The 107,680-nt window shown below is 38.8% G+C and overlaps 2 protein-coding genes across 29 annotated transcripts; one reads left to right on the top strand and one right to left on the bottom strand.

The window, feature by feature from the left end:
- Positions 1–27,416: 27,416 nt before the first annotated feature.
- LOC132631666 (WPP domain-associated protein-like) lies at positions 27,417–67,729 on the top strand. Of its 27 annotated transcripts, XR_009578962.1 has the most exons (8): positions 27,417–27,582; positions 28,605–31,505; positions 32,558–32,684; positions 33,216–33,317; positions 33,897–33,975; positions 36,806–36,905; positions 54,803–54,889; positions 55,612–56,129. XR_009578962.1 is itself a non-coding variant. In XM_060347334.1 (6 exons), exons 2-5 carry the CDS (start codon positions 28,618–28,620, stop codon positions 33,960–33,962), a joined length of 3,183 nt encoding a protein of 1,060 aa, XP_060203317.1. In that variant the 5' UTR covers positions 27,417–27,582; positions 28,605–28,617; the 3' UTR covers positions 33,963–33,975; positions 67,446–67,729. The 27 variants fall into 27 exon arrangements, 7 of the variants coding, with proteins under 7 accessions (XP_060203317.1, XP_060203312.1, XP_060203316.1 ...); XR_009578967.1 differs by lacking the exon at positions 36,806–36,905 and having other exon boundaries at positions 55,612–56,131; XR_009578965.1 differs by lacking the exon at positions 54,803–54,889 and having other exon boundaries at positions 36,803–36,905; positions 55,612–56,130.
- A 6,283-nt stretch (positions 67,730–74,012) lies between these two features.
- Positions 74,013–84,424, bottom strand: LOC132631665 (uncharacterized). Of its 2 annotated transcripts, none has more exons than XM_060347324.1 (7): positions 84,213–84,424; positions 79,902–80,054; positions 79,635–79,728; positions 79,391–79,473; positions 77,500–77,653; positions 75,096–75,362; positions 74,013–74,289 (listed from the first exon to the last, which is right to left on the bottom strand). In XM_060347324.1, the coding sequence occupies exons 1-6, from the start codon at positions 84,351–84,353 to the stop codon at positions 75,127–75,129; spliced, it is 861 nt and encodes a 286-aa protein (XP_060203307.1). In that variant the 5' UTR covers positions 84,354–84,424; the 3' UTR covers positions 74,013–74,289; positions 75,096–75,126. The 2 variants fall into 2 exon arrangements, with proteins under 2 accessions (XP_060203307.1, XP_060203309.1); XM_060347326.1 differs by having other exon boundaries at positions 74,013–74,271.
- Positions 84,425–107,680: the final 23,256 nt, after the last annotated feature.

Below are 107,680 nucleotides of genomic sequence, written 5' to 3'. Positions count from 1 at the left end.
TACTCCGTAGGGAGAAGTTCTACCATACTCCTTTACTTTGGCACAACGTTGCTCCAACAATGTCGCTGAATATCAAGCACTAATACTTGGTCTTGAAATGGCTGTTGACATGAAGCAGTTACAGTTACAAGTCTTTTGTGACTCTCAGTTGGTGATAAATCAACTCTTAGGAAGCTATGAAGTCAAGAAGCTCGAATTGCTCCCCTATCATGGTTATGCTCAGAAGTTAATAGGATAGCTTGGTGATGTGACTCTTCAGCATGTTCCTAGGAGGGAAAATAAGAAAGCCGATGCTTTAGCTGCACTAGCTTCAGCGCTTACTCTGCCAGATCAAACACAAGTGACTATCTGTAAAAAATGGGTAGTACCTCCGTCAAGTAAGGATGAAGGCGCAGAAAATGGGATTGAGGATCTCGTAGCTGTTTCTGAGGTTGCGAAGGAAGACTGGCGACAACCCATCATTGACTACTTGAGTTATGGGATACTACCAGAAGACACAAGAAGAAGAACCGAAATCCGTCGTCATGCACCTCGATTCCTTTACTACAGGGATACTTTATATAGAAGATCTTTTAAGGGAGTACTCTTGTGATGTTTGGGGGAGAATGAGGCAGTCCAAGCTTTGCAAGAAGCACATTCAGGAGTATGTGGATCACATCAATCTAGACCAAAGCTCCACTTTCACATAAAAAGGATGGGATAGTATTGACCAACGATGGTGAAAGATTGCTTGGACTACGCTCGAAGATGCAAAGCTTGTCCGTTTCATGCGAAGTTTATACATCTGCCGCCCGAAGCATTACACCCGACCGTCGCATCTTGGCCATTTAACGCTTGGGGTTTGGACGTCGTTGGTCCGTTGCCGAAATCTTCTGGTGGACACTTGTACATCTTGGCTGCAACCGACTACTTCTCAAAATGGGCTGACGTTGTTGCTCTTAAAGAAGTGAAGAAGGAGAATGTTGCGAACTTCATCCGAGTAAATATCATCTACCGCTTCGGCATTCCTCGTTACATAATAATGGACAATGGCAAGCCATTTGATAACAAATTAATGCACAAAATTTGTGATCTCTTTGGGTTCAAGCAGCGTAAATCTTCTATGTATCATGCTGCCGCTAATGGTCTTAGCTGAAGCGTTCAATAAGACTCTATGTAACTTATTGAAGAAGGTTGTCTCCAAGTCCAAACGAGATTGGCATGAACGAATAGAAGAAGCTTTGTGGACATATAGGATGACTTACCGCACACCAACGCAAGCAACCCCATACTCGCTTGCTTATGGAGTTGAAGCAATCCTACCACTCAAGCGCCAAATACCTTATTTACGACTTGCTATTCAAGAAGGGCTCATGAGGAAAATGCTCGATTGCGTCTTGTAAAGTTAGAAGCACTTGATGAGAAAAGGCTGGAGGCTCAACAAAATCTTGAATGTTATTAAGCCCGTCTATCTCGTGCCTTCAAGAAAAAGGTTCTCTTGAGGTCCTTCCAAGTGGGAGATCAAGTCCTTGCTGTAAGGCGACCCATCATCGTTTCCCGTAAGTCTGGGGGAAAATTCACCCCAAAATGGGATGGACCAAATGTCATACAAGAAGCATATTCAAGTGGCGCCTACAAGCTTGTTGATGCGGATGGCCTGAGGATCAGGCCTATCAACCCAAAGTTCTTGAAGAAGTACTATCCTTAAAGTAAGATGACGCTCCTTAAGGCACGAGCATAAACTGCATGTAACTCCTGGCCCGCAAGAGTATAAACTGTGCACGGCCCCAAAAAAAATGTCCACTAGGTTGAAAATCTCGCAAGAGGCAGCCTAGGCAAAAGTTAGGACACAAAAAAAAACTCATTTTTCTGAACTATGGAATGACTTGATCCTCTTCACCGAGGTACATAGGCCGCTTAGAGTTTTATTCTAGGCTCAGTCTCATGAGTTAAAAAAAATACATCATTCTATGTGTTGTTCAAGTGAAGTGTGATGAAGTGAACTCTGCCTGACCATGCACATGCAGATCATATATACAAGCATCCTTTCACCAAATTATGATGGTTCAATGGGGGAAAATCTCCATTTCCATAGGTTTCTCCAACAGGATGACTGTCTCTTAGCAAGTTGAAGTCTAGAAATACAGCAAGCCTTCAAGTTGAAGTTTCAAATCCACCATGTCTGCAAGTTGAAATCTTAAAATTTAGCAAGTCTGCGGGCTAAAAGTCTCAAATATACCAAGTCTGCAATTTGAAGTCTTCAATTACTCTGAATCTTCAAGTTGATGTTTCAAATCTACCACATTTGCAAGTCAAAGTCTTTAAATATGCCAAGTCTGCAAGTTGAAGTCTCGGATCTACAAAGTCAGCAGGTTGAAGCCTCAGATCTACCATGTTTTCAAGTTGAAGTCTTTAAATCGTCCAAGTCCGCAAGATGAAGTCTCAAATCATCAATAACTGCAAGTTGAAGTCTAAATGATCTTCGTTACGGCTAAAATAATAAGTAAAATAATTGCGGAATTAAAGAGAAAATACTTACAAAAGCTTGAAGACTTTTATTCAAACATTGAAAGAGTACATGGAAATTTTACAGAGATGGAAGGGAAAAGGCTATTTCGAAGTTGGTTGAATTTCGAATGCCTTCACATTTACAACTTGAGAGTCTTATATAGACCTCAGAAATAATTAACATCTCTTGGATGATTACAAGTGGACGGCTATCTTTAGAGATGCCTTCTTTTAAAAATTTGGGCGGCTACTTTTGTAAAGTTGTCGGCCATCTGCTTTTTCCTCCTGCTTTTCCGAAGGGGTAAATACCTTTTAAAAAGTTGGGCGGCTGATTTTGTAAAGCTGTCGGCCATCTGTCTTTTACCTCCTACTTTTCTGAAGGGGTAAATTCCTATATTCTTGAAAATGAAGATATGCTTGGGCCATTCCCTGTGGGTCCATCATGTCTCCATTATCTTCTGCTGATGATAAAGTTGTATCCAGTAGTTCTTGAACTTCTGCTGGGTCAATATCATCAATATTTCTGAGAGCTTTGAGGAGCTTCTTTTTTAATTCTGCTTTGGACTCGGTTGATCCTGTCCTGCTGCTGGATGGTTTTGGACTCTTGATTTTTAAATTCTTAGATTCCGGTGTCCATCCTTTCGTTTTAATGGTTTTGACTAAGTACTTAATCCTTGATATTTCAGCTTTGTCAAATGACCAACTGATGATGTAAGAAATTCTTTTTCTTATGTAGTATTGACATAATTTGATATGTTCCGGCAGGGTGGAAATTTCCTGTTCCTTCTGGAATTTTTCATAATGAATTTTAAAACTGTGAGGCATTGTCACCTCATTTCCTCCAAATCTTTCCCACCAAGTGTAAAACCATCTAGGAATTATGGATTTAGACATCTGTTCGCTGTATTTTACGAACCACGTGTGAGTAATGGGTCGCACATACCGAAAGTTATACCATGCGCATTCATAGTCATAGTAATTATAGGTTTGAGGCCTATGTTGTTTTGACAATACGATTGGAGTATGTAGATGATCAACTTTCCAATCGAAGGGGCTGATAATTTTATTTATGGTGAACTTTGAATACGCAATACCTTCTTGGCCATGCTTAGTACCCAAAGTATGTTCAAATGTTACTGATCCTGTGTCAGTTAAGATGAATTCACAATATCTCCTAGTCTTGATAGGATCATTGGTCTCAATATAATCAAAATTAGTAAAGCAAGGTGGGAGTAAATCCTCAACCTTCCAACTTTCATAATTTTTGTCCAAATGTCAGTATAGGAAGCATTGCTTTGTTAACGATCTTGAACTCTTCTGGAGTTACCTGTTTTTCTTCCTTCTTTGAGGGAGTTTTGGGATCAACTGCCTGGGCGAAAGACTCTGGGTCTTCATTTCATAACAATCGGTGGTTTGGACTTTTCCTTTACCTGTTGAGGAACTGGTACAGGCTTGTGTCCTTTGAAATGGGGATGATGGTTCTATTTGAGGAATAGAACCAAGGATAGTCAATTTTTTATTTTGAATTGGAAATGTGGGCCTCATGGGCCTGGGTAGGTTTGGGTATTCAGCTAAGGCGGAATACCTGTTTTCATTTGTTTTTTTATCTGGTTTTTTCTGGAAAGGGGAGTTTGGGGCTCCTGGCCTCATGGTGTCCCTGTAAAAGTTCCCTTGTAAGAAAATCTGGTAAAGCTATTTTATTAAGGGTTATGTTTCCTACTTTTAAAGTAATAGGAACATGCCAGCTTTGTGATTTGACTATTGCCACAGTTTTTCCTGTGTTATTATTAACAGTTGCTTCTATGACTTCATCATTTTCTTACAAGGGAACTTTTACAGGGACACCATGAGGCCAGGAGCCCCAAACTCCCCTTTCCAGAAAAAACCAGATAAAAAACCAAATGAAAACAGGTATTCCGCCTTAGCTGAATACCCAAACCTACCCAGGACCATGAGGCCCACATTTCCAATTCAAAATAAAAAATTGACTATCCTTGGTTCTATTCCTCAAATAGAACCATCATCCCCATTTCAAAGGACACAAGCCTCTACCAGTTCCTCAACAGGTAAAGGAAAAGTCCAAACCACCGATTGTTATGAAATGAAGACCAGAGTCTTTCGCCCAGGTAGTTGATCCCAAAACTCCCTCAAAGAAGAAAGAAAAACAGGTAACTCCAGAAGAGTTCAAGATCGTTAACAAAGCAATGCTTCCTATACTGGCATTTGGACAAAAATTATGAAAGTTGAAAGGTTGAGGATTTACTCCCACCTTGCTTTACTAATTTTGATTATATTGAGACCAATGATCCTATCAAGACTAGGAGATATTGTGAATTCATCTTAACTGACACAGGATCAGTAACATTTGAACATACTTTGGGTACTAAGCATGGCCAAGAAGGTATTGCGTATTCAAAGTTCACCATAAATAAAATTATCAGCCCCTTCAATTGGAAAGTTGATCATCTACATACTCCAATCGTATTATCAAAACAACATAGGCCTCAGACCTATAATTACTATGACTATGAATGGGCATGGTATAACTTTCTGTATGTGCGACCCATTACTCACACGTGGTTCGTAAAATACAGCGAACAGATGTCTAAATCCATAATTCCTAGATGGTTTTACACTTGGTGGGAAAGATTTGGAGGAAATGAGGCGACAATGCCACACAGTTTTAAAATTCATTATGAAAAATTCCAGAAGGAACAGGAAATTTCCACCCTGCCGGAACATATCAAATTATGTCAATACTACATAAGAAAAAGAATTTCTTACATCATCAGTTGGTCATTTGACAAAGCTGAAATATCAAGGATTAAGTACTTAGTCAAAACCATTAAAACGAAAGGATGGACACCGGAATCTAAGAATTTAAAAATCAAGAGTCCAAAACCATCCAGCAGCAGGACAGGATCAACCGAGTCCAAAGCAGAATTAAAAAAGAAGCTCCTCAAAGCTCTCAGAAATATTGATGATACTGACCCAGCAGAAGTTCAAGAACTACTGGATACAACTCCATCATCAGCAGAAGATAATGGAGACATGATGGACCCACAGGGAATGGCCCAAGCATATCTTCATTTTCAAGAATATAGGAATTTACCCCTTCAGAAAAGTAGGAGGTAAAAGACAGATGGCCGACAGCTTTACAAAAGCAGCCGCCCAACTTTTTAAAAGGTATTTACCCCTTCGGAAAAGCAGGAGGAAAAAGCAGATGGCCGACAACTTTACAAAAGTAGCCGCCCAAATTTTTAAAAGAAGGCATCTTTAAAGATAGCCGTCCACTTGTAATCATCCAAGAGATGTTAATTATTTCTGTGGTCTATATAAGACTCTCAAGTTGTAAATGTGAAGGCATTCGAAATTCAACCAACTTCGAAATAGCCTTTTCCCTTCCCTCTCTGTAAAATTTCCATGTACTCTTTCAATGTTTGAATAAAAGTCTTCAAGCTTTTGTAAGTATTTTCTCTTTAATTCCGCACCGTAGTTAAGGGCCGTGAGACTACTTCTGATTTGTTGGAAATAGGAATAGTGAACTTTGAAGTGATTGTGGGGATAGACTGGCTTTCTAAGTGTTATGCAATACTAGGTTGCCGATTAAAAATAGTTAGGCTTATATTTCTAGATGAACCCGTAATGATTCGAAGAGTAATATCATTAAATCTCGAGGTAGACTACATGTGTAAATCCCTTATTCCATGCTTAGGCTTGTCTGGTGTAGTTCTGGGAGTCTCTGTGAGGACCATATGTTTATTGTTAGAGTATTATATGAGTTTTTTTTTAGATAGCTTGCAATACAAAGGAACACTAGCGAGAATTTTGAAGAATTGAGGTTTAGTGAAAATCTTAGGCCATAACTTTCATTCGAGGACGAGTGATCCTTAGGGGGAGATAATGTAACATCTCGTAAACCCGAGTTAGGTGTGTATGTGTAAAAACTAGTATTAAGATGATACTATGGATATATTAATCCATTCGGGATGAATTTGAGTGATGAGCAGTCGTTTTAAAGTCAAACCAAATAGTGAAGTTCGTAAGAGTTCTCAAACTCGTCTAAATTGCGGTAGGTCTGACTTCTAAGAAAGGTTTCGTCAAAATACGTTGTGAATTTGGGAAAACTTCTTCATAAAAGTTGTAGGTATTTGAAATGCCTTTCTAACGGTAGGTCGCTCAGCTCCAACGGAGCTCTGTGCTAGGAGTTATGCCTATTTTACTGAACATCATTAGTACAGTGTAAAAATTAGGTGTGCGCAGCGCCCTGGGCGTTTCCTTGGGCAACGCCCCAGGCCAAATTTTTAGGAAATTCAAAATTTTGACACCGCCAAAATAGATACACTGTGAGCATCGCCCTGGGCGACGCCCCAGGAGACGCACCAGGCCATTTTATGCCTGAAGCGATTTTTCTCGAATTTTATTAAAGCCTAACTTCGTTATATTCATTCCCACTTCATTTTGGCCGACGTTTTGAGAGGAAACAACCTTAGGTTTCCCCAAAATATATAAGGTAAGTTCTTGATCAATTCCCATCATTACTTCATCAATCTAATATCAAATTAACCTTAGTTCATCTCTCCAAATACTAGATTCTTGAAAACTCTAGAGAGGAGAAGAATGGGCATGTTGAACTTGGTCTAAAAGGTATGAACTTTGGTTTCCCTGATTTGATTAATAACTTTTAGTCTAGTATGGATTATACTACTCGATTGGAATCCACTAATGATTCACATGAGGTTCAAGAACATGTTTGTAGGCTTAGAAAGCCCTAGTTTTCAAAACATAAAGAAAGTTCGTAGAAACGAATAAAGCTTTAAGCTTTCTCATCTAAATCCATTGTAGATTGATTGTTGAACCTTGGGAATTCCGTTTTGCTAGCTTTTAGCGGGATTTGAGGTATGTCTCTTTTTGAACATACTCTTTTGAAACGATTTGTGTGATTTGGTTATGGTTTGTGTGCGTGATGGACAAGCCCATATTAAACCTTGTTTGTACTATATTATATATATGTATTCATGATTTCTTTCCTCGATAAGTGATGATTAAATATTGAGATATAAAGCTTTGGTATTTGAATTTGAATTACCCTTTAGGGATGTTTAAACTTGATATTTGGAAAGCTTGATTATCTCATGTAAATGCTCTATAAATGGATTGTGTTGAATGTGAAACTTGTTTAAAGAAGTGAGTCTGTTTTCTAAAACTGAAATGAATTGATGTACCCTTATAATGGGAAGATGAACATAATCCATGAGGAATAATTTGGCTATCATGATATGACTTGGGATTCGACTTCTATGCCATGATTGATGATTCCGCTAATATGCTATGAATTGTATCTTGTTTATGTTTGGCCTAGCTACTCGGGAGGAAGGGTAGTCACTATGGATCCTAGTGGGGTTTGCCTAGCCATTCGAGAGGAAGAGTGGCCATCGAGGGTCGATAGCCCCGATGTGGTTCATGCCTAGGCATTCAGGAGGAAGAGTGGTCATCGAGGGTTCATAACCCTGATGTGGTTTTGCCTAGCTATAGAGGAAGGATATCCTTCGAGGGAGACAACCCTGATGTGGTGCTGCTAAGTTAGTTTAGGGAACTTTAAATGGTCATCCCTTCGTTATATTGATTTGGGCCTGTATTGACATGTGTTTCTTTGATTTGTTGTGAGTGGCTTGATGATAATTAACTTGTTCGCTTGTGAGGGGCTTGTTGATGATATTGATCTCGAATTGAAAAGGCTCAAATGGTAATAAATGAGTATACTGAATCGGAAAAGATATATACTTGTCTTGATGGTGTTCTATTGATGATTTTTAGTTGTACGATTAATCTTGTCTTTGATTTCAGATTATTCTATTGGAACAGTTTTCACTAATCATTATTGTATTATTTTGTTATATTACTTATTGTCCCCGACACACTCACTGAGTACTCAGTACTCAGGCATACCATTGTTGTTTTTTATGGTATGTTAGGTAACGAAAAAGAGCAGGTACAGACAGATCTCGCGGATTAGGAGTACTTGCTACTTTCTAGACTTTTGGTGAGCCCACATCTTCATTCGTGGGACACCCTCTATTTTACTTATTGCTTTTAGTTTTCGGGCTGCGTCCTGAAGTTAGAATATTATTTATGTCTCGTACAAGCTCCATAGATAGTTGTCCAAATTGTGGGTAGATTGTCGAAGTCTCGTATGAGTTGTTGGGTGTTTTTCCACGTTTATGACTATTTATTTATATTAGACTTCCGCTGGTTTTATTTCATGATTGTGATCACGATTTATTTAGTAATTTATAACTTATTTAATTAAATAATAAAATATTACTAAAAAGGGACTTGTTGTTATTAATGCATAAGGTGCTTCCGGCATTGTTCATAGCACCGGATGCCTGTTATGTCCTGAGTGGGTTTCGGGGCGTGACAGTTATTCTCTGTTTACTATCAGCTCACTTTTCCTTAACTTGGATAAAATCTGTGTTAAGTATTTTCAAAACAATTGGTATTCTCTGGTTTTTATTTAGATCAAGATTAATTTACTAAATTGATAAGGGTTAGGGAGTGTTTAAACACAACAACAATTGTGATATTTAGCTACGAAGTTATTCTGACTGTACACGTCTGTCTACGAGCCTCTAGATAAGATACATGTCTTCATAAGGAGGGTCCGGTTCTACCGTGCCCAAATATGTACACAAAAGTAGTACCGATAAACTGAAGCTCCGGAACAACTGGAGCGCTCTCAATGTGCCGCTGGTGGAGCTCCTAGGGATCAGACGCGTTTACCTGTTTACCTGCGGGCATGAACGCAGCGTCCACGAGAAGGGACGTTAGTACGAGCAATGTACTGAGTATGTAACGCATGGGTAATAACATATTAATGGATACAAAGCATGAATAGTACATGACGGAAATATGGAGCATATCATGAGATAAAAGAGTAACCTGTACATTTGAGTGCCTTTTAGGCGGGTACCATGCATGCTTAGTGCTGCGGAACGTGCAGCCCGATCCACATATATACATATATCCATAGTAATGCTTTCTTTGAAAAACATTTCTTGTTCATGTATACAGAAAATAGAACATATCATATTGCCGAGGAACGTCGGCTCCGATCCATTTAGCCACATATATCCCGCGTCCGGGCATCCCGCGTCCTGGATGGTATCATGTCATATAATATCAACTGATCAGGTGGATACGCGTCTATAGCGCTCTGGCTCTCTTTCCCATATACATATACATGTATCATGTTCATGTATCATGTACATATATCATGTTCATGTATCATCTACACATATCATATAAGCAGCATGCAGGAGAGCCCAAGAAAAGTTATATCTCTATCGAAGTGACGTAAGGTCGGTAACCTCCGATTACGTTATGAAACAATCATGATCGTCATGTCTCACCTTGAAGGAAAAATTATTATAAGGTGAGACTATCAATGAAAAATAACCTCAAGAGGAAAACATAGAATAAGGTCATAAATCTCATAAGATGTCCATTCATATACTTTGGAATCTTTAAAAAAAAAAAATAGCCATCATCCATGAATAAATTGAGAAATCAAGAAATAGCTCAACATTCTTATATCGTCATTAAAATCGTAACCTTGGAACCTTTAAACACAGAATCATCATCATCATAATCATCATAGGCAAATTTTCTCGTCTTTGACATCATCGTTGTCATTGTAAAACATGTCCACCATTGTTGTCATAAAGGCTTACGGAGTCATAAACGGAAAGGGAAGTCTAAAGAGGGATTGTTAGTGATATTGCTGTTCAGCCTTCCAGGTAGGTTTCGATTTACCCTATGGTGAGACTTTGTTTAGTGAAGCATATGTTTAGACAATATTGTTAGAGAAAGCATGTAAGCCTTCGAGTATGAAGTTGGGTTGGATGTTGTCCTAGGTTGGGCCCTGTTGTGTGATTGGGGCTAGCCACTCTGTTATGTTGTCACTTATCCTGTTCTATTGTTGTTGGCTTGATGCCACATGGAGATAGTAGATATTGGAGACTATTGATATATCTTGACCATGATATTGTAGTATCTCACTTGTTGTCGTTTGATATGAAGATAGTGTTCTATTATAGCTTATTGTGTAGCCTTTTCATGATATTGATGGTGTGCGTGTCACGACCCGACTAGGGACCATGACGGGTACCTGGAGCTGACTACCGAGCATCATTAGACTATTCATCATACTCAGTCTGAACATATATAAACCCCAAAACCATACATAGATATACATAAGCCCGTACGGCCACAAAAATGATATACAAAAATGTACACTTACATTATCATGGGACACAATTTACCCACACGTACATATCTACGAGCCGCTACTAGATTAATAGACATAAGGACGGGACAGGACCCCGTCGTGCCCAAATATGTACACAAAACAATAAATCAAATAGCATATCCTGAATAATGGAGTGCTCCTATCAATCTGTTGATCCGCTCCTATGAATCTGGGTCACCTCCCTGCCTACCTGTGAGCATGAACACAGCATCCAAAAATAAAGGACGTCAATACGAATATTGTACTGAGTATGTAAGACATAAACAACAATAATACATCGGTGAAATAAGGAGACATCAAGTATGGAGCAACCTGTAACTGACTGCCATTTAAGATTGGATAATGCATGCTAACTTACTTCATAAACATCATCATATCATGTATGTATATATATATATATATATATGTATAAGCTACCCGACCATATAGGTACGGTGTAATCATCATGAGTCCGCGTCCAGGCCTCCCGCGTCCGGAGTAAACATCCCATGCCGCCCACTAGATGAATGGTGTTTTCAGACCATATTTAGACTCCTTTGTGATCATCTTTATTGATGATATTCTGATTTACTCTCGGAGTAGAGAGAAGCATGAGAAGTATTTGAGGATTGCACTTGAGTTTTTGAAGGAAAAGCAACTCTATGCTAGGTTTTTCAAGAGTGAGTTCTGGCATAGTTCTGTGGTGTTTTTGGGACTTGTGGTGTCCAAGGATGGTATTATGGTGGTGTCACGACCCAACCGGAGGGCCATGACGTGCACCCGGTGCTAACCCACCCGGGTACCTCTTATCGTACTCTTATATTCACATCTAGGTGAGCCACATGGCTTACTCATAATTTATATGCATCAATAGTGCTAATCTCGTTGGGAAACAACACATTCATAACATCATTAACAACTATGTTCATATCAATGTACATGAGTCGACGAGGCTATCAAAATGATATACAAAGTATAAGCCAACAAGGCTAAGGACATCTAATCATACACAACTGTCCACGAGCCTCTAAGACAGGACCCCGCCATGCCCATAGGTATGTACACAAAAGAATAATACCAAAACTTATAGCTCTGGATGAAATGAAGCTCCTCTATGTAGTCCCTGAATAAGAAATCTACAGATCAAGCCTGTCTCCCTGTCTGCCTGCGGGCATGACGCAGCGTCCACAAATAAAAGGACGTCAGTATGAATAATGTACTGAGTATGTAAACCAGAATCAACATCATAATAGGAGCATAAGTGTTACACCTCGAAAAATTTTCCGTTGGTACGCAAGTAAATGAACTAATGATGTGTGCGAGGAGTGCGAGTGTATAATGTTTCATGGGAAATGTAAGTGAAGGGATGTGGATGATTAGAATGAAAAGTCGAGAAATGAGAAAAATTGAAAGTTGGCAAAACTGCCCAGTGGTCGTATATTGCAAAATACGGACCGTAAAGTGCAACACGGTCCGTAAACTGGCAGTCGTAAACTGCCATGCAAAAGCATCAGCCTTCTGCCAGTGGTCGTATAGTGCAAAATACGGACCGTAAAGTGCATTACGGTCCGTAAACTTGAAGTCGTAAACAGGCATGTCCAACTTCAACTTTCTGCCAGTTGAGGAAGAGGTATAATACGACCTGGTGGACGGACCGTAAAGTGATTTACGGCCCGTAAACCATGGTCGTAAATCACCATGCATGCAGGCCAAAGTCTCTGGTCCTGCTTAAGCTTAAAGATGACCACGAGGGACGGTCCGTAAAGTGGAATACGGACCGTAAACCTCAATGGATGACCACTGTTCACCCAGCACAGATTTTCCAATTCATTAAATATGAGGATCAAGACTTATTTTATTTCATTACTACATTGCACCACTTCTCTCTAAAACTTCTCTCTACATTTATTATATGAGTTTTCAAGGATTATAAGCCATCAATAACATTAAGACAAGTGAATCAAGGATAAGGGAATCATCAAGGATCATCCAAGTCAAGAAATTCAAATGGAGAAAAACTAGGGTTTTGCTCAAAGAGGAGTATTATCAACCAAAGCTTGTTCCTACAACTTCTAAGGTAAGATTCATGATTTTTACAAGATGTTTAAGGTATTGGAGAATTAAAATACATGGATTGTAGAAAATGTGGTCAACTAGGTCATGAATGATGAATAGTGACATTTTGAGAAATAGTTTGAATTGAGTTATGAATGTTGTTGTGTTGTGATATGAATGTGTTATAAATGGTATTAAGATCATGAACTAAACACTTTAGACGAATGGACGAAGTTGGCTGTTATGACCATGAATGTGGGTGAATTAGAGGCAAATTGAGGAATCTAAATAATGTGGATAGTGTGAATGACTAATGGTCATTGTTATGATATTAATGAAGGTATAAACGCTAGCATTGGAAGGGAACGTGCAAGTGTAGAATAGTTCGACGGAAAGGTATGTAAGGCTAACCCTTCTTTCATAAGGCATGGTTCTTGGCCAAATTCCTAAATTCCTCTATATGAGTATGTTGTCTTCACATGGTTGACATTCCGAGCTCATAAGCTCACGACCCTTGACATGTACTATGATTATACTACGTTCCTCGTATGACGAGTAAGTCTATAATGTAAATGTAGCGATAATGATGAGGATAGTAATGATGATGAGAGTAAAACGAGACTAGAGATGCTTACGAGCTACGATATATGTATATGTATGCCTATGAAGGGCTATGATAAGACCCCGAGCTTATGATGCCGGGTAAGAATATATGTATATGACTATGTATAGTGTATGTATACGATTACGAAACGCGCGCACACCTCTGCAGATGGTACAGATAACCCTGATGCCTTGGTAGGGCCAGGTATGTATGACCTTGAGCCCTGGTTGGCCAAGCATGTATAAGACACCGATCCTATGAGGTCGGGTATGCTATGTAAATGCTATGTATATGAAATGACTATGTATATAATATGAATATGAATATGAATGTGATAAGACTATGTATAAGAATACGAATAAGGACATGTATACGAATATGAGCACAAGTATGGTACGAGTATTATTATGGGATACGAACGACGATGTATGTAAGTAAGCGACATGATGATGATGATATTACTGTCTCCCCTCCTATGCTATTTTCATATGATATCTATTATGCTTCTATATTGATGTTGATCATGCTTTACACTCAGTACATTCTTCGTACTGACGTCCTTTTGTTTGTGGACGCTGCATCATGCCCGCAGGTGCACAGGGAGACAGACTTGATCCATAGCTGCTTATTCAGAGATTGCATAGCAGAGCTCCATTTCTTTTGGAGCCGTAGCTTTTGGGTACTTATTCTTTTGTGTATATAATTATGGGCATAGCGGGGTCCTGTCCCGCTCATACGATATGTCATACTCTTAGAGGCTCGTAGTCATGTGTATGTGGGTAGAGATGTTCGGCCATGTCGGACCATGTTTTGTATATCTTTTGTTAGCCACGTCGGCCTTGTGCTTATGATGTGGCATAGATGCCTACGATATGTTAAATGATGATGGTCGTTTAATGGGATCAATATGATTAGCGATAAGAAAAGCACGAATGGACTTATGGTTTACCTAGATGTTATGTTATGTACGATAAGGGGGTGCTCGGGTGGGGTAGCACCGGGTGCTCGTCGCGGCCTCCTATGCGGGTCGTGACAATAAGAGACAGTATAAGAAATAGCATAAGATGGGAAAATCAGGAGATAGTAGCCATCATCGTAATTACTTACTTGTGTTTCATAGGGACCTTCCATTTCTAATGCGTGCTCGTGTACATACATATATACATATACCTATGTCCATATCTGTATTCATATACATGTCTGTATCCATATTCGTATCCATATTCATATACATATTCATAACCATATCATACCCGACCATAAAGGTTCGGTGGTTTCACATACCCGGCCATGACAAGGCTCGGTGTCATACATACCTGGCCCTACCAAGGCTCAGTGTTATCCGTACCCAACTGCAGTGGTGTGCGCGCAATAGATATCATACCCGACCATATAAGCTCGGTGTTACATTATAGTAATATATACTTAGAAACGTATACATAAAAGTTCATAAGTATCATCAACTTCATGGCTATCATCGCTTTCGTTACATCTATCCTTATAAGATCAACTATCATATAAAGGAAGTACTAGTATCGTGAAAGTATCGAGAATCATGAGCTTTAGAACTCTTAGAGGTAGAGTCATTTAAAATCATTATGGAACTCATGAAAGGATATATATACATATATAGCAAGGGAACCGTGCCTTAATGAAAGAAGGGTTAGCCTTACATATCTCTTCGATGTCACGACCCGACTTGGGGCCATGACGGGTACCCGGGGCTAACCACCGAGCACCGCTCATATCATTACCCATCGTACTAATCAAGCGTTCATTTATTAATCTTATACTCAAATCATAGGAAAAAAACCATTTTTTCACTTCGAAACATAATAACCTTTACATACATAAGCCCTTCGGCTATCAAAATAATGTACATACAATGAGGAAATCGTGAAACCATACTACCCACTATGCAATAGAGATGTGTATCCAAGGAATGCATTGGGGGCTTCACTACATCTTGCATTAAGTCAAGGTCTTTTGAAGAACTAGCTACTCGTGCTCATGACATGGAATTGAGCATGTCTTCTACTGGGAATGAAGTAATGCCTGTCTACGACCCTCGCAAAGGAAAGGACAAGCAGGAACCCAAGAAATAGAGCAGGTTCGTTCCTAAGAGTGACAACAAAGAATCTATGAATGTCAATGTCTCACCTGTAAAGTTTACTACGAAGGTGAGCAAGAAGCAGAGTATGAAAGCAACTTCCTTCCAAGATAACAAAAGTCGAAAGTCGACCTTGAAGGACATGCAAGAAAGAGAATACCCCTTCCTGGATTTTGATGTCCCTGAAATTTTTGATGAATTACTTGAGCTGAAACTCATTGAGTTACCAGAGATGAAGCGGTCCAACGAAGCTGGAAGAACAAACGACCCGAACTATTGCAAATATCATTGACTTGTGGGTCACCCTCTTGAGAAGTGCTTTGTCTTCAAGGACAAAGTTATGCAGTTGGCTAATGAAAACAAGATTCTGCTTGATGATGAGAAGGCAAGTTCGAATCAAATCTCTATCACCTTTGGCTCTTTCGATCCGGTCCAGATATGTAGCTTTAAAGAACATGAGGGATGACCATTGGAGGAAGATAGAACCCAAGTTGATGAATTCAATGATGAAGGTTGGATTCTGGTGACTAGGCAGAAAAACTGTAAAACAAGTCCACGAAAAGAATCATCTAAACAACCAACAAGGAAAAGGATGGTTAGAAGACCAAGGAAGCAGAAATCAGTTGAGCGTCCGAAGAAAGCAAAAGTGGAGGAAAACTACCACCAAGAACCATGATGTCCTGTGACTTTGGGGGAATTCCTACCAAGTTGGTTCCGCAATAAGACTGCTCGAAATAACATTGAGGCATCATGCTTCAATACTGATAAAGAGGAAGAAAATGATGAAAGCCTATCAACATTGTCTCTGTCATCATCTGAAAAGCCTGTTGAATCTTCTTCGAAAGAGGTACACACATGTGATACAAGAATCACATTCATATATGACGATCTTCTAATTGGTGAAACACTACATAATCGTCTATTGTACATGGTGGGTTATGCACTCGAGAAGAGGATAAACAGAATATTGATAGATGATGGATCTGGAGTTAACATTCTTCCTATTCGTACAATGAAGGAACTTGGCATTACAACTGAAGAACTTTCTGAAAGCCGCTTGATGATACAAGGATTCAATCAAGGGGGCAATGAGCCATAGGTGCTTTCAAAGTAGATATCACCATCGAAGATTTGCGATCAAGTGCATGGATGCATGTCATCAACGCAAAGACTTCGTATAATATATTGCTTGGCAGGCCATGGATACACGAGAACAAAGTTGTCCCATCCTCCTACTATCAGTGTTTGAAGTATCTCGAAGGCAGTGTCGAAAAGAAGATAGTTGCTGATGATACTAAAGCAGAGTCACACTTCGTCGATGCGAAGTTCTACTTGAAGAACTACATTGTGAGAGAAGTAAAATTCCACGATATCACAACGACCAACAGTGAGAAGGTCGCAACTAAAAGAGCTGATGAGACCATTGGAAAAGTTGGAGTCGATGCTGAGGTGCCACACCCCAGTACAATAAACGAAACATTGTGTCTTTGAAAAAGAAGAAGAAGACAACTCCCATGCTCTGCTATGTTCCAAAGTTGAAGAAAGAGGAAGGGCAACCATCTGAACCTCAAGGAAATGTGCTAGGGGGACTAACCCTCCCTATCAGACGAATTGACATAATAAATTTGTCCTTAAAGCTACTTGGAGACTTTGTGGCTCAGAATCCGCTGCAAAATATAGCACTCCCTACAAAACGTACAAATGAAGGCTTTGCTTACAAGTTATTTCTCAAGGCTGGGTACAACCCCAACGAGCCTTCAAAGTTAGGGAAACTTCCATCAGGAGCTACCATGATGCAATCACATGAAGGTTTGGGATACCAACAACCTTCGCCAGTTCGCATCTCCATAAGAAGGGCAAGTACCAACTACATCACTGTGGAAGATGAGTCTGTTTCTTCCAACAAAAAGGCCTTCAGTGTTTGATCGTCTTGGAAAGTCGGCCGCAAAAGCTTCTGTGTTTGAGAGATTGGGGTCATTGAAGCTGAAGAAGAAGAGGAAGAACAAGTTCCACAGAGATTATCAAAGCGTTAAAACGTTCGCTTCACCTAGAACCCAGAAGGATATATAAAGTTTGATTCCTTCTAGAATGAGGCGACAAACAAACCTTGTGGTTTCATATGGAAAGGTGCTAAAAGAAAAGTCTCACACTGTGGTGCATACCAAAGAGCGTGACGAAGATGAGGAAAGTGTAGGTTCTTCATATCATATTACTAAACCAAGTGATCAATATACTTCATTTCAGATGGAGGTTGCTGAGAAGTTGGAGGACATCTCCGCATATTACCACATATCTTTCAATGAGGGTGATCCTCAAGAGAATGAAGATGCTAGAGATGCTTCTCCAGAACTTGAAGAAGGGGTGAAGACCACAGTAGACTCCTTGAAAGAAGTTAATCTTGGTACTGATGAAGAGCCAAGGCCCACCTACCTAAGTGTTTTTCTAACAGCTGATGAAGAAGACACTTACATTGAAATACTAAAAAAATATAGTAATGTTTTTGCTTGGAGTTATAAAGAGATGCCTGGATTAGATCCCAAAGTAGCAGTCTATCATCTGGCGGTCAAGAATGGTGCCCGTCCTGTTAAGCAGGCCCAAAGGCATTTCAGAATAGATTTGGTTCCTTCAATCGAAAATGAAGTCAACAAACTCATTGAAGCTGGCTTTATTCGTGAAGTTAAATATCCTACATGGATTTCGAGTATCGTTCCCGTGAAAAAGAAGACTGGCCAAATTCGAGTTTGTGTTGACTTTAGGGATATTAACAACGCATGCCCTAAAGATGATTTCCCACTTCCCATCCCAGAATTGATGATTGATGCTACCACTGGTTACGAGGCGATGTCTTTCATGGACGGTTCATCCGGCTATAACCAAATTCGCATGGCACCAAAAGATGAAGAGTTTACTGCATTTCGTACACCCAAAGGTATTTATTGTTACAAAGTGATGCCTTTCGGTTTGAAAAATGCTGGTGCCACATATCAAAGGGCTATGCAGAATTTCTTTGATGATTTTCTCCACAATAATGTTGAATGTTATGTGGATGACTTGGTGGTAAAATCAAGAAAGAGGAGCGACCACTTGCAAGACCTGAGAATGGTGTTCGAGCGATTTCGGAGATATCAACTTCGAATGAATCCATTGAAATGTGCCTTTGGAGTTACTTCTGGAAAATTCCTTGGTTTCATTGTTCGACATCGAGAAATCGAAATTGATCAAGCCAAAGTTGATGCAATTTTAAAAATGCCCGAGCCTCGAAAATTCATGAGTTAAAAAGTCTGCAAGGGAAGCTAGTTTATATTAGGAGATTCATTTCGAATTTAGCTAGAAGGTGCCAACCATTCAGTCGTCTCATGAAGAAGGGCGCCCCTTTCAACTAAGACGAAACATGTACTAATGCCTTCGAGAATATTAAGTCATATTTAATGAAGCCTCCAGTTCTAGTAGCCCATGTACCTGAAAAACCATTAATACTATATATTTCAGCACAAGAAAGGTCATTTGGAGCATTTTTGGCCCAAGAGAATAGCGAAGGGAACGAAAATTCTCTTTACTACTTAAGAAGAATGATTACACCTAATGAGTTGAATTACACGCCAATTGAAAAGTTGTGTTTGGCGCTAGTCTTCTCGATTCAAAAGCTGAAGCACTACTTTCAAGCTCATAGTGTTAACCTCATTTCCAGAGCAAATCCCATCAAGTTTGTAATGTCAAAACCGGTCCTCAGTGATCGACTAGCAAGGTGGTACCTCCAGTTTCAATAATTTAAGATTACATACATCCCTCAAAAGGCTGTAAAAGGACAGGAATTGGCAGACTTCTTAGCAGATCACCCGATACCTGATGACTGGGAGCTAACTGATGAACTTCCCGACGAAGATGCAATGTTCGTTAAAATTCAACCTCCGTGGAAAATGTACTTTGATGGTGCTGCACAACGTGATGGAGCTGGTGCTGGTGTGGTGTTTGTCACTCCGCAGGGAGAAGTTCTACCATACTCCTTTACTTTGACACAACGTTGCTCCAACAATGTCGTTGAATATCAAGCACTAATACTTGGGCTTGAAATGGCTGTTGACATGAAGCAGTTACAGTTGCAAGTCTTTGGTGACTCTCAGTTGGTGATCAATCAACTCTTAGGAAGCTATAAAGTCAAGAAGCTCAAATTACTCCCCTATCATGGTTATGCTCAGAAGTTAATAGGATAGCTTGGTGATGTGACTCTTCAGCATGTTCCTAGGAGGGAAAATAAGAAAGCCGATGCTTTAGCTGCCCTAGCTTCAGCGCTTACTCTTCCAGATCAAACACAAGTGACTATCTGTCAAAAATGGGTAGTACCTCCGTCAAGTGAGGATGAAGGCGCAAAAAATGGGATTGAGCATCTCGTAACTGTTTCTGAGGTTGCGAAGGAAGACTGGCGACAACCCATCATTGACTACTTGAGTTATGGGATACTACCAGAAGACACAAGAAGAAGAACCAAAATCCGTCGTCATGCACCTCGATTCCTTTACTACAGGGATACTTTATATAGAAGATCTTTTGAGGGAGTACTCTTGCGATGTTTGGGGGAGGATGAGGCAGTCCAAGCTTTGCAAGAAGCACATTCAGGAGTATGTGGATCACATCAATCTAGACCCAAGCTCCACTTTCACATAAAAAGGATGGGATACTATTGGCCAACGATGGTGAAAGATTGCTTGGACTACGCTTGAAGATGCAAGGCTTGTCAGTTTCATGCGAATTTTATACATCAGCCGCCCGAAGCATTACACCCGACCGTCGCATCTTGGCCATTTGACGCTTGGGGTTTGGACGTCGTTGGTCCGTTGCCGAAATCTTCTGGTGGACACTTGTACATCTTGGCTGCAACCAACTACTTCTCAAAATTGGCTGACGCTGTTGCTCTTAAAGAAGTGAAGAAGGAGAATGTTGCGAACTTCATCCGAGTAAATATCATCTATCGCTTCGGCATTCCTCGTTACATAATAACGAACAATGGCAAGCCATTTGATAACAAATTGATGAACAAAATCTTTGATCTCTTTGGCTTCAAGCAGCGTAAATCTTCTATGTATCATGCTGCCGCCAATGGTCTAGCTGAAGCGTTAAATAAGACTCTATGTAACTTATTAAAGAAGGTTGTCTCCAAGTCCAAACGAGATTGGCATGAATGAATAGAAGAAGCTTTGTGGGCATATAGGATGACTTACCGCACACCAACGCAAGCAACCCCATACTCGCTTGCTTATGGAGTTGAAGCAGTCCTACCACTCGAGCACCAAATACCTTCTTTACGACTTGCTATTCAAGAAGGGCTCACGAGAAAAATACTCGATTGCGTCTTGCAGAGTTAGAAGCGCTTGATGAGAAAAGGCTGGAGGCTCAACAAAATCTTGAATGTTATTAAGCCCGTCTATCTCGTGCCTTCAACAAAAAGGTTCGCTTGAGGTCCTTTCAAGTGGGAGATCAAGTCCTTGCAGTAAGACGACCCATCATCGTTTCCCATAAGTCTGGGGGCAAATTCACCCCAAAATGGGATGGATCATATGTCATACAAGAAGCATATTCAAGTGGCGCCTACAAGCTTGTTGATGCGGATGTCCTGAGGATCGGTCCTATCAACGCAAAGTTCTTGAAGAAGTACTATCCTTAAAGTAAGATGACGCTCCTTAAGGCACGAGCATAAACTGCATGTAACTTCTGGACCGCAAGAGTATAAACTGTGCACGACCCCCAAAAAAAATGTCCACTAGGTTGAAAATCTCGCAAGAGGCGGCCTAGGCAAAAGTTAGGACACAAAAAAAAAAACTCATTTTTCTGAACTACGGAATGACTTGATCCTCTTCACCGAGGTACGTAGGACGCTTAGAGTTTTATTCTAGGCTCAGTCTCATGAGTTAAAAAAAATACATCATTCTATGTGTTGTTCAAGTGAAGTGTGATGAAGTGAACTCCGCCTGACCATGCACATGCAGATCATATATACAAGCATCCTTTCATTAAAATTCGAACCTTCACCAAATTCTGATGGTTCAATGGGGGAAAATCTCCATTTCCACGGGTTTCTCCAACGAGATGACTGTCTCTTAGCAAGTTGAAGTCTAAAAATACAGCAAGCCTTCAAGTTGAAGTTTCAAATCCACCGTGTCTGCAAGTTGAAATCTTAAAATTTAGCAAGTCTGCGGGCTGAAAGTCTCAAATCTACCAAGTCTGCAATTTGAAGTCTTCAATTCCTCTGAATCTTCAAGTTGATGTTTCAAATCTACCACATCTGCAAGTCAAAGTCTTTAAATATGCCAAGTCTGCAAGTTGAAGTCTCGGATCTACAAAGTCAGCAGGTTGAAGCCTCAGATCTACCATGTTTGCAAGTTGAAGTCTTTAAATCCTCCAAGTCCGCAAGATGAAGTCTCAAATCTTCCATAACTGCAAGTTGAAGTCTTCAAATCCTCCAAGGCTTCCCAAGCTTACCGTTCTTAGGGCGGAGACGAGTATCCATCCCTTTGCGCCGTAAGATTACCTTACTGTTTTTAAGGAGGGGACGAGTGTCCATTCCTTTACGCCATAAGATTACCTTACCTTTCTTAAGGCGGGGACGAATGTCCATCCCTTTGCGCCGTAAGATTACCTTACCGTTCTTAAGGCGGGGACGAGTGTCCATCCCTTTGCGCCGTAAGATTACCTTACCGTTCTTAGGGCGGGGACGAGTATCCATCCCTTTGCACCGTAAGATTACCTTACCTTTCTTAAGGCGGGGACGAGCGTCCATCCCTTTGCGCCGTAAGATTACCTTACCGTTCTTAAGGCGGGGACGAGTGTCCATCCCTTTGCGCCGTAAGACTACCTTACCATTCTTAAAGTGGGAACGCATATCCATCCCTTTGCACCTTAAGATTACCTTCTTCATGCAGGAGTCATCCCCTTGAACGAGAACTTGCTATGTTCGTGGAAAAAAAAAAACCGAACGAAAAAAAAAAAATCACTTTACAAGTCGGACTCACGACGTCTGCTAGGGAAGCTCACGAGTTGTTGATGCTAAAAGAATGCAGAATGAACAACTATTTATAGATGTCAAAAGCGGTGACATTAATTCTATTCCAATATGGACTTGCACTGAGAAGCTAGTGTTTTAGTTGAAATCAAATTATGGAAATAATGAGCTGGATCTGTATAAGGCTATTTGTCTCCTAATAAGATTAAGCTATGTATGGCGGTGGCAAAATTTTCTTATGTGTCAAAGAAGCAGCCGGTATGCGAATCCTAAGAGAAATCGGGGATACGCGATGCAAGATTTGAAAACAGAATAAGAGTTAATCATATATTTGGGTTAAAAAAATGTACTACATGATAATGGATTACATGCAACTTGGCACCAATCAAGGATGTTTGTTTTAGATGGTTCAAGTGTAGTCAACCAAATGATTAAGGACTTTCATGTCAGTAAAGGGTGGTTGGCATGACTTAAGGCTACGTTATGGGAAGCATACGAAAGCAAATAAATGATGTCAAGCAAAAAACAAAAATACTTCAAACCTTGCCTAAGTTTCAACAATTACACCCCGACAAGTCTTGAAGTAGGGGCATTTGTGGGTAACGAAATTTTATTAAATTTCAGTTCACAAAAAATTCGAATTATATTAAATCGAAAATATGTTAGTCCAAATAAATATTGTTGGCTAGTATATTTGGATCAATTATTTAAGTCCAATAAATACGGATTTAATTAAAGGACCAATTTCATTGGGCTAGTCCATTTAATTGGGCTACATATGATGAACCCACTTTGTCAAGCTCAAGATGTCATCTTATTCAAGAGGCCCAAATTGGTGCCACATGTCAAATGACGTGACACGCCAAGTCAAATAAATGAGCCTATAGGGTCATGCCACGTGTCAAAATGATGCAGCATGCCTAGTCAAATCAAAGGCCAATGAAGATGCGCCATGTGTACAAGTGACATGTTCCGGCCAATCAAATATCGGCATGTCAGCTTAATTCTGATTGGTGGAAAGAAGCCTGTCCTTATCACAACTCCTCCATCCTACAACTATAAATAGGAGTCTCATAATTCAAAAAAAGGGACAGAAATTCTAACAAGAAGCAAGAGAGAGCTCATGGATGAAACACTACAAGTTTTCTACAAGCTGCAAGCATTCTCTACAAGTTTCAAATATCCGAAGATCAAGAACGAAGGCGAATCAAATATCAAGGCGTTCAAGATCAAATTCACTTGTTCGTGACGGCCATCAAAGTGCTCGTGACGAATCAATTCAAATCAAATTCAGATCCAGCATAAATTCAAGATCAAGCTCAAAAGCCCTTGAATTCAAGTACAAGTCAAGATCAAATCTATCAAGTTCAAGATCAAGCTCAAAAGCATTTGAATTTATTGTTGAAAAGACGAATCAGAGGAATCATAGAGATTGTAACACTCATATTCTGAAATTAAATACAAAGATTGTTGCGATATTTTCCTGTCTTGATTATTATTTCTCGACGCGAATTTTATTATCTACAAAGATATCATACCAAATAGCTGAATACTGCTAAGAGCAAGGAAGTACAATAATCTTACTTCAAAGAGCAATACTCCTTGCTTTTCCAGTTGTTGTAGTAGCCTATAGATATTCGATATCAGAACTAAAAGGGAGGAACCTGTTACAGTTAATTTAGAACACGGACTGAATAATGTTGGTCAGCACACATACACAATAAGCAAAAGTTGCAACTCCATGATTTTTTCTAACAACTCTTTTGCTACATTTGAGTTTTTGCACAATGTTTCCACTGTATCTTTATGTAAATCATGAGTATAACTTTGTGGTTTTTGCTCATGTGATGATTTGTTGAAGTCCAAGATTGGTTCACTTTTCTGGGTCCTCATAACCGAATCTCCAAAAAATCTATTGCTATTAACATAACTTAAGAGGGAAGATTTAAGTTTAACCACCAAGCAAAGAAATTGTATGTATGTTAAATAGTTTCACACACTGACTAATGAATAATCCTCAATGTCCATTTTATGAAAATTACTAAGTTGAAGGGCTATATGAATCCACAAATATCAATTCCGTTCCATTTGGACACATTTCTCTTTTATACAGCTTCCAAACAAAGTAAGAAAACTCTTAGTGGACCCCAAAGGCCACATGTAATTGTACCAACATGATTCCACATATGCAACAAAATCAAATAATGAACAAAATTCAAACAATTGAAATAAAAAAGGAAAATTTGAAGAGAAGTCATTGATTGTTCATGCGGTTGAAACCTGTAAGTGCGGGACTGAACTCTGAGTTTTACGACGGAATTTTTTTCTCCTTTGTCGCCATTATAGTGTTCTTCTTTAAGTAAAGGTTTCAGTCTTTACTTAAACAGTGCGCCTGAAAAACAGAAACAATATCTGTTCCAGAAAAGCAGCAAAATTTGTTTATAAATGATGACCATTGCAAATAACCTGACCCCAAAACACACATATGCTTTTCACTTGAAGAATAAGGCGAAATGCAAACGCTAATTCCTGATAGAATTCCATAAGAACAACAGAAGCATGTGAGGGCAAGGAGTGGATAGCAAAAACGTTAAACATTGGGAACAGAGATTGTGATGGTTTGGGCTTATTGACCTTTCGCCCATACTTCATCTTCCGGAAGTTCTTTCATTAAAGGAAATTGGAGAATGTGGACACAGATGATAAATGGGCAGTTGAATCAAACGTGGATTGCAGGCAGCAGTTCCTATCAAACGCGCGAAATTGTAAAAAGAAATTTATTGGACTTTAAATTAAATTCAGAAGCATATCTTTTTAATCAGTTAATCAGTTATTAGTTAATAATAAATTACATGTGGCCTTTTCTGGTAATGCCACTTGGCTTAATGTGGTGGCTTCTTCCTCTGCTTTTAATAATATATAGATATAGATGAGATGATTTATAACTATACAAATATTTATAACTTATTTAAGACTACATATTTTAAAAGTTTTTTTTTATTTAACTCCGTGCCAAGTGAAACACATTCACATAAATTGGGTCAGAGAAAGTATTTACATAAATTATTCAGGAAATATATACATTATTTTATATCAGAAAGAATATGAAATTAGAATAATAAATATTAGTAATATATAAACTAAACAATTTAAAAGACAATATTAACCTTCATATAACAATACAAACTTTTTTTAAGAAGTAAATATATATTTTATATAATTATACTAAACATTCAACAATAAATAATCACTGCATTATAGTTTATTAATTATTAATTTGCGCATTATAATTCTTGTATTACTAACCCCTAACCAATGGCTTGATTGAGGGGCGATTAATATATTGCAGGGATTATTCTTTTTCATATTTTATCTCGCACAGAATAATATAATGATTTTGCATTTAATGCGAGTATTATTTGATATCTAATATCGCCCAACGAACGCTATATTAGTTTATGCAGTGATTATTTTCTTTATACTCTCAATTAAATACTATATTATCTTACGCGGAATTTCATGTCGGGATCAGTTGAACATCAACCAAACAGGCGCTATGTATTAGTATTATTTTATTTATTGTGCAATTAACAATAGGAAATTGCTTTTAGTAATTGACGTATTAGGACTTTTTTCCTACCAACTTCACCCGCTTTCTTAGGGGAAAAAACCCTTAATCAACGCTCTAACAGCGACTCAAAGCGATGGTAATTCTGTAAATAACGTCTCTTTCAAGTCTCATTTCTTTTCTATTTGTACTGCTAATCTTCGAGAAAAGGTCATAAATAGTCCTTTTATTAGGTCTAAAATGGTCCCTTAACTATACACTTATCGGTTTTAGTCCTTTAACTATCCAAAAACTTATCAAATTTGGTCTCTGTCTAGTTTTTTATACAAACAGCGTACAAACTCATAAACCTTTGTAAGATTAATCATTAAACCATTCCTCAGACCTATATTTGTCTCTCCCTGCTTCTTTTTCCTCAAGTTCATCTTGTTAAAAAAAAAAAAAGAGCATTCTGGCACTGTTGTCGCTATCGAGTCTCTAAAATTCGAAAAGACAAACTCAGACACAAAATTTCTGTAACCATTCTTTTCAAACACTATTAAAAAACTGGTAAAAACCGATGGAAACAACCGACGGAAAGACCAACAGATTCTGTCGATTTTTTCAATAATTTTTTTAAATATTTTTTATTTAAGAAAATCGACGGACTGCGTCGATTATTTTTTGCACAAAAATGTGCGAAAAAATATAATTATTTGTTATATTATTTTCTAAAATAAACCGATGGAGTCCGTCGGTTTTTTATTTTTTATTAAAATATCGATGGAGATGGAGTCCGTCGGTTTTTAGAGCAAAAAAATAGTATAAATTAAATCAATGTAAGTATATAAATAAAAAAATATCAGTGGTCTATTAGTAAAGCCCTTTAATGCCAAGGAATATATCCGGGTTTGACTCCAAGTTCCTACATTTCATTCTTTAATTTTCCAAAAAAAAAAAAAAAAAAGGACGTGAGACCATCAATTTTTTTTTTATATTTTTTTTTAATAAAATCGACGGACTGGGTCGATTTTAACCGACGCAGTCTGTCAGTTACGAAACACGAGAGAGAACTTAAGGAAAAAAGTTGACGTTAAATAATGAACTTGAGGAAAAAAAAGTAGGGAGAGAAATATAGGTCTGAGGAATGATTTAACGATTAATCTCATAAAGGTTTATGAATTTATACGCTGTTTGTATAAGTTTGTACGCTGTTTGTATAAAAAAATAGATGGAGATCAAATTTGATAAATTTTTGGATAGTTAAAGGATTAAAATCCATAAGTATATAGTTAAGAGATCATTTTAGACCTGCTCGACTATTTATGGCCTTTTCTCGCTAATCTTCCTCCAAACCCTAAAATAAAGGCTGACACTCCAATGAGTGCTACTTAAAAGCTAAACACAGTTGGCATAATTTAGCATTTAACGGTCAAATTTGGAAATTCTAGTGCTTCAACGACAATACAAAAATAGGGTTCAATTTCTTTCCTTTGTAAGTTCACACATTTAAGCTTCTTCTGCATTACATTACTATTACTATTACTATTGCTTTACTTGTTAGTTTTTATCTCTTTAAATTCACACATTTAGTTGTAAATTTTCAACACCTTTTTCTTTGTTGAGCTTGTTTTGTTTGCTGAACTTGTATTAGTAAAAGCTAAAACTTCAGTTAATTATTTTAGTGTATTTTGTTTAGTAGGTATGTCTTTGTGATTGTTAATTTGTGTAACCTATTTGGTATTTTTTCTTAAAATTCATCATTAGTTTCCTTTTTTGTTTTGTTTATAGTCTCCTTCGTGCAGTGGCGGAGCGAAAATTTTCACTAAGGGGTTCAAAATATGAAAAAGTAAACACGTGAAGAATCCAAGTGGATTCAACATATACTATATATACATAAAAAAATAAGTTTAACCTTGTAAATATAATATAATTTTCCGCCGAAGGGTGTTCGGATGAACCCTTTGGCCCTACTTGGCTCCGCCCCTGTCTTCATGTCATGACATTGAAAATGAAAAATTTGACTTTTTTTTTTCCGTGGAGGTGCAATTATCCATTGCTAAACAAAGAATTCAGTATTTACAAGTAAATAAGTACAGCGTAAGTAGGTTTAAAGATCAGATGTATGATCAAGTGTTTTCTGTTTCGTGTTAGAAATTATAATTGGTATTTATGTCCAAATATTTAGGAAATTTGGCTAAAAGGATTGCTTGTTACTAATATAGTATAGTCTATCTTCTTCTTTCCCCTTTTTCACTTTGATAGTTGAATTGATTATGTCAATAGAGAGGAAATGAAAAAAATTTGCATACTGTGTGCAGATATGTTTACATTATGGGTACCGTAGAGGTGTTAGGGAATGGTATTTATGTCCAAATATTTAGGAAATTTGGCTAAAAGGATTGCTTGTTACTAATATAGTATAGTCTATCTTCTTCTTTCCCCTTTTTCACTTTGATAGTTGAATTGATTATGTCAATAGAGAGGAAATGAAAAAAATTTGCATACTGTGTGCAGATATGTTTACATTATGGGTACCGTAGAGGTGTTAGGGAATGAAGGAGTTGGTGATGGGTGTGGCATAAGTTCATGTCGTGATAATGCTTATGTGGGAATAATGAATGGTGGCAAAGGAAGTGAGATGTTGGGTGATGAGATTTTGGAGGACTTTGATTTGTATTGGGAAGATATAAATGAGCGTTTAACGGTTTCGAGGATGGTGAGTGACTCACTTATTAAGGGAATGGTAAGTGCTGTGGAGCAGGAGGCGGCTGAGAGAATAATGGCTAAGGAAATAGAATTGGCCAAAGTAAAGGATTGTTTGCAATTTCATGATGTGGGTCTGAGTAAAACTGAATCTTTGGGGTCACCCGTCTTGCAGGATGAGCTAGAAAGTTTGAATTTTCAGAAGCATTTCAGTTTATCAGATGTTTTCTGGGAACATGAGAAGATGAGAGAGATTTCAGGTGGACTAAGAAATTCAGCAATGGATCAACTCAAGAAGCTGAAGAAGGGCATTGATAGGGTTAGAGGCTCCAATTCTATCAGGAGGATCGGTTCTGGTTCAGAGTTGGTGGGTCTGGGTGGCATTTTGCGAGAGCAAGAATCTGAAAGTTGGGTTCATGTGGACAAAACAGTGAAGCATCTGAAAATGACCATGGATACAATTTTTACACGTATGGATGAAGTGGTACAGTTATCCAAGGCATCAGTTGAGCGGTGGCAGGAGGAGCATCTGATTGAGGTGGAGGTTGAGGCCATGGTGATGCAGAATCTGATCCAGAGTATGCAGGAAGGTTTTGAGGACAAATTGTGGGATCAGTATAGTCAATCTTGTGATGCTCAAATTGAGAAATTTAATGAGATCTCTAGTCTACGAAATGACTTAGAGGTTATTTTGAAGTCAATGTCTAGTATAGAAACAGGGCGTCTGACTTCACATGGTTCACAGGATGTTGACTACTTTCACCGTAAGATGTCAAGTGAGCATTTGACTTCTTCAAAATCTATTTCGGAGGGAAACGGGAAGGTGGAGGACTCAAAGAGCGATATACCTGAGAAGTTTGAAGCTGCCACATTGAAACACATGTCGCAGGAGGAAATGGTGGACTATTTTAATGATATGATGACAAAGATGAAGAGAGAACATGAATGCATTCTGGAAAGGAAAACTGATGACTACTTTGCTCTAAGAGCTGTATATCTAACTCTGATAGGAAGCGGGTCTGTTGTGCCGCAAAAGAAAGATCAGGGGGAATTTGATTTTCTTAGAAAGAAGATCCCAGAAGTTATAATGAAATTAGAAGATATATTTGTAGAGACTGAAAAGTGTCCTGAATTTGCTCAAAGAGCTGCAAATTTGAATAACTTGAAGGAAAGAATTGACACCCTTGTTTCTGAAAATCGTCAGCTAAGAGACTTGCTTAGAGATAAGAAAAATGAAGTGAGGTTCCTATTGTCCGAAGCCTCTGCTGCTGCTGAGAAGAGTCTGCAACACTCTTTGGCTGAAGAAAACATGCAGAAGCAGATAGGAGATCTCAATTTAGTGGTGGAAGATTCACAGATTTCAGCTTCAGTCAGGGAAGAAGTGTATAAATGTTTCCTAAGGGATCTCATTAGAAAGAAAGGCAGCGAAGCTGATGAATCAAACATGGAGTTCCATATTATGAATGACATTTATGATATTATTTTGGCAAAAGCTTACATTAATGCCGAAAGTACTTGCAATTCTAAACTTGAAGATTCAGAGTTGGAGTGTCTGATAATGCAAGATCTTAATGGAGTGATTTTCAGTGAAGGAATCAAGGATTCTCAGGACAAGCTCAAGGAATTGTACCAGGATTATTTGATTTTGGCAAAAGCTTACATTAATGCCGAAAGTACTTGCAATTCTAAACTTGAAGATTCAGAGTTGGAGTGTCTGATAATGCAAGATCTTAATGGAGTGATTTTCAGTGAAGGAATCAAGGATTCTCAGGACAAGCTCAAGGAATTGTACCAGGATTATTTGAATGAAAATGAAAGTCGGATATTTCTTGAGATGAAAGCTATTCAGAAGGATTATGAATTAAAATTGGAGGTTGAGGAGAAGGAAAAACTAAAGCAAATGATTTATCTGCTGGAAAGGTCAGTGGATGAAAAGGAAACATTAGCAAGTGATGCATCAACTGCTCTAGCAAAGGAGAAGGAACAATTCGAGTTGGTAACTGAAGTTGCTATTCAGAAGGAATATGAATTAAAATTGGAGGTTGAAGAGAAGGAAAAATTAAAGCAAATGATTTATCTGCTGGAAAGGTCAGTGGATGAAAAGGAAAAATTAGCAAGTGATGCATCAACTGCTCTAGCAAAGGAGAAGGAACAATGTGAGTTGGTAACTGAAGTTGCTATTCAGAAGGAATATGAATTAATATTGGAGGTTGAAGAGAAGGAAAAACTAAAGCGAATGATTTATTGGCTGGAAAGTTCAGCGGATGAAAAGGAAAAATTAGCAAGTGACGCATCAACTGCTCTAGCAAAGGAGAAGGAACAGTTTGAGTTGGTAACTGAAGAGCTTAATGCTGTGAGAGAACATGCAAGTAGGCAACAAAGATTAGTTTCTGAGAGCAATATGGAATTAGAGGCGGTAAAGGTTCAATTAGCAGAAGCATTGGAGCAGATTGAAGCAATGAAGGAGGAGATCCACAGGTTAAATCAAAAGCTTGTAGACAAGGTGGAGGAGTTAAAAGAAGCCGATGACAAAGCAAAGATGGACCTTGTTGTTTCTGAAGAGAGGCAGTACTTTTTGGCCTTAAATGAAACCAAAGAAATTGAGCTAAGAAAGCATATGGAAGCAGTAATTTGTAGGGTACATGAGTTGTCAAAAATGCTTGAAGATTTTGAATGCAGGGTGAGTGGCAGTCTGGAGACAAATCAGGCTAGGTATGTGTTTCATAATGGAATTAGTGTATACCTTTAAAACTCATACTTTTCCATGTATTATTTGCAAGTCCTATCAAAAATTTTAATTACCAAAAAGTTCTATCGGCAGACTAGAATTCCAAAATGGGTAAAAGCCTGATAAAAGAAATAAATGATACTTGAATAATCCTATATTCCAAAATGGTTAGATTTATAGTGAAACTATGGAAATGTGTAATATTTTTCTTACCTCTATGTTTTGATAAAGCGGATGCACCAGTTGTCACCAATTTCAACCCTTTCTGTACCACTTGTTTCAATGTTATCAAAAAGAGTAGTAGCTTCATTTAGAAACCTTCAGGACAAACTCTTAGGTCACAAGCATCAGAACATTTTCTTTGACACATCCGGTAACCTCCTTTGAGACTGATGCTCCTCATCCTCCAAGATCCTCCGCTCTATCTTTGTTTAACGCATCAACCCCAGTGCACTAAGTCTACAGAAGGACCAGACCACATTAGGTCTATATAGTACGCACTCTTACCTTGCATTTCTGTAAGAGACTGTTTTCGCGGATTGAACCCGTGACCTACAGGTCACACGACGGCTAAGTCTTCCGGTTGTGCCTAGTTTTCCTCACCTGTTTACTGCACCAACATGTGCCCCAAAAAAATTCAGCATTAAAACATTATGCTTTTTTTGTTGTGGTTTATAAGCCTTTTTCCTATGGTTAGCTTCTGTTTTTTGTCGAGGCATCGAAAAGCAGGTATAAAGGCGTTATGGCTTAGGTATTGTATAGTAAGCGGGAGTATATTTAACTGGATTAAGCATCAACACCATGTTTTTATTTTAGGTTGGCTTAATCATTGTATACTAATAATGATATACAGTGAAACACTAGTTACATGTGCAGTTTTTATTTAATTGGCATAAACACACACAGGGGCAGACCAACTCACACTTGTACACACACACACACATGGAACTTAGGTTAAGCCAGAAGATAAGAATTCTTGAAGTTATACAATGTGTTGACTTGCCTACAGCATAATACATCGTTCCAATACTTTCAGGTTGGATCATTCATCGTGTCAGTTGAATTCTCTTGTTAAGAAGACCAATTCACTTAGAAGAACAGTGCTATTGTACCGGCAGAGGCTTGAAAAAAGATGTTCAGACCTTCAAATGGCTGAGGCTGAGGTAATGACCTGCATTTATTAGGCATATGGATTAAAGCCAGTTGGAGTATGTTATTTATTTACGTGCGGCCTCCAAAAAGAGATGGCTGACTTAGGTTAATTGAAAATCCAACTCTCATTAGTCGCTATGATCCATGCCAAAGTGATCAAACTATACAGAGGCAAAATAAGCAATTGTATGGACATCAAGATAAATTTTCCATTTCCATCAATTTCTATTCATTTACATGCTATACAACAACAACTAGGTCACAATCCCAAACTAGTTGGTCAGCTATATAAATAATTGTATTCATACCATTTCATTTGGATAGCTATGAAGATATAGAAACGCCTAAAATTGTATTTTTCCTGTATGTTTCTTTGGTTATGCACCTTCATAGTAGTTTCTGATAAAAGCATTTTCATATTAGTGAACTCTGCAATGATTTCAAGTATAAGTTACAAGCGTACTACGTAATGAAAAACGTGCTTTGATATATCCATGCTTCTATACTTCGCCTGATATTTCTTATTGTTTGCTCTATTGAAGGTTGATCTTTTGGGAGATGAGGTTGATACACTTTTGCGCTTACTTGAAAAGATATACATCGCACTTGATCACTACTCACCAGTTTTGCAGCATTATCCTGGAGTAAGTCAAATCTTCTGTTCAAAGAAATCTTATTTAACTTTCCCCTTCAATACAAGTGTTTTTGGGTTCTCTTGATTTTACTTTTAAGCAAGTAATCTGTTTAATTATTATCTTTAAGGTTGCAAATACTAAAAATATGTCTAATTAAGGCTGCTAGATTCAGAAACTGGCCTTTGCATCCGAAGACAGAATGTAGTAGTTATCATGTGGAGACTATTAGTAGCTGCAATTAAAATGACAAGTGGGATAAAAGGCTTTTCCCTGCTGCTAGTGAACAAATTCCAGGAGATTGGTAGGATTGGGCGCTTGGGGGGGTTTTGGGGGGGGGGGGGGGGGGGGGAGTTTGACAAATTTTGCCTAGAAGCTTGTATTGCGAGAGGTACACATTGTAGAGCTATCAGTAACTGCAGTTAAAATGACAAGTGGGATAAAAGACTTTTTCCTGCTGCTAGTGAACAAATTCCAGGGGATGTGGGGTGGGGTGGGGCAACAGATTGACGAATTGCAGTTTCCCCTGAAGCTTGTATTGTAAAAGGTACAAATTGTGTGTTGTTTACATATTCCTTTTATTCAATGCAGATTGTTGAAATTCTTAAGCTGATCAGAAAGGAATTATGGGGAGATTCTGCTAAATCAGTGAAGTGATCTCCTACATAAGGTAATTTCTTTTGCTCTTGTTTAAATTTATGTGGTGGTATTGGAAACAGTAGAATATTGCTTGGTTGCTATCAGTTAGAGCACCAGAACACTGGAGTGTGAAATTTCTATACAAAGAGTACATATTTTTTTTTTTAAAAAAAGGATATACAAAGAGTACATATGTGTACTTTTATTTGCTGAATAGTTATAGTTTTCATCTTTCAAACATAAGGAATAAGGAAACAACTACTGTTGAGTTATGTGCTACTTATTATATCTGCAGTAGCTCCAACATTAATCAAGCATTCACTCCTATATATTGGTAAGAATTGTTGAGTTATGTCACTTGTTATATCTACAGTAGCTTCAACATTAGTCAAGCGCCACCTTACCTCTTGCTAAGAAATGGAAAGAAAAGAATCTTAGTTAAATAACTGCCCTCCAATTACAATAATATTTCCCTTAGCACTTCTTTTTGATTGTATATTTCCATTCATCTGATTAGGGAATGCAATGGGAGACCATACCTGGTTTTTGCCCATAGTGAACATAGAACTTTTTGGGAAAAGAGAAGGATAGTCACGGTGTATTTATGATGAAATGCGAGATGTTTGTAATTGGAGAAAAACAAATTACCTAACACATTGTTTGATGCTTCGTAGCAAGACTGTTTTTTTGACGAAGTAGTAATTGTCTTCATTAAATGCCTCAAGAACATGCATTAATAGTTACAAAATACAGAAGCAAAAGAAAACCTGTTTGCTCATTTTACAAAAAAGGCTGTTTTAAGATCAGGGAGCTAACGAAGTACAAAAAAAATACATGTGAATCTACAGGGTATACATTGGCCCAATTATATAGATACAAGAGACATTTAGCCTTAAGAAAGTGGTTAGGAGTTGATAGTCCACCAAAACAGTTTATATTCCTTTCATTCATTTCATAAGCTCCGAAAAATACCAGCAGGTATCATCTTCTGGATTTTCTTGATGGTGCTGTCAACTTTCCAGCTGCTCCATTCAACATTCCAGATGCTTCCTTGCAAGACTTTGATATCAATAATAAACATATCTCATCCAATTCGTGGTGTTCTTACGTTGAAACTTAATGAACGAGTGGTGTTTTCTTGTGAACTTGAATTCTGCAGGTTTCACTCTGAGCTTAGAGATTATGACAAGTTAGTATATTTGCAAGCTATTCCCTGCAATATTAGAAGAGTCCTAAACCTATTAGATTGTCATTTCTTCCTCGAGCCAAGATTCAGACAGGTTTCCCTTTGAGCTCAGAGATTATGTCAAGTTAGGATCTATGTTGCTCGGACCCTTCACTTTTGCTGCCGTACCCGTGTCCGACACGACACGACACGACACCGACACCGGATTCGTGTCGGATCTGGTCAAACGACATTGGATACTTTGACCAAATCCATGGACCAATCTGAGAAAACATTTGAGGCTAAATTGAAAGAAACGGAGAGCTCTTGAAGAGTGGACACTTATTGTATCTAGAAGAGTTTCAAGTTAATTAAAAATTAAAATTTAATTATAAATGAAACATAACTATAAAAAATTATTTTTGTTTTTTATTTCTAGGCATAGATTTAGTTATTTTTCTTATAATTTTGAATTATTTTAGCCGAATCCCCGCACCCGTATCCGCACCTAGATCCGTACCCCCGAATCTTAAAATTTAGATTATGCCGAATCCGACCTCTAGATCCGTACCCGTATCCGACACTCGACACTGAGTCCGAGCAACATAGGTTAGGATATTAGCTAGCTACCCTGCAGTACTGGAAGTGCCCTAGACCTATTATAGATTGCCATGTCTTCCTCAAGCCAAGATACATAATGATTTATGAAATTCCATGATACCCAAAAGGAAATCAGCTATTTTAAGAAGTGAACTTCCCTTTAGCTATATTTGCATTTAGCGTATATGATGGACCTAACACATGTTTGATGCTTCCCAGCAGTACTCTGTTTGATGGTTATAATAACCATAGCTCATTCAATTCTTGGTTATCTTAAGTGGAAACTTAATGAAAGGTTGGACTCTCGGGGGCTTTGGTCTTGCGGTAAGAGCATATTGCATGATGTCTAGGTTAGGTGCACATCACAGTTTGAATCCTGCCACAGACAAAAGCCTGTTATTTAAGTGGAGAAGGGTAGAGGAGCGGCCCATTATCTACTGAGTTTCAAACCATGCGTATTGGCCCTCGAAGATTACTCAGTTATCATGTAAAATTACCTTAATTAAATATGGTGTTCTTTTATGAACTATGAACTCCATCAGGTTTCACTCTGAGCTTGAGATTATGACAATTCAGGACTTTATCAAGCTATTTCTGAACAAAGAAAATTGCATGTAGCATATAAATCTAGTGAACAAATTTCAGTGGCAGCTAGGACATGAAAGTAAGACTTACTCTTTGCATAAAATTTTAGACCATACAAAAGACAAAAATATGAATGATATCAAGTATTTGAACATTAAAGATGTTGCATCTTCTAACAGATTCAGTGTGAAGATCGAAATCTTAAATTTCCCAATCAAAATATAGTATAATTATGGAGTCAAAAAGTCTTTTACTTTTCTACAAAACTTTTTTTTTTTATGTATCTGGATATTGCTTTTTTACTTCTAATGATTTGCCTGTTTAGAAGTTCTAAGTAGCATAGTACAAAAATAGTTGACCGTCAGTTTTACCATTGAACTCTTCAAGTGAGTCATTGTAGGAATGTATCACTTTTCTGCAGCATTCCTGCTTACAACTTACAAGTATTTTTAGCTCATATATAGTATAGCTCATTAAACTCTCTTTTCTTTACAAACTAAATCACAAGAAGGTGCTGGTGAGTTCTATGCTATGTTTGGTGAAAGAGGAGGATATGAGGAGGGGAAGTAAAAGGAAGTAAAACAGGGAAGATAAAAGCTCAACTGCTCAAGGTTAGCTTTTCAGCCCCTTTGAATTTGGATGGAATAAAGTACAGTACATCTCTTTTTCTTCCCTTCCACTCATATTAACTTATTCAGGACAGAGCATAGTAATAGTTGTTGTTCTAGTATCATTCGTTCTTTTTACAACCCCAATACATTTTTTATGCATATACTATAGAATAACATGACAAACACCAAAGATTATGTCCAATTTGAAGCGGTCGCAATTGATCCCTCGTTAGTGCTCAAAGGTAGCCAAGTGGTCAATAGGTCAAGTTTTACTGCAATTACTTGAAATGTGTTTGGATAACATCCTTTTAAGAGTGGGTATGGCTTCAACTGTTCCCGCAGCCTGTCAATGAGTCAATCATCAACATATTTTAGTTAATGGGCACCTGAAATCTTTCTACAGATATTGGGGGTATCCACCATGCGCTATGCCCTCTGAGAATAGGAATCTGTTTTCTGAAAGATCCTGGCTTTCGTACTTTGGTGGGTCTCCGAGATGCTATCGGGGACCTATGTTAGACCCTAGAAGCTAAAAAAGGCTATCCAGAGCAATTGCAATAATCGGGTTTATTGATTATCTTGGTATTGTAGATGCTATCACACATACAATCATATTCAATTCGATGGAATTGTTTGATCTTAAAGGTTACTGCATTGGCCTTTCCAAATTGTAGTCACAAACGTGTCAAATCTCATAACCCATATCTCTGTGTTGTAACTGCCTAATTCTTGAAATAAAAGAACTGATGGTTCTTTTAACACAAATAGTAGAATTGAAGTCAAACGAAAATAAATACATAGAAAGAGAAGTCCAGAACCCAAAATTTCTGTGTAACATTTAAGGGTTGCTTCCAAGTTCCAAATACTATTGACCTTGTTACATGTGGGTAGGTATAGCACCTTGCTTTTAACCTGCCAGAAGTTCTCTCTATCCACTCAATGCAGGATAGTTCCTCCAATTACCCTTCGCATTGTCATCCCGAAACAACCATTAATCGTGCCACTTTTACAAGCTAATACAAGCAACAACATACCCAGTGAGTTTCGCTGGGAGGTAGAATGTACGCAGAACCCCTACCTTGGGAGGTACAAAGGCTGCTTCCGGCAGACCCTCGGCACAAAACTAATAGAGATTCAGCAACAACCTTCATATTATCTTAAGATAGTCCGTTAGATTAGTCAAATACTACTACATTGTTTATGTTAAAAAATAATCTAAAACTGCAACAGCTATGCCTTAATCCAAAGCTAGTTGGGCTCAGTAAGGTGAATCCCCAATATTTATTATGCTTCTCTTTATCTATTATGCTTCATTTATCATCCGCTTCATTCCAATACTAAAAATTCCGCCTTTTAACATAAACTCAAGGTTCTCTAAGAAATGCTTGTAGTAGCTTACAAGCTAATACAAGCATTTCTTGAAAAGGTAAGTCTTATCATTTATTAATATATCAGCACCAAGATAGTGCTAGTTAGTTCTCCGGTGGTACGGCTGAGGTGCGCGCAAGCTTGCCCGGGCGACACTGTTATTTTTTTAAAACCAAGGAAATAGTGCTGGTCAGTACAAAAGAAGGGATATACCATATACCCCTGTACAAGAGAAGCATTCATTTACAGAAGTGCTATTGCCGTAATTGAAGTGGTCTATTATTTTATTTTTTTGATAACAACATACCCAGTGTAATCCCACAAGTGGGGTCTGGGGAGGATTTAGACAACTAGAATCGAACACACAACAGAGGTTCTAGTTTGCCCCGCTTGAACCATCAACACAAGGAATCGAACTGGTCATATTCCTCCAAAAAATGTAATATTACACTCTTGCTCTCGGGAAAGAAAAAAAAAAAAGAAAAAAGTGAGCTACGCTATAAAATATGCAAATTAGCTTTTGGAATCAAGCTCGTCACTAGTTGTCCATCTTTGTTTAACTTGTACAACTTTTAAGAGAAGTATACTTGTGGAACTAAACAAGATATTGCAGTATAGACTTATCTTAATTTTCTTGTGACCTTTTCTTTCATAACTAACCTCGTGGGTGCTTCCTGTTTCTTCTGTTGAACAGGTAGAAAGTTCAAAACTGGGAAATATTGTTTTTCTTGGTCCTAGCAGATGAATGTTGGCTACCATTTGAAGTCCACTGTAAAGCCAGAAGATCCAGTTAGTAACAAAGACAAGTTCTATTTCCTTTAGGAACTTGAAATAGGGGAGAGCTTTAAAAGCTTTCATTATACCTGCTTGTATATGGCTCCATTTTTTTTTCTTGCTGTGCAAACTAGGTACATCGGGTAGGAAATGCATTTTAGATATTTTAGAATTTAGGGTCTTCAACACATTTGCCAGCTTTTCTTGTTCACAGAAAAACAGAATATACAAATCACTAGTGCAATGAAAAGAAAATCTATGTTTATTATATTGGTTGCTCTGATATATATATTTATGAGACAAACTATATAGATGTTTTCTTGATTGTCACTGATATTGATGCTAAACTGTCTGAACCTTCGTTTTTATCTGTTCTCTTTTGCAAAAGTTTTAATTGGGTTAATTCGATAAGTTCACTTATCCCCCTTGACTTTTCTGGGCTTAACCTAATTATGCCCTTGTATCGAAAACTTGTCTAACCAAGTAGCATGGCACAGGCACATTACTAAGATTATTTTGAAAAATCAAAGAATAGAAAGTGCATAATCAGTGTAATCATTAATCATACACCATGAACAATATTTGTCATGTATTGGTGGTTTTCTTTTTCATTTTCAAAGTGATTATTAAGTCTGCAACAACAAACATTGGAGACTATTTGATATCGAAAGTAGAAAAATGGAAACTTTAGGTGTTCACATACAATGTATCACAAAGATCTTCCATGAGCTGCGTGCGTATATGTAAATGATAATGTAGAGCTGTCTCTAACTGATAATGTAGAGCTGTCTCTTACTACTGTTTATCGAATCTTAACTACAAAATACTTCCAACGGCTATAATATTTTGGCTCCGATTAGCTGTACATGCTTCTCAAGCACACCAAATTTAATGAAATGAAACAATAAAAATGTGCCATTTCTGTTAGATTAAAACAAGATCAGCGCATAAGTTAAGACCAGATAGAAACATATAAATATGTTAGGTTTATACTACCATATCCATTTGTCTATCGATATGAAAGCATTACTGGTGCATGAGATTATATCAAAAGTCTTGTTACCGTTTGAAATACTCAAATCTCAACTCTATTTATGCGTAATACATGTTACTGTGCCAGGTCAGATCTGTGTGTCCAGAAGGCACACGTGTTAAGTTGAGGTGTCTAGATGATCACTTGGTAAGTTTAAGTGCCAAACTGACAGTTGAGTTTAAGTTTAAGGAGATCCATTATCTCCTTATTTATTTACTTTGGTGATGAAAGTTTTTAGCATGATGATAAGGAGGGCAGAAAGTTTTGGATGGATAAAAGGAATGAGCTTTGGAAGAACTGGTGGTGATAGTGTGACTATTTCTCATATTCTATATACTGATGATACCTTACTGTTGTGTGAAGTAGAGAGAAAGCATTTGTTGTATCTCAGAGGGATTTTACTAGCTTTTGAAGCCGTCACTGGGCTAAAGATAAATCTGACAAAAAAAATAGTATTTTCGGCATTAATGTAGATGAATGCATAGAGGAATTTGCTGACATACTAGGATGTAAGGTAATCTTAGGGCTTGGACTTGGGGCAAAAAGAAATGATCCTACTACGTGGGAAGGTATTCTAGACAGGTGTAGTAACAAACTCACTCCATGGAAAAAGCAATATTTATCCTTGGGGGGCAGGCTGATACGTGCCTACTTACCTAATGCCTATATTTTCAATACCAGTTGCAATATTTTCAATACTAGTTGCAGTGGAGAAAAAAAGGAACTCTATTAGAAATAAGTTTCTTTGGGATGGTAATACAAGAAAGAGAAGGGTTCATTTAGTCAAATGGCAGATGGTTATGAAAGATAAGAAGGATGGTGGGCTGGGTGTGAGGAATTTAAAGCTTCACAATAGAAGTCTGTTATTAAAATGGTTGTGGAGGTACTGTATGCAAGGTAATGAAGTTTGGAAAGAGATGATAAATGCAATCCATGGAAAGTAGGATGAATGGAGAAATGTGAAGGGTGGATTATGGTAGACATATGTAAGTTTTGGGAACTGTTACAGTCAGCTAACAAAACAATCAGGTCAAGGGGAGGTTTCCTGGCCATGGAAGATGTTATGGAAGACTAAGGCTCCTACTAAAGTAGCAGGCTTTGGGTGGATTGCTACAAGGGGGGCATGTTTAACACAAAATAATCTGCAAAAAAGGGGTTTTATATTATGTAATTAATGTTACTTTTGTCAAGAAGATCTAGAAACAGTGGAGCATTTGTTTATACATTGCAGAGTTGCCAAACAGTGCTGGGAATTATTTCTAAGTATGTGGAATTACATGGGTTATGCCTCAGAATGTGAACAGTTTATTTCAAAGTTGGCAACAACAACAACAACAACATACCCAGTGGATGAAAATAAGGCTTGTTTTGAAGGACATAGACCTCCTATTTACAACAACAACAACAACAACATACCCAGTGAATCCCACAACGTGGGGTTTGGGGAGGGTAGAGTGTACGCAGACCTTACCCCACCTTAGGTAGGGAGGCTGTTTTCAGAAGACCCTCGGCTCAAGAAAAAGCATAAGAAAGGTCAGATACGGGAAAACAAATCAAAGCAATTATGAAAATGAAAACAATGAAAGTAAAAGTAAATAAGCCATTATAAACCAACAGATACTCGCAGAAATCAAGAGACAAGAAACTATAGAGCAACATAACTACTCGTAAGAAAGGATAAACGCGACTACCTACTAACCTTCTACCCTAATATGAGTCCTCCATACCCTCCTATCTAAGGTCATGTCCTCGGTAAGCAGGAAATGCGCCATGTCCTGTCTAATCACTTCCCCCCAATACTTCTTCGGCCTACCTCTACCTCTTCTGAAACCGTCGCTGGCCAACCTCTCGCACCTCCGCGCTGGGGCATTTGCATCTCTCCGCATCACATGCCCAAACCATCTCAGCCTCGCTTCCCACATCTTGTCTTCCACTGAGGCTATTCCAACCTTGTCTCGGATGACTTCATTCCTAATCCTATCGCTCCTAGTGTGCCCACACATCCATCGCAGCATTCTCATTTCCGCCACTTTCATCTTCTGAACATGAGATTTCTTGACTGGCTAACACTCCGCCCCATACAACATAGTTGGTCTAACCACCACTTTGTAGAACTTGCCTTTAAGTTTCGGTGGAACCTTCTTGTCACACAACACTCCAGAGGCAAGCCTCCATTTCATCCACCCTGCACCAATACGGTGTGTGACGTCATCGTCAATCTCCCCATTTCCTTGTATAATAGACCCAAGATACTTGAAACTATTTTTCTTCTGTATGACCTGGGTGCCAAGCTTCACTTCCACGTTAGCCTCGTGCACTATATCACTGAACTTGCACTCCAAGTACTCTGTCTTGGTCCTACTCAACTTGAACCCTTTAGACTCCAGAGTTTGTCTCCAAACCTCCAGCTTAGCGTTAACCCCGCTGCGAGACTCGTCAATCAGGACTATGTCATCCGCAAATAACATACACCATGGCACCTCACCTTGAATTTGCCGCGTCAATCCATCGATCACCAAGGAGAATAAAAATGGGCTAAGAGCTGATCCCTGGTGCAACCCCATCACCACTGGGAAGTGCTCTGAGTCTCCTCCCATAGTCCTTACCCTGGTCTTGGCCCCATCATACATGTCCTTGATTGCCCTAATGTACGCCACAGGTATACGTCTAGCCTCCAAGCATCTCCATAGAACCTCTCTCGGCACTTTGTCGTATGCCTTTTCTAGGTCTATGAATACCATGTGCAAGTCCCTCTTCCTCTCCCTATATTGCTCCACCAGTCTCCGTACAAGATGAATATCTTCTGTAGTTAAGCGCCCCGGCATGAATCCGAACTGGTTCTCTGAGATAGACACGCCTTTCCTCACCCTCATCTCCACCACCCTTTCCCACACTTTCATAGTGTGGCTTAGCAGCTTGATCCCTCTGTAGTTGTTGCAACTTTGAATGTCACCCTTGTTCTTGTACAATGGAATCATTGTACTGCATCGCCATTCTTCGGGCATCTTAGCCATCTTAAAGATGACATTAAAGGGTCGAGTCAACCACTCTAAACCTGCCCTGCCTGTAGTCTTCCGAAATTCCCCAGGAATCTCATCGGGCCCGGTCGCTCTTCCCCTATTCATCCTAAGAACAACACCCTTAACTTCCTCAACCTTTATACTCCTACAATATCCAAAATCACGACACCTCTCGGAGTACTCCAAATCTCCCAACACAATATCTCTGTCCCCTCCGTCGTTCAATAGTTTGTGGAAGTATGACTGCTATTTCCGTCTAATGAGAGCGTCCTCCACTAGTACCCTGCCATCCTCGTCCTTGATGCACTTCACCTGAACCAAGTCACGCGCCCTCCCCTCCTTCGCCTTGGCTAGTTTGTACAACTTCTTATCCCCGCCTTTGTCCTCTAGTTCTGCATACAGGTGTTCAAAAGCTGTTGTCTTTGCCGCCGTAACCGCTAACTTTGCCTCCTTCCTCGCTGTTACACCTCGGAAAATTTTCCGTTGGTACGCAAGTGGATGAACTAGTGATGAATATGAGTGCATGATGTCTATGAGCAAGAAACGACGTTTGATGACCTTAGGCGAGATTTCGAAAGTATCCGATGTGAGACGAGGAAGTTGGCTAAGTTAAGATGAGCTACAAGGTGAGCAATGCATATGCATGGACGGGGGTGATTAAAATGAGAAGTCTAAGAAATATGGGAAGTTGCAGAATTGCAACTGCCCAGTGGTCGTAAATCGCAAAATACGGACCGTAAATTGCAATACGGTCCGTAAACTGGCAGTCGTAAACTGCCATGCAAGGTTTCAACTTTCTGCCAGCCAAGGAAATGGTTAAATACGACCTGGTGGACGGACCGTAAAGTGATTTACGGCCCGTAAACCATGATCGTAAATCACCATGCATGCAGCCTTAAGTTTCTGGTTCTGCTTAAGCTTAAAGACGACCACGAGGGACGGTCCGTAAACTGAAATACGGACCGTAAACATCCATGGACGACCACTGTTCACCCAGCACAGATTTTTCAATTCATTAAATATGAGGATCAAGACTTGTCTTATTTCATTTCCACATTACACCACTTCTCTCTAAAACTTCTCTCTACATTTATTATATGAGTTTTCAAGGATTATAAGTCATCAATAACATTAAGACAAGTGAATCAAGGATAAGGGAATCATCAAGGATCATCCAAGTCAAGAAATCCAAATGGAGAAAAACTAGGGTTTTGCTCAAAGAGGAGTATTATCAACCAAAGCTTGTTCCTACAACTTCTAAGGTAAGATTCATGATTTTTACAAGATGTTTAAGGTATTGGAGAATTAAAATGCATGGATTGTAGAAAATGTGGTCAACTAGGTCATGAATGGTGAATAGTGACATTTTGAGGAATAGTTTGAATTGAATTATGAATGTTGTTGTGTTACGATATGAATGTATTATAAGTGGTACTAAGATCATGAACTCGACACTTTAGACGAATGGACGAAGTTGGAGGTCATGACCATAAATATGGGAGAATTAGAAGCAAATTGAGAAATCTAGATAATGTGGATGATGTGAATGACTAATGACCATTGTTATGATATTAATGAAGGTATAGACGCTAGCATTGGAAGGAAACGTGCAAGTGTAGAATAGTCCGACGAAAAGGTATGTAAGACTAACTCTTCTTTCATAAGGCATGGTTCCTTAGCCAAACTCTTAAATCCTCTATACGAGTATGTTGTATTTAAGTGATTGACACTCCGAGCTCATAAGCTCACGACCCTTGATACGTGCTACGAATGTACTACGCACCCCATTGACGAGTAAGCATAAGATAGAGATGTAGCGAAAACGATGATGATAGTGATGACGATGATAATAATAATGATGCTAAAGGTGCCTACGGGCTATTATATTCACATGTGCCTATGAAGGACTATAATGACACTCCGAGCTTATAATGCCGGGTAGAATATATGTATATGGATGTATATAGGTATGTATGTATATGATTATGTAACGCGCGCGCACGTCTGCAGATGGTACGGATAACCCTAAAGCCTTGGTAGGGCCAGGTAGAAATAACATTGAGCCTTGGTTGGCTAAGTACGTATGAAACACCGAACCTTATTGTTACACCTCGGAAAAATTTTCCGTTGGTACGCAAGAGAATGAACTATTGATGAATATGAGTGCATGATGTCCATGAGCAAGAAACGACGTTGATAACCTTAGGCGAGATTTCGAAGGTATCCGATGTGAGACGAAGAAGTTGGCTAAGTTAAGATGAGATACAAGGTGAGCAATGCATGTGCATGGGCGGGGGTGATTGAAATGAGAAGTCTAAGAAATGTGGGAAGTTGCAGAATTGCAACTGCCCAGTGGTCGTATATTGCAAAATACGGACCGTAAAGTGCAATACGGTCCGTAAACTGGCGGTCGTAAACTGCCATGCCAAGCTTCGACTTTCCGCCAGCCGAGGAAATGGTTAAATACGACCTGGTGGACAGACCGTAAAGTGATTTACGGCCCGCAAACCATGGTCGTAAACCACCATGAAGGCAGCCCAGCTTCTGGTTCTGGAAATGGCTAAATACGCCCATGGAGGACGAGCCGTATAGTGGAATACGGTCCGTAAACCTCCATGGACGACCACTGTTCACCCAACACAGATTTTTCTAATTCATTAAATATGAGGATCAAGACTTATTTTATTTCATTACAACATTACACCACTTCTCTCTAAAACTTCTCTCTACATTTATTTTATGATTTTTCAAGGATTATAAGCCATCAATAACATTAATACAAGTGAATCAAGGATAAGGGAATCATAAAGGATCATCCAAGTCAAAAAATCCAAATGGAGAAAAACTAGGGTTTTGCTCAAAGAGGAGTATTATCAACCAAAGCTTGTTCCTACAACTTCTAAGGTAAGATTCATGATTTTTACAAGATGTTTAAGGTATTGGAGAATTAAAATACATGGATTGTAGAAAATGTGGTCAACTAGGTCATGAATGATGAATAGTGACATTGTGAGAAATAGTTTGAATTGAGTTATGGATGTTGTTGTGTTGTGATATGAATGTGTTATAAATGGTATTAAGATCATGAACTAAACACTTTAGACGAATGGACGAAGATGGGTGTTATGACCATGAATGTGGGTGAATTAGTGGCAAATTGAGGAATCTAGATAATGTGGATAATGTGAATGACTAATGGCCATTGTTATGATATTAATGAAGGTATAAACGCTAGCATTGGAAGGGAACGTGCAAGTGTAGAATGGTTCGACGGAAAGGTATGTAAGGCTAATCCTTCTTTCATAAGGCATGGTTCTTGGCCAAATTCCTAATTCCTCTATATGAGTATGTTGTCTTCACATGGTTGACATTCCGAGCTCATAAGCTCACGACCCTTGATATGTACTATGATTATACTATGTTCCTCATATGACGAGTAAGTCTATAATGTAGATGTAACGATAATGATGAGGATAGTAATGATGATGCGAGTAAAATGAGATTAGAGATGCTTACGAGTTATGATATATGTATATGTATGCCTATGAAGGGCTACGATAAGACCCCAAGCTTATGATGCCGGGTAAGACTATATGTATATGACTATGTATAAAGTATGTATACGATTACGAAATGCGCGCACACCTTTATAGATGGTACAGATAACCCTGACGCCTTGGTAGGGCCAGGTATGTATGACCTTGAGCCTTGGTTGGCCAAGCATGTATAAGACACCGATCCTATGAGGTCGGGTATGCTATGTAAATGCTATGTATATGAAATGACTATGTATATGATATGAATATGAATGTGATAAGACTATGTATAAGAATACGAATAAGGACATGTATACGAATATGAGCACAAGTATGGTACGAGTATTATTATGGGATACGAACGACGATGTATGCAAGTAAGCGACATGATGATGATGATATTACTGTCTCCCCTCCTATGCTATTTTCATATGATATCTATTATGCTTCTATATTGATGTTGATCATGCTTTACATACTCAGTACATTCTTCGTACTGACGTCCTTTTGTTTGTGGACGTTGCGTCATGCCTGCAGGTGCACAGGGAGACAGACTTGATCCATAGCTGCTTATTCAGAGATTGCATAGCAGAGCTCCATTTATTTCGGAGCCGTAGCTTTTGGGTACTTATTCTTTTGTGTATATAATTATGGGCATAGCGGGGTCCTGTCCCGCTCATACGATATGTCATACTCTTAGAGGCTCGTAGTCATGTGTATGTGGGTAGAGATGTTCGGCCATGTCGGCCCATGTTTTGTATATCTTTTGTTAGCCACGTTGGCCTTGTACTTATGATGTGGCACAGATGCCTATGATATGTTAAATGATGATGTTCGTCTAATGGGATCAATATGATTAACGATAAGAAAAGCACGAATTGACTTATGGTTCACCTAGATATTATGTTATGTACGATAAGGGGGTGCTCGGGTGGGGTAGCACCGGGTGCTTGTCGCGGCCCCCTAGCCGGGTCGTGACAAAAGTGGTATCAAAGCAGTTCAGTCCTAGGATGTGTCTACGAGCCGTGTCTAGTAGAGTCTTGGTTATGGGTGTGTTGCGCGCCACACTTATAAACGAGAAGCTGCGGACATTTTAGGAATATATGACCTTCTTTCTTTATAAAAATCGTGCGATAGAGCTATGATGTAAGAAATTCTTGTTCCTAAATCGTGTGTTGTGTATTTCAGAGATGCCTAAAAAGAAAAAGGCTACAGCAGCCCAAAAGGGCAAGACGGTGGCAGAAAAGCGAGCTGAAAGAGCACCGCCACCGGTAGTAGAGGAAGATGAGTCCCAGAGTGAGGCTTAATCTCAGTCCTCCCAGACAGTGCCTATTACCGAGGAGCACGTGGGAGCCTCAGCCCCAGCTCCAGCTCCTCCACCGAACGCTTCGGGCCAAGACGTGAGAGAGGCCATTAATTTGTTGACTCAGTTGGTTGCGGCCCAGACTCAGAGGCCAAGCGCAGGGCAAGGTGACAGGGCTGTTAGTGCAAGGGCCCGTGACTTCATTGCTTTGAAACCCCCAGAATTCTTTGGGTCGAAACCGGAGGAGGACCCCCAGGACTTTATTGATGGTATGCTAAGGACGCTCCAGTTGATACATGCTTCTGACACTGAGTCGGTAGAGCTAGCGTCCTATAGATTGAGAGATATCTCGATCCAGTGGTATACAGTATGGATGGCTTCGCGGGGAGCCAATGCACCTCCGCCGGTATGGCAAGAGTTTGTCAATGCTTTTCTCCGTCACTACATGCCTCCAGAAGTTCGGCGAGCTAGGGCCGATAAATTCTTGAATTTGAGGCAAGGTAGCATGAGTGCTACCGAGTATAGTCTCCGCTTCAATTCCTTGGCTAGGTATGCTTCGGCCATGGTAGCGGATATGGGTGATCGGGTGCACCGGTTTGTGAAAGGCCTAGGGCCACACTTGATGGATAAATGCTTAACTGCGTCCCTTCAAGATGGCATGGATATTGCACGCATTCAGGCACATGCTCAGGAATTAGAGGAACACCTACAGCAGGGAGAAATGAACGTGAGCAAGATAGGGGACATAGCAAGAGAGCTAGACCTTCAGGTTCGAGGAGCGAGTCTAGGGGTGGACACAGACAGCAGCTTCCCAGCCATTCAGGCTATTCTATGACCAGTCCACCTCCACGGTTTTCAGGCCAGGGCCTTGATAGATCTGCTCGTTCAGGGCCGAGTCCGAGTTATATAAGACCTCAGTTCAGAGGTGATTTGGGCCAGTCAAGGCCACCCGTACCACCATGTTCCCAGTGTGGGAAGATGCATTGGGGTCGATGCCGATTTGGTTCAGATGATTGCTATTCATGTGGTCGGCCAGACCATATTATGCGTGATTGCCCCTCAGTACATGGTAGAGGTAGGACCCAGCCATCAGGGTCCGTAGCCGGATCTTCAGCATCTGTATGCCCTACGGGGCCAGGTTCACATGCGCCAGCTGGCCATGGTAGAGGCAGAGGGAGAGCTCCCAGTACTAGCAGTTCTCAGCACCGTATTTATGCTTTGGCTGGACGCCAAGATCTTGAGTCGTCTCCTGACGTACTCACAGGTATATTATCGGTATTCTCTCATGATGTATATGCTTTGATTGACCCGGGCTCCACATTGTCTTATATTACTCCATATATTGCGGGTCGGTTTATAGTCGAGCCGGAGTCGATCAAACCTTTTGAGGTGTCTACGCCCGTTGGCGACTTGGTGATAGCTAGCCGAGTGTATAGAGATTGTGTAGTCGTGATATGTGACCACCGTACTATAGCTGACTTGCATGAACTAAAGATGGTAGATTTTGATGTCATTATGGGCATGACTTGGTTGGCTTCTTGCTACGCCAATGTTGATTGTAGAATGAAAATGGTTCGCTTCCAGTTTCCGGGAGAACCAGTCTTAGAATGGAAAGGAAATACAGCGTCACCAAAAGGTAGGTTTATTTCCTATCTAAAGGCAAGGAAGATGATCACGAAAGGGTGCATTTATCACCTAGTGCGAGTTCAAGATGTAGAAGCTGAGTCGCCGACTCTTCAGTCAGTTCCGGTAGTGAACGAATTTCCGGATGTGTTCTCGGAAGAGCTTCCAGGCCTTCCTCCCGAGCGAGAGATCGATTTTGCGACTGATGTGTTGCCAGACACTAATCCCATATCTATTCCTCCCTATAGGATGGCACCCGCAGAGTTGAAAGAGTTGAAGGAGCAATTAAAAGACTTGCTTGAAAAAGGCTTCATTAGGCCTAGTTCATCCCCGTGGGGAGCACTCGTATTGTTCGTCCGGAAGAAGGATGGCTCCTTGAGAATGTGCATTGATTATCGGCAATTGAATAAAGTGACAATTAAGAACAAGTATCCCCTCCCGAGGATTGATGATTTATTTGATCAATTGCAAGGTGCCAAATGGTTTTCAAAAATTGATTTGAGGTCCGGGTATCACCAAGTAAGAGTTAGGGAGAAAGATATCCCTAAGACAGCTTTCAGAACAAGATATGGCCATTTTGAGTTCCGAGTAATGTCGTTTGGGCTAACTAATGCACCGGCAGTGTTTATGGACTTAATGAACAATGTGTTTAGGCCTTTTCTGGATCTATTCGTGATTGTATTCATCGATGATATCCTAGTGTATTCTAGATCCGAGGCAGAACATGCGGATCACTTGCGTATTGTCCTTGGAGTTCTTCGAACCTGAGAGTTATTCGCGAAGTTTTCCAAATGCGAGTTTTGGTTGAACTCAGTGGCATTTCTGGGCCACATTGTTGCAGCTGACGGTATTCGAGTGGATAGCCAAAAGATTGAGGCAGTGAAGACTTGGCCAAGGCCCACGACCCCTATGGAGGTTCGTAGCTTTTTGGGCTTAGCCGGTTATGACAGAAGATTTGTTGAGGGTTCTCTTCTATTTCTGCACCGCTCACCAAGTTGACTCAGAAGTCAGCTAATTTTCAATAGACAGATGCTTGCGAGCGTAGTTGCCAAGAGTTGAAAGACCGACTGACTTCAGCCCCAGTCTTGATACTTCCAGAGGGATTGGAAGGATATGTTATTTATTGTGATGCTTCATGCGTCGGGCTAGGCTGTGTATTGATGCAAAATGGTAAGGTGATTGCGTATGCTTCTAGACAATTACAGAAACATGAGCAGAATTATCCTACCCATGACTTAGAATTGGCCGCGGTAGTCCATGCTTTAAAGATATGGAGACATTACTTATATGGTGTCCACGTGGATATTTATACAGATCATAAGAGTCTCCAGTACATCTTCAAGCAGAAAGAGTTGAAGTTACGGCAACGACGATGGCTAGAGTTGCTAAAAGACTATGATGTTGAAATCCTGTACCACCCCGGAAAGGCAAATGTTGTGGCTGATGCTCTTAGCCGTAGGTCGATGGGAAGTCTAAGTGATGGACGACCAGAAAAGAAAGAGATGGCCCGTGATCTTCAGCAGTTAGCTAGCCTAGGAGTCCGAGTGGTGGACTCTGGTAGCAGCGGAGCTATTATTCAGAATTCAGCAGTTTCATCGTTAGTAGCGGAAGTAAAAGAGCGACAATATGAGGATCCAATGCTAATGCAGTACAGAGATACACTCCCTCAGAAGGAGGAGTCATCATTTGACATTTCGGAAGACGGAGTTCTCCGATGTCGAGGCAGGTTATGTGTTCCCGATGTGGCAGGTCTACGCCATCAGATTTTGAGAGAAGCTCATTGTTCCCGTTACTCCATTCACCCCGGAGCGACGAAAATGTATCATGATCTTAAGACTATATATTGGTGGAATGGGATGAAGAAAGACGTAGCGGAATTCGTAGCTCATTGTCCTAATTGCCAACAAGTGAAGATAGAACACCAAAAGCCGGGTGGCTTATTGCAAGCTATAGAAATCCCAACTTGGAAGTGGGAAGTGATTAATATGGATTTCATTACAGGGTTACCCCGTTCTCGACGTAAATATGATTCTATATAGGTGATCGTGGATAGGCTCACAAAGTCAGCGCATTTCTTACCGGTCAGAACGACCTATATGGCAGAAGATTATGCCAAGCTTTATCTTAAAGAGATAGTGAAACTCCATGGCGTCCCGGTATCTATTATCTCCGATAGTGGAACTCAGTTTACAGCCAAGTTTTGGGGGTCTTTCCAAGAAGGTTTAGGGACCCAAGTGCGCCTAAGCTCGGTATTTCACCCACAGACCGATGGGCAAGCTGAACGTACTATTCAGACTCTTGAAGATATGTTACGGGCATGTATGATAGATTTTGGAGGAAATTGGGATGACCATTTGCCACTCATTGAGTTTGCTTACAATAACATTTATCATTCTAGCATTCAAATGGCACTGTATGAAGCTCTATATGGGCGAAAGTGTAGATCCCCAATTGGGTGGTTTGAAACCGGAGAAGCTAAGTTGATAGGGCCAGACTTGGTCCAGCAAGCAATAGAGAAAGTTAAGCTCATACAAGATCGGTTGCTAGCGGCTCAAAGTCGTCAGAAGTCCTATGCGAATAATAGTCGAAGAGACTTAGAGTTCGAAGTGAAAGATTGGGTATTCTTGAAAGTGTCGCCGATGAAGGGCGTGATGAGATTTGGCAAAAAGGGGAAGCTCAGTCCCCGGTATATTGGGCCATACGAAATTGTGCGCAAAATAGGCAAAGTGGCTTATGAGCTAGATCTACCTCCAGATTTGGGGTCAGTCAATCCAGTATTTCATGTCTCGATGCTTCGGAAGTGTGTTGGAGATCCTACGAGGATCGTCCCAGTGAATGATATTCAAGTGACAGAAAAGTTAACTTATGATGAAATACCCATTGCCATATTAGATAGGCAAGTATGGAGGCTTAGAAACAAAGAAGTGGCCTCAATTAAAGTTTTGTGGAGAAATAACTATTGAGAGGAAATGACATGGGAAGCGGAAGAGAATATGCGATCCAAATACCCACATTTATTTCAGCCCTTGGAAGAAGTCCAAGATGAGACGTCAAAATCATAAGGTATGCATGTTTTCCCTTTTATACATTCAGGTCGTGTGTGGCCAAATTTCTAGTGCTGTTGTATTATTGCCCTGTGAGGCATTGTAATTGTGGGTTGTTGTGACAGGGTGGTAGTGCCACATTACAGAGGAAACTCTGGCAAAATTTTTATAGAATTCCCCAAGCCTTTAACATTCGAGGACGAATGTTCCTAAGGGGGGGTAGAATGTTACACCTCGGAAATTTTTTCCGTTGGTATGCAAGAGAACGAACTAGTGATGAATATGAGTGCATGATGTCCATGAGCAAGAAACGACGTTGATAACCTTAGGCGATATTTCGAAGGTATCCGATGTGAGACGAAGAAGTTGGCTAAGTTAAGATGAGATACAAGGTGAGCAATGCATGTGCATGGACGGGGGTGATTGAAATGAGAAGTCTAAGAAATGTGGGAAGTTGCAGAATTGCAACTGCCCAGTGGTCATATATTGCAAAATACGGACCGTAAAGTGCAATACGGTCCGTAAACTGGCGGTCGTAAACTGCCATGCCAAGCTTCGACTTTCTGCCAGCTGAGGAAATGGTTAAATACGACCTGGTGGACGGACCGTAAAGTGATTTACGGCCCGTAAACCATGGTCGTAAACCACCATGAAGGCAGCCCAGCTTCTGGTTCTGGAAATGGCTAAATACGCCCATGGAGGACGAGCCGTATAGTGGAATACGGTCCGTAAACCTCCATGGACGACCACTGTTCACCCAGCACAGATTTTTCCAATTCATTAAATATGAGGATCAAGACTTATTTTATTTCATTACAACATTACACCACTTCTATCTAAAACTTCTCTCTACATTTATTATATGAGTTTTCAAAGATTATAAGCCATCAATAACATTAAGACAAGTGAATCAAGGATAAGGGAATCATCAAGGATTATCCAAGTCAAAAAATCCAAATGGAGAAAAACTAGGAATTTGCTCAAAGAGGAGTATTATCAACCAAAGCTTGTTCCTACAACTTCTAAGGTAAGATTCATGATTTTTACAAGATGTTTAAGGTATTGGAGAATTAAAATACATGGATTGTAGAAAATGTGGTCAACTAGGTCATGAATGATGAATAGTGACATTGTGAGAAATAGTTTGAATTGAGTTATGGATGTTGTTGTGTTGTGATATGAATGTGTTATAAATGGTATTAAGATCATGAACTAAACACTTTAGACGAATGGACGAAGATGGGTGTTATGACCATGAATGTGGGTGAATTAGAGGCAAATTGAGGAATCTAGATAATGTGGATAATGTGAATGACTAATGGCCATTGTTATGATATTAATGAAGGTATAAACGCTAGCATTGGAAGGGAACGTGCAAGTGTAGAATAGTTCGACGGAAAGGTATGTAAGGCTAACCCTTATTTCATAAGGCATGGTTCTTGGCCAAATTCCTAATTCCTCTATATGAGTATGTTGTCTTCACATGGTTGACATTCCGAGCTCATAAGCTCACGACCCTTGATATGTACTATGATTATACTATGTTCCTCGTATGACGAGTAAGTCTATAATGTAGATGTAACGATAATGATGAGGATAGTAATGATGATGAGAGTAAAATTAGATTAGAGATGCTTACGAGTTATGATATATGTATATGTATGCCTATGAAGGGCTATGATAAGACCCCGAGCTTATGATGCCGGGTAAGACTATATGTATATGGCTATGTATAAAGTATGTATACGATTACGAAACGCGCGCACACCTCTGCAGATGGTACAGATAACCCTGACGCCTTGGTAGGGCCAGGTATGTATGACCTTGAGCCTTGGTTGGCCAAGCATGTATAAGACACCGATCCTATGAGGTCGGGTATGCTATGTAAATGCTATGTATATGAAATGACTATGTATATGATATGAATATGAATGTGATAAGACTATGTATAAGAATACGAATAAGGACATGTATACGAATATGAGCACAAGTATGGTACGAGTATTATTATGGGATACGAACGACGATGTATGCAAGTAAGCGACATGATGATGATGATATTACTGTCTCCCCTCCTATGCTATTTTCATATGATATCTATTATGCTTCTATATTGATGTTGATCATGCTTTACATACTCAGTACATTCTTCGTACTGACGTCCTTTTGTTTGTGGACGCTGCGTCATGCCCGCAGGTGCACAGGGAGACAGACTTGATCCATAGCTGCTTATTCAGAGATTGCATAGCAGAGCTCCATTTCTTTCGGAGCCGTAGCTTTTGGGTACTTATTCTTTTGTGTATATAATTATGGGCATAGCGGGGTCCTGTCCCGCTCATACCATATGTCATACTCTTAGAGGCTCGTAGTCATGTGTATGTGGGTAGAGATGTTCGGCCATGTCGGCCCATGTTTTGTATATCTTTTGTTAGCCACGTCGGCCTTGTACTTATGATGTGGCACAGATGCCTATGATATGTTAAATGATGATGGTCGTCTAATGGGATCAATATGATTAATGATAAGAAAAGCACGAATTGACTTATGGTTCACCTAGATGTTATGTTATGTACGATAAGGGGGTGCTCGGGTGGGGTAGCACCGGGTGCTCGACGCGGCCCCCTAGCCGGGTCGTGACACTTATGGTCGGGCACGCTATGTATGTATATAAGTGTATGGCTATGTATATAATATGAATATGAATGTGAAAAGACTATGTATACGAATGCGAATAAGGACATGTATACGAATATGAGCACAAGTATGGTACGAGTACTATTATGGAATACGGATGATGACGTAGGTGTACAAATATGTATGAAAAAAATGGAAAGTCCTACGAAAGGCAGGTAAGCGCTATTACGATGATATTATTGTCTCCCCTTCTATGCTTTTTCATATGTTGTCCATGATGCTTATTTATTGATGTTGCTCATGCTTTACATACTTAGTACATTCTTCGTACTGACGTCTTTTTATTTGTGGACGCTGCGTCATGCCCGCAGGTGCACAGGGAGACAGACTTGATCTATAGCTGCCTATTCAGAGATTACATAGAGAGCTCCATTTCCTTCGGAGCCATATCTTTTGGGTACTCATTCTTTTGTGTATATAATTATGGGCATAGCGGGGTCCTGTCCCGCTAATGTGATATGTCATACTCTTAGAGGCTCGTAGTCATGTGTATGTGGTTAGAGATGTTCGGCCATGTCGGCCCATGTTTTGTATATCTTTTGTTAGCCACATCGGCCTTGTACTTATGATGTGGCATAGGTGCCTATGATATGTTAAATGACGATGGTCGTCTAATAGGATCAATATGATTGACGATAAGAAAAGCACGAATTGACTTATGGTTCACCTAGATGTTATGTTATGTACGATAAGGGGGTGCTCGGGTGGGGTAGCACCGGGTGCTCGACGCGGCCCCCTAGCCGGGTCGTGACACTTATGGTCGGGCACGCTATGTATGTATATAAGTGTATGGCTATGTATATAATATGAATATGAATGTGAAAATACTATGTATACGAATGCGAATAAGGACATGTATACGAATATGAGCACAAGTATGGTACGAGTACTATTATGGAATACGGATGATGACGTAGGTGTACAAATACGTATGAAAAAAATGGAAAGTCCTACGAAAGGCAGGTAAGCGCTATGACGATGATATTATTGTCTCCCCTTCTATGCTTTTTCATATGTTGTCCATGATGCTTATTTATTGATGTTGCTCATGCTTTACATACTCAGTACATTCTTCGTACTGACGTCCTTTTGTTTGTGGATGCTGCGTCATGCCCGCAGGTGCACAGGGAGACAGACTTGATCCATAGCTGCCTATTCAGAGATTACATAGAGAGCTCCATTTCCTTCGGAGCCATATCTTTTGGGTACTTATTCTTTTGTGTATATAATTATGGGCATAGCGGGGTCCTGTCCCGCTAATGTGATATGTCATACTCTTAGAGGCTCGTAGTCATGTGTATGTGGGTAGAGATGTTCGGCCATGTCGGCCCATGTTTTGTATATCTTTTGTTAGCCACGTCGGCCTTGTACTTATGATGTGGCATAAGTGTCTATGATATGTTAAATGACGATGGTCGTCTAATGGGATCAATATGATTAACGATAAGAAAAGCACGAATTGACTTATGGTTCACCTAGATGTTATGTTATGTACGATAAGGGGGTGCTCGGGTGGGGTAGCACCGGGTGCTCGTCGCGGCCCCCTAGCCGGGTCGTGACAAAAGTGGTATCAGAGCAGTTCTGTCCTAGGATATGTCTACGAGCCGTGTCTAGTAGAGTCTTGGTTATGGGTGTGTTGTGCGCCACACTTATAAACAGGAAGCTGCGGACATTTTAGGAATGAATGACCTTCTTTCATCTCTAAGATCGTGCGATAGAGCTAAGCCATAGGAGATGAGATTTCCTATACTAACCCCTGATTGCAGCGGAAGGTTGGTAATGATAGAAGAAAGTGATTGATGACAATGAAAGCTACGGGGGTAAGCCCCTTTGTTGAGGCTACGTTACCGTAATATGTAATACTATGATGATGAATTTATTGCTGTGAAAGTAAGTCGGTGTTCATATGATAGAGGAATTGATTAAATGTGTCTTTTGATGATAAGTTCAGCTATAAGTTGAGAACTAAGCAAATTGGATGAATCAGAACAGAGATATGCGTCGAATAAAGTAAGAATGTTGAGATATGATTGAAATGTAAAGCTGAAGGATGAAACAGAAATAGGGAGAGGTAACAGAGAAGATCGCTACAGGATCAGGTACACCTCGAAGTGCAATATATGAGGTAAGTTTTGACGTCCTTGTGCTTTTACTTGAAAGCGGGAGCCCTGTGTGGCTGAGATATGTCGTATATTTGTATATATATATATATATATATATATATATATATATATATATTGGCCCTGTGAGGCATTGTTGGTATTTGCTGCGTGCTGGTTTTGAGATAGTAAGAAATACAGAGGAAACTCTGCCGAAATTTTCCCTGAATCTAAAGGATATAAGATATAAGCTTGCAATATGCCCTAACGGGAAAATATGATGTGCAAAAGAGTAATGGCAGAATACGACTAAGTTAGAAGTATCGTTAATGACTACAAGAGTCGAGTTAGATAGTATTGAATTGATAGTAATGGCAGTGATGAGAGCGATATTGATACGGTAAAGAGAAATGCTAGAGTAAAACAAAGGGGGGTTGGAAGCACTAAAATATGACATGGAGGAGAAAGTGTAACTCTAATAAAGTGCGATACTGGAGTAGCGATTGGATGTATAAGCACGAGTAAATTACGATAAGTTTATTAGCAAAATAAAGTAACAGCGCCCGGAAACAGAAATACGAATATGAAGGGTTATAGTGAATGTGAATACAGTGGTGAAATTACTTACATGGTAAAGTGTAAGAGGGCCGATTAGAAGGAGTAACTGGTTGAATATACTTACTTCGTAAGGTTTATATTATTCTGCGAACCGGCTTGCGAATGAGACCAAGAAGTGTCGCTTGTAGAGTTGATTATTATCAGGATATAATGAAGACATAGCGAGAACTGGGATACGGAGTAAGTAAAGTATAGCAAGGAAACGACTAAAGATGTGACATGCTCTATATGAATAAGGAGTGAATGCAAGTATGAAACCAACAAGTGAGCCATAGAGAAGTAGATGAGAAAGCTTATAAGACCTTGCTAAAGGAAAGTCCAGCATAGAGGTTCTTCACTGACAAAAAATAATAGTAGCAATGAAAAAAAAAAGGGGGGGGGGGGGGGGGGGGGGAGTTAACTTGAAAAGGAAATTAGAGAAAGGTGATATGGCAAAGTCGTAGTAGTGGGTGATTGGTATAATCAAGAGTACAAGTGATATCTTTAGCTGGATGTAAAAGACCAAGACTGCCGAAGAATGAATTGTACAAAGGCAGCATACTCTAAAGGACAAAGCGGTGCTAAGTTGAGAATAAGGTCCCTCGTGCGAAGAATCAAGGATTGATTATAAAACGAGAGAAAACAAGATAAATTGAGGAGGAAGGTATGTGGAGGAATAAGAATGTCAATAGAGAGAAAAGGAAATATGTGAAATATGTATGCTTAAGAAGAAATTGTGTTATGGCTAAAGGAAGGTGCATCTCCTCCGAATATCTTATACCAAGTTAGAACGAGTAGAGTATATGAAGTAACAGTTGAAAAGAAAAGATGATTATGAGTTATGAATGCTTACCGTACGGCAGTAAAATGATAGAATAAAGCTATCGCCAAGGACAAACGCCATATGATTACGATTGGTTTTGAAACCAACGTGGAGTGCAAAACAAGAGTAAAAAAGTATGAGGCATAAGGAATATTAGTTGCGCATGAGGCTTGGGTCCTGAACAGCAAAGGCGACGTTACAGGTAAAACCCAGAGGGAAGCGAGTGAAGAGAATATAAGTGTAGAGATTGAAATGATGGACTCCAAGGTGTGACAAATATAGACTCTAAAATAAAGAATGAGAGTTATGTAAAAATGAGTCTAACAACGAGTAAATAAACGAACTTGAATCGAGCAAGCATCTGACACTGTAAGGGAAATCATTTACGAAGACCTTGAACCATGTGACATTGATGAGTAAATAACTCAAGGGGTATGTAAAGGATATGTGTATGATATGATTACAAATAAGAATATGTACATGACATGCATATGAATATGACTATTGATACGACGGGTAAATGAGTACGATTACGAATACGGATGTTGATACCTGTATATGTATAGAAACGTATGTACACGAATCACACAAGAATGATTATGCCACTTGCAAGTATTGATGCGTCGCCAATGAAACCAGGTGATGTACGACCAGAAAAGAGAGAAGTGGCCCGCGAGCTCCAACAATTAGCTAGCCTAGGGGTCCGAGTAATGGACTCAGGTAGCAGCGAAGTTAGTATTCATGATTCAACAGTCTCGTCGCTGGTAGCAGAAGTGAAAGGGCGACAATATGAGGATCCCATGCTAATGCAGTACAGAGATACACTCCCTCAGAAGGAGGAGTCATCATTTGATATTTCGGAAGACGGAGTTCTCCGATGTCGAGGCAGGTTATGTGTTCCCGATGTGGTTGGTCTACGTCACCAAATATTGAGGGAAGCTCATTGTTCCCGTTACTCCATTCACCCCGGAGCGACGAAAATGTATCATGATCTTAAGTCTATATATTGGTGGAATGGGATGAAGAAAGACGTAGCGGAAATTGTAGCTCAATGTCCTAATTGTCAACAAGTGAAAATCAAGCACCACAAGCCAGGTGGATTATTGCAAGATATAGAAATACCAACTTGGGAGTGGGAAGTGATTAACATGGACTTCGTTTCAGGTTTGCCTCGTTCTCGACGTAAGTATGATTATATATATGGGTGATTGTGGATAGACTCACAAAGTCAGCTCATTTCTTACCGGTCAGAACGACCTATGTGGCAGAAGATTATGCAAGGATTTACCTTAAAGAGATAGTAAAACTCCATGGCGTCCCGGTATCTATTATCTCCGACAGAGGGACTCAGTTTACAGCTAAGTTTTGGAGGTCTTTCCAAGAGGGTTTAGGGACCCGAGTTAGCCTTAGCACGTCATTTCATCCCCAGACCGATGGACAAGCTGAACGTACTATTCATACTCTTGAAGATATGTTGCGAGCATGTATGATAGATTCTGGAGGAAATTGGGATGACCATTTGCCACTCATTGAGTTTGCTTACAATAACAGTTATCATTCTACCATTCAAATGGCACCGTATGAAGCTCTATATGGGCGAAAGTGTAGATCCCCAATTGGGTGGTTTGAAACTGGAGAAGCTAAGTTGATAGGGCCAGACTTGGTCCAGCAAGCAATAGAGAAAGTTAAGCTCATACAAGATCGGTTGCTAGCGGCTCAAAGTCGTCAGAAGTCCTATGCGGATAATCGTCGAAGAGACTTAGAGTTCGAAGTGAAAGATTGGGTATTCTTGAAAGTGTCGCCGATGAAAGGCGTAATGAGATTTGGCGAAAAGGGGAAGCTCAGTCCCCGGTATATTGGGCCATACGAAATCGTACGCAAGATAGGAAAAGTGGCATATGAGTTGAATCTACCTCCAGACTTGGAGTCAGTTCATCCAGTATTTCATGTTTCGATGCTTCGGAAATGTGTTCGAGATCCTACTAGGATCGTCCCAGTGAATGATGTACAAGTAACAGAGAAATTGACTTATGAAGAGATACCCATTGCCATACTAGATAGGCAAGTACGGAGACTTAGAAACAAAGAAGTGGCCTCAGTTAAGGTCTTATGGAGGAACAACAACCGAGAGGAAATGACGTAGGAAGCAGAAGAGAGTATGCGATCCAAATACCCACATCTATTTCAGCCCTTGGAAGAAGTACAAAATGAGACGTCGAGATCATAAGGTATGCATGTTTTCCTTTTATGCTTTTGGGTCGTGTGTGGCTAATTTTTATGTTATTATGTAGTGGCCCTGTGTGGCATCGATATTATGGGCTGTTATGGCAGGATGGCAGTGCCATAATGTAGGGGAAACTCTGGCAAATTTTTTTTTAGAATTCCCGAAGACTTTAACATTCGAGGACGAATGTTCTTAAGGGGGGGAGAATGTTACACCTCGGAAAATTTTCCGTTGGTACGCAAGTGGATGAACTAGTGATGAATATGAGTGCATGATGTCTATGAGCAAGAAACGACGTTTGATGACCTTAGGCGAGATTTCGAAAGTATCCGATGTGAGACGAGGAAGTTGGCTAAGTTAAGATGAGATACAAGGTGAGCAATGCATGTGCATGGACGGGGGTGATTAAAATGAGAAGTCTAAGAAATATGGGAAGTTGCAGAATTGCAACTGCCCAGTGGTCGTAAATCGCAAAATACGGACTGTAAATTGCAATACGGTCCGTAAACTGGCAGTCGTAAACTGCCATGCAAGGTTTCAACTTTCTGCCAGCCAAGGAAATGGTTAAATACGACCTGGTGGACGGACCGTAAAGTGATTTACGGCCCGTAAACCATGGTCGTAAATCACCATGCATGCAGCCTTAAGTTTCTGGTTCTGCTTAAGCTTAAAGACGACCACGAGGGACGGTCCGTAAACTGAAATACGGACCGTAAACCTCCATGGACGACCACTGTTCACCCAGCACAAATTTTTCAATTCATTAAATATGAGGATCAAGACTTGTCTTATTTCATTTCCACATTACACCATTTCTCTCTAAAACTTCTCTCTACATTTATTATATGAGTTTTCAAGGATTATAAGCCATCAATAACATTAAGACAAGTGAATCAAGGATAAGGGAATCATCAAGGATCATCCAAGTCAAGAAATCCAAATGGAGAAAAACTAGGGTTTTGCTCAAAGAGGAGTATTATCAACCAAAGCTTGTTCCTACAACTTCTAAGGTAAGATTCATGATTTTTACAAGATGTTTAAGGTATTGGAGAATTAAAATGCATGGATTGTAGAAAATGTGGTCAACTAGGTCATGAATGGTGAATAGTGACATTTTGAGGAATAGTTTGAATTGAATTATGAATGTTGTTGTGTTACGATATGAATGTATTATAAATGGTACTAAGATCATGAACTCGACACTTTAGACGAATGGACGAAGTTGGAGGTCATGACCATAAATATGGGAGAATTAGAAGCAAATTGAGAAATCTAGATAATGTGGATGATGTGAATGACTAATGGCCATTGTTATGATATTAATGAAGGTATAGACGCTAGCATTGGAAGGAAACGTGCAAGTGTAGAATAGTCCGACGAAAAGGTATGTAAGGCTAACCCTTCTTTCATAAGGCATGGTTCATTGGCCAAACTCTTAAATCCTCTATACGAGTATGTTGTATTCAAGTGATTGACACTCCGAGCTCATAAGCTCACGACCCTTGATACGTGCTACGAATGTACTACGCACCCCATTGACGAGTAAGCATAAGATAGAGATGTAGCGAAAACGATGATGATAGTGATGACGATGATAATAATAATGATGCTAAAGGTGCCTACGGGCTATTATATTCACATGTGCCTATGAAGGACTACAATGACACCCCGAGCTTATAATGCCGGGTAGAATATATGTATATGGATGTATATAGGTATGTATGTATATGATTACGTAACGCGCGCGCACGTCTGCAGATGGTACGGATAACCCTGAAGCCTTGGTAGGGCCAGGTAGAAATAACATTGAGCCTTGGTTGGCTAAGTACGTATGAAACACCGAACCTTATGGTCGGGCACGCTATGTATGTATATAAGTGTATGGCTATGTATATAATATGAATATGAATGTGAAAAGACTATGTATACGAATGCGAATAAGGACATGTATACGAATATGAGCACAAGTATGGTACGAGTACTATTATGGAATACGGATGATGACGTAGGTGTACAAATACATATGAAAAAAATGGAAAGTCCTACGAAAGGCAGGTAAGCGCTATGACGATGATATTATTGTCTCCCCTTCTATGCTTTTTCATATGTTGTCCATGATGCTTATTTATTGATGTTGCTCATGCTTTACATACTCAGTACATTCTTCGTACTGACGTCCTTCGTACTGACGTCATGCCCGCAGGTGCACAGGGAGACAGACTTGATCCATAGCTGCCTATTCGGAGATTACATAGAGAGCTCCATTTCCTTCGGAGTCATATCTTTTGGGTACTCATTCTTTTGTGTATATAATTATGGGCATAGCAGGGTCCTGTCCCGCTAATGTGATATGTCATACTCTTAGAGGCTCGTAGTCATGTGTATGTGGGTAGAGATGTTTGGCCATGTCGGCCCATGTTTTGTATATCTTTTGTTAGCCACGTCGGCCTTGTACTTATGATGTGGCATAGGTGCCTATGATATGTTAAATGATGATGGTTGTCTAATGGGATCAATATGATTAACGATAAGAAAAGCACGAATTGACTTATGGTTCACCTAGATGTTATGTTATGTACGATAAGGGGGTGCTCGGGTGGGGTAGCACCGGGTGCTCGTCGCGGTCCCCTAGCCGGGTCGTGACACTCGCCATCTTGTACAATTCCCTATTCGTTCGCCTCTCCTCATCATCCTTATTGTCTACCAACTTCGTATACGCCGCCTTTTTTGCTTCCACCTTCTCTTGAACTCCTCCATTCCACCACCAGTCCCCTCGGTGCCGACCACGGCTACCCTTCGAGACCCCCAACACCTCTCTAGCTCCCTCCCTAATGAAACTGACCCTCCTATCCCACATGTTGGTCGCCTCCCCACTACTCTCCCAGCAGGCTCCCATAGCCCTCAACTTCTCCCCCATCTCCAGGGCGCCCGTCATGGTCAAACTCCCCCCCCCCCCCCCCCCCCCCCCCCATTTGATCCTAGGCCTGTCCTCCTATTTCTAGAATAAAATAAAGTTGTTTGCAGAATTTGTTCTTCTGGTGTAGAAGTAGTTCAATAGGCAGTCTAGACCAACTAATGGATTTTGTAGACTTGTTAGGAAGGAAAGTCTAGTAGTTTGTTTCTTTTTTGTGCTTTCTGTTTTGTTATGTAACCTTAAGTACCTTCTCGGTCCCCTTTTAATAAAACTTTTACCTTATCAAAACAAAAACAATTAAGGTCTGTTTATGTATTTTGCCTAATTTTAATGTTCATGGATTAAGCATCATTTTATATCGTCCAACTTGCTTGATCTCAAGTTCTCAGTTTGCTCAATTCTCTAATATATATATATATATATATATGAGACATAATTAATAAGAACCATCAATACATAAGACTCATTAATATATCTAGTCGTCTGGTAGGATTCACCCATTTTGACCCCACACCCGTCCATATAGTTACTGCCAATCATTTTCTTTAATTACTCAATTCATTTTCATCATAGCCGTTGCATTACTCATCCCATTTGGCCCAATGTTCAATTTGTATCTCATACTCTAATTCAAACAAGTTATGATTTCTACTAGCTTTAAATGAAATTCAAACAATTTTTCACTGAAATCAGATATTACGATTTGTCTAGTCTTAAATTTTCAGGCACTAACTTTTGAAACTAAGCCAAATCATTGATGGTTTATGAGTCTTCTTCTCTTCAATCCGGCCACAGCCCTTGTTTTCCTTGTCTATTGAGATTTTCCCTAGTCATCAACTTAATAGAAAGAACTGCCTTAACTTTCAAGTAATGCTATAATATTTTAATACGTCATTGCAGGCAAGCTGCCTTATTTTCCAGAATACTAATTTCACCTATAAGTATCTTTTAAACAACCTAATCTAATTTTTGTTGCTCAGCATAGAAGTAAAACTCAATAAAACAACAACAGCGAGAAATAGTAGAAAGCAATCCTGCAAATTGCCCGATATTTGAACCACGTCTTATTCATGTGAAGTAACACTAGCCTTAATTCGTACTTGCTACTATAATCTATCCACTTCAATTTGGACTTACGCGCGAATCCTGCAAATTGACATGCCCAAACAAACAAAACGTCAGGGGCAATTCGTAAAATTGCCCTTCTTTTGGGGTGGTCTTTAAATTTTGCCCCTCATATTTGAAATCTTTAAATTTTGCCTTTCGCCTAAAATTCATAGATTCCAGGTTCGAATCCCCACTCAGTCAAAATTTTTTAAAAAATTCACAAGGCAGAGTTTAAATTTCGCTATGCCCCCACCGGCATACACTTGTTAAGGAATTGCCAAAGTTATACCGGACCCGGCATAATTATGCCTTATGGGCAGACTTGGCATAAGTATGCCGGGTCCGGCATAACTTTGGTAATTCCTTCACAATTTTATGCCGGGTCCGGCATACTTATGGGCAAACTTTTAGTTAAGCATTAACTAAATGTCTTTTCCTAGTTATGCCTTATGGGGCAGATTTTTAGTTAAGGCATAACTAAAAGTATGCCTCATTAGACATAGCTTTTCCTTAAGACATAGACTTTGTCTTATACGGCAAATTTTTAGTTATGCCTTAAGGAAAAGTTCCGCCTTATGGGGCATACTTATAGTTATGCCTTATGGGGCATACTTTTAGTTGTGTCTTAACTAAAAGTCTGTCTCATAAGGCATAACTAGGAAAAGACTTTTAGTTAAGGCTTAACTAAAAATTTGCCCATTAAAAGTTTGTCCATAAGTATGCCGGATTCGACATAAACTTGTTAAGGAATTACCAAAGTTATGCCGGACCCGGCATACTTATGCCAAGTCTGCCCATAAGGCATGAGTATGCCGAGTCCCACATAACTTTGGTAATTCCTTAACAAGTGTATGCCGGGTCCGACATACACACGACCCAAACCTTGCCTTGTAATTTTTTTTTAATTTATGCTTGAGCGGGGGTTCGAACCCAGAACCTCATGATTTCTGCGTGAACGCTCAGGGTTGCAACGCAAAGGGCAAAAATTAAAGACCAGCAATATGAGGGGCATAATTTAAAGACCACAAATATGAGGGGTAAAATTTAAAGACCACCCCAAAAGAAGGGCAATCCGCGAAAAAAATGAATGTCAGTACATTCGGATAAAATTAAAGTATTTCTTGTCTATCACAAATAAAAATTGACATAATTCTCCTAATTGCAAGATATTTCCTTCATAAGTTAGTCAATTTGACAACAAAAAAGAATCTTCTCTATTTTCTTTTTCCTGTTTTGTTTTTTCATCAGAGTTAAAAGGGCTTTGGTTGAATAAGAAAGCAACTTTACGGCACAAATTTTTAAGATCGAGAAATTTCATGAAATAGAGGGACAACATGTTTATTATTTTCATAATAATAGTCCTACTTTATCATTCACAGTCTACTTGACCAAGCTTGAAAATCGACTCAAATAAGTGGTCTTTCCAAAATAAAGGACATTATTTCTAGTCAACAGTATTCGGTGTTCCTACCATATTTTCTAAGCAGATCACTTTTCCACCATAAAACTAGAAATAAAGAACTGTTTTTTCGAGATAAATTAATAGTCTGTTTGGCCAAACTTCTAAAATCAACTTATTTTGAAAAGTTCTTTTCAAAAAAGTATTTTTGGTGAGAAACAGTTTGTATTTGACTAATCAATTTAAATAACAATTTTGAGCACCAATTAGTGTTTGACAAGCTTTTAAAAGTTCTTTTGTATTTTTCTTGGAAATGCTTTTCAAAAAATACTTTTGAGGCAGAAACCAATTGTCACCTACTCCTAGCTACGAAAAGAAGGTAAATATATACTTAAGAAAGAAGTGAAATTATCCATTGGAAAGTCATAAAAAGTGTTACAAAGTTGAGGCAGAAACCAATTGTCACCTACCCCTAGCTGCGGGACTGAGTCCCCATTGCTCATGTCTTGTTCATCAACTAACTACCTTCTACCTCATTGTCACTAGCGCTTCTTCATAGCACTACGCTTAAAAACGAATCCTGCAACACAAAGATTAATTTCTGGTTAGTGAAAAACTATAAGCAAATATCTGAATCACACAATTGAATGTGTAAATAAAAAAATTAGTCCACATGTAAAATATAATGTTTGTCGCAGCTAGCTTATTACACTAAGCGTACTCTTCTAAAATGATTATTTACATATACTGACACTGACAGTGTTAAAAAGTACATTATTTGTATAATCGAAAATGTTGTAGGAAATTTGTTATGCACCTTCTTTTTTAAGTTATTAATTTCAATTATCTTTTCGTTAGGTGATCAGATAGCATCATTATTCTTTTACTAAAGAAGTTAAACTCATGTTTTCTTCTTTAATTTCCTACTGCTTTTTGACATGCAAGTAGAACTACTCACGTTTCACAGTTGGTGTTCATGGAGATAAGGAAGCCAACTTTGATCTTGCAAGCATTCGGCATTTGGCTAAGGAACTTGCCTTGAACCCCAGCAAAGTTCTTGACACGAGCCTGAAGGCATCTGCAGATAGCCTTCTTATCATCCACTGACTTCACACTTTGTGCCAACTGTTGAAGCCCACTGCAACACGCGGCTTCGCGTCCTTCCCCGTGGCGAAGGAGATGCAGGTCGCGGCCTTCATGTCGACAGTGCCACAGGGAATGGCTGCTTCATTGATCTGAGCAAGAACAAAGAGGATGGAAAGGCAAAGAGCAACTGAGTACAAAAGGTTCTTCATGGTTTTTTTTTTCTCTTGAAACTTTTTTAAGCTGTTTGATTTGATTTTGGAACCTTTTGAGAGTTGTTTTGAGTTGATGAATTTGGTGGATGGGGTTTTAAGGGTTTATATAGGGGAGGGATTGGAGGAGTTGATTTTTGAGGTCTGGGGATGTTGTGTCTTCCAAAAACATATGGTGATTGGAGTCTGCAATATTAGTGTGTGTATCTCGTTGGGATTTGTTAAAATATTGATGTTCCGTGTTTAGTGTCTAGGGCTTACAATACAAATTATCGTGTTTAGCGTCTAGGGGTTACCAATTATTGAAAGTATAAAGTTGGGTGCGGATATGTTTTTACCTAGTACTCTCTTCGTTCATTTTTACTTGTTACATTTTATTTTTCGAGAATCAAATTACATGGATTTTGACCAACTTTTTAAGATATATTTTTTGATCATATTAATATGAGAATAATTGCAATTTATAGTATTTTTCGTATAGCGTTTTAATTAATATCTAAGTTTTAATTTTAAAATATTGAATTAATCTAATTCAATTTAACTTCAAAAATTAATCAAATTAATTCTCAATAAGCGATGTGATGTGCACGAAGGGAGTAATTAATACTACTACTTACATTGTTGTATGTGTTGCACTTTAAATGAATATAGTTTAAGAAAAAATGAAAATCTTATTTGTGTCTAAAATAAGTCATAAATAGTTATGTGACTATAAATTATCTCACAAAGGGTAGAATGTTAATTCTAAAATTAAACTATTTTTAAATATAAAAATATATCATTCCTTTTGGGATAGACTAAAAAAATGCATCACATAAATTAAGAACAAAAAACTATTAAATGACTTTATAATCAACACATCTCATCCCTGAAACCACCGTGACACATCCCAAACAACCATGAACCCCAAGCAACACAACAAATCTGAGGCAGAGGTTGAGTTCGTGAGGTCTTTGTTCATCGAGTTCGTCGGAGAAAGAAACTAGTGGAGGAGGTGGCGGCCAACATTGAGTTGTGGTGGTTCAATAGATTAGACCGGAGAAGAAGCTCTATCGTCCTTTCTGTCACAACCCGGCTAGGGCCATGACAGGTACCCAGGGCTAACCTCCGAGCACCACTCGTTCTATTTCTCATTCTGCGTACAATCGTATTTCTTATGCTCATAATCGTAGGAAAACCATTTTCATTGGAAACATATATACTTTTATACACATAAGCCCTTCGGCTATCAAAATAATATACATACAATAATAACATCGTGAGACCATGCCACCCACATATACGTATCTACGAGCCTTTACTAGAGTACTAGACATATGGACGGGACAGGACCCCGTCGTGCCCAAAACATATGTGTACACAAAACAGTAAATCAATGGCACCTCTAGAATAATGAAGTGCTCTCAAAAGTCTGCTTATCAGCTTCTATAAATCTGGGTCGCCTCCCTGTCTACCTGTGGGCATGAACACAACGTCTAAAGAAAACGGACGTCAGTACGAATATTGTACTGAGTATGTAAGGCATGAATGAAATGAACATAATAGAGAAATCATAATACATAAGATGAAGATATAACCTGCGTAACTCTTAAGGGTGGATACCTTTCATGCCTATATCATGTATAATCATAGTACATGTATCATCATAGCGCATACCTCATCGTATCATATATATATATATATATATATATATATATATATATATATATATATATATATATCATAGTACCGTATCTGCTCATACACATTAAACATTATCCGTATTCGGCCACGTAGTGGCTTGACAATATCACATACATGTCTCCTGGGCTTTTCATACATTCAAATACATAGTAGTGTCGTACCCGATCATATAGGTTCGGTGTCTTACGTACCCAGCTATAATAATGCTTGGTGTTATACGTGCCTGGCCCTACCAAGGCTCAGTGTTGTCCGTGCCTGGCCCTACCAAGGCTCAGTGATATCCGTACCCGGCCCTACCAAGGCTCAGTGGTATCCGTACCTAACTGCAGTGGTGCGCGCGCATTATATATATATATATATATATATATATATATATATATATATATATATATATATATATATTCTACCCGGCCATATAAGCTCGAGGTTTCATAATAGCCACACATAGGCACATATACATAAAAGCCCATAAACATCTTTAGCGTCATCACTATTATCATCGTCATCACTATCAACATCGTCATCGTTATCATCACATATATCTCATAAGCTTATCATAACCTTTCATAGAGCATGCATTTGAATTTAAAGACAATCTATGAAGATCATATCATATTCGTAGCATGAACTTCGCAAAAATATTGCATGATAGACTTTATAATCTCTAAACTTAGGCTCATCATTACCATCATCGTATCTATGGCATATCTCTTACCTTTATCTCATATGGAACCCCCTATGAACATAGACTCGTAACTTTTCGGAACATTGGTCATAGGACATGCATTAGAGCTTATAGAAAATCTATAACAATGTCGGGGTGACGTAAGGTCGAGAACCCCCGATTCCATTATGGAGTAATCATATTCATCATATCTCACCTTGAAGGAACTAACATTTTAAGGTGAGTGTACACCATGAACAACATCAAGGGATCGTAAATAGGATCATTAACTTCATGAACATCATATCTTGCTTTAGAATCTCTAGCCTTAAACTTACCATCATTATTTTCGTATTCATGACATATTTCTCATCTTTATCTCATAAGAAGCTCTTTATCAATGTTGACTCATAGTTCCCGAAATGTAAGAAAGTCATGGAGAGGTAGGGAAATAATTTCACAGGAATCATATAAGGATCATTAGCTTCGTAGGAATATCGTATCACGAGCTTTAGGACTTCTAGACTTAGATTCATCATCGGTATTGTCATGCTCGTAACGTATCTCTTTTCTTTATCCTGTATGAAGCTCTTTATATTCGTAGACTCATAATTTCCGATATGTAGGAAAGTCATGGAAATATAGGAGAATTCATACCATAAGAGTCATGCTTTAGAAAGAAAGGACTAGCGTTACATACCTCTTTCGTTTAACAATTCCATCGCTTGATTATTCTCCTTTAATGCTCACGTTTCCACCTTCAAGAGAATTCGCATTAACATTAGCTAATCGATTATATGAACGTGCTTACTAAAGCTAGAGAAAATTGGGCAGCGTTTCCTTTATTTATTCAACTTTTCTCATAGTACATATCAACTCCCAAACGTCAATAACAATATCCATAATATCATACTCAATAATCTTCATCACCCATACATTATTCAATTCTCCTACTTCCATTTCAAGGGCATCCATAACTATGGTCATAATACAACATTACCTTCATCCCCATATAATGTTTCTCCTATGTTCTTAATATCATTTATAACATATCTACGCTCGTAATATACAAAGAATCATGGTTCATATTAAGCTACTATTCAAAAATGTCACCATTCTCATATTTGTAACCCATTTTCTATTTCCTTCTATAATTCAAGTCTTTCAACCCCTCAATACTTTAAACAACATGAATTGATCATAAAACTTACCTTTGATGGTGTAGGAATGGGTTTTGGATAGCAATACTCCACTTGAAGAAAAACCCTAGCTTCAATCCAAGAGATTTCTTGACTTCAAGCAACCCTCAATAGCTTTCTTACACTTGATTCCCTTGGATTTATGATATTGATCTTTGATTTCCCTAGAATTCTTGTGGATAAAGGGTGTAGAATGTTCTAGAGACTTGGAGAGAAGTGGAGAAGTGAGAAAAATGAAAATAATAACGTGGGGTCTTGTATTTATAATTAGAAAAATTTGACCCGTCGTGCATTCTGCGGACACTTATACGGTCCGTATAAACTTATACGGTCCGTATAAGTGACCGTGAAATCGTCCCAACAACATATCGTTTATGTACCATTATACGACACATTATACGGGCCGTATAATTTTATACGGTCGGTATAAGTGATCGTAAAATCACCTCTTCAACATCTTGCCTCTGTGACCATTATACGACACATTATATAGGCCGTATAACTTTATACGGTCCGTATAAGTGACCGTATAATCTCACCAATGAGGGACTTCACTGTGACGATTCTGCGGTCCATTATATGGACCGTATAACATTATACGAATCGTATAATCGACCGTATAACTCATCTTTTCACAGATCTTGATCTTGTTCTCGTCACTTGGTGTGATCTCCAATCCTTATGGAACCTTCTTGACACTTGTTTATCACCTCATTAACAATCTAAGGGACGTTATAATTCTTCTCCAAGACGCTATTTAATCATCATTAAGTTGCTGCTCGTAAATCCTTTCCGATACACATCGCATGCCCTTCCATCTCTTGGCAAACTTTCTCCTCTTACTACGAATGTCTTTGAAATCTTAATTAGGGCCATCAAATGTTATTTCTTACTCATCAAAACATCGTATACGTCGTGCCCTTCGTCAGTCTATTCACTGTGCATGAACGGAAAATTTTCCGAGGTATAACACTTTCAAATTGGCAGGTCGAAATGAATCAGAGTTTGAGATTCAAAATTGAAGTATTTGGATTGACATTGTTGCGAGGTTTTGGGCTTATAAGCTAGAAAATCCCAGGTGGAGCAAGCGCGGAAATAAACAATAGGGAGAAAGGGAAGGGCTGGGCTTTTAATTTTTCCAGATCTGTTATGTTTTGTAAAATATTGTTACATCTTAGATAAAAAAGAGTCTCAAGTAGATATACTATGTCATTTTTCCACAATTAATAAGCCCGTGACGTCATAGGATTGGGTAGACCCAGTCCATTTTGACCGCTCTATTTAAAAGGTAAAAGATGAACTAGTAAGGTCTACATGCTTTAAAGTTCACAAGACACATGCAAATCTTAATTCTCATGGAGTTGACGCCTTGATATGTACCATCCATATTCAATACAACAATATCAGGTAGTGACCTTTAGGGCTCTTATTAAAATATAATAAATGTTTCGCAAAATATTTAAAAAATAATCACTACTTAAAAAGCGGTATAGACTCGCTTTCTCGTTCTCCTTTTTTTGAACCGTTCAAATCCAAAACAAAAAAAAAAAAAAAAACTCTTGATGTTCAAACTTTGTTATTTAAACTCGAAGAAATATTCCTCATGTTTGAACAAACTCCAGGAAAAACTCCTGAATTTTGAAACCCAAAAGTGGTGAAATTGTGTACAAAAAATGAACAAGTTATCGTGTTTTCAGTGTTCTTATTCTATGATCCATAATTGAATGTAAGGATTTTCATACGCGCCATATCAGCTAATTATCAAGGAAAGGCATACTATAGTTTATTGACGTTCTCCAACTTCCAGAATAGCAATCGGGTTCACTTCAGCAGTGTATTCATGTCACATTCTTTCTGCTGTGCTCATTGGCATTTATGCCCTTGTGTGCAGATGCACTGTACCTTATTTCCTTCATATGATTTAGCTCAGAGAACCTTTAGTGGCCCTTCATGTGTCCCAGTAGAACCGTTAAAATAAAATTGCAGAACGTAAAATTCTTGGATAGTATCATGGAGTTTGAAGTGTTACTAGTAACACTTCTGACCAGGTCTTGAAGTTCGAAACTTACAGGTGAACTCTAGGAATTTGAAACTCATACAAGTACTCCGGGCACTCCATTCCTATGTTACAAAAGTTGAATTCTTGTAGTTCAAAACCTTCAATTATGCCGTCGGAATCAATTTTCAATTTAATTTCTCCCACGTTGCTTTTGAGAGAACATAAGTAGAGGCAACCATATTCTTGAAACTACTTCTAGTCATAACATAGTTCTTTCGTTGCTTCTCCAGAGGATTTGAGGAGTAAAATTGAGTGTTTTTGCAACAGAAAGTTGTTTATAAGATCAAATCAACTTTCATGACTATCTTGAGTCACACTACTCCAATTAATGAAAAAACGAATGAGACAGAGTTTCATCAAGAAGATAAATATATCCTTACAAAATGTAATTTTTGATGAACCCCTAGCTCCGCCCCTGTCTAGAGTTAGGATAAGAAATTGCAGGACAAAAAAAAAAAAAAGAAGAGTGTGTTTTATCTTTTAAATATTTGACCAGAACTCATATACTAATATTTTCTCTTCCTATTTATTACTCCCTTCGCTCACTTTTACTTGTCATGTTTCCCTTCTCGAGAGTCAATTTAACTAATCTTCAGAGCTAAATTGAATTAGATTAATTTAAAATAAAAATTTATATGTTCGAAAACTATACGGAAAATACTATTATTTGCAATTCTTTTAATATTAATACGAAGAAAAAACACATCTTAAAATACTAGTCAAAGTCCATGCAGTCTCACTCACATGAAGCGAAGCGTGACAAGTAAAAGCGGATGGGGGGAGTTGTGACACTTGTTGGTTCCAAGATGGTCCGAATTAATCCGCAAAAGGAAAAAATAATCTTGGCAAATATGTGGCGTATTCATCCAATGCCTCCTCGTTGCTAAACTCGAGCTGCGCCTCCGGCACTAGATATATAGAAAGTGCTGCCATGCAGCAAATAACATCAGACTTCAGTGACCCAAAGCTTTCTTTAACACAACTCATAACGTTCTATTACAGATAGCTACTGCATATTTTGAAAGTTGAAAAGTATGGATACTCATCAGTAAATTCAAACTTAATATTTTTCTAAAAGGAAATTAGAGATAGGTCGGTCATCAGTTCCAATTGGGAAGTTCTTAATGAACCTTCGATAAAACATTCAAAAAAGTTAAACATTCATAGTACTCATATTATTTGTTCCCCGCTCTATTTGCTTGGTCGAATATATAATTAAGGGGATTCCTTATATTTTTTATGGTTCTTCTTGAACTAATTTTCATAAGCAATTTGACAGGAAAAAATATTAGTAATATTATATGTGAATAAGCATATATCAAATTCCAGAGAAGGCAAAGACGAGAAATGGCACCAGGACCTTGGCTTTGGGCACTACATGAGAATCTCCGTATGACATTATGATAATTTAATCTAATTTCGATTGAAATTGGAAAACAAGTTAAAACAACACATTAAAGTGAAACTACCAATCTGTTTCTTATTTCAGTATGTTCACTCAGGAATAGAACTTCTAGGCAGAGATTCACTTCAGTCCAGAGACCGATTTGTACAATCTCTTCTGTAAGTACAAATGAAACTGTAATTTCTTTCTTATTTAATGGATAAATCAGAAGAAGTGGGGGAATATTTGTGCAAGGACATATAAAGGTAACTAGAAAACAAGCTACTGGTCAACAAGAGGAAAGCAAGAAAATCATGCAGGAGGGATTAATCAAAACCAAGTTGATACCCGATCGACATGTCTGGATTTCAGGGGAAAATCACCAAGGAATTTCTTGACCATCCCAGGCAAAAAACTTGCCATTATCAGATCTCTTTGTGTTATTCATGATCCTGCGCAGCTTCTGAACAGAGAACTCTTTGGTGAAAAGCTTTTCTTTTGGAACATTTCTTTGGAATGGTTGAGAGAGATCAGTGTCCACTGTGCCTGGGTGCAACAAAATGCATATAATTGGATCCTTCTTACGTGCAAATTCCACCGACACATTCTTTGTTACTGGAGCATTAAGACATGGTTAGCATGAACCAATTTCACCAGAGGAAAACTGGATCAAAATACAAAAAGAGGTATGAAGTTATATAAACAAAACATTGTTAAATCCTCTGTTACTGTATAATTTCTAGAATCATATCTCAATTGCATTCTTAGACTTCATGAAGTACCAATAAATCTTCACACAAATAAGTTCGCTTCTCTATTATAAACAGTGATAGAGTAAGTCATTTATTTACATGGATGAGGTTTGCAATCTGCTGCCATTTTCACTATAAGGTTTAGTCCACTTGAGGATTCGTCTAATAATTTTAGTCAGACTATTCGGGGGTACACAACAGCCCAACTTCAGAATTGTCATTATTGACTTTAACTCACTACATCACTATTGTATATATGTATTTGACTTACGGGGATATGGGGCAACATAAATCCAATTTTTATCAGTGTCTGGGGCAACATAACTTAAGATAGCCAAAGAAACTAGTTCCTCCCTTTTCTGATCTCCAAACTCAACGACTTAAAATAATAAATATATATGGTCAACTCTTGATTAACAGAAAGCATTTAGGTATTATCTTGTTTGGTTGCTTATAAAATAGTACAAGGGAACGCAACTGTGAACTCTTCATGCATTATTTAGAACCAATTTCCTTGTGGATTTGCAATTTCCTCAAAAAAAAAAAAAAAAAAAAAAAAAAAAAAACCAAATGTTTATAGCTGAATATATTGGGGTATGCGTCCAGAAAGATCAATGCATAACATTTCACCAAGATTTTGCTTTGTTTTTAGTAGGACTCAACAAATATTGTATCCCCCTAATGTTAAGACATTGGATTATGAAATTCTGGAAATGGTTGAACAAGTATATATCCCAAACTAAAAATGAAACATTCCAAAGTTTTCTCGTAATTGTACTGAATTTTTATTGTGTCTGTCCACAAGAAATGCTACTTGGAAGAAAATGCACCGAGCACCAGTACATGTGCCAGTGCACCTTCTGAATTACATTATTGGCTTCTTGTCTCTCAACAATCAATACATACATGAGTTTAAGGGTGCCCATGGGTCTAATCATCTCTAAACTCCAAGTGTAAGAAAGATAAAAAGGATATGGAGAGAGGAGTGAACTTCACACTAAATACTCTCATGATTCTTCAAGCAAAAATGAAAGGGGAAAAAAGAAAATATGAATAAAAAATAAAAAATTATCAAGTTAAGATTTTCTCTCCAGACTGATCCATAAGAAGTTGAAACCTGACCGAGGTGGAGAATATCCTGTTTGGGACAGTTCACTCTTCATATTCATCGTGTCTGTTCCCAGCGCTTAATGGTCAACTATTCTCCATCCAGTGATCCCACAACTTAACCTGCACTGACCCCACTACCATCTACCATATAAAATGTAAGAAAAGCTCTTGGTTGAACTGAATGGTCATTCTTTGATCATTTCAAACTGTTGCTCATTTCCCCTACAGTTTTGACTTACTAGTTCATAAAACACAGAGAACTGGAACCCGTTCTTTCTCCTTTTTCCTGGCGCAGTTTCAGCTTACCGAGGACATGACCTTAGATAGGAGGTTATGGAGGACTCAAACTAGTAGGTAGTCTCACTTTTCTTTCGCACTAGTAGGCGTAGTTTTGCTCTACTGTTTATTGCCCTTTGATTCATGCTTTTATGTGTTGGGTCTTGTCTTTCCATGCTGTTTTATCATGACTTCTTTGCTCTTGTTATTTCTCATTTTCGCATTGCTTTGATTTGCTTGTCTGTATCTGACTCTTTTCCCTTGTTTTCCCTTGTTTTCTTTTGAGTTGAGGGTCTTTCGGAAACAGCCTCCCTACCTTCCAAGGTGGGGGGTAAGGTTTGCGTACACTTAACCCTCCCCAGACCCCACATTGTGGGATTCAACTGGGTATGTTGTTGTTGTTGTTGTTTCTAACCATGCGTACACTAAGAAAGGTTTCTTTTTCGCCTTCCATGATCATGCTAGAGATCTCAATAATACATTTGATATCATTTTTCAATTATTCTACACGACATTTTGTTTGGTCAAAGAAACTTCATGGAGACATTCAACTTTACTACCATCAGCAGAAGTTAAATATGTAATTGAGTAATTGGATTTTTTAAAGAGCATACACTGATTTAATGCAGTCTTAGATGCACGATAGGAGTGCCACCCTCCCAAAGCATTGTCTCCAATCGATCCCACCCTTGCGCTTAAGTTCGCAACAATAGCAAAATCCTTGTCAGTTCCAGAGCCACCTCCAGCTTTCAGCAAAGGCCACATGTGCTGTTCACGCAAAACATGAACTAAAAGTTACATTGTCAAAAGCAAGAGGTACTCAAAATAAATTACAACATAGCCAGTGTAATCCCACAAGTGGAGTCTGGGGAGGGTAGGATGTAAAAAAAGAAAAAGGTAAATCTAACGTTGAGAATCCTCTATTTTTTACATGATCTACAATTAAAGGATCTCTTATCAGCACATCCCTGTTGATTATTTTTTTTAAACAATGCTTTGGCAACTCATGAAACACGTATATTGCTTTAAATGTGTGGATCATTCTTCTAAATGTCGATATAACTAGTACATGAATAACTCTAGCAAGATCTTTTTCTTTTTTGGAATATGTCTATCTTTAGCAAGATCTTCTATGCACAAGTCCAACAATCAGGATCCTGTATGATACTCCATGATGGTTTCCCCTTACTTCACCAGGATAATCCAAATATCCAACTTCATTTCATGATGGCGATCCAATACAATTGACATAAGAAAATATATTTTATTCAGATTAGTCTATCTAATTGTTCAATAAATTTATAGGAAACAGAAAAGAACTGGTGGTACTCTTTCTCAACATCTGCCAAGTTACTTTTACTAACAAGCTATAATCCAACCTATGAGGGAAGCACTTGCAAAAAAAAAATGGAAACCTTAAAACTCTGGACTAATATCCATCGGCATGACAGTGAGTCCGACAATGAGGTTCTTGCATGGTCCATGTGTATTTTTTGCTAAATTCACCAGGATAATCCAATTTCATCTGATGATGCCGGTTGAATACAATTGACATAGGGCAATATATTTTATTCAGATAAGTCTGTTTTATTTTATTTTTTTGAAAAGTAACAGCAGATGAGTCTGTTTTATTGTTTAAAATTAATAGGAAACCTAAAACAGCTGTTTGCCCTCTATCTTAACTTCTCTCGAGTTACATCTAGGAACAAACAAGAGTTAGACAAGCTACTATTCAACCTTCTGAGGGAAGGACTTGCTCACATTTTTTTGATGGGAACTTGAAGACTCTGGACTAAGATCAACCAGCGTGACAGCAAGGAATTTCTACAAACTGAGACATCTCCAACAGATTAGAATTGTGCAGATTACCGAAAGATATCACACCAGGTTATCTTTTCTCCACATCTTCGCTTAGATTATCATTTACAGTTTGTTAAAACCGGTTATTCAACATTATTACTAACAAAGGGCAAGAAATTGCTATGTGTTGGGCTCATAAGTTTTAAGAAAGATTCAAAGTCCCACACAAGACCAAGCTTTTTGTCTGCGACAGGGTTGAAGCTCGTGATATGCGCCTAGCAACATATCACGTGCTGAGCTCTTACTATTGAACCCGAGGCTTAGAGGCCTAGTTGATGACTACTGATGCAAAAAGATCAAAATTGTTTGCCTTTCGGGAAAAAAGATTTCCTACTCTATTCTAATCTGCTTGGTTGGCAAAGTTTGGTATAAAAGAGGCAATCCTTGCTCGAGTTAAGTTGTTTAGCTTCATAGTCAGGTAAAAAGACGTATTAGCTTCTTCTCTTCAAGGAGAGAGCAGAAATTCCTGGTCGTATACACATTATCATGGGTAATAACTAATTTGTCGGTCAAAATATCAGCACAAGATATTCATTGTTGAGCATTCAAAATCTTGATTGATCAGAAATAGTTGCTGCTGAAAAAGAAATGATTAATAAATTGTTCTTTTAGCCTACAACATGAGAGAAAACTAAAAGACCACACCTTGATAACCAAAATAGGACCAACAGCATTGATATCATAAGCAAGAAGCAAGGATGATCTCTCCACCTTACTCAGTGTTGTTTCTGTACTGAAAAAAAGAGAGAAGATAAATGACTCACTCCACCAATACCACAATTAAAAGAAAGGAAAGGATCATTTATCTGTTTCATCATCGTTATAAGTTGCAACAGTGTCCAAGCTACAATTGATAAATTAATGAAAACAAAACAGAGAAACAATGTACCTGGCTGCAGATCATTGGGTATTGAAAGAATACCAGATGCATTAATTAGAAGGTTTAGCGAGCCATATTTGTCTCTGATTGATTTGGCTGAGCCCTGAGAATTAGCATTGTTATGAAATACTAAAAATGTACATCAACAAACAAGACTATCAAGAATCCAAGAAATACGCAAATGATTCTTTTGGCCGGTGAAGCTAAGATGATATTCCCACTTGAACAAAAAGGCAAAAGGAGAATGTGTGCAAGGAAATAACTACTAAAATATACCTCGATAGTGCTTTCAACTGTCAGATCTAACGGGTGAATGTCAAGGCGCTCAGGAAACTTATTCTTCAATTCCAGAAGCCCTGTTGCACCACTAGGATTACGACACGTTGCAACAATGTAGCCTTTGTCATTTTTCTCTAACAATTGTCTAACCTGCACGAGTCAGAAACTCAGGTAAGACCTTGTTTGAGCAGTTAAAGAGAGTGATAATTAACTAACAATCATAGTTCATTAATGATTGGACCAAAAACAGAGGTATGTTGGTATATCCTGTCAGAGGAAGTTTTCCCATGCACAGAAAAGTATATAGACAGATGCTAAGTTTTAGAGTTTGCAAAAGAATTAAACTCTTCCAGTCAGACCAGCCCATCAAAAACAAAAGGTCATGTTGACAGATATTAAGTAAGCAGTTATACAAACCTAATGATTACTTCAGTTAGGACAAATTATCTATGTGTATTGAGACCATAGAGAAAGATTTTTCTATTCCTTTGTTTCGAACTTCATGAAAGTTTGTACTGTTTCAATTCATTTGTGCAAATTTTGGCTGTAGCATGGGAACCAAGTAACATGAGATGGCCAAGAGAGACGTATGGAAAAGAAAGGACGAGAAAATGAATGGCTGATGATTAAGAAAGAAATTAGAAATCCAGTCTCTACTCTAACTAGCTGTATGAATGAGGGTGCACTATACCCAATTTTTGGATTGTTAAAGAACTTAGTCCTTTATGAGCACTCATGCCAGACACCTACAGCCATTTCACCAATCGGAGGTTTGATCTAAACCCAATGCCAGAGAAACAGAGAAAATAGATGACAAACTTCCTGCTTACATTCAAGCATCAAGATAAAACTAAAAAAAAAAAAAACAGGACATCAGCTATCTGGTTTACATTACAAAATTGCTTGTTAAACTGTTCAAATATAATAAGAGGAAAAAGGAAAAGCAAACAAATTGAAAACTTAAAAGAACAGTAAGAGGAGGGCTGGAGGGGGTAGGTGGGTTAAGGGAGTTTCTAGTCTGCGAGTAGGGTCTTGGAATATTGGGACTTTATCGGGGAAGTCCATTGAACTAGTTAAGATTCTTAAGAAGAGGAGGATTAATATAGCTTGTATCCAGGAGACTAAATGGGTAAATGGGTAGGATCAAGGGCTAAAGATGTGGATGAGTATAAGCCATGGTTCTCAGGTATGTCGAGGGATAGGAATGGGGTAGGCATTTTAGTAGATAGTGACTTAAGAGACCAGGAGGTAGGGGTTAAGAGTGTCAATGATAGGATGATGACGATTAAGCTGGTCGTTGGAGGGTTTATCTTGCACATTATTAGTGCTTACGCGCCTCAAGCGGGCTTGGGAGAGGAAGAGAAGAGACGTTTTTGGGAGGATTTGGACGAGATGGTGGGAGGTATACCGCCCACTGAGAAGCTATTCATAGGAGGAGATTTCAATGGACACATCGGGTCAATTTCGGGGGGTTATGACGATGTGCATGGAGGTTGTGGTTTCGGGGACAGGAACGGAGGAGGAGTTGCACTGTTGGATTTCGCAAAAGCCTTTAGGCTGGTGGTAGCCAATTCGAGTTTCCCGAAGAAGGAGGAGCACTTAGTAACCTTTCGTAGTTTGGTGGCTAAGACGCAAATAGACTTTTTTCTGCTTAGGAAGGGCGATAAAGGTCTCTGTAAAGATTACAAGGTGATTCCGAGTGAGAGCCTAATGACCCAGCATAAGCCCTTGGTGATGGACTTGGGGATCAAGATGAGGAAGAGAAAGAAGGTCGTGGATGACAAGCCTAGGATCAAATGAGGGAGTTTGACCATGACGGGTGCCCTGGAGATGGGGGAGAAGTTGAGGGCTATGGGAGCTTGGGAGAGTAGTGAGGGGGCGACCGACATCTGGGATAGGACGGCCAGTTGCATTAGGGAAGCAGCTAGAGAGGTGCTGGGGGTCTCGAAGGGTAGTTGCTACCGGCACCGAGGGGACTGGTGGTGGAATGGAGAAGTTCAAGAGAAGGTAGAAGCAAAGAAGGTAAAGTATACGAAGTTGGTAGACAGCAAGGATGATGAGGAGAAGCGGACGAATAGGGAATTGTATAAGATGGCGAGGAAGGAGGCCAAGTTAGCGGTTACAACGGCAAAAACAGCATTGAACTCCTGTATGCAGAACTAGAGGACAAAGGCGGGGATAAGAAGTTGTACCGACTAGCCAAGGCGAGGGAGAGGAGGGCGCGTGACTTGGATCAGGTGAAGTGCATCAAGGACGAGGATGGCAGGGTACTGGTCGAGGACGCTTTCATTAGACAGAGATGGCAGTTATACTTCCACAAACTCTTGAACGACGAAGGGGACAGAGACATTGTGTTGGGAGATTTGGAGTACTCCGAGAGGTGTCGTGATTTTGGATATTGTAGGAGTATAAAGATTGAGGAAGTTAAGGGTGTTGTTCGTAGGATGAGTAAGGGAAGAGCGACCGGGCCCGACGAGATTCCTGGGGAATTTTGGAAGACTGCAGGTAGGGCAGGTCTGGAGTGGTTGACTCGGTTATTTAATGCATCTTTAAGACGGCTAAGATGCCCGAAGAATGGCGATGCAGTACAATGATTCCATTGTACAAGAACAAGGGCGACATTCAAAGTTGCAACAACTACAGAGGGATCAAACTGCTAAGCCACACTATGAAAGTGTGGGAAAGGGTGGTGGAGATGAGGGTGCGGAGAGACGTGTCTATTTCAGAGAACCAGTTCGGATTCATGCCGGAGCGCTCTACTACAGAAGCTATTCATCTTGTACGGAGACTGGTGGAGCAGTATAAGGAGAGGAAGAGGGACTTACACATAGTGTTCATCGACCTAGAAAAGGCATACGATAAAGTTCTGAGAGAGGTTCTATGGAGATGCTTGGAGGCTAGAGGTGCACCTGTGGCGTACAGTAGGGAGATCAAGGACATGTATGATGGGGCCAAGACCAGGATAAGGACTATGGGAGGAGACTCGGAGCACTTCCCAGTTATGATGGGGTTGCACCAGGGATCAGCTCTTAGCCCATTTTTATTTTCCTTGGTGATGGATGGATTGACGCGGCAAATTCAAGGTGAGGTGCCATGGTGTATGTTATTCGCGGATGACATAGTCCTGATTGACGAGACTCGCAGCGGAGTTAACGCTAAGCTGGAGGTCTGGAGACAAACTCTAGAGTCTAAAGGGTTCAAGTTGAGTAGGACTAAGACAGAGTACTTGGAGTGCAAGTTCAGCGATATAGTGCATGAGGCTGACGTGGAAGTGAAGCTTGGCACCCAGGTCATACAGAAGATAGATAGTTTCAAGTATCTTGGGTCTATTATACAAGGAAATGGGGAGATTGATGATGACATTACACACCATATTGGTGCAGGGTGGATGAAATGGAGGCTTTGGTCGAGAAACTCAACGCCACTATTCTTGAACAACTTGGAGCCGAGCCTTCTTTTCACACTATTACGGATATGAAAATAATGGTAAAAATCGGATTCAATTGTTTTGCGACAAGAAGGTGCCACCAAAACTCAAAGGCAAGTTCTACAAAGTGGTAGTCAGGCCGACTATGTTGTATGGGGCGGAGTGTTGGCCAGTCAAGAAGTCTCACGTTCAGAAGATGAAAGTGGCGAAAATGAGAATGGTGCGATGGATGTGTGGGAACACTAGGAGCGATAGGATTAGGAATGAATTTATCCGAGATAAGGTAGGAGTAGCCTCGGTGGAGGACAAGATGCGGGAAGCGAGGCTGAGATGGTTTGGGCATGTGATCCGGAGAGACACAAATGCCCCAGTGCGGAGGTGCGAGAGGCTGGTTATGGACGGTTTCAGAAGAGGTAGAGGTAGGCCGAAGAAGTATTAGAGAGAGGTGATAAGACAGGACATGGCGCATTTTCAGCTTACCGAGGACATGACCTAAGATAGGAGGGTACGGAGGACTCAGATCAGGGTAGAAAGCTAGTAGATAGTCGCGTTTATCCTTTCTTGGGAGTAGTTGCTTTGATCTTTAGTTTCTTGTCCCTTGATTTCTGCGAGTATCTGAAACACAGAATTTATGAATATAATACACCCAAATTATACTCCCTCTATCAAGATCATATGGCTTTCAACATGAGTAGGTTAAAATTGAAATGTTAAAAGTAGATAGTTGTCAAAATGAACAATTCTGTCAATCATTTCTGAATGGAGTAAAAACTGTAAAAAATGAAGCACATAGAATAACTACTAAGATAAACCCACCAAACACACAAAAAAAAAAAAAAAAGCATAGAAGAAAGAGGGATAAATAAAGAAAGGAGAGTTACAAATTCCAAGCCAATGCCCCTGGAAGCTCCTTGAACCATGGAAACACCTCCTTCCCATCTCGCTGAAGTGCAGGCTCTTCTTTGTACAACTTGTCCGAGATATGGCCTCACCCGTTGGCTAACTACATTCACCTTTATCATGTCGTTGCTCAATCACTATATCCTCTTCCTGTGTGGATTTGGCAAATGCAACTGTAAAATGATATATATATATATATATATATATATATATATATATATATATATATAAAGTCAAATCGGTGAGGCGCTGTGCATGTGAATGTTCCAACCATAATTCAGTTTATTAATTTTTTGCGTCTGTAGCCGCAAGGTTTTCATGAAAAGAAATCAGCCACGTCACGAGAGGAAATTTGGGAAATGGCAAAATACATCAAAGCAATCCTAAATTATATTCAAAATGTCGATATCACACTTAAATTATACGAGTGAGCTATTATATACCTTAACATCTTAAAAGTAAATTTAAGACCACCCTGCAAGGTATTATACCACTTTCACAGCGTGTGGTGTTCCACACGCGCATGCCACGTCAGCGCCACGTAGAAATAAAATAAATTTTATTATTTTCAGTACTTTTTCTTTTTTCTTTTTAATTTGCACTATTTTCTTTTTCCATTTCTTCTATACTCATTACAAAACCCACCACCCCCACCACCAAATTTTCCACCACCCATTTCACCACCACCATATCCACCGCTACCACCACAATCAATTTCACCACCACCATATCGATCACCACCGTCAAACTAACCATCAAACCCACCGCCATAAAATAAACCAACCATCAAACCTACCACCATAAAATAAAAAAATTAACCACAAATTTCACCACCCACAACCAAATCAACCATTAAATCGCTTCATAACTACTGTCACTATAAGAAATTGCAAACAATCACCATAAATTCAAGATCCGCAACTAAATTCATCACCGAAATTACATCACCCCGTCCAAAATTCAATTTGCTGCTGCTGTTCAACAGCACCGACTATTCAATGTGCTGTTGCTGCTGCTGCCCCCCCCTCCCCCCACCCGTGTTGTTGCTGCTGCTGCCCCCCCCCCCCCCCCCCCCCCCCCCCCCCCCCCTTCCCCCTCTGAGCCGCTCCTCTTCCCCCACCCGCTCATTACAAAACCTCTATTATCACCGGAGCAAATGATGTAGTCCATATAGCCATGATGATGATCCAACTATTCCATAATGATGTGGTTGAGGTTGATGCTGCGGTCGAGGTTGATATTAATGTTGTAATTTCGAGGACGAAATTCTTCCAAAAAAGGGAGGATGATGCAATCCAAATTACCATGGTGACGACTCAAGTGTTCAAGCCGAGAAGACCCAAATTGAAGCTCGAGAGGATATGGATTGAAGCCCAAGATCTGCCCCACAGAAAGAACAAGCCTAGCAGCCCAAATTAGGACTTCTAGAAAATCTAGTGTGAACATGAGGGGCTGGTCTAATGTGAACGAAGGAAGCTTCCTTTTTTGTGTTTTCTAGGCTTATTAAAGGCTATTTTGACTTTTATAATGTGTAGTGGCTTTCTAGGCTTCTAGGAGTAGGGGTGTTCATGGTTCGGTTTGGGTCGGTTATTGGTTAAAACCATAACCAAACCAATTTAGTCGGTTTTTAAATGTCTAAAACCATAACCAAACCAAGTAAAATAATAACCACCGGTTTGGTTATTGTCGGTTTGGTTCGGTTTGGTTCGATTTTTCGGTTTATGACTAGCCGTGACAATTCAAATATTGTCTCTCTACATTCTTCAAATTTCTTATGAAACTCTTTTTTCCTCATAGCCCACAAGGGTGAACTTTGCTGCATATTGAGGGAAAGACACGCTGTTGGCAAATCAGGTGGACCAAACTTGCAAAACAGTTTAGATTCAAAAGAATAAGTCAAACAGAGGTTTCAAAATACAAACAACCCTTATGCTTACGACTTATTAGAGTTGGGCTTGGATTGTTGGACATATTCTTTTAAGACATGGGCCTTAAAAATAAGTAGACCAAAATTAAATTAATAATTAAAAGGTATAAAATATCTTTAATTATTTATGAAAAACTAATATTATACATATAAATAATTATAAATTTTATGTATATAATTATCGGTTTGGTTCGGTTATTTATTCGGTTATTTTTTACTATAACCATTACCAAACAAAATATTATCGATTTTTCAAATTTAAAACCAAACCAAACCAAACTAAACCAAATGTCGGTTATTTTATTCGGTTTGGTTAAATTTTCGGTTTGGTTTTGGTTTTAACCAAAACTGTGAACAACCCTATCTAGGAGTATGCATTTTGTAGTCTTCTTTGCACCTAGAAGACTACACTTCCATTTATTTCTTTTGACTAGTATATTTTAAGAACCTTATTTAAAGGTGCTTGGAAATCATTTGAAGGGAACCTATCTTGAAATATATGAATATTGAACTTTTCTCTCTAGTTGAGACTTGTGATTTGGTGAACTCCAAATTGTACAACCTTATTTTGATCATTAAATTTGCAAGAGATTGTTATTCTCTTGAGGATTGTTGCATAAGGTAGGTGCATTTGATCCTTTTGGAAGGTAACTAGGACAAGTTCTTCTAGTTATTGCCCAATTGTTTATCAATTGTGTCTTTTTTCTATCTTGTCTTTATTTTCTTGCATCATTTAGTATCAGAGCCTAGTATGGATTTGTTCCAACAAATCTAGTCTTGGGTTTGGTATTCACAAAAAAAAATCTGGAAAAAAATAATCCAAAATTCGTTTGAATTCCTTGTTTGTTGATTCTAGTGTTAGATTCGTGTTCCTTAGAGTTCTTAGGTTCTAAATCTAAAGTTTTGAGTCAATTGCAGTTAGATTTTCAATTTCCACCATTGTTAGACCTTGAAACTTGAAGACTCAAAGTGAGTCTTATAGAAGAGGTTGAAATTGAGGGTTGAAAGTTGTTGGGTTGATTTCCCCTAGTTAAGAAGGGCAAGAATCCAAAAATTGGAAAGATTTGGAGTATTTCGGTGTTCCTTGATCTATTTGGTGAATATGATTTTTGGTGTTTGAAGACTTGTGTTCTTGGATGTTCATATGTTCAAGAAAAAGTTCATGAACTATTATTTCTAAAGTCTCAAATCGTGCCATTAGTTTAGGAGTTTTGGGTGATCCATGATGATATTTGGAAACTAGACATCAAGATGGTCATTTTGGTATATCATTTAAAATGTTTTGAATACTTGTGTTCTTGAGTGTTCATAAATATTTTGTGAATATTCATGTGTGTTCTTGATAATTTCATATTTCCTAACTTTGTTTGATCTAATTTTGGTGATAATTTAAGCTTTCAAGATGTTAGGGAGTGTGAAAGCTGTTTTGGAAGTCAAAGGGACTAGCCAAGAGTTGATTCCCAAGGAGTTGGTGCATTGAACCCCTCCAAAACGTGGAGAAGGGGGCTGCACTCATTAGGAGAAGTCAAAAATCAGTTTGGGGTGTGTGAAAGGGAGTAGAGGCAAACAAATAGTCAAACCATTAATTGACACAAGTTCCCAAGTCAATTCTTGGGAAGACTAACAGTCACCTTGAGAAAAAAGTGTCCAAGTTCCTAATCACCTCTTGGGAAAATGAGAAGTCAAGTGTGCAAGTCCCTAGTCATCTTTTGGGAAGGCGAGAAGCTACATTGAAACTTGTAGTAATTAAATTCCAAGACAAGTTGGTAAAAGGATATTAATTAGCAAGACTTAGGGGGCTGCCTTGCACATTTTAAGGGGGGTTGGGAAGCTTCTTAATCCTTTCTTTGTGACATAACTTCCAGCTAGTATCCATTGAGTAATTACCTACTCAAAGTTTACTAGTTCTTGAGCTATAACTTTTTCCGTGCTAATTCTTTCAAGCTTTTCTTGTTTTAACTCGTCGTGAATTGTTTGACTCAAGTGCGCCACAATTAAAAGAGTCGTCCGACTGTAGAGTCCATAATCTCACTCTAATCCCGAAGAGGTAGCATCTTTTGTATAATTTGGGAGATTGAATAGGCGTTGGTCAATTCCGAGGAAGCCAGGTACTACAAGACGGAGTGAACCAAACCTATTGTATCATTAAGTGAACCGAGCGCCACCCAAATAAAGTAAGGGAGTGAGTAAGGTGATGTTTAACTCATAACCTTTTCTTTGAGCTTTGTTATGCAGGTATGATGGACCAAGGTGCTATGAGGACTAAACCCGTTCAATCGGAAGTAAGAACTAGATGGCTTACACAAAGGAGAGGACCACTATTTCCAAGAAAATGAGAGAGATTTAGGCCAAGGTTTCAAAAATTGAAGGTGAATGTTTGTGGATTAGGCTTTGATCTAGAGCTTGATGATTTGTGTGATTCCACATTCATCTCTCCTTATGCGGCTGATTGGTTGAATTTGACATAGGTTAAAAAGAGATATCCATATGACTATAATGGGTATCAAGTTGAGTGGATGGTCAAGGTGGTAATATCTCATGGAGATTATGTTGAAACGGTCCGATGTGATGTTTTTCCCCTAAAAATAAGTCACTTATGCTTTGGACAGCCCTGGTTTCGAAAACACGACGTTCCAAATGTACGAGATTGGATAAGGTATGTCATGGACGAGGAAGGATGGTCTCTCTTTCCATTCCCACTTCCGAAAGAAAATCCCAATAGTGCATATGTCTCTTCTATGCCTATAGGGGAGTGTAATGCCATGCAAAATGGGAAGTTCGGGTTGACTGGAATGAGTGGGCTGCCATAAAAGAAACAAGAGAATGGAATTGAAAAGAACATAAGAGAAAAGAAAAATAATGAGGGAGATGAAGTTCTTCACTCTAACACTCACAATGTTTCTTTTTCCTCTAGTTGTTTGAATTCTTTTGTAGGTACCATTGGAAACAATCTTGAGAATGAGCCTCATACAATGGAAACTCATGAAAAGGATGCAACAATTACGAAAGAGCAGAATTGTCCAAAAGCCAGACTTGAAGGTAAAGAAGATCAATCTTGTGAGCCTAAAGGTACTTCTAAACTCACTACTTTAGATGCTAATGTTAAGCATGTTGATTGTGTGAGTATGACTAAGGAATTATCTTGTTTGGGCTTAAAATCTCTTTTGTCTTGTGATGATAAACTGAATGAATCTTGTGGAGATACACTAGTTGTTCTCGGTTGTGATCCTGAAACTGAAACTACTTGTGAGTTTGATGTGATGAAAACTAGTGTTGACACTTGTGATGAGAGTCTTAATGCAAAAGACAAAACTTCTGTGGTTGGAAGGAGTAAAAACAAGTTGATTGATTTTAATATTTTGTCTTTAGAAAGCAATCTTGAACCTTGTGTGTGTGTGAGTAATATTCCATTATTAGTTGATGATTATTCTGGATATGATGGGATTGTTGGCCATAAATGTGATTGTTTGGAATTAGGCACACCACCCATGTTTGATAAGGAAGAAAGCAATTCATCTTTGAGTATTTCTAATGTTGAATCTGCGCATGATAATGAAATTGACTTAAATGATGAGTTTGAACATGTGGACTTCAATGATGATGTGAACTTGGGTGAGACCTTTCTTGTGAAACTATTTTTACTTGGAGATTCTTTGTTTGTTTAATGATGAGTTTGAGTTTCTTAATACTCTTTCTTGTGATGGAATTAACTCCTTGTTGGATAGTTCACTTGATAAAGGACATTGTCTTGGAAAGGAAAGTGTGGGAAGTTGCTTAAGTAATAAATCTTCTTTGTGTGGTCTAAATCGTGATCTTGTGCTTAATAGTATTCATGATTGTGAAAGTGAACTTACTGATAGTGAAGTGACCTTAAGTAGCACTTTTCTTTACTATTTGTTTGCGTATGATGAGGGTCATGATTGTTTTAGGAGCTTTTGTGATGTGGAGGACTTAAAGTGTGACTTTGAGTGTGCTAGACATGTAGGAAGTGATCTTGAAGAGGATTGGGAAAGTAGTGCAGAATTCTTTAATAGTGAAGAAGAATGTGAGGATGAGTTCTCACTAGGAGCAGAATTTGAGTTGAAATGTCTACGTGTGAATAAGCTTGAAGCGGAAGAGGAAAGTAGAATGGTGGATGCTTGTTCTAGTGTCTATTACTTTACTTATTGTGATCCTTACATGGATCACTCACTTGAGATAGGCTATACCAAGTTTCTTAGCTTGAAATGTGGAAGTTATGCATTTGAATCCTGGGATAGTAGTCATGATCTTAGAGGTATAATTCTTCCTTTTGATAAGTTTGATTGCTTATTTGACTTTTTTGTGGGTTCTTGTCAAAGGAAAAGACGAGAGAAGTATGAGAAATCTGGTCATTACGCATGGTTTGATCCTTTTGATGTTTCTAAGATCAATGATGGCACATATTCTTACCTGATTATTCATGCTTCTCTAGAGTACTCTTGTAGTAATTGGATACATCATTGTCAGTCTTGTTTGTTGTTACTATTCGAGTTACTAGTAGATATGCTTGAGACATATTCTAAGCTTCATGTGTTGACCATTTTTGTTTTTGACCCCAAAATTGATCATAAGGTTTATAACTTGTTGGAATTGATGACTTTAGGGTGGGCTGGTACATTACTTCGGTATTGGCAGTTGAGTTATTCTACTTGTTTTGTACTTAGCCTTGGAGAGAATTTAGTGTATTTTAAGGTGAATCGGGTGGAGAGCCATTGGAAAGATCCTCCCTGGAAATCATTGTGGTATGCGACCACGACTTGCAAACTCCATGAAGATGGTAGGTTTTCTTGGCTCATGCTTCTTCTTGGGCTTTCCAAATCCATGACGGTAATCTCTATTATCTTTGGGTAGTTTTGTAGCATTCTTATTTTATATCATGATTATTCACTCATGTTGCTACTTAATTGTTACCCGATTGAGACTTGGAAGCTACACATATTCATTCTCGTCCATGTTTTGCAGGGATCGAATTTGAGGACAAATTCTTTTCAAGAGGGGGAGAATGATGTAGTCCATATAGCCATGATGATGATCCAACTGTTCCATAATGATGTGGTTGAGGTTGATGCTGTGGTCGAGGTTGATATTAATGTTGTAATTTCGAGGACGAAATTCTTCCAAGAAAGGAAGGATGATGCAATCCAAATTACCATGGTGACGACTCAAGTGTTCAAGCCGAGAAGACCCAAATTGAAGCTCGAGAGGATATGGATTGAAGCCCAAGATCTGCCCCACAGAAAGAACAAGTCTAGCAGCCCAAATTAGGACTTCTAGAAAATCTAGTGTGAACATGAGGGGCTGGTCTAATGTGAACGAAGGAAGCTTCCTTTTTTGTGTTTTCTAGGCTTATTAAAGACTATTTTGACTTTCATAATGTGTAGTGGCTTTCTAGGCTTCTAGGAGTATGCATTTTGTAGTCTTCTATGCACCTAGAAGACTACACTTCCATTTATTTCTTTTGACTAGTATATTTTAAGAACCTTATTTAAAGGTGCTTGTAAATCATTTGAAGGGAACCTATCTTGAAATATATGAATATTGAACTTTTCTCTCTAGTTGAGACTTGTGATTTGGTGGACTCCAAATTGTACAACCTTATTTTGATCATTCAATTTGCAAGAGATTGTTATTCTCTTGAGGATTGTTGCATAAGATAGGTGACTTTGATCCTTTTGGAAGGTAACTAGGACTAGTTCTTCTAGTTATTGTCCAATTGTTTATCAATTGTGTCTTCTTTCTATCTTGTCTTTATTTTCTTGCATCAGGTGGCATATCACCACCCCCAAATCCAATCATCAATTTCATCACCACCATCAAATTTACTAGCTATAAACAAAGATGCAATCACCACCATCGAGATTCATGTTCTATTTTTTTTTTTTGTATTACTATCCTAATCAACAAAAATTGATTGACATATTTATATTAATGGTGTTGGGTTTTAATTTTTGATGGTGGGTTAGGTGAGGATGGTGAAATTGATGGTGGCAATGTGATTATTTGTGATGGAAGGTATGGTGAAGAAGAAAGGGAGGGGTTTCGGGGGTGGGGGTGGTTTGGCGTGAAGATGGAGGGACGGGGCGGGGTAGCGGCATTGAAGGGAGGAGAGAGAGAATGTAAAAAAAAAATCAGGGGTGACAAGTGCAGCCGTGCGTGCAGGGATGAAGAAGAAAGAGAGGTGGGGCGGGTTTGGAGTGATAGAGGGGCGGGGCAGGTGGGGGGGGGGGGGGTTACAAAAATATTTATTTTAATAAAAAATGGAATAAAAAAATAAATTTTTATAAAAAACGCGCCACTTATTAATTATTTTTTTATTTTGTGCCACGTCAGCTTGTAGGGGGGAATTAAATTCACTTTTAAGATGTTAAGGTGTGTAATAGGTCGCTCGTATAGTTTAGGTGTGATATCAACATTTTGGGTATAGTTTAGGGGTGTTTTGATGTATTTTGCCTTTGGAAAATTGCCAACGTCTACTTATATTGGACATAACACATTCCACCTTCAGTTAAATGAAGTGTGTGATTTTGGTCCAAATGCTAAACCGAAGCTCAGAAAAGAAACAGTTTTTTAATTTCAATAAGGGCAATTTAGGTATCTCAAATACTAGTATGAGTCACTTGGGCAAGTGTGGTGACATGGTCCAAAGCTAATTTTTTTTTTTTAGATATTTGGACCCCAAGTTTTAATTAGGTGGCAGTCTTTTTAAGATTAGTGCTAATTAAGTAGAGACAAGTTAGTTGATCGTCAGAACAAGCCCCCGAGTTTTAAAATATGCATTTTCGTCCAACGATTTAAATAAATAAAATAATAGCTATTCCAAGCTTCGAAACCAGCCCCCCAAGTTTAAAAAATATACTTTTGTCCGAATTTAATTATTAATAATTTCACAAAAATAGCAAAATCCCAGCTGCCCCAACTAGTTCTTCTTCTTCACGACCGCCACCATTAATTCGCTTCCCCTAGCTCGTTCCAGATTGTAAAATTGCTCAAATTCAACCCTGTCACCTTCGTCCTGCTCAAATTCGTAGGCCTCAGCTCCCTCTAGTCGTCCTACTCGGATACATCCGTTTTTGTTCTGATAATTTTCATTCAAATCATCAAAATTGGTAACCAATTTATGAGTTCAATTGACTGTGCAGTAATCGAATAGATATAGTCGTCTATAATTGCACCCGGTAAGTTGTAGAATCCGTTGTTGCTATGCATTTGTGAGGATTTGATTTTGTGGTTCTGCAAATCTCTACAATTTTTTTAATAAACAATTATTTTTCCCCCCAATTATTTCCCGTTTAATCAATTGAAGTTATTTTAGACGAGCTGTTATTTTATTAGTCTAGTTGAAGTTATTTTAGACGAGCTGTTCTTTTATTAGTCTAGTTTAGTTGTTATGGAGGATGGTGTTGTAGTAGGCAGAGAATATTATGGTGAATGGGTGAAGACTTTAGATTGTTGGATTTGGCATTCGAGAACAAAGGTGACAGCACCAATTGAAATTCAAAGCCATGTAAATATAAACAGTTGGTTGAAAGAGTCATTGAAAGTGGTCAGCTGAAATGCTCGCCTAGAGACATGACGATTAGTGTTGCGTCTACAAGGGAAAAAATAGCTCCTTCATTCATAAAGACGGATTATCATGTCCGTCTGTATCTTCTTGATATTGCTTGTGATGGTTCTAGGCCCATTCTAAGGATAAAGGTGGTTGAGAGTTCTATTGGAGGTTCAAATGCCATGGCGACAACAACACCTCCACCACCATTATTTGTTAAAGAATCTAGGAATAATCCTTGACAAGAAAATGACAGACGATTTTGCTATTGGTTTCAACAAATATGGCTCATCAGAATATGCTACAACACTTCTCATCCAAAGTCTTATTGATGGCACGGGTTTTTTCCGTGGGCAAACATCAATGATCACAAAGGTGTTTGTAAATGCATTGATGCTAGCTTTCATAAAAATAAATCATCCATCAGGGAAAAAGAGTCACAACCATACTATGAATACCTGGGAAGCATCCATATCTAGTAAGAGGAGATATAAATGCTCAATGTGCAAAAAAAAAAAAATGGCCACAAGAACACTACCTGCCCAAAAGCTTTGTTACACAATGGAGACTGATTTGTTTCCTTCAAGTTGTTATAATAATCTTCGATGTTGTGTTCTGATTTTTTTAGTTTGAACTTCTTAAATTTGTTGTGTTGTGAACTTGGAACTTCCATTGTATTGTCAAGATTTTGAATTAACTGAACTATTTAGTGTTCCTGTTATGTTACATATTTAGAATCGAAGATAAGCAAACTGATCACTAGACCGCCTTTACGGTTATTAAAACTGCTGAATTTCAAACTGGACGATAGGCAAACTAACCACTACACCGCCTTTACGGTTATTAGAATTGCAGATATTCAATATTTAGAACTGGACCAATTGACGAATTGTAAAGTCTAATTTAGGACTTGAACATGGGCAAAATAAATTTGTACTGAAAACTGGAAGTAATACGAAATAGTAATAGACAATATTATTATTAGCATTAATATATTATGAATGGTTACATCCGGGGAAGAATAGTAAATATGCTATATAATAAAAAAGTAATTAGAAATTATGAGGGGGAGAATTGGTAGGGCTGTTGAATTTTGCAAGAGCCTGTCATCTTTCCACGAGAAGTATTGTGAGTATTCTCTCTATTCTTCTAACGGCCTTGTTGAGTTCTTCAAACCGTCCCTCATAACACCAATGTTTAGTGTTGCAGCGATATGATTTCATGATTTAGATCTCTTATGTCAGTTTCTAGACCTCCAAAATCTCATAACAAGCGGCTTATCATTCGTTGTACATAACCCGGGGTGCTGGTGCTATGTCATTTGGTAGTCCATTTGGTACACCATTTGGTAAGTTGTTCACTTAATCCATAGTGAATTTGTCGTCTGGTCGTTTGGGTAATGAAATTGAATTGTGAATGCCATTAACTTCGTGAAGAAGGGTAATGGTGAATGTCACTGAATTCGTGAATCAGGATATTTATAGATCCGAAAGGCGAAAAGGCACATTTAAGTGAGGCCGCACCTTTTCATGTGCCTTAGAATTTATACATATTCTAATAACATATCCCTTATGATGATATTGTAATTAACTATCTGGACCATTCCCCGTAAAGGTGCCCCGAAAAGGCACCTTTATGTGAAGCAGCACCTTATCAGGAGAGGTTTCAAACATGTGTCTTCTAATAGACTGTATTTGGATTCTACTACACTATAAGGACCATTGCTATTTATTAGGACCATTCTATTTTTCCCCGAACAAGGCACCTTTACGTGAAGCAGAACCTTTGCGAAATGGTAAATATAAAACAAAATTGCAATTAACGAATTAGTACTGATAAATAAACTAATTTTCAAATAAAATAAATAAATAATGGTTATCAAATTTGCAATTGCGTGCTTTTGTCTTAGGCAAATTTACAGGAATATTTCACCACTAGACAAAACATCTGTTGTAATAACTGGTTCATGGTGACAATGAAAATTGCGAAATGGTAAATATAAATAATAAAAAAAATTGCAATTAATGAATTAGTACAGATAAATAAACTAATTTTCAAATAAACTATGTTAACTAATGGTAATCAAATTTGCAACTGCATGCTTCTGCCTGAAAATTTACGGGAAGATTTCACCACTAGAGTCATTAGACAAAACATCTGTTATAATAACTGGTTAATGCTAACAGTGAAAATGTGAAATGGTAAATATATATAAAAAATTACTACTCCCTCCGTCCCAATTTATGTGATATAATTTTTCTAGGCATGGAGTTTAAGAAATAAAGGAAGACTTTTGAATCTTGTGGTCTAAAATAAGCCAAAGATATATGTGTGGTTATAGATCATTTCGTTAAGCGTAAAAGGTAAAGTTTAAAGTAAAATTGTTGTCAAATAAGGAAATGTATCATTCTTTTTGGACAGACTAAAAAGGAAAGTGTATCAAATAAATTGAGACAGAGGGAGTAATATTGGTAATTAATAAATTGTTAATAGTGAGAAATTTGTTGTAACGACTTGTTAGGTCGTTTTGACCATTTTGACTATTTTAACCCTGTTGACCTTTCCCCTTGTCTCTTGAGAGTGTTTTTGACTTGCAGGGAGGAGTGACACGACTCCCGACGAGTTCGGATGTGCTTGGAACAAGGAAATGGAGTTTTGGAAATTCATAAGTGTTTGGTTGACCAAAGTCAACACTGGAGGTAAATGAGACTGTTGGGAGTTTCCGTCGTTCCCGTTGGTTCCGGAAGGTTAATTATGACTTGGTAAGGTAATTGGTTCGGTCCCTTAAGGACTCGGGGGCATTTTGGTCTTTTAGTTGAAAGGGTAGTTTTAAGGCGTTCGGGGATTGACTGTTATATCCCGTAATTTTGCACATTCGGAAAATTCGAAATAATTTTGACTTGTAAGAAATAAGGTCATATTTGATTTTTATTCAATATATCTATGTGTTGTTCATGAAGTGTTGATGTGGAAATATGGAGGAAGGCCAAGGGCAAAATTGGGAATTTCGGAAATTAGTTTCGGGAATTACAAAATAGGACCCATAACTAATTGGGCTAGAAAAAAATCAAAAAAAAAAAAAAAAAAACAAAAGGCCCAAAAATATAGTAGTGGCCGGCCATGGGCAACAAATGGCCCAAGCCCATAACTAATTAATTCATGTAGAAAATAATAAAAAGGGCCACCAAGTCTTCTTTTTCAAGAAGTGTCAAGAAACAAAAGAAAGAGAGAGAGCAAGAACAAGAGAGGGGTTTGGCCAACCCAAGGAAAAAATTTTTTTAGCCATCAACCTTGATCCAAAAATCCTAATTTTTTAGTATCCCTACTAAGCTCAAGACCCTCTTCAACGGGATATAAATTTTGAGGCAAGAAAGTACTTTTTTTAGCAAGTGGGAAAATTGGAAAAAGGTAAGAATTCTATCCTTTTCTTGTTATGGAAGATTTATATATGATATAGTGAGTAGAATTGAATGAGAATCATGGAGTTGTTGTGTGTTGAGTGAGCCGTGTGGGTGTGTGTAAGTATATGTGGTCGTGTGATGTTGTTATGGTGAGGAGAAGATGGATTAATTTTATTTAGCTTGTTAATTGTGTTGTTGTGACCTTGTGATGTAAATGGAAGAATAATGGTTCAAGATTGACATGAAAATTAGTTGTAAGTTGTTGTAGGAAAATTGTGTGATTTTATTATGGTCTTATGTAATTATGGGAATGGAATTGCTAAAGTATGAATGGTTATTGTTGTTGATGAAATTGGAGGATAAAAAAAATGTGTTGTGAATGTTCGTGTCGAAGATTGGAGGTTTCGGGTGAAGTATGGTTTTTTGGGGATTGTTGAATATTTTGTAGAATTGTATGAAATGCTTTTGAATTGTATTTGAATGATCTTGAATTAGTAGTGAATATGTAAGTGTCGATATTGGCTTGAAAGGACGTAGTTGAATCGAATATGATACGCTATGTAGAGAAGAAAGTTATTAATGTTAGAATGCGTTTAAATTGATTCTTGATGACTATTATTATGGTTGTTGGTATCGTTGGTGTGGTTGTTGATGAATTTGGCCGAGTTAAATTCTCGGGATTATTGAATTTACAGGGGAGATGCTGCCGAAATTTCTGTAGACAAGTACTAGTTAGAATTTGGATTTCTAAGTACTTGTAGCTAATGTTTGGTAATTAATAACGCTATTGTAGATCTTGGAGAACCGGAGACTTGAGTCGGGATTTGTCTAGCGAGTGATCGGGATTTGTTAGCGAGCGATTGAGGTATGTAAAGCCTACCTTTCTTTCTTTTGGCATGACCTTTGTGGAATGAACAAATAACGTATAAGTATGCTCCTAAAGAAAATCCTATTCTTAGAGCCATTAGGATGGCTAACATCTTTGACATCCATAAGCTATTCCATATGACTGGATACATATTTTATGATGTTCAAATATTCTATTTGTTATGTTCCGAATGTTGTTCGAAAGAAAAACGAGAAGACTAAAGCCTTTGACGAATATTTCGATATGAAAATATGATCTTAAAGTCCCCATTTGATTTGATCCATAATGTTATCCGCAAGTTTCCTAGTATGAATATGTGATCCATAATGATGTCCGAAAAATATTTGTTATGGCTAAAGCTTTGGATACATATATTTTGATACGTACATATGATCTTAAAGGCTCCATTTGATTTGCTCCATAGTAATGGTTGAAAGTTCCCCTAATATGAATGTCACTTGAATTTCCGAAAAGAGCTTCTGAAATGCTTTTAGAAAGTTCTGTACTTCAAAAGTTTGTAACTTTCGTATACTAACTCCGATTGACCCGAAACTGATTTCTGAGCCTTCGGATGCTGTAAATATATTTGTTCATCGAGTTTCGAAAGTTATTTATTTATATGCATATAGTTTCCGCACTACTCTGCTCGTGCCCACTACTATGATATCGTTCGCCGAATCCCGGGCCGGTTTTGTGATCGTGCGCACTATGTATATTTGGCGGTATGATGTGTTGCGGTTCCCGAGACCTCGCCATAGGGCCGGGTACCGCTTATATATATACGGCGTTATGATGTGATATGGCATATGATATGTTCTGATGTTTTGATATGATATGATGATATGATATGTTCGGGGATTGTACGGAGATTTGAAACCTTCTGGAGTATGATGTGCTGTGGCGCCAGTGTCGGAGTGGCGACCACGTTCCTGAGCCTTATGCATGATTTTATTTGCATTATTTATGTTTTTAAAAATAGGTTTGATATACTGATTCTGTAACCGCTTTCCATACTCCCCATTTCAGTTCTGATTTGGATTACTGTACTTCATGCTTTACATACTCAGTACATATTTCGTACTGACCCCCTTTCTTCGGGGACTGCGTTTCATGCCCGCAGGTACAGACGTTTGTTCTGGTGACCCGCTAGTGTTGGATACATTCTGCTACTTTGGAGTGCTCCTTTGACTCGGAGCCCATACTTTTGGTAAAGACCTTTCATTGTATATGTCTCTGTATATATGTATGACTATCTGGGGTACGGTGGGGACCTGTCCCGTCATATGTTTCTGTTATGTTTTGTAGAGGCCTGTAGTCATATATGTGGGTCATGGGTCATGTTTGTTCGTTTCTGTTTATGATCTGTGCCTTAAGCGGTCCCGGTTGCTGTTATGGCCAAAAGGGCCCATATGTTTGTATATGTTTGTATATCTGGGCGATGTGTATTCCGCCAGCCTACCGGATTTGATATGATATTTTTGTACGGGCGGCCGCTGAAGATGACATTTGTTCTTAGTATCTGTTTGAAATAACGTATGTTAAGTCTGAATAAATCTTCGATATGTCGATCTGGTACGTAAGTCAGTTTGGGTGTCCAAATAGGGCACCAGTCGCGGCCCACGGGGCTGGGTCGTGACAGAAGTGGTATCAGAGCGGTTTGTCCTCAGAATGTCTACAGGCCGTGTCTAGTAGAGTCTTGTTTATCGGTGTATTGTGCACCACATCTATAAACAGTAGGCTACAGGACATTTAGGGTGTTACCTTTCTTTCGATCTTAGACCGTGCGATAGAGCCCAGCCATAGGAAATGAAATTCCTTTTACTAACCCTTGATTTCAGCTGAAGAACGGCATCGACAAAAGAAAGTGACTGATGATATTGGATGCTACACAGTACACAGGTAAGCAATGGTATGAAAGATGTTTGTCGGGTAAGGTATTTGAAGTACGATTGAAATATAAAGTTGAAGATTGAAAGGGAAAGTAAACAGGAAAGTGTAACAGGTGCAGTTGAGTTGGACATGTGAGGTAAGTCTCGACATCTTCATACTTTAACTTGAAATTGTTAGCCCTGTGTGGCTATGATACGATATGATATATACGTAGATATGTTGGCCCTATGAGGCATTGTTGGTATTTCCTGCGTGCAGGTTTTGGGATAGTAAGAAGTACAGGGGAACCTCTGCCCAAATTTTTCCAGAAATATAAAAAGGAGAATGAGATATAAGTTCTTGATATGTCTTGAAAGTCGATACCGATAGGGTAAATTTATTATGTTGGATTAAAGCTTAAGAGATACCCTCCATGTCATTCGTAAGAAGCATCATCCTTATTTGGGAAATTTTATTTCGAGAAAGCATATATGAGCAGCGAATTCGCAATTCATTTAAACGGACCAGAATACGTTCCAACCACATTTTGCTTTAGAAATAGCCTATGTTGAAGGGCAAAAATGTCCGGCGATTAAGTTTCACCTTATTGGAAGAATACAAAGCGTATGACAAGCAGTTGGGAATTAAATGATTCGCTCATGACTCAAAAAAATAAATATGGAGGTAAACTATGTGAATTAAGTACCAAGAAGTTCTGTGGTGCTTGTCGGACTCTAGTTTTCTTCTGCTGGTGGTTGGAGAATACCTTATAGTAACATTTTATCAGTTCTCATCGACTAATTGGAGATGGAATTTGTGGAATAAAAACTTAAACTTGTGGGCTGTCTAGGATCATATATTTCATGTGTTGTTGGTGAAGTACTAAAGATGATCTAGGAAAAGACGAGCAACAAGACAGAACAAATACCAGAAATGACTGGTGTGATAAGAATAAAAAGAGATAAACAGAACATGATTTGAAAATGAGAAAGGGCTTACGTAGAAGTTGTATTCTCTAAAGGATACGAGAATAGCATGAGATTCCTCGTGCACGAAATAAAAGATGGACATAGACTGGAGAAATGAAAGAAATACTAAAGGAAGTACCCAAGACGGACGTAATTAATTGAGTATGAGTATAGAATAAAAGGGGAAACATATAGTTATGGACTTAAAGATGTAGTGCGACGAAATGATAATAAGACATGACCACTATTAAGACAAATTCGACATGACTTTGGGTAAGTTAGAAGTTAGCATTTGATATACAACAAGAGAGAAAGAGTATGAGGCATAAAAGAGTACTGCGTATATGCGACTTCACCTCGGGAATAGTGAAATTTTTACAGGACAAGGATTGTGGATTTGCGAAACAACTGATGTATTGTGAATTTATCAGAAGAAACAGACGATATTCGTAGGGATAAAGATAGTGTTATAAGAAAGTTTGGGACATTTATCATTAGAATATAAGTGCTACCTAATGGAGAATTTGAAACGACTATAAGCACTAGCTAATTGCTGATCATAATAAATGGAACGTGGCTTCGGATAAATTGCTACATTAATTACATTACTTGAGTGCCAGCCATCAGATAAGATTTTGTACTATAAAATCGAGAGTTCTCATCGCCTCGTAATTTTGTTAAGGTCTCGTACGAAGATAATCAAGTTATAGATTATAAAGAAAAGACATGGATATGGTATAAGTACAACCCCAAAGGGGGGAGCGGGTGAAAGTAAAGTAAGTATAAATGGAAACAATTGACACACAGAAGATCGAAGCTGTAAAGAATTGGCCTAGGCTTACGACACCGACTGAGGTACGCAGTTTTCTGGGATTGGCCGGATATTACAGAAGATTTGTGGAGAATTTTGCTTCTATTGCAGCACCATTAACAAAGCTAACTCAGAAGGCAGCAAAATTTCAGTGGACCGATGCTTGTGAACGCAGCTTCCAGTTGCTGAAGGAAAAAAAATTTAATTACAGCTCCAGTTCTAGCTCTTCTAGAGGGGTCAGACGGGTATGTCATTTATTGTAATGCTTCTGGTATTGGGATAGGTTGTGTATTGATGCAGCATGGTCGAGTTATAGCCTATGCTTCTCGACAACTCAGACCGCACGAGAGAAATTATCCTACTCATGATCTGGAATTAGTCACGGTGATTCATGCTTTGGAGATATGGCGGCATTACTTATATGGGGTCCATGTTGATATCTATACGGATCACAAAAGCCTTTAGTATATTTTTAAGCAAAAGGAGCTGAATTTGCGGCAAAGAAGATGGCTTGAATTATTGAAATATTATGACATCGATATTTTGTATCATCCTGGAAAAGCTAATGTTGTGGCAGATGCACTTAGTCGCAAATCTATGGGCAGTTTGACCGACGTGCAGCCCGAGAAGAAGGAATTAGCCCGTGAAATTCATCAGTTAGCCAACCTTGGAGTCCGTTTGGCCGATTCTGGAAATATTGGGGTTCTGTCCGAGAAGTTGCTGAATCGTCTATTATAGAAGAAGTAAAACGACATCAGTTCGAGGATTCTATTTTGGTACAGTACAGAGATGTGACCCTTAATAAAGAAAGGACCGAATCCGAGATGTCACCTGACGGGGTATTGCTATATAGTGGCAGGTTATGTGTGCCTAACATTGCAGGACTGCGGCGACAGATTATGGGAGAGGTACATTATGCTCGGTATTCTGTTCATCCTGGATCCACTAAAATGTACCAAGATCTCAGATGTTTTTATTGGTGGGATGGTATGAAAAGAGATATTGCAGAGTTCGTTGCTCAGTGCCCAAATTGCTAGCAAGTTAAGATCGAGCATCAAAAGCCCGGTGGATTGTTACAATAAATGGAAATCCCAGCTTGGAAATGGGAAATAATTAATATGGATTTCATTACAGGTTTACCGCGCACTCCACGCAGGTATGATTCTATTTGGGTTATTGTTGATAGACTGACGAAATCAGCCCATTTTCTTCCGGTCAGGACTACTTATTCGGCTGAGGATTATGCCAGATTGTATATCAAAGAGATAGTAAGGCTTCACGGATTTCCTATATCTATTATAACCGACAGGGGTGGTCAGTTTACAGCAAATTTCTGGAGGTCATTTCAGGAAGGATTGGGGACTCAGGTGAGTCTTAGCACATCATTCCATCCTCAGTCCGACGGACAGGCCGAGCGTACTATTCAGACACTGGAACATATACTACGGGCCTGTGTTATTGATTTCAGAGGTAGTTGGGATGATCATTTGCCGCTTATTGAATTTTCTTATAATAATAGTTATCATTCCAGTATTCAGATGGCGCCGTATGAAGCTCTATATGGTAGAAAATGCAGATCTTCGATTGGTTGGTTCGATGTGGGTGAAACTAAATTGATTGGGCCAGATATGATTCAGCAAGCAGTCGATAAGGTGAAACTCATTCGGGAGCGATTGTTAGCAGCCCAGAGTCGACAGAAATCATATGCAGATAAACGACGTCGACCGTTAGAGTTCCAGATTGGTGACTGGGTATTTCTAAAAGTGTCACCTATGAAAGGTGTGATGAGATTCGGAAGAAAAGAAAAGCTCAGTCCGCGGTACATTGAACTTTATCCGATTGTTCGAAAAATAGGCAAGGTCTCCTACGAGTTAGACCTACCATCTGATCTGGAGGCAGTACATCCGGTATTCCATGTGTCAACGCTCAGTAAATGTATTGGCGATCCTTCCAGAATATTCCCTACAGAGGATATCCAGGTAACAGAGGAATTGTCTTATGAAGAACAACCTGTAGCTATTCTGGATCGTCAGGTGAGGATACTACGCACCAAAGATGTACCCTCTGTTAAGGTCTTGTGGCGAAGCAATAATAGATAAGAAATGATCTGGGAAGCGGAGGACGAGATGAAGAAGAAGTACCCTCATTTTTTTCCTATGCCTTCAGGTAATCTAAATTCCGAAATTGGTTATACTGATTAATGAATGATTTATATGTGCCGTCCATAGAAAGAACCTCCCCCCAAATGCTTGTAAGACCTATAAGGCTAATTTAACATTCGAGGACGAATGTTCTAAAGGGGGGAGGATGTTATATCCCGTAATTTTGCACATTCGGAAAATTCGAAATAATTTTGACTTGTAAGAAATAAGGCCATATTTGATTTTTATTCAATATATATATGTGTTGTTCATGAAGTGTTGATGTGGCAATATGGAGGAAGGCCAAGGGCAAAATTGGGAATTTCGGAAATTAGTTTCGGGAATTACAAAATAGGACCCATAACTAATTGGGCTAGAAAAAAATCAAAAAAAAAAAAAAAAGAAACAAAAGGCCCAAAAATATAGTAGTGGCCGGCCATGGTCAACAAATGGCCCAAGCCCATAACTAATTAATTCATGTAGCAAATAATAAAAAGGGCCACCAAGTCTTCTTTTTCAAGAAGTGTCAAAAAAGTTCAAGAAACAAAAGAAAGAGAGAGAGAGAGAGAGAGAGAGCAAGAACAATAGAGGGGTTCGGCCAACCCAAGGAAATTTTTTTTTTAGCCATCAACCTTGATCCAAAAATCCTAATTTTCTAGTATCCCTACTAAGCTCAAGACCCTCTTCAACGGGATATAAATTTTGAGGCAAGAAAGTACTTTTTTTAGCAAGTGGGAAAATTGGAAAAAGGTAAGAATTCTATCCTTTTCTTGTTATGGAAGATTTATATACGATATAGTGAGTAGAATTGAATGAGAATCATGGAGTTGTTGTGTGTTGAGTGAGCCGTGTGGGTGTGTGTAAGTATATGTGGCCGTGTGATGTTATGTTGAGGAGAAGATGGATTAATTGTATTTAGCTTGTTAATTGTGTTGTTGTGACCTTGTGATGTAAATGGAAGAATAATGGTTCAAGATTGACATGAAAATTAGTTGTAAGTTGTTGTAGGAAAATTGTGTGATTTTATTATGGTCTTATGTAATTATGGGAATGGAATTGCTAAAGTATGAATGGTTATTGTTGTTGATGAAATTGGAGGATAAAAAAAATGTGTTGTGAATGTTCGTGTCGAAGATTGGAGGTTTCTGGTGAAGTATGGTTTTTGGTGGGATTGTTGAATATTTTGTAGAATTGTATGAAATGCTTTTGAATTGTATTTGAATGATCTTGAATTAGTAGTGAATATGTAAGTGTCGATATTGGCTTGAAAGGACGTAGTTGAATCGAATATGATACGCTATGTAGAGAAGAAAGTTATTAATGTTAGAATGCGTTTAAATTGATTCTTGATGACTATTATTATGGTTGTTGGTATCGTTGGTGTGGTTGTTGATGAATTTGGCCGAGTTAAATTCTCGGGGTTGTTGAATTTACAGGGGAGATGCTGCCGAAATTTCTGTAGACAAGTACTAGTTAGAATTTGGATTTCTAAGTACTTGTAGCTAATGTTTGGTAATTAATAACGCTATTGTAGATCTTGGAGAACCCGAGACTTGAGTCGGGATTTGTCTAGCGAGTGATCGGGATTTGTTAGCGAGCGATTGAGGTATGTAAAGCCTACCGTTCTTTCTTTTGGCATGACCTTTGTGGAATGAACAAATAACGTATAAGTATGCTCCTAAAGAAAATCCTATTCTTAGAGCCATTAGGATGGCTAACATCTTTGACCTCCATAAGCTATTCCATATGACTGGATACATATTTTATGATGTTCAAAGATTCTATTTGTTATGTTCCGAATGTTGTTCGAAAGAAAAACGAGAAGTCTAAAGCCTTTGACGAATATTTCGATATGAAAATATGGTCTTAAAGTCCCCATTTGATTTGATCCATAATGTTATCCGCAAGTTTCCTAGTATGAATATGTGATCCATAATGATGTCCGAAAAATATTTGATATGGCTAAAGCTTTGGATACATATATTTTGATACGTACATATGATCCTTAAAGGCTCCATTTGATTTGCTCCATAGTAATGGTTGAAAGTTCCCCTAATATGAATGTCACTTGAATTTCCGAAAAGAGCTTCTGAAATGCTTTTAGAAAGTTCTGTACTTCAAAAGTTTGTAACTTTCGTATACTAACTCCGATTGACCCGAAACTGATTTCTGAGCCTTCGGATGCCGTAAATATATTTGTTCATCGAGTTTCGAAATTTATTTATTTATATGCATATAGTTTCCACACTACTCTGCTCGTGCCCATTACTATGGTATCGTTCGCCGGATCCCGGGCCGGTTTTGTGATCGTGCGCACTATGTATATTTGGCGGTATGATGTGTTGCGGTTCCCGAGACCTCGCCATAGGGCCGGGTACCGCTTATATATATACGGCGTTATGATGTGATATGGCATATGATATGTTCTGATGTTTTGATATGATATGATGATATGATATGTTCGGGGATTGTACGGAGATTTGAAACCTTCTGGAGTATGATGTGCTGTGGCGCCAGTGTCGGAGTGGCGACCACGTTCCTGAGCCTTATGCATGATTTTATTTGCATTATTTATGTTTTTAAAAATAGGTTTGATATACTGATTCTGTAACCGCTTTCCATACTCCCCATTTCAGTTCTGATTTGGATTACTGTACTTCATGCTTTACATACTCAGTACATATTTCGTACTGACCCCCTTTCTTCGGGGACTGCGTTTCATGCCCGCAGGTACAGACGTTTGTTCTGGTGACCCGCTAGTGTTGGATACATTCTGCTACTTTGGAGTGCTCCTTTGACTCGGAGCCCATACTTTTGGTAAAGACCTTTCATTGTATATGTCTCTGTATATATGTATGACTATCTGGGGTACGGTGGGGACCTGTCCCGTCATATGTTTCTGTTATGTTTTGTAGAGGCCTGTAGTCATATATGTGGGTCATGGGTCATGTTTGTTCGTTTCTGTTTATGATCTGTGCCTTAAGCGGTCCCGGTTGCTGTTATGGCCAAAAGGGCCCATATGTTTGTATATGTTTGTATATCTGGGCGATGTGTATTCCGCCAGCCTACCGGATTTGATATGATATTTTTGTACGGGCGGCCGCTGAAGATGACATTTGTTCTTAGTATCTGTTTGAAATAACGTATGTTAAGTCTGAATAAATCTTCGATATGTCGATCTGGTACGTAAGTCAGTTTGGGTGTCCAAATAGGGCACCAGTCGCGGCCCACAGGGCTGGGTCGTGACATTGACCCGGTCCAGGTGACCTCTTTTGAAAATTTTGAGGACGAGGGTGAGTTCATAGTGCATTTTAGGGATAGTTTTCATATTTGATTTGTATCCGGGAGGTCTCGGATGGGTTTCGGGTGTTGGGTCGAAACTTAGAAATTTCATGATTTTCTAGTGCCTGGTTTCTCGCACCTGCGAGATTGGGCTTACACCTGCGAGACTGCTCTTGCGAGGTTTTGTCCGCACCTGCGGACCTGAGGACTTTAATAAAAACTCGCAAATGCGAGATTTGGGACGCAAGTGCAAGAAAGGGAGCACAGGTGCCAAAGTCGATGAACAAATCTGAATAAATATCCCCATTTCCTTTTAAGCTCATTTTATCCTCACATTTTGGACCCGGGAGCTCAGTCTTAGGTGGTTTTTAAGAGTTTTGGCAAGGATCTTCAAGTTGGTAACCTTGTTATCACTCTATTTCGGTTATACCTTCAATTATTATGAGATCTCATGCTAGAAATCATGTGTTAGGACGAGGGTTTTGTGAGTTTATGTACCCTAGATTAAGAGACAAGAAATTATTCAAATATTCATGGATTCATTGTTGGATCGAGTTGATTTTTGGTACTTAAGACTTCTTAAACCTAGGGTAGACTAAGTATGGGACAAATTTC

The sequence above is a fragment of the Lycium barbarum genome, chromosome 3 (genome assembly GCF_019175385.1).
Source record: "Lycium barbarum isolate Lr01 chromosome 3, ASM1917538v2, whole genome shotgun sequence".
Lineage (NCBI taxonomy): Eukaryota > Viridiplantae > Streptophyta > Magnoliopsida > Solanales > Solanaceae > Lycium > Lycium barbarum.
Note: the sequence above shows the minus strand (reverse complement) of the source record. Positions and strands in the feature narration are given on the sequence as shown.

Excerpts from the sequence above, each read along its gene's own strand:
- LOC132631665 (XM_060347324.1), bottom strand. The coding sequence starts at position 84,353 with ATGATAAAGGTGAATGTAGTTAGCCAACGGGTGAGGCCATATCTCGGA. Across the intron at positions 79,474-79,634 it reads ACCCAATGATCTGCAGCCAG|AAACAACACTGAGTAAGGTG; the intron begins GTACATTGTTTC and ends TTTTCAGTACAG. Across the intron at positions 75,363-77,499 it reads TAAGACTGCATTAAATCAGT|TAACAAAGAATGTGTCGGTG; the intron begins GTATGCTCTTTA and ends TTAATGCTCCAG.
- LOC132631666 (XM_060347334.1), top strand. The coding sequence starts at position 28,618 with ATGGGTACCGTAGAGGTGTTAGGGAATGAAGGAGTTGGTGATGGGTGT. Across the intron at positions 31,506-32,557 it reads CTGGAGACAAATCAGGCTAG|GTTGGATCATTCATCGTGTC; the intron begins GTATGTGTTTCA and ends CAATACTTTCAG. Across the intron at positions 33,318-33,896 it reads TTTTGCAGCATTATCCTGGA|ATTGTTGAAATTCTTAAGCT; the intron begins GTAAGTCAAATC and ends TATTCAATGCAG.